This window comes from Telopea speciosissima, chromosome 4, assembly GCF_018873765.1.
Source record: "Telopea speciosissima isolate NSW1024214 ecotype Mountain lineage chromosome 4, Tspe_v1, whole genome shotgun sequence".
NCBI classification, from domain to species: Eukaryota; Viridiplantae; Streptophyta; class Magnoliopsida; order Proteales; family Proteaceae; genus Telopea; species Telopea speciosissima.
In genome coordinates, this window is record NC_057919.1 from 62,924,977 (window position 1) to 63,032,363 (window position 107,387).

The window sequence follows — 107,387 nt, forward strand, 5'->3', positions numbered from 1 at the left end:
TTAAATATGGTATCAGAACCAGGTTCTTTTGTTATCCTCTTTACGATATATATTCATGTATATATTTAAACTACACATTTATATCTATGTATATCATGAAATTATACGTGTTATAGAGGTATAATCTCACATCAGTAACGCTATAATGCCCCTCAACATCATTGATTGTGGCAGGGTGGGGGCAAACCTAGGGATGTAAATGGATATTTGTAAATTCGTATTTGATTCGCGTTCGTATCCGTTTAGGAGAATCCGAATCCGTCCAAAACTAATCGGATACGAATATGATAACCTATCTGACCGATTATTATCCGATTTGTTTAGTAGTCCGACGGTAATAAAATATCTAAAATATAATTTTGTGTTTGTCTATCCTTTTAAGTTATCTTATTGGATTTTGTTATCTTATTTTTATAAATTTATAAATTAAGATAATGTGATTCTTTTTCTAGATTTGCTATTGGTTTATATATGTTGTTTTATGCAATGTGATACATGGAATTACATATCTATTAAAAAAATCAAAAGTAAAAAACGTAAGAGAATACAAGACTAAGAAGAGTAGAAGAAAAGGTAGTTACTGAACTCTCAAGTCTCAACCCTAACCCTTATCATAAAAACTGTAAATATGTTAACGGATAGTCGAAAAATTGTATTTGATCCGTATTCATGTCCATTTAGGAGAACCTGTATTCAAAAAATCACTATCCGGAAATTATTCGAATTCATCCGAAAACCGATAGGATATTATCTGAATCCGTCCGAATATAATCAGATACGAATATGATAATGCCACTATCCAATCGAATTCAATTCGTTTACATCCCCACCCATTCTTTCTTACTCTCTTGTGTGACCAACGTGAAGACTCGGTCTATGCCTGTACGTGCAATCCGTATCCATACCCTTCTCCCTTTCCTGACGATTCAGAATTTCAGATTAATATGTTATTTTCTGAGTCAAATAAAGGAAGTGATACTTTTCTCTAAAAGGTCCAGCCTCGGGTTTTCCTTTTTTTGTTTTTGTTTTGGTGGATAGTTAGGTCCAAGGAGAGTTGAATTCATGACCTCTTAATTGTGAAGTTTCGATCCTTGTCAAGTGAGGTACTCCTGGGGTTCACTAACTTTATAGTTGTTCTGTTTAAGTGTCTTCTACAATGGAATGAAGAAAAAAAGTGTGACATTACTTCAGCTATCCCTCAATCGGCTATCCCTCAATCCAAGAAAAAAAAAAGAGGAAATAGTAAAAAGTTTCTCTTCAGTGTGGGTATAGAGAATCTCACCGCTGGGATCTCATAATTATTCCCCTATATAACCAAGGTTCGAAATGCTTTTGGAACTATTTCAATAATTCCATCTAACCACTAAAATTCAAGAATGAAGCGATTCTCTCTTCACCATGGATTTAGGCATCAATGTTGTATCGTCAAATATGTATCAGTATCGTTGGATGGATCAGGTATACTGGCCATACTGTGGGTTGCTGTTGAATTTGGGCCCGATTTTGGCCAGGTTGATATCAGCCAATCCAGATCGATACTATGTTGATACCAATACCTAAAACTCTATTGTGTAGCAAATTCAACAATGAAATATGGTAACAAGTTATATTTCTAACCTAGAGGTGAGCCCTTTCTTTATTTATTTATTTTTCCCCTTCTAATGTAGTCCCTTACTTTGTTTGACTTTGACGATATAAGCATAAATTGTTTTGGGATAGGATTGGCATTCTATCAACTTTCGTTAAACTAGTGGTATATACCAGTTACTGGGCAAGAGGTCTTTTCAAAAGAGAAAAAAAGAAAGGATAACACATGCTAGGCACACTGACAGCATGTCCAATCTTTTCCTTTTTTCTAAGGTAAAATGATAGAAAACTGTTCTCTACGCCGGGATATAGGCTGGGGGCGGGCGAAATGAGTGTTGCACCCCCTGAATGGCTCAAATGATGACCCCACCCCACCCCATATGTCTAAGTGTAGCGTGGTAGCCTGGATCTTTATCCTCTTAGATTCCTGTCTGGTACAGTTCATCCAGTTTTTCTCATAGGGGGCGGAAATGACTACCTTATTCTTTGTCCAAACACATTGCCCTGGGTGGGGTCCACCCCCTCTTATTAGATGCACTAGGGAACTATACCAGACAGAGAACCTGAGAGGATAATTTTTTGCATGCATTCCATGCACGGATCTTTATCCTATTAGTTGGTTTCCTGCCCGATACAGTTCGTATGATTTCTCTCATAAAGGAATGCAGAAATGACCATCTTATCCCCTACGGTCCCTCGCTCCCTTATTAGAGGCACTAGGGAATTGTACCAGACAGGAAACTCATAGGATAATTTTCCCACATGAACTTCGATGCAAAGAACATCGCCCCAAAACGATAACAGGTATATTTGACCTTTGGTTACAAGTTACATCACCAACCAACTTGTCAAACGCCTTTTCAAAAATAAAAAATTAAAAAACTTGTTAAAAGCATAAAGAAATATTTTAAAATCCCTGTGAACTCTCCCATTTCACAATATTACAAACGACAGCAACACGTGCACTCAAAGATTACAGAATTTGGAACCCCAATCCCCACGGCAGTTGTTAAATAATTAATAATGTCAGCTTAGTCATCACTTGATTCCATATTTTCGTGGTTCTTTTGCATGGTCTTGAGTATCGGTATCCGTATCAGTTTTGATCGATATCGATATACAGGTAAGAGATTATTGCGTGGTCACGTAGCCCTGCATCAGCATAGGTGTCAATGAAACGTGTGCAGGGGCATTCACATGGAAGATATATTTTTTTTCTTTGAAGAGGGGTGGGGTGGTAATTTTCCATACTCCTATGATTAAGCAGGATCCATGCAAACAAGCAACGTTTTTTTTCCGTTGATATATATACAGATAGATCATATCGGGTTGGATCGAATCATTTTACCCTTAAAAATACTTTTTTTAGATCATTTTACCCTTTCTTATATCGATACCACCGGATACCACCGCTATGGTATCAATCAAGTATTGATATCTTTTTTTTTTTTTTTTGGTAAACAATATTGATATCAATCACAGCTAATATCACTACGAATGGCCGACCGGATATTGATACCTTGAATCATACTCTCTTGATTCAAATGAAGGTTTGCAGTTCGTAATTCTTGACCTTTTGGGTTTTTTGTAATGGTTTCTTTCATCCAAGTGAAGCAATATATCTTGGTGAAAGTTTTTCAATGCCAAGTGTAGAGAATTTAGGGACATTGGTCTTGGACTGATGGTTGGGATCACTGATCGTAGTAGTGCTTAGGATATGTTAGTCTTGAGTTCGATACCCCTCCTCTCCTATCGCCTGCATCAATTCAGGTCTTTTATGAAATAAGTGTTGGTCCTTCGTGGCCCCTTTCTAAACCATTGTGGGTCTGTCCTTAGTGGGCCCCCTTGAGTCATTCTTAGTGAGCTCATGAAATCTCTATACCCATGGTATAGACATTTTTTTCTTTTTTGGGGTACACAGCATAGATAAACTTGATCCATACATTTTTATGGATTTTTTTTATTTGATTCTTGAATTAGCCAGGCATCCATCGCAATTAATTAATAAAGAAGAGATTAAAATCACTTCATCCATGATTTGTAGGTTCTCTTCATAAATCATAAATGAAAGCAGTTATAGCTAACTTGTGAACTAGTTAATAGTTATTTAGCAAATTGCATGTTTATGATAATAGAAAAAATGAGAAATTTTTTAAATCAATTTTATATATGCCAAATTTGATGGCATATCTCAAAATTATATGCAAACACTATGCATACGTCAATATTTTTATTCAAATAACATTCTAGTATGGGCAATCTAGAAATTGTATTCTAAAAATTAAGTTATAACTTATAATAGGGGATATCATCTTAAAACTTAATTGTTAATTAATAAAGACAATAAGGTCGGCTATATGGTTGAGTTGACAAAGCAAATTTGATATGTGACTGATCTATCTATTCGAATTGTCCATAATTCATGCATCTTGAAATTAGGTTATGGGAAAAAGAACACAACTTGATCGTGCGCTCCTACACCCAAACACATTGGCATGTGCTTCCAATGCAAGGGCCACACGATCAAGCACAACATTCTCTCTCCCTTAGATTATATTACATTTTAAAAAAATGGGCAAAATCTTTGTTTAAAAAAAAAATAGACGAGGGTTTCTTCGTATAGAAAGCTAGATCTACATATGCTTGCTTCGAATAAAAAGATCGATATGCTTATAGACAAAAAGAGATGGATATAGTTGCCTGTAACTAAACCAAATAAGGTTGTTTTTTCCTTATTTGGTTTAGAGTTGGGACTTTCGAGCAAGCTGAAAAACTATAGTGCACGCGTTAGCGCAACGGTCCTCTACGATTAGCTTTACTCCGCCCAAGTGCTTGCCCCCAAGTTAAGTAGTTGTAAACAAGTAACTCCATGAGTGACTCACTTTTACTCTAATAAGGGCTAACGCCCCCCTAAACGAGTAAGTAAAGGCCTTAACTTTCATAGCGTGGTACAACTTTTTGACTGCCCCTTTACTTTACGTCTATGGTGCTTGCCTTACTTATTTAGGGGCTAGTGACCTTTTGACCATATCTTGTTGACTCAGTCAATTAGATATGGAACTGAAAGTACTAGGTAAACTCTGGCACCGAACACGAGAATAGGAAGTCTTTATCTACACGGATTTTTAAAATAAAATTTACCACATGACAGATCATATGAAACCTAAATTTTATGGACGAGTGTAACATATGCTCCTTACTCACATCTCAAATTTCAGTTCAATTGGACTTTACAATCTAACAAAATAGACCTTTTGTACTCTACTATAATCATGTACATATATAAATGGGGATGCATGCCAATATACGAGAAAGTATTTAGTCGAATCAGGATATGAGATCTGACATATGGTTAATCAAAACCATGTCCCTCCCTATCAAATGGTCATAATTTTCACATCATATGTTCACATAACTAAAAATAACTTCCAAAACATGCCAACCCTCCATGTTTCACATGTCACCAAGGATTTAAAACTCAGAATTGAGGATTGAATCAGTCCAAAAAACCCTAAAATCGGCCTTTTAAATCCATGGTTTAAAAAATCAGTATCGGATCGATTGGATTGGGAGATTTGTATCAAAATTGACTCTGACTGATCCGACTGATTCACACCAATTCCTGTCAATTCATGTCAGTTTTTGGCCGATTCGAATGGGAATCAAAATTGGCACTAGCCGGTTCAATTACCAATTACGTTTTGAAACCCTATTCAGATTTGAAGCCTAATGATCCAATCCCAAAAACCTTAGAATTAACAGCTCCGAAATGGCCGGAATCGGATCGGTCACTTTCTCACCATATCGCACGCGGACACACGTGCGCGATTCTCCCCACCCATAAAAAAGGGCAGCTGAAGCCCTCCCCCAAAACAGGTCAAACCACGTTTGTTGCCGACGCGACATGTAAAAAGCTCTCGGCCGTTGATTTTCTCCAGTGGTTACTAACTAAAAAGGTGAAAACTACGGCGTGGAAGTAATGTCCTCACCAGTCACCCCTTTCTGTTTTCTATTTTACGCTATTAACCCCTCCCAAAACTAATAATAACAAACCACCCCCTCCGTGAGGGACTCGCGAGAGGTACCCGCAGCCGCCCGTCATTGGCGTTCTATGGAGAAACGTGTCCATTTCTCATTGGTCCCCTGAGACATGTTGGGCTGCTAGTCTGGTACTTTGTCTGTATCGAATTATCGACTTCTCACGGGTTACCCTTTTCCCATGTGTTCTAAACCGACGGTTCTAGATTACGAAATTGCCCTCCTTTTATCTATCGAATGACAAAATTGTCTCTACTCCAAGACTATCATAATTACACGACTACCCCTTTGTCATTATATATGTTTTTTTGATTGGGCACAAGCACAACATTGATATACCGCAAACTAGCACCCGTTCTGTCTATTTCTCTCTTCCCCGTTAAAAGGATTCCCTTATTTCTTCACTAATTTATTACACACCGACGGTTTGTCTATCCCTCTCATTAATTTTTCTTGAAAAGAAAGTAGCACAACCCACTAAAATCCATGTTATGTGGGAGAGGTAGGGTCCACATTAAATTACCATGTGTCAAATTTGTTGTCTAAATCCCTATCATTTGATCCATTTGTCTTGATTGGTTCTTAGGTATTTTCAACTGCCAATCTATTTTAGTCATAATTTTTTACCTTTTAATTGAACTTTGACTTCTTTTTTTTTCATATCCGAAGTTTAGATTGGACTAAAATTTGCCTAAGTAAATGGAGAATGGTAACACTTACCTATATATCAAATTTTAGTTTTAGATGAGTTGTCACATCGGAATAGTAAGTGGGTTGTGCTGCCAAGCCAAGCAACACGATTGTTCTATTATTCTCACTCTTCAACCATTACCCTAAACAAAGAACAAATTCTAGGGGGCAAAATCTTCATTTTAGGGGAGAAGAGGAGAGAGATAGACATAGGGGTTGGAGGCATGGATCAGGATCGTCTCCAGGGAGCCCAGCGCCCAAGGTGCTGCCAGGGAACATTCAGCGGTTGAGTTGTGCTGCACACATCTCAGCACATGTCTAGGGTTATGTGCGACACAGCCCAACGGCTGGCAGCACCCTGGGCATGCTGGGCTCTCTGGAGACGAGCTAAACTCTGGAAGCATAGGGTGCGTTATTGAATAGAAACATTGTCCCACATAACAAATAGGAAAAAGTTTTTCCATCACCGTGTGAGAAGGAAAATTCATAATTTAACCATCATTATTATTATCCCTATTAGTTGAAGGTTCATAGTAATTGTCTTTTTCATTTATAAAACCCATTTTACTTCAATTAATGCCCATGATAAAAGATTTTTGTGTTTTTTTTTTTAACCGTAGGTGAAGGAAAACTACCCCCTAATTAATATTAGGCAAACTGTTTAGACAAGAATTGTGAACATTCTCCACTCTAGTCTTAGTATTTAGATAAAAATAGTAGAACAATTCAAATAATTTCTTCACAGAAATACTACAAAAAACTACAAAGAAATCTTAGCATTATTAATAAAATAGAATATTAATGAATTAAAATAGGATATAGCCCATGTTGGAAAGCTCTTTTATAATCCAACACATTCATAATATGAGATACGATAATGCGATAATTCCAACATTAGCTAGAGTACTACAAGTTGGTTTGCTTACATTTTACCTTGTATCTTTTAATTATATATTTATTTGCCATTATATTACACTTTGTATTTTCATATGAAAGTGATATTAAGCTTTACTATTGGGGAGATTGGGGAGGGAGGGGGTTTAAGAAAATCACTATATTACATTAGATTTTTATCTTCTAGAAGAGAGTTCTCAGAGTAAACGGTGTACGAGAACTCACCAATAAGGTACAACGAACGGTATCATACATCAGAAGGCGATGAGATCACTCATGTGAAAAGGAGAGGGAAAGACTACCTTATCTTGACAATTCTGAGAATCTTTTCTTTTTGTTTTAAGGGGGAGTGACATTGCCTACTGCATGGCCATTGCATCAACGTCAGGGCCAATGAGAACGTGCACAAACACATCCAACAAGATGAGATCTTTTATTTACAAGGAGTGGACAGTCATTTCATCCTTCCTGTGTATTGGGCTTTTTTTTAAATCAACTATATTGAATTAGCTAATTATCATTTGGGTAAGAAGAAAAAAGGGCGTAGGGTATTCATGTAATTTCGACAAGAGCAAACAGTTATTTGTAATTCCAAAGGACCCCTCAGGATCCTCACGCAATTTTCTATCTTTAATTTTTAGTTTTTAAAAATATATATTTTTTTCCGCGAACGAACCACTTTTTCTCTCTCTGTTTGGCGGGTATAAAAACAGAGACAGAGAGAGAGAGAAAGCTTTGAAAACGGGGGAAGAGAGAGACTAGAGAGTGTGCGTCTGTGTGGAACCAGAGCACAGTCATACGACTGAGGGAGAGAACAAGAGACGCAAACCATTGCCCCGGTTCGCAACATTCGTCCTCTCCTCTCTGTAGTCTGTGTTGCCGGGATTCTCTCTGCGCTAAAGCTCCCCATTCGATTGGATATCACAGAAAATTCGCGAACAATCTACAACCACCGACCGCTCACTTCTTCTCTTCACTTTCCACTGTAAATTCTATAGCTGATACAGAAACCTAAGGCGTAACAATGGAGCAGTATGGTCGAAATCCATCCGTTGAGGGCAATACGCCGGATCCGACCGTCGAATGGAGCTCTCCGGGAGCGGAAACTGGGCTGGAAGGTCACTCCTTATTTCTTGCTTTTCCTTTTGTTTCCTCTTAAGCTTCGTCTCACTCTCAGCGTGAATTTTGGTTTTTGCGAGCTCAGCCGTTAGGGTTCATGAAATGTTGAGGTATTTGATTATCAGAATTGTGGGTTCTTTTTGAAACTTTGATTTTGCTAATGCAGAGTCCATGTGGCAATTGGGATTGGGAAGCAGCAGGGAGTTGTACCCAGAGCGTCCCGGCGAGCCGGACTGTGTTTACTATATGCGTACCGGATCTTGCGGTTATGGTGCCAGGTGTCGTTACAATCACCCTCGCGACCGTATTACGGTAACCCCTCGCGATCATCGTTTGTTTTCTGTTCCCACTCCGTACAGTTTAGGGCTACGGTCTGTAATGTTATTTTTTTATCTGCTTTCTTCTTGTGAATGACTGAATGCTCTCTGACGATTGGTACAATTCGGTTTGATCTTGTAACATGGGCAATTCCGAGTGCTTCTTCGTTTTGGTTGGATGAATGTTGATTTTGCTATTTATCTTGAGCCCTTTTGTTGTTCTTAGATCGGTGGTGAAGTTGTGAAGGAAACCCAATCCTCCTTCCCGGGATTGTTGTTATTATTTTTTTGTGATTATTGGCTTTGCGTTACTGAGCATGATTGGTTATACTTGGAATGTAACTGGCATTTGGGCATCGCTTTATTAATTTTAAATAATGAACATTGGTCAGGTTGTGGGATCTGTAAGACCCTTTGGAGGGGAGTATCCTGAGAGGGCGGGCCAACCTGCGTGCCAGGTACTCTGCTAGCCTTGTTTATTAGTTCTTATTAAGTATTGATAGCAGACTAATGCTTGACGTCTTCCGATAAAAGTTAAAGAAGTTGAAGCATGCTATCTGCTGCATGGAGATATACAGAATAGCTGCCGTACCACTTCTATTAGTTTGTTTCATTGTTGTACAGAATGGTTAAGCCTTTTCTGTTATTAATTTCATTATATTTTTTGTAATGTGCAGTATTATTTGAAGACCGGGACTTGCAAATTTGGTGCTTCCTGTAAGTATCACCATCCAAGACATGGCGGTGGATCAGTGAGCCCTGTATCACTGAATTATTATGGATTCCCACTGCGACCGGTTTGAATTCCTTCATTTCTGACTCCTTTTCTTTTTCTCTTTTTCGTGTACCAAGTTGGCATCCAGACGATGCCTGATTGAAATAGCTCAAACTAAGTTTAATTGGAACAGGGGGAGAAAGAGTGTTCCTATTACATGAAGACGGGGCAGTGCAAGTTTGGTGTGACCTGTAAATTCCATCATCCACAACCGGCAGGTGTATCAGTGCCGGCTTCTGCATCTCCATTTTATCCGACGGTGCAGTCTCCTTCAGTTCCTACTCCTCAGTTTGGGGGAGTGGCAACCAACTGGCAAGTTGCGAGGCCTCCACTGTTACATGGTTCATATGTGCAAGGGGCTTATGGTCCTGTGCTGCTTCCTCCAGGGATGGTTCCAGTTCCGACCTGGGGTCCTTATCCTGTATGTGAAAAAAACCTTTTCCTTTCTTCTGATATTCATCAGCAATTCATCATTTCTTATTGACTTGTTAGTGCGCCTAAAGCAGGGACCTGTTAGTCCAGTAGCATCTCCTACCGCTCAACCCACTGTTGGAGCAGGTCCATTTTATGGAGTAACACAGCTATCTCCCTCAGCACCTGTGTATCCAGGACCTTACCAGATGCTACCTTCCTCTGCTGGACCTTCTAGCAGCAGTCAGAAAGAACACACATATCCTGAAAGACCTGGCCAACCTGAATGCCAGTACTACATGAGAACGGGAGAATGTAAATTTGGTTCCACGTGTAGATATCATCATCCGCAGGAATGGATTTCACCAAGAACAAATTGTATCCTCAGCCCTATCGGTCTCCCTCTTCGTCCGGTATGTGTTGCATTGATAAATATTTGCTTATTCCTTTATCTAAGGCAAGTGTTTGGATTATTTATTTTCTTGCGATTGAGAATTCCCACAACTAGATTCATGGTGTTCAGATCCCATTTAAATAAAATAGCTTTGTGACATACTCCTTTGAATATCAATTATCGTTAACACCAATGCCAAGCTGTAGTATTTTATTCAATGACCATATCAAATTCCAACCCCCAACAAAAAAAATGGCACATATAACTTATTTCTTTCTATTTCACATTATTTTTTGTTTAAATATCTGAATGTCTGCCAGCAACTTCAGATTCAGGCAGTTCCAACAAATTTGGCTGCCAATGGAACTGGTTGTTGGTTTGGTACAGAGGTTCCCTTTTATGCTTACTTCTGTGCAAATTTTGAAACTTTTGGTTTTGGATTCTGTTCTTAATCTAAATGCTATTATCGACTAATTCTTTGTCATGTGATGCAAGACTAGTTGGAAACTTGGAATATTGTTGCTTATGCACTGACTACACCATGTTGTTCGGAGGTTCCATTAATCGAGTATTGGTTTGACTCTATAAAGTGAAGATCTAGGGAATTGGAAGATATAGTACAAGCGATAAAGCAAGTAGTAATGTGAAAATGTTGGAACTTTTTTGTTTTGGATTGTGTCCTTATCTGCTGTGGTTTTGATATGTATAATCAGCACCAACTACCAACCAAAATAGGATAAAAACCAGAGACCAAATTTTCAGATTTAAGAGAAATTGCATAAAACAAAATCAACAACTTAGATGGCCAGATAATGCCACGTCGAGTCCTCCTCTAAGGGCCTAGAATGGCTGCTGAAAGTTTCAACCTGATCCAATGATTGGATCTGCGGGAATGATCAATTACTAGTTGGAGTAGGAGACCTCAAGTTTGACCAGTCAACTGCTCTTTTTGATGATCTGGTTTCAGATTCAATACACCCAATAGTAGATCAATGTATGCTATTGATATTAAACTCAACAGATCAACAAATATCAGTTCTTGGATAACCTCCCAAAATAGCAAGTATTGAATCCAACTTGGAATAGGAATATAGCATTCAACTAGCAAAATCAAAACTTGATTGTAGGAGAAAGTTAAAGAGCACTGACCGATGAAGATGTATTGTATCAGAATGTAGATCAGACCTGTAGATGACCTATTATCAGAAACATAGTTGTCACGGCGTCCAGGCGACCCAAGGCGTTGAAGAGGGTCCAAATTAAGGCGACACCAACAAGGTGGCTAAGGCGCCCAAGTCGACCAAGGCTAGGCGATGCCTTGACAACTATGATCAGAAATCCTACCAAGAGTAGGAAAGTTATATCGTGGGTACTGCTCGTTCTGCTGCAAGATATGGTAGTACGTCTGCTGTACCTTGATTGGAGTTGATAAGAAGAGTATAAAAGAATAAAATAGCTGCAACCTGGGCTTTCCTCCTTGCATCACCACAAGGTAGGTCACAGTTGAAAGTAAGCATGGATCAAGGTGAGAGAGAAGAAAAGGAAAGAGAAGAGGAAGGAGCAAGGAAGAAGATGATGAGAGGAGAAAGAGAAGAGAAGAGTTAGATGAGTGCAAACTTCTGGAGAGAGTTGTAATGACTCTCCCCTGTATTGATTCACTAACATAAGATATTGGAAATTACATACACCTCCCTAGGGAGGTAAAAGATAAAAAACGTATGAGCTTAAAGCAAGCTAACTAACAAGATAATAACCCAGTACCCAAAATACCCTTATTGCATAAACTTTGACACTCCCCCTCAAGCTGGAGAATAAATGTCATATAAGGCTGAAGCTTACATAAAAGGGTACTAAATTGGTGAAAATTGAGCCCTTTAGTGAAGATGTCAGCCAACTGGTTGCCTGTCCTCTTAGCGAAAGAGATGCCCCTACTGTTGTTAAATCTGAAGACCCGGAAAAACGCTCCAAACAGAGACGAACTCCCCGTATAAAAAGGGAGTATCCCACCTTTCTCAAAATAAGAAGACTCAAATCTATGTCAACCAGATAAAAAACTACGACTACAAACAAAATGAATAATATAAAAATAAAAATAGACTTTTTCGACATTGCAGGAGAAATAGAATTGGAAACGTAGAAGTGAGCTGTGACTTATAAATCGGTGGAAGACACCATTTTTTTAGAGGAATTGGCCATTGAGTCAATCATCCACTTTGGTATCTTATTGAACAAAAATGGTGATATTGTTCCTCCATTGATCAAGAATTTCGATTTTGGGATTCTGCCGTAGATCGAGTTTTGGATGGGGCACAGGTCTGATCCTCGAACTCCCAGTCTATCTCAATTCCGTAACAGCTTCTGTAGATCTAGCCGGTTCCTATGCTGGGCGGCCTTGAAAATATCTTCTCGATCACATTCTTCGATCGCAAACATTTCTGGAACACCCCTAACAGAGGGGCAAATAGTCAATTTTGAAAGATCTTATTGTCAACCTCTTTCAGATATGAATCTATTTGATTCAGAAGGGAAGAACTTGCATCAGTATCTCAATTTCAATTCAAACATGGGTTTGATTCACACTTTATGTTCTGAGAAATATATACCATCTGAAAAGAGGAAAAAAGGGAGTTGGTTAGATAGTAAAAAAATGGAAATTCAAGCCGAAGTGCGCAAGCACCATATTAGAAAATATTTCTTGCTAACCCTAAGTCATGTGGAAAAAAGAGAATGCAGAGGTGCTATCGAAAAAGCCCTTGATTCAATAGCTTAGTATTGAGTCATTCGAAGGGAAAAGGTCCAGGTGGGCCTGGCCGGTGGTAAAAGATGTAGCGCGTGAGCAAGTTCTGAATGAACCCCCCCAACAACAGAGGTACATTTAAAGCAGTTTAAAATCCTATCGATTATAGCATTTTTTTCGATATCAGTGGTAGAGGAAGTTCGAAAGCTAGGGGTACTCACATACAGTTGGCCATGATTTATGGAATCTGAGGTCTAGTTTCTTCGATTCCATGGATTATACCTATTTGCACAAATACCTCGACGATTTCCGATCGTTAATACATAGAGTCCCATAAGCATATCTTGAGTTGGTACGGAAATGGGATCTCCAATAGCTGGAGATAAGAGATTCATATGAGAAAACATAAGTAAACGAGCCTCCGCTTGTGCCTCCAAAGATAAAGGTCCATGAACAACCATTTGATCCCCATCAAAGTCTGCATTGAATCCCTTACGAACTAATGGATGTAAACAAATAGCACGTCCTTCCACTAAAATGGGTTGGAATGCCTGGATGCCTAATCTATGCAAAGTGGGTGCTCTATTCAGTAATATAGGATGCCCTTGTATAACTTCTTGAAGTATTTCCCATACAATTGGCTCTTTTTCCCTAATTTTACTTTTAGCAACCTCTATGTTGGAAGCAAGATGTTGTCTGATTAGACCACGAATTACAAATGTCTAGAAAAGCTCTATTTCTATTTCGCGAGGTATCCCTCGGCCTATTAGTGAACTCGTTCCTGATAGTCATTTCTTTAATCAGTGGATAGGAGGATACTCTGAATCGGGATCATGGGAAAGTACTTCTTGATCATTTCTACCAACTTAGCCCCATCGAAATTCCTAGGGGCGCGAGACAACTCTCTCTAAGGAACTCGGCAAAATAGCCCTGTAACTTTGGGAGAAGGGGTGCCTCCTCACAAAGGGGGTCGCAGTGATCAGAGCTTGGATTGTTTTCAAGTCAGGCAGATACGTGCTCCTTTAATACCTTTGATTGTAGCTCTTTGAACAGGCAGAGACGAACACACAATTCCCACGGTAGCAGGAGCAGGAGGTTTCTATTGAACCCGACACATCCACTGCACGATCCTTTGGAGTCGTAGTTCCGGGATTGGATTGCAAAGGGAGCGGGAATGCAAGGAAGCTCAACGAAGTCAAAGCCCATTGGATCGTTAACCTAGGAATGATCCATGGAGTTCTCTCTGTCCTCCCTTTGCTTGAACTGGACTTTTCCGAAAAGGTGCTTGCTTTGGCGGCTAAAAAAGATTCGAAGACACTCCTCAGGCTACTGAACTTCACTTTCAATAGCGTTTGCATGAGGTGGTATTATACATCAAGGTGGCATCGGTTTGGCCTACAACTTTTGTGTTGAGTAGGTAAGCAGCGATGCCATACGCAAAAAGGAAGTGACTCATAGAATGGCAGAGCAAGAAATAGGCCAATTGAGCAGCTTTTTGTTCAAGTTACGGGTTTTTGGAGTTAGCTCACCCTCGCGGGATCGAGTGCAGATATAGCCAGAATCAATCTTCTCCTTAATGAAGTGTTGGTCCACCTCAATATGTTTGGTCCGGTCATGTTGCATAGGATTGTGAGCTATACTAATGGGAGCCTTGTTATCACAATAGAGCCGCATAGGAGCCTCAGTATCAAATCCCAAATCTTTTGAACCAGCTTTCTTAGTCATAGGAGTTCAAACCCCGTGAGTCATAGCCCTGAATTCTGCCTTTGCATTTGATCTAGCCACAATAGGCTGTTTTTTGCTCCTCCATGTGACAAAATTACCACCTACAAATGTGCAATAGCTTGGTGTGGAGCGTTTATTAGAAACTGAGCTAGCCCAATCAGTATCAGTGTCTATCTTCAAATGGTTGTGCCTTACATATAATAGCCTCTCTATCTTCAAATGGTTGTGCCTTTTCTTGGGATGGACTTCAAGTACTTGAGGATACGATATACTGCATCCAAATGCCCACTCTTGGGAGCATGCATGAGCTAACTCACTACCCCAGCTGTGTTAGTGATATCTCGGCCAATCAGAGAAAGATAGATTATCTTCCTCACTAATCTCTAGTACTTCTCAGCATAAAAAAGAGATAGACCATAGTCTTCTCCTAACTTGCGATTTTGCTCAATAGGAGAGTTTGCTGGTTTACAACCCAACATTCTTGTTTCTTTAATAGGTCCAGTACAAACTTTCCTTTGACAAATATTTATTCCCTTTTGTGACCATGACACTTCGACCCCCAAGAAGTATTTCTAGGGTCCAAGATCTTTGATCTCAATAAGTTGAGCCAAGGAGGACTTCAACACTATCATTTCCTGTCACCACAATATCATTCACATAAACAATCAGTGCTGTGATAGCACCATTACTATGTCAGGTAAATGGAGTGTGGTCAGCTTGACTCTGGGTATATCCCTTCTTCAGGATAGATTGTCGAAACCTCTCAAACCAAGCCTTAGAAGATTGTTTGAGGCCACATAAACCTTTCTTGGGGAGACACACTTTCCTTTTAGCTGAGGGAAACTTGAAGCCTGGAGGAGTGTGTATATACACTTCTTCCATGATGGAGGAATGCATTCTTCACATCCATTTGGTACAATAACCAATCTTTATTGGCTGCCAATGATAAGAGAACTCTTATCGAATTATGTTTAGCCACAAGAGCAAATGTTTCTAGACAGTCAATCCCATACACTTGACTAAATCCTTTGGCCATCAACCTGGCCTTATATCTCTCAACAGTGCAATCTGATAGGTACTTGATTGAGTAAACCCATCTACATCCAATCGGAACTCTCCCCTTAGGAAGATCAACCAACTTTCAGGTACAGTTGTACTTATGTGCCATCATTTCCTTAGACATGGATGGCCTCAGTGACATTTTTGGGAATGGATGTGGAGGAAAGAGCATCCGAAAAAGCAGCACCTGTAGGAGAGATAGCATCACAGGAAACAAATTGGGCTATGGGATTAGTACAAGTTCTCTTTCCTTTACGAATAGCAATGGAAAGATCTTACCCAAAAGGAGGGGAAGGTGTGTTACCTGAGTAAGGAAGGTGGATCTCAGGAAGTGGACCCAAAGTGGATTCTTGGCAGCCTAACATGTCTTCTCTCCCTTTTTTTTTGTAAACAAGTAACTCCTTCTCATTACCAGCTCCCTCTGAATGATCAAGAACATCAACAACATTCACTTCCTTGTGTTTCCAACATCAAACAGAAAAGGGGGAATAGGTAAAGGTGGAAGAAAGGAGGTGACATCAGTAGTTTCTTCACTCCCACTATTCTCCTCTTGAGGATGATGCTGATGAGGAGTAAAGAAAGGCACATATTCAAAGAAGGTGACATCTTTGGAAAGAAGTCGCCTTCGAGGGAAGGATGGTAGCACTTGTAACCTTTGGTAGAGAGGGAATAGCCAAGAAAAAGGCATTTGAGGGCCTTAGGGTCAACTTTACTCCGGGCCGACTTATGAACATGGACATAGCAAACACACCCAAACACATTTGGGGGGAGAGAGTAGACACCTAAGGAGACAGAATTTCCAAGGGGGATTTGGAACTAAGGAGTTTAGTGGGCATACAATTGATTAAGAATACAATAGTAAGAAGTGCATCAGAGCAAAAAGTCTTAGGAACATGCATGCCAAATAGCACTCCTAGTGACTTCTAATAAATGGCGAATTTTCCTCTCAGCTACCCTTTTGTTGGGGTGTGTCAACACATGCAAGCTGATGCATAATGCCATTATCTGTAAAAAAGTTTGGGAAAATATGACGTACCTCCCCTGAGGTATGACTTATGTACACTTTCACCCGTGAGGCTTGGGAAATTCCATGTACCTCCCCTGCTTTCCAAACCAAGTAACAAAAACACCCACTCCGTTAATTATAGACGTTAAACGTTAGAATTTTTATTTAAGTGACCAAATTGCCCTCATCTTCTTCCCCAAATCGTTTAGGGTTTCAGTTGGCTATGCCTGGTTCTTCCATCCTCGGCCAAGCTAGAGCTCCCGACAGCTCGAGCTGACGTCCATTCAAACTCCTCCAACTGCAGCGACAAACTCAGCAAATCAGCAACGTTTCAGAAACCCTAATCTCAGAGAAGAAACTATGGAATGTGAAAGCCACCTGCCATTTGGCAATGCCAAGGACTGTGTGTAGGTCCCTGCGAAGCTCATCGAAATCGCAGATGCTCAACGTGTCCTTGATTTCGTGTATCCAAGTTCTATACACTGATTCCATCCTTCAATAAATTGGTAAAATCATTTGGGAATGGGAGAACGTTTGAATTAGAATATTAGAGAAAGACCCTTAAATGAAAAAGAGATATAATCAAAACCTTAGATAATTTAACAAAATCCCAATTGTGAAGTACTTGTCGGCAGATTCCTGAACTTTGAAGCCATCCAAGATCCTTGATTTTCCCGATCTATTAAATCTATTTTAGCTTTCCACAAAGGTTTTCACAGCAAGGGATTACATTTGAGAGCTTGATTAACATCCCATGAAATCGAAGAAGGAAGAAAAACACAAACTGCCCATGATTGAAGAAACTAACCTTCTGATGTCGGCATCGCAGTCGCTGGAGCACGGCAATCCTTCGCCAGTAACATCCAGGCCATCGGTTCTCTGGTTTGGCCGCCGCTAAAGGCGGCAGTGGGGTTTTGAAACCCTAAAATGGGTTTAAGGTTTTATGTTTTGGGGAAACGATTTGGGGAAGAAGATGAGGGCAATTTGGCCATTTAAATCAAAATTCTAACGTTTAACGTCTACAATTAACGAAGTGGGTGTTTTTGTTACTTAGTTTGGAAAGCAGGGGAGGTACGTGGAATTTCCCAAACCTCACAGGTGAAAGTGTACATAAGTCATACCTCAGGGGAGGTACGTGATATTTTCCCAAAAAGTTTTGATGCCTACCATACATATACTCCTATACTCCCCCCTCTTTATCAGAGTGAACAATTTTAATCTTAGTTTGAAATTGAGTAGAAATCATTTGATAATAATTTCTGAAGGCATCATAGACATCACTCTTGTGTTTCATAAAAAAGGTTCTGGTAGTGTCTTTCATGATGCTCATGCCAAATTGATATTTTCCTTAAAGTTTATGGGTGTCAAGACCAATTTTGAAGCGGAATTCACAGCTTGTATCTTGGGCCTAGAACATGCAAGAGATCTCAGTGTATCCAAACTGTGTATTGAATATGATTCAATTGCAGTTTCCATCCTGGTTTCTCAAAGAAAAATTCCATGGTTCATTCGGCAAGGCTGGTCTGCCATCCAATCATATCTTCTTTCAATAGAATGGAAGATTATTCACTGTTACAGAGAAGCAAACCCAGTTGCAGATTTCCTAGCTAAGTCCGTGGCTAGAATGATGGATTCATGATCTCTGTTATGGCATTCCCATATGCTTCCTAATTCCTATTTATGCAACTATGCCAATTCCAATATGTTTCCATATTCAGCCTGGAACTGAGTCCTGCTAACCGAACGAGGCATTCTATTCTGAATGCTTTCACTGAACTACTTACCCTATATATGACGAGCTGAACTAGCTATTTTCTTTCTCTTCACAAGAGTACTTCGCTTGTGATGGGATCCAGAAGTTCAAAGAACAACTAGAAAGTTATGAAGAGAACCAACAGAAGAATGCCCCTCAAGGAAAAAATTGTCATGCATTGCAAGATTGAACCTCTAAATGTAGATGTTTGGAAGATGAGAATGCAGTTATTTATCAAAGAACAAGATCTGTTTTTTTCTCCCACTTGATAAAAGAGAAGCCCGCAGGTCTGGTGCTAATGGCTTCTTCAATCAAATGATGTTGTTGCAGCTGAACCATTAAGAATTAGAATTGCTCATTTTTGTTTTGATTGAACGGAAAAAAATGAAGACATTTTTTGTTCCATCAGAACTGGATAGCTGGAAAGAACGGAAAGACAAGGCACTAAACACTCTCGTCTACAAATTCCAAAATTGGATGCCTGATACCTCATAGATAGTTATCAACCTTCCTGCTGCTCTCGAAAAGCCATAGGATACTCTGAGGGTGAAAGCCAACCCTCCATTCTTTCTTAAGTAGGGGTTTAAAAAAACCTTAACTTTCCCTCTTCTTGGCCCTCTCCCCGAGAGTGCCTTAGCTCTCTTTCCTCACCTTTAGATACGGTTAGCTAATGGACCTCTGACCATTAAAGGCCAAAGTCCTTGCCAACCGCTTCTTTTACCATTCCCTCATCTCACCTTATCAAAGTGCCTTTGTCCCCAAGCGGCAGATCTCAGACAATGTCCTGGGACTTTCCCATATCTTTGTTTGGTTTGAGCCTGCCCTCTCTTCAATGGTGGATCCACAACACTGGTATAAAGCCATTTTATTACTCGCTGCTGCCAGCAAAGGTTAATTAAAGAGGATATCTTTTCCCAGTTGTCCTAGAATGGAAGATGGTTCATCTTTACTTTTTGAAAACCTCATTGGTATCAATGTACAACAGATAGCCTCATCGACTATGGTAGCTTTCCCTCCCTCAGTTAATGATGATTTATTAGTTGATGGCCAATGTAGACCAAGATATTGGTGTTTTTCACGTTTATTCCCTGTGTTAGTGGATTTCTCTCCTGTTGATGGCATTGCCGGAGGTGGAAGAGTAAACCTTGGCTAGTTTGTAGTTGTGCCTGGATTTTTTCCAGTTTTGTCTTTGTACTATATTTTTTCTTCTTTCTTAATTCGAAGGTTCTTTTAGCAAAAAAAAGGACTGACCAAAGGCATAGGTGGGGCCTTGGTCATATCCCACTTCTTCTTTCCTCTCTCTCTTAAGTTTCTTTTTTATTAACCTGCAACAAACATTTTTCTGAGAGATACCGAGATACTCTTCTGTTATTTTTGTTGCTGTTTGATCTTCACAAGATTGGTTCATCGATTCTCCTAGGAAGCTGGTGGTTAACCCTGTGGCACCCTGGTTTGAAGTTGTGTGTCAGAAATTTTCGGACCTCAATATATCATAATCTGGCCATCAACTTCATGCCATATTTTGTTATGTTACTACCCTTCATACGCCCTCCGCTTGATACTGATTTCAGCCCCATCCATTGGCTGCATATGGCTGTGACTGTAAGTTGCTATTTCTTCCCCTAGTTTCTAATTCTGTGCAAGAGCCATTACTCTACCTCTAGCCATCAATTGTGGCTGATGTTTTGAAGTGTTAAAGAGTACCTTAAACTCTTCCTTCGACAGTAGCTTGGGCTTCATCAGTGGTTCCTTCAACTAATTACTAAATCTTTGAGTTGCTGAACTGTGGTAATGGGTTGATGGATGAGTGTGATTTTTGTATATGATAAAATGATTATGGAATATTGCTTGCATCCACAGTTTCATGTTGTTTTGATAGTCGGATGAAGATTTATAACACTTTTTCGAATTCTGGCTGCTAGTTTCTAATTTGGTGCTGTGTCAATAATATGAGATCCAACCATTGGATTATTAAACTGTTTTAGGGCATTGAAGTACTACTAGTTGTCCATCTGTGATATGATTTTGGGGATAATCGGAGTCCTAGATTGAGGAATTAATGGTGGTGTTTGCTTGCTGGTTTTGAGCCTTCTAATTCTGTCTATGGGTTGGAATCTGAAACCTCTTTAGGGATACCTTGATTCCATCACCACTATACTCCTTCAGTTCTAGACTTCTAGTTTGACCTTCTTTGTATCATCAAGGCATCTCTAGGGTGTACCACCGTTAAAGTAGGCATGCATATGATCCTCTAAGGATACCTGTGGTTAGTAAAATATTTTGTGGATCCTTATCCATGAACTGTTGAGTATTATTAGCTGTAGACTGAGCTGGATGTCTTGTCTAACCTTCAGGAGGTGCAAAACTTCTTTGGATAGGAGTAGTAATTTTATTTTCGACTACAATCAGTCGGTCAACTGTTTGTTCAGCGGTCAATTGCTGTAACATCTCAACTATCCTATTATAATGATCGGGAGGCTGTTCTGGAGCTCTGATACCACTTAATGTGGTTCTGGTATGTATAACCAACCAAAACAGGATTGAAAACATAGACCAAATTTGCAGATTTAAGAGAAATTGCATTAAACAAAATGAACAACTTAGATGGCCAGATAATGCAGGTCGAGTTCTCCTCTAATGGCCCAGAAGGGCTGCTGAATTTCAACCTGATCCAAGGGTTGGAACTGCTGGAATGTTCAATTCCTAGTTTGAATAGGAGACCTCAAGTTTGACCAGTCAACTGATCTTTTTGATGATCTGGTTTTAGATTCAATACACCGGATAGTAGATCAATCTATGCTGTTGCTATGAAACTCAACAGATCAACAAATATCAGTTCTTGGATAACCTCCCAAAGTAGCAAGTATTGAATCCAATCTGGAATAGGAATATAGCATTCAACTAGCAAAGTCAAAACTTGATTGTAGGAGAAAGTTAAAGAGCACTTACCGATGAAGATGTATCAAATCAGAATGTAGATCAGACCTGTAGATGACCTATTATCAGAAATCCCACCAAGAGTAGGAAAGGTATAAAGAATTAAAGATGGTACTGCTGTTCTGCTGCAAGATATGATAGTACTACTGCTGTCCCTGGAATGGAGTTGATAAAAAGAGTAACAGAGATTAAAAGTGTTGCAACCTGGGCTTCCCACTGCAAGGTTTGATTGGTTTCACCACCAATCGTCACCTTGAATCACCACACCACAGCCAAGAAAACAAATTTCTGTAGAGCAAAAAATGTAGGCTGTAATTGCTGCCGTCTTTTATTTATAGCAGGAACTAAAGACAGTTTTAAGTAGGCTAAGATACCCCCTAGCAGTCCCCCTTAGGCCCTTACAAGCCATCTCATCTTTTAAAACTCTAAAAGAAAATAAGATGATGACTTAAATTAAGTGAACCACCGGTTCAACCAGAACTGAACTTAAGCACTTAAAATAAAACAAAAGCAACTTTAACTAAAACAAAGTGAACCCAGGCCGCATTAAACCTGTTTAGATTAGAACTGGGCCATGTTAGGTCTGGATCTTCTTGGACATCCTACGCTGGTAAGTCTTCAGTTCTGCATCACCCTTTTTTGGGTAGAAAATCTAAAATGCCCTTTAGATGGGAATCATCGACTAATTCTTTGTCATGTGATGCAAGACTAGTATGGAAGATGGTAGCTTATGAACTGCCTTCAACATGTTGTTTGGAGGTTCCATAATTGAGTATTGATTTGACTCTTGAAAGTGAGGGTCTAGGGATATAGTACAAGTGATAAAGCAAGTAGAAATGTGGTTAATACAACAAATTTTCCTAAAAGAGATGATTATATAGAACCACTAGTTTCTGTTGATGAAGGTTTGAAAGTTGGTGCTAGTTACATGGATATAAAATTTGTTGGGTACCCTTTATGTCGTGCATCTATGTTTGCAGCTTATTGGCTTTATCAGTTCCATTGCAATTTGTGAAAATCAAAAAATTAAAATGAATAATTACCAGCTGGATCTCAGTTTGGCTGTGCTGTCTCTGCTGACATTGGTAAATAAAAAAAAAATTGGACCATTTCTCAATTTGTGCGTGTCATCCTTGCGCAGGGGCCATGCTAATCTTCTCTGTATCGTTCCAATTTTATCGGATGTCTCCGAAGAGACGGTGCCACATTATGTGTCTCCTTGGTGTGTGTTTTCTTTCTATTTGTAATTTCTTGTTAATTTTTTAGCTGTGATATCCACCCAGTTTTTTTGTGTAAGAGGAAACCCCTTTCTCATTTTTGCTCTGTACTTTCATCTAATATGGTAAAATTTGAAAAATGAATAAGAAAAATGAGAGAAGGGTGGGGGAGGGGGAGGGTGGCTACTAGGGATGAACTTAGCTCATTCAAAAGCATATAGCTATGTAAATTGGAAATTTTGTTTATATCTATTCAAGTGGGGGTTTTCTGCATTAGATGGATGACTTGGACAAGGTTTGCATACCAGTTCTCTGGATGGTTTCTTCAGTAGTTCAGGTGGCATTTAGTTTGGGGGGGGGGGGGGAGACTGATTTGCCTTTGTTTTAGTTTTTCTTTTACTATTTATGTTGTTTTTTACATTAAAATTTGGACAAGTTTTGCATACCAGTTCTCTGGATGGTTTCTTCAGTAGTTCAGGTGGCATTTAGCGGCTGGAGACTGATTTGCCTTTGTTTTTGTTTTTTCCATTAATTCTTTCTCATTGTTTTTCTGGAAGGTAGTTTTTTCCATTAATGATTGTCCACTCATTCACTGCTCTAATTTTGAAGACAAAACCATATTAGTGTCAGTAATAGCTGAGTTAATGATGTTTTGTGAGAAAATTCTTGGTGGTGTCCAGTTATCTGGATTAAATATCATTCCATCCAAAAGGAAGGTGTTTGTGGTAGGTGTGGTGGGTGATATAGTGGAACTCAGAGACACCTTAGACTGAGGGAGAAAAAATGTTGGTGGCCTCTCTAAAATGTGCATACCTATTACCTATGTTTCTGAATATTTTCCGTAGGTTGAAAATGCTAAGCAGCACAATAGTACATGAATCCTAAGATTTCAGAGTGGTTGACGGACTCCATTGCCAGATGGTGTGATTATCTTACTCTGTCATATTGATGGTGGCACATGGGAATGAGATCCCAGTATTAACTGCATATTGTTATGAAGTACTTTTACTTCCTCATCATAATCTAAAGCATCTATTCCTTTTAAGAGTGGTCTGTGGTGGGCAAATTTTATAGATGAGGAGGATAATCCAAAAAATTGGTAAAACAAAACCAAAAAATTGGTAAAGCCAAAATAGATCAATTTCGTTTGGCCAGAAAGAAAAAGCCAAAAATAGACTAGTATGCCAAATGTTTTTTCTTTTGGGTGAATGTACTAATCCCTTCTTCATTGAGGTTCTTGCAGACTTTCTTTGTACAAGGGGTAAGAAGTACACCTAAACATCTGCATGGATGGCAGGTCTAGTTATTTTATTTGTGACTGAAAATTAGGTGGAAAAATAGGTATTGCCGGAATTGATGACAGGGATCCTCTCTTCTCTCTCTCTAAAGTGCTCTTGGATGATGGGACCGTAGGACATAGCCCTTTTCTGTTATAGGGTGTTCCCCGGTTACCCCCCTCCCCCTTCCATTTTCTTTCTTGACAGATTCAGATGTAACACGATAGTTTCTTTTGGAGTTGTTATTTTATGGAATTGACTAGGCTGTGTGTGTTGTGCATGTGTATATGTTTATGTGTGATGCAGTTCAAAAGAACAAGAAGGCCAGCAGAAAACCAAGCCATCAAACTGGACCAAGAAGGGAGTAATAGTTTAATTTTGAGTGTCCAATGGTATATGGGCCAGAGGCTTAATATTTTTAGGTTTACGAATTTAATGGGCCAATTCTAATCCCAAATTTTAGGGATTTAAGTCCTATAGGAGATTAAGTAGTTGGTTTCTATTTTGTTAAGGTTCTAGAATAGTTTCTATTTTGAAGAAGACTTAAGTCGTAAGGGATTCTCTCTACATTACATGGGGGGGGGGTTTCCTGTTGTGCTTATTTCATTGAAGTTATAAATAAAGAGGAGGGGATCCCCTAACGATTTGAGGAAAAAAAAGATTAGCCATGAAGCTTAAGTGAGTTTTGTGAGAGACAGAGCATGATTTTGTGGGATTCAGAATGCTCTACTATAGGATGCAATAGGGAAACCTTGGTGGGATACCAAGGTTGGAGTTCTTGGGATTCCTTCTCCACAGTTAGGTGAGATGTCCAACACATCCTTCCTTTTATCTTTTTCCTTCCTTCTTCTAGTTTATATTCCTATGCTCTCATCTTACTTTGTTCCTTAATTGCTATTTTCATTCCCCTACTTTCTATTTCTTCACTTTAGTTACTGTTTTCTGTTGTTTCTAATCGTAGATTTCTATTTTAGTCACTTTCTATTTCATAACCTCTTGATTTTTCCCAATCTAACCGTCGGATTCACTTCTAGTTTTGGCAACTCATTCTTCACACCTAAGCCTTGTGAACAGAGTTGCAACCAGATCTGATCATTCTTTTACCAGGTTGCTGATATTGCTCTTTTGGAGGGTTATTGAGAGACCTGCTGTTCTAGACTTCTAGATCTTTGTAGGCTATTGGTTCCAGATTTGGGTAATTAGATAGCCATTATTGAAGTGCAGTGCTTGTGACAAGAGGAGAACAGCCCTTCATGGGTTTTGGTTCTTAAAACTGAACCAGTTCAGTAGTTGAGTAATTACACTTGGGCCAGTTGTATTTTCCCTGAATTTTGGGAGCTTCTCTTCATTCCAAGACAGGTTGCATAAAATCCAGCATTGTGTGGGACACAGTCTGGTGGAGATTATGGTTTTCGGATCTGAGAATTATTTGGTTGCTATATTTTAGGATCTGATTCAGACGTGGGAGCTCTTTCTATTTTATTCAGTTACTTATTGTGAATAGAATGAACTCTCTTTATAAAGTCCATAGAAAAGCATCTAGATGGGGATGAGGTTACACCAGTGAGTTTTATCTATGAGGAGAGGAGGTTAGGAAGTTTCTATTTTAAGAGTTCTTAGTTTAGTAAACACTCCCTAGCTACGCGAGAGTCTCTTTTGTCTTTATTTTATTTCTCTTTAGTTTTCTTTTAGTTTAAACCCTGTCTTTGCAGGGAAGAGTATAGGTAGCTTCTATTTTCATGCTTTTACTCTTCTATTTATGACATTGTCAGGCTAAGAGCCAAACACATTGAGTACTGAATCGATTGGCTTCCGCCTTGTTTTGGATCAGTGGTGAAGTTGTTCTTTGGACTGTGGTGATGTAGATCCAGCCCTGCTGTGGTGAATCAACAGATTGGGATTATGGGTATTGCCCTTCCCGCAGGCCTAGTGGTGTATCTAGGTCATATGCCTTTGATTTCTTTTTTATTATTTAAAAAAAAAGTGTTAGATCTGGTCTTCTTACTGATTTGTCCCTATATGCGATCCTGTTATGATTGATCTCTCGTGAGCTTTACTGGTTCAGGATCAGTTCTCCATTAGTTTGTGTATGTGTTGTAAAGAGGATAGTGTTTAGATCTCCTAGTTGCTTCTTCGGTATGGCCTTACACTTTTTTATTCTGCACAATACTTCTCAACTACTGCAGAAATGAAATGAAGAGTTTAACATAAGGAGTGTCCCAGTGCACAAGGCTCCCACTACTGCAGGGTTTAGTAGAGGCAAATGTATGCAGCCTTACCCCGCTTCGTGGAGAGTCTGTTTCCATGTTTCAAATCTGCAACCTGATGGTGGCAATACCGCAACTTAATTGTTGTGCCAAGGCTTGCCCATTAAATGAAGAGTTTAACGTGCCATTGCTAATTTAGGTGGATTTTTCATGGTTTACCATATAATGTTGTGCCCATGGCAGTGAAAATTTTCCAAAAAGTAATGTATTTTCAGTATTATGATATTATTGATAGAGAAAATTGTTAGAAGTCATGTAATAGAGGTAGTTTAGGAACTAGTTCTATTACTAGTTGCCTTATTATGTAATTATGTTTTTCTTCTTTATTTCCCTTTTACCTCCCTAGGGAGGTGGATGTAATTCTCTATTAGTTATGATTGAATGAATATATGGTGTATGGAGAAGCCTCTCCAACACAATCGATTACAGCCTAATATTCTCTTCTCTCTTCTCTCTTCTCTTGCTATCTTCTTCCTCCTCCAACTTCTTTCTTCTCCCTTCTTATTTCCTAAACCTAGAATCTAACTTGGTATTAGAGCAGGCTCAAGGTTTGAGAGTCGTGTTCAGTCCCTGTTTTCATTCTTTCTCTTATCTTTGAAATCCTTTGTGTCTAAGGATTCCAAAGAGGAGATTTCTGTGTACAGATTTGCTTAAAGAATATGGAATAGGCTCATTCTAGCCTCTTTTGATGATTGAAGGATCTACTTGAGACCTTTTGAAGCTTCTTTGGAGATTTGGATCTCCCACAGCTGTTGCTCCAAGTTCCGCCAGTCTCAGTTTCAGGTTGCAGCTGCTGCCACTCTCGGATTCCTTTTGTGTCTTGGTTTGGCCCATTTGTATCGCCCAAGGACACTTATGAGAGTGGATATGATCTCCCTTACTGATTGAATAAGCTATATGAGCAGTTTTGCTCCTTGTGTGGGATCCTCTGTTCTGCCCAGGTAAACCCAAGAGTGGTTACTTCTTTTTTCTTGCTTTGAGCTGCAGTTTGATGCACCCTTGGTTGAGGGATGTGTATACATAGCCTTTGTGAGGCTTTTTTACTTGTTTGAAGTTATTACTACACCTTGTAAGCCTTTGTGAGGCCTCTTCTTAGGGACTGCTTGCTGGACTGCTGTTGTCATGCACTAGAAGTGCTTGATTTAAGTCCTCTTAGAAATTTGCTGCTAGGATTGCTTCGGCAGTGTGCTATCCTAGGTTGCTTATTGGACTTCTTGCTTGTTTGGGTTGAGTGTGTACTCCCTACTTGCCTTTTGGTGATCTTGTTTATTGTTGGTGTCCATCATGAATGATTCGGATACATCTGTGCTTGGTACTGCTGATTCACAGCCACCCACTGTTGTCCCTCAGTTGGCTTATGAGAGTACTCATCAATAGATTTCTTTTGTGAAGCTTGATGGTACTGATTACCTAGATTGGTCACATTCTGTGAGACTTTCCCTTAGGAGTAAGGGAAAACTTGGATATATCACAGGTTCTATCAAGGCTCCCACAGCTGGTTCGCCTACTTTTGATAAATGGGAGACTGAAAATTCTACAGTTATGACATGGTTGATCTTCTCCATGAAGCCCGAGAACGGGAGAAGGTTTATAAGGAAGGAAACTGCTAAAGCTATTTGGGATAGTGTCTCTGTGGCCTTTGACAAAGTAGGTGACACTGCCAAGGTCTATCAGCTCCATCAAAGAATTCACTCATTGAAACAGGGTGACAGCACTATTCTGAGTACTACAGTGCGTTCCTTAGTCTTGTGGAAGAGTATGATCACTACAGAGACCTTCATTTGACCAACCCAGAAGATGAAGCCAAGGTGTATCTAACTCTTGAAAAAGAGCATGTCTTCTCTTTGCTTGGTGGTCTGAACTCTGACTATGAGCCAGTTAGACTCCAGCTGTTAGGCCGGTCTCCCCTTCCTTCTCTTAGTAAAGTCTGTAGTTACTTACAGAGTGAAGAGACCAGGTGACTTACTATGGCACCACCACCAGCATCATCTGAGAGGTCAACCCTCAATCCTAGTTCTGTTCGTGACACCTGTGGAGGTGGTAGAGGCTCAGGGCCTAACCGTGAGGAAGCTAGTATTGTGGAGACAGTTGGTGCCAGTGGAGTTGGGCGAGACAGATTTAAATGTGATCATTGTGGACGCACTGGACACACCAAGGATAGGTGTTGGTCTCTCCATGGTCGTCCTCCTGGTATGCGCGGTCGTGGTGGCCGTAGAGGGGGAGCTCGAGCTCATTCCGCAGCGGCGACTGATGCTGATGCCCCACAGGATGACTCCACCTTTATGGATGCAGTGGTTCACAGGGTTGTGCACAGTTGAGTACATCTTCTACATCTAGTATGGCTGGATCCTCATCATCCTCAGCTTTGCAGGTCTCCACCTCAGCTTCCACTGCTGCCCAGTCTTGGGTCATTGACTCGGGTGCCACGGACCACATGACTGGTACGTCTCATTATTATGATTCCTATACCATTTGCTCTGGTAAAGACAAGGTTAGGGTAGCTGATGGCTCCCTTTCCTCCATATCTGGTAAGGGTAATATCCCTGTGACATCATCTATTTCCCTCTTTTCTGTTCTTCATGTCCCTAACCTTACAGTGAATCTTTTATCTGTGAGTCATTTGACTAAATCTCTCAACTGTTGTGTCACTTTTTTTCCTTCTCACTGTCTTTTTCAGGATTTGGTGACGAAGAGGATTATTGGTAGTGGACGTGAGGAGCAAGGCCTCTACTTTTTTTTATCCATTTTTGCCCACAGCTCATTCTTATATGTGTGGTCGAAATGATAGTAGTTCTGTGGATTCTGTTATGTTATGGCATTGCCGTCTTGGCCATCCATCTTTTGTAGTTATGAGGAAACAATTGCCTCACTTATTTTTCATCTATTGCCTCTTCTCATGTTTTTCAATGTGAACCATGCATGTTTGCCAAACATTGTCGGTCTTCATATCCTTATCATGGTAATAGAACTGTTGCTCCTTTTCATATTGTGCATACTGATGTTTGGGGTCCTTCCCCTACTACTTCTTTATTTGGCTTTCGTTACTTTGTGTCCTTTGTTGATGATTTTTCCCGTGCCACATGGACTGTACTTTTGAAGCATAAGAGTGATGTTTGTGATGCCTTTCAGAATTTTTACCAAATGATCCTTACTCAATTTGAGACCCGCATCAAAATTGTGCGATCTGATAAAGGGGGAGAGTACATGTTTGGTGGCCTTCAAACCTTCTTTCCTACTCATGGCATTATCCATCAATTAGCATGTGTTGACACGCCCCAACAGAATGGGGTTGCTGAGAGGAAAAATCGCCATCTACTGGAGGTCACCCGTAGCCTATTGTTTGGCATGCATGTCCCCAAGACCTTCTGGTCCGCAACTCTTCTCACTGCCTCCTTTCTCATCAATCGTATGCTTACCAAGCTTCTTAATTTCAAACCTCCTTTGGACATCTTATCTCCCAAGGCCTCTGCTTTTTCTCTTCCACCTAGAGTCTTTGGCTGTGTTTGTTATGTGCATGTTAACAAATCTGCTCGCACTAAACTTGACCCCAAAGCTTTAAAGTGTCTCTTCCTTGGGTACTCTTCTACTACCAAGGGGTACAAGTGTTATCATCCTTCTTCCCGCCGATGTATCATTTCCAAGGATGTTACCTTTCTTGAGTCTATCCCTTTCTTTGTCCCTTCTCAGCATCCTCTTTAGGGGGAGAATTGTGGGAGTAAACAGGCTACTGATGATTTCTTTCTTTCTCCTCTACCTACATCCCCTTTTATACTTGACATTGGGAAACATAGGACTGTAGATGTGGTTGAGGTTGATGATCAACCAGGAGGGAATACAGATTTGGTTGTTGAAAGTGGTTCTGGTAAAGAGAAGGTAGAGAAGGATTACCACCTTACATACAAAAAAGGTGAAAGCTTGCATAATATAAGAAAGATGATCTACCAAGAGTCCTCTTCAGATCCAGATCCAGATCCACATCCTGAGATTCATCCTCTTTAATCAGGTGACATTTCTTCTCCTCCATCTGATTTGGACCTTCCTATTGCTATTAGGAAAGGGAAAAGAACTTGTACTAATCCTATATCCCAGTTTGTTTCCTATGATGCAATTTCTCCTACAAGCCTTGCCTTTATTACTGCTCTCTCTACTGCTTCCATTCCTAAGAATGTCATTGATGCTATGTCTGACCCAAAGTGGAGACAAGCCATGTCTGAGGAGATGATGGCACTTGAGAAGAATGGTACTTGGCAACTTGTTGACCTCCCCAAGGGACGTGTCCCAGTTGGATGCAAATGGGTCTATACAATCAAGTATAAATCTGATGGCAGTATTGAGAGATACAAAGCAAGGTTGGTGGCCAAGGGGTACAGTCAAGTCTATGGAATTGACTACCAGGAGACATTTGCCCCTGTGGCTAAGCATAACTCGATAAGAGTTCTTTTATCCTTGCCTGCCAATAAAGATTGACCTTTATATCAGTAGGATGTGAAGAATGCCTTCCTTCATGGTGACTTGGAAGAGGAAGTGTACATGCACACTCCACCAGGCTTCAAGATGCCTTCAGCTGAAGGGAAAGTGTGCCTCCTTAAGAAAGCCTTATATGGTATCAAACAGTCACCAAAGGCATGGATTGAGCGCTTCCGACAGGCTATTCTGAAGAATGGATACTCCCAGAGCCAAGCTGATCATATTCTCTTTACCAAGTGGAGTAATGGTACTATCACAACCCTCATTGTCTATGTTGATGATATCGTGGTCATAGGAAATGATACAGCTGAGATAGGTAGATTGAAGAGCTACTTGGCACAACAATTTGAGATCAAAGATCTGGGTCCCTTGAAGTACTTCTTAGGAATAGAAGTATCAAGGACCAAGAAAGGAATCAACATATGTCAGAGGAGGTTTATTTTTGACCTGTTGACAGAGACAGGGATGTTAGGCTGCAAACCAGCAAACTCTCTTATTGAGCAGAATCACAAACTAGGAGAGGACTGTGGTCCTTCTCTTGTTGATGCGGGAAAGTATCAAAGGCTAGTGGGGAAGCTTATCTATCTCTCTATGACTCGGCCAGATATCTCTTATGCAGTGGGAGTTGTCAGCCAATTCATGCATGCTCCCAAGAGTGGCCATTTGGATGCTGTGTATCGCATTCTGAGGTATTTGAAGTCCTCTACAGGGAAAGGACTGTTGTATGCAAGGCACAACCACTTGAGAGTGGAAGGTTTCACAGATGCCGATTGGGCTGGTTCCATTACAGACAGGAGATCTACCTCCGGCTATTGTACCTTTGTGGGAGGTAACTTAGTCACATGGAGGAGTAAGAAACAGCATGTTGTGGCCAGATCTAGTGCTGAGGCAGAATTTAGAGCTATGGCACATGGAGTGTGTGAGCTCATCTGGCTGAAAAGACTGGTTTAGGAACTGGGATTTGACACTGAAGGACCCATGAGACTGTACTGTGACAACAAGGCTGCCATCAGTAGCGCTCACAACCCCGTTCAACATGACCGGACTAAGCACATTGAGGTTGATAGGCATTTCATTAAGGAGAAGATAGACTCTGGCTGTATTTGTACTCCTTTTGTGAAGACTGGTGATCAGCTGGCAGATATCTTCACCAAAGCTCTTGGCTCTCCTCAGTTTAGCTCTTTCCTAAGCAAGCTGGGAATGCATGATATATATTCTCCAGCTTGAGGGGGAGTGTTAGAAGTCATGTAATAGGGGTAGTTTAGGAACTAGTTCTATTACTAGTTGCCTTATTATGTATTTCTGTTTTTCTTCTTTATTTCCCTTTTACCTCCCTAGGGAGGTGGATGTAATTCTCTATTAATTATGATTGAATGAATATATGGTGTATGGAGAAGCCTCTCCAACACAATCGATTATAGCCTAATATTCTCTTCTCTTGCTATCTTCTTCCTCCTCCAACTTCTTTCTTCTCCCTTCTTATTTGCTAAACCTAGAATCTAACTAAAATGTGTGTCGTGGTGAGAACACTTGGAACTTTATTGTATTTATCTCTTTGACTGGTTTTTGACTCCTTTCTTCTTTCAGATTTGCTTTTCTAATTCGGTGGTTAATTAAAGAATATATTGGAGTTCTGGATGGTGTTTTAAGATCATTCCTTTTTTATTTTTAAATGCCTATTTTCATCCTTGTACAATTTTTCAAAAACACCCTTTTATCCTTTCCCATGTATTGGATCTATGTTGGTGTGAGCATGGCTTGAAAACACCGTCAGTTGACCTAAGATAAGAATCATCCCTAATCATTAGCCAGGTTGTGTGGTGTAACTTATAGATAAGATTTTTCTATCTTGGTTTTCATTAAAATTCATCCTCAGTAAGCATTATTGATTTTTTTTTTTTTTTTTTTAAAACTTGAGGGGATCTTTTCTGAGTATAACTCTAAAAGTTGTCACATTCTACTGGGTTGATTATTAGTAATCTCATAACCAATTCTTAGTTGTTACTTTTAATGCAGTGAGTTGTAAATATCTTTAATAACTTAACAGAACCAAGTGGATGGTTTCTCAGCTATCATTTTTTTTGGGGAGAAGGGGTTAATATTTCATTTACTCTTATAATAGGTAACAAGGGTGTCTTGGGAATTTTGGTTCTATGGTTTTTTTTTTTGGGAGGGGGGTTAAATTTTAGTTTCTTCTCTTTAAGATTTATTTCTGTTATGTTTCTCCTATGAATTAGGTTTTTAGTGGGATCTTACTTCTTGTTTTCTTCTTTCAGTATCTTTACATTCTCTTTTAGAATGTCTGGATTGTTAGGAGAGCCTTATGTCCTAAGCTCTTGTATACATCGAGTACACCTTTGGACTTTCTCCTTTTTCTTAATTCATAGGTTTCAGTAGATTCTTAAACCCTATTGAGATACTTTTGCGGTGCCAGTTGTGATGCCTAGAATGCTAGATATATTGTTGTAATATGTGGTATAAGGGTAAAATTGTCCTTAGGAATTATGTTATGTTGCCCTAGGGGCTTTCTTGTCTTTGTACCTCACATCTTATTATTATAAATAAAGGTGGACTAGTGTCCCATTGACACAAGTCACAATTCCCAAAACCATCATGGTATCAAAGCTCTAGGGAGAATCGACCTAGGGATTCCCAAAGCCGTCGCCACTATCTGTTGCAGAGCATCCAGCTGGTTCAAGTTCAGCCCAGTTCCAGCCCAGCCCAGGTTCAAGATCAGCCCAGTTCAAGCCCAGCAATTTTGTGGACTCCTTGGGTAGCCAAATCTGGCCCCACAAGTGAACAGCAGATTTGTGACTTTTTCATTTTTCTAGGTTTAGTCTTGTTGTTCATTTCTCTAGATAGATTTATTATTCTTGTTTGTAGTTCCCATGTATGGGAATTAGTTTCTAGATTTTTGGGGGATTGTTTCTATGTATGGGTGGTTGTTCCTAGGTGTTGGAATTCCATCTAGCTTGGGAATTCCAACAGTCCATTTATTAGATGCATGTAACCATAGGTTCAATTGAACCTTTTCCTCCCATATATAAAGAAATCGTGGGAGCCTCTTTAGGCAACCGGAATTGAAAAATAAAAGAACCCTTCTCTTGAAAAATTATGTCCTGTGGACTCAGGTGGGCCGTGGATCTCAGCAACTGCATCCAAAAGTGGATCTCTTTTGGTGGACCTACGTGGACTCCTACGGTGGGCTCTAGTGGATCTCTAACAGCCAAAATTAAATTTTTGTTTATCTTCTCTTCAACTTCAACTTCAACCATCATCCTTATCATACTCACCACCAATCACAATTTCATCACAATCTTTCCTTTCATTCGCAGCCTTTCTCTACATTAAAACCTCCAACCGTGGCCCCTTTCTTTACCTTCTATGAACTAGAACCGATCCTGGCAGCAGCCAGTCTTTGATTGCACCACCATCTCTCTTCTCCTCCTTTCTCTTTCTCGTTTTTCCTTGGGCACCTCCACCACCTAACCATTGCCGCCACCTTCCTATTCACCACCGCCGCTACACCTTGTGCCTCCCTCTCTCTCGGTCTCTCTTCTAGTGTCAACAAGAGGTAGGGTAATGTAGTCCTTGATTGGTACGAGACCTACTAGGAGCCAATCAACCAGGATCTGTTATAAACAGGTAAATTGGCTAGGTCAAAATAGGTTTTTTGGTGAAATTAGGGTTAGGGTTAGGGTTTGATGTATGGGTTATGTCAAGTTGATGTAAGGGAGTCTATCGGTGAAGGTCCTGAGATGTTTTGATGGAGGGAAGTATGTAAACTTGAATAGGCAGCAAGTTAGGGTTAGGGTTTTGGGTTTTTTAGAAAGAGAAAAAGATGGATTTCTAGGGTTTGGCTGGACAGAAGTTAACCCAAAATTGAATGGTTTTCTTAGGAGGGTATAAGGGATAATCGGTCAGATTTGTAGGGACTGTTTTGACGGTTGGTTTGGGCTGGGCAGAAATTAGGGTTTTGGGTTTTGATTTGAGATGGAGGGGAATTAGGGTTTCTGTGGTTGGAATGGGCAGCAAAGGAGATCGAGTTCTCCTTATGGGCAGGGGGTTTTGTGGTTGAAGCTTAATGAAGTTCTGATGGTTGGTTAGGTCTGTGGGGAATTTAGGGTATGCGAAAACTGAAAGTAACAAAGGGGAAAACTAGGTTTGGGGTTGTAGAAGATTAGAAGAAGAAGGATGGGAATGGGGATGTCTCAAACTTACTGAAGTTGCAGATTAGTCTTGGCAGGAACTTGTTTGAGGATGAAACTTGAATAAAAACCAGAACTTGAAAGTAGAGCTTCAAAGGAACCACCCGGGCTTCACACTGTAAGGTGTCAATTGGATCAAACACCAATTCCGCCAACGAACCACCCAGGCTTCCCACCGCAAGGTGTCAATCGGATCAAACACTGATCCTATCAGCCTTGATCAAACACAAGACAAAAATCTTCAATGGAGAAGAAGAGCAGAAAAAGCGTTTCATTAATATCAAAATTCGTGTCCAACACTTGCCCCCCTTACAACCTTACATAAAACTCAAAAATAGACTCGTACACTAACAAAGAGAGGCCTAACCCAATCCTTAACCTATTAGGTAACTTAAACTGACTAGGAAACTGAAATAGACTTAAAACAGAGTCCTAATCCAGCCCAACTTAAATAGTCACATGCCCACTTAACCAAGTCACATGATCACTTAAGTGATCACATGACCACTTAACCAAGTCACATGATCACTATTTACATAAAAATAAAACCAAGGAATCCCGTATGCAACCTAATTACACATATTTTAGGCCTATAAAAGTGGCCTATTACATAGAAAACCCATGGGATCAAAGGCCCAACATGTATAAAACCCAACCGTAGACTTATTCCTAAGCAAAGAAGCCCAATTTGGTGATAAATCTGCATCATAGGCCGTTCCGCCTCTCTTCATACGCCACTCCTCAGTGGTGCTTTTCTCCAACACCGAGGGCTTTTTTCCTTCTTTTTTTTTTTGTTTGATCAGCCTTTATTCATGATCTAAAAAGCTGTGTTGTTTATCCCATGACATTTTTTAGATCTATTGATGATTAAATTTTTTTTGCTTAGATCTATGGTTGATTATCCCCTTTTTTTGTAACGATGTCGGATATTTCTTCTGTTACATTCGGAACAAAAGGGCAAACTCGTGGTTCTCATGATGGCTTCCCTACCTTCCCTGTTTGCTCCATTCGTTTGGATGGAAGCAATTATTTGATGTGGTCCAGATCATGTTATCTCAACATCGACTCCCTCGGGTATTTGGGTTATCTCACTGGTGCAAAGGAGAAACCCCTCACTGCAGTCTGCAGGTCTTGAACAAGACAAATGGAGTTCTTCCTACTCCCTGGTGATGTCTTATTTTCTCGTAAGCATGACACCTTAACTTGCTCATGGTTATCTCCTGTTAGACACAACTACAAAAATTTGGAAGACTGCTTAAGAGACTCATTCGCAGGTTGGGAGTGATGCACAGGTCTATGAATTGCGTAAGAGACTTCATGAGGCCAAGCAGAAGGAACTCAACATGACCCAATACTACTCTGAGTTGCGCAGTTTGTGGTAGGAACTGAATTTTTATGATACATTCCAGACCTCTACCCCTGTAGATGTGGTCAAGTTCAAGAAACGTGAAGATAAATTCAGAGTGTTTGATTTTCTTGCTAGTCTTAATATGGAGTATGATCAACTCCGTGCCCAGGTTCTTAGTAGGGATCCGTTCCCCACTCTGGAATAGGCTTACTCCCTGATTCAACTTGAGGACAGCCGTTGTGCTTCTATGCTGCCCCCTTCTTCCCAAGACCGGTCGACTCTTTTGTCTGGTCCTTCTGTGCAGTCCAAAGGTGGTTCTTCTTGCCCCGGTGCTCGTTCTGAACGAGATCCTATCAAGTGTGATTATTGTGGGAAAGAAAGATACACCAAGGAATTTTGTTGGAAGCTTCATGGGGGCCCCACTGCTTCTTCCAACTAGGGTCGTGGTCGTGGAAAACCTTCAACCAATCATACTGAGGCAATTGTTGTTGATCCTCCACCTGGTGCTGCCCCTTCTACTTCTCAGGATGAGCTTACCAAGCTTCTCCGCCATTTGGTAACCAAGTTGGATTCCATCGGCCCTACCAATTCTACTTCCGCTTCTTCTTCCACCTTGATACCTTCGGATTCGGCAACCCCAGATATTTTCTTTGATGGTCTTTATGCATCCACTATTTCCCAACCTTGGATTCTCGACTTTGGTGCATCCTACCACATGACTGGTAAGGCCAGTTTTTTCTCCAAATATTCTCCATGTTCTGGTAAGGACAAAGTTCGCATTGTTGATGGTTCTCTTTCCTCTGTTTCTTGGAAGGGATCCATCACATGTTCTCCCACCTTGACATTAAATTCTATTGTACATGTTCCTAATTTTACTACAAATCTCCTTTCTATTAGTCGTCTCACTTCCGACCTTAATTGTAAAGTGACATTTTTTCCTTCTCATTCACTTTTTCAGGATTTGGTAACGGGGGAAACGATTGGCTCTGGTAAAGATTATGGTGGTCTCTATTTGTTCGATGCAGCTGTCTCTTCTCTTTGTCATTCTCACCCGACTGTTGCTGATCCCATTGTTCCTCCTGGCTTATTACTTTGGCATAGACGTTTAGGACACCCTCCTATGGGTACTTCAGTTAAAGTCTTTCCTAAGTTATTTTACAAATGTAATCCCAAAGATGTTTTTTGTGATGCTTGCATTTTGGCAAAGCAAACATGTTCTTATTATTCTAGTTTGAATACTCGAAGTAGTTCTCCTTTTATGTTAATCCATTCGGATGTGTTGGGACCTGCTCGGTGTTCTTCCATTTCCGTTTATAAATGGTTTGTTTCTTTTATTGATTGTCATACTCACTACATTTGGCTTTATGTAATGCACCATAAGAGTGATATTTTCACCTGTTTTCAATCATTTCATACTTTTGTTTGTACCTAGTTTGTTGCCTAGATTAAAATTCTCCATAGTGATAATGGGATGGAGTATACATATGGGGCATTTCAAGCATATCTTGCATCTCTGGGCATTCTCCATCAAACTAGCTGTGTAGACACACCGGCTCAAAATGAGGTGGCCGAACGCAAGAACCGTCATTTACTAGAGGTGACTCACGCCCTGATGTTTGAAATGAATGTACCACCACAATATTGGAGTGAAGTTGTTCTGACCTCTGCATATTTAATCAACAGGATGCCTACACAAGTTCTCAATTTTAGCTCTCCTATTCTGGTTCTCCAGGGCTCCAATACCTTCATTATTCCACCTAAGGTATTTGTATGTGTCTGTGATGCCCGGAACCAACAATATCCTAGTAAGTTTGAGCCACAAAGTCTGAAATGCATCTTTGTTGGTTATTCTCCTACTCAAAAGGGCTACCACTATTATCATCCACCAACCCATTGTATGTGCGTGACTCTGGACGTTGTTTTCAATGAAGCTGTCCCCTATTTTCCACTTGGGCATCTCGTCAATGGGGTACCTTGGTTAATGATGATATGCCATAATGCCTGATATGCTTAGTATGCCTATGCTTAACATTCCTATGCCCTCTGTTTAGGGGGAGCCTCTCCTCCAAGGGAAAACTCCACTTGTTGTTATTGATTTACCCATTGTCCATACCTACACTCGTCGTGCTAGTGAGACACGAATAGACACCCCTATAGCTGCTGCCTTAGATTCTCTGTCTCCTCTTATATTGGATCCACCATCATCAAGTAATCTTTCTCCACAACTCCCTGTTATTTCAGATCCTTCTTTAGATTTGTCCATTGCTGTCCGTAAAGGGGTTTGAGCTTGTACGCAACATCCCATTTCTCATGTTGTTTTGTATGAGTCTCTTTATCCTTTATACCGTGCCTTTGTTTCTTCTTTGTCCTCGGTTTCTCTTCCCAAAAGCTGGCAGGAAGCTCTTTGAGATCCAAGGTGGAAGGCAGCCATGATTGAAGAAATGCATGCTCTGAAGAAAAATGGCTTTTGGGATTTAGTATCTCTTCCTCCACAGAAAAAGACAGTCAACTGCAAATGGGTGTTTGTTGTCAAACAAAACCTAGATGGCACTATAGATAGGTACAAGGCCCGGCTGGTTGCTAGGGGATTCACACAGACCTATAGCCTTGACTACCAATAAACGTTTGCTCCTGTTGCAAAGATGAACATGATACATGTTATTTTGTTATGTGCAATCAAACTCAGATGGGAGTTGCAACAACTAGACATGAAAAATGCATTTCTCCATGGGGAACTGGAGGAAGAAGTATATCTAGATATCCCTCTTGGTTTTGCCACTCAGGAGACTCATGGGAAAGTGTACATGCTGAAGTGTGCCTTGTGTGGTTTAAAGCAGTCCCCACGGGCTTTGTTTGGAAGATTTCATGGTGTAATGGTCTCATTCGGCTACCCAAAGCAATGCAGTTCACACCCTCTTTATCAAGAGATTTGGAACCAAGATTGCTATTCTTATCGTCTATGTGGATGATATTGTTGTCACAGACAGCGACACTAAAGAGATTGCTTATCTCAAATTACGTCTTGGGAAGGAATTTGAGATCAAGGACCTTGACACATTAAGGTATTTAGTTGAAAGAGGTTGCCCGTTCTACCAAAGGCGTGTTTCTCTCAAAAAGGAAATATACTTTGGATTTGTTATCTGAGATGGGCATGTGAGGGTATAAACCGTTAGATACACCTCTTGAAGCAAATGCTTGTCTCTCTAGTAAAACGGGTGACCTTGTGGACAAAGGGCAATATCAAAGATTGGTTGGGAAACTGATCTACCTTTCCTATACTCGGCTAGACATAGCCTTTGCTGTCAGCATGATCAGTCAGTACATGCATGACCTACATACTTCTCATTGGAATGTTGTGATCCGTATCCTACGGTATTTCAAGACTGCTCTAGGCAAAGGAATCTTGTTTTCTCCTCATGATCATCTGCGAGTGGAGGCTTTTACAGACCCTGATTGGGCTCGTTATCCTGATGATCGACGGTTGACGGTCGACTTCTGGTTACTGCACCTTTGTTGGAGGCAATTTGGTCACATGGCGAAGCAAGAAACTGACTGTTGTTGCTAGGTCAAGTGTTGAAGCTGAGTTTTGTGCCATGTCCCATGGAATTTGTGAATTAATGTAGCTCCAGGGACTGTTGAAAGACTTGGGTCTTCCTACATCATTACCTATGATGCTTTACTATGACAACAAGTCTGCCATCAGTATTGCCCATAACCTAATCCAACACGACCGAACCAAGCATGTGGAGATTGACTGCCATTTCATCAAAGAGAACCTAGAGCAAGGACTGATTTGCACTCCATTTGTCAAGTCAGGAGACCAGTTGGCTGATGTTTTTACCAAGAGTTTAAGTAGTAAAGTTTTTTGTCCTCTTGTATGTAAGTTAGGCATGTGTGATATCCATGCACAACTTGAGGGGGAATGTTGTAATATGGAGTATAAGGGTAAAATTGTCCTTAGGAATTATGTTATGTTGTCATAGGGGCTTTCTTGTCTTTGTACCTCACATCTTATTATTATAAATAATGGTGGACTGGTATCTCATTGACTCATGTCACAATTCCCAAAACCATCATATATGCTTGTGATATTATCCTTTCATCTTCTTCTATGATTTTCCTTATTGTTATTACTGGCTCTGCTGATAAATCCAAAGCCCGCTACCGCATTAAGATCGCATTCAATTTTTCGGATACCTTTGTTACCTGACAGCTAACATAAATTCTTCCTGGAAGAGTGTACCCCATCCCTTCTACTATTGGCACTCTTTTCCTTTTTGTTGATATGCTAACATAGCTCAACCAGAACCACTTTCTCAATTGAGTCTTCTTATAACTAAAACCTTTTTCACTTCTCTTTTCTTGAAACCCCTAACCATAGTACTAAATCTCGCCAAAATTTCTGCGAAATTACCGAAATTTTGGTGAGGGCGAGAGGAGATGCACCCTCGAAATGAAAAAGAACAAATTTCGGTCGAAATTTCACCGAAATATCGAAATTTCACCGAAATATCGAAATTTCGGCTTCCCGCTATAAACTCACTTAATATAATACAAGAACTTGTGGGTCTCAGTCGAAATTCTGACCGAGACCTCTCTAGAGTGCTCTTTTTGCTCCCATTTCGACTCTAAAGGCTTGTTTTTGCTATTTTGAGTTCATTCTTTGAATTTTTGTCACATCTACGTTGAAAATACTTGGGAAACACTGCATTGAAGCTTCTTCTCCATATATTTGAAGCTTTCTCCACTGTGCAAGGTAAAAGTTTTTTCTCCAAAAGTGTTTTGTTTTAAAAAATATGATCAATACATGTTGGTTAGTGATGAATTTATTATTGTTAGACACTGGAGCCCGATCTACAACCTCATGGTGTTGAATTTTTTTCTTCTCTCTATATAATATTTTTAAAATTTTCTCCATACGATCTGCGTCCGTTAGACTTTTTGAGTTTAAAAGCTACCATTGACTTTATTTTTGTATGATTTACTTGTTTAAATTGCTTATTATATCTTCTAGTACTTAGATAATTTGTATTTAACTATTTATGCAATTGGATCTGACCGTATACTGTCAATCAAGGGTTGCAAATCCAAAACACCACTTTGAGTGACTATGTTTGCAATATGAACATTTAAATATGTTTATATAGCTTAAAATAGGGTTTCCATGAAGTATCATGCCTTAATTTGGCCTAAAACCCACCGAAATGTCCTACCGAAATTGGGCCTGAAAAATACCAAATTTCGGTATCTCGGCCATTTCGGTCTGCCGAGACAAGATTTTAATCTATACCCCTAAATTGCTTGAATATTATCAACCTGGTACGTTAAATCCTTTTCCCTTTTACTTGACCATTCATTTAATGCCATCTATTTAAAGACATTAACTTGTATCAGAATTTAAGCCTCTGCACATTTAAACTCTTCGTATTGAACCCTAACCTATCCTAATTAAGTGCACAGCCTAATCCCCTTTAGGCTCTACATTAGTTCCCTGTGATGATATTCACCTCATCAGACTCGGTACCAGATCTGTGGATCTTTTCATTCAGAAGGGGAAATCTATTGTGGAGATTTGGTTTCTTTGTGGGAACAGGGAGCATTTGGAAGAAAGGAATGATAGGATTTTCAGGTATACACCATTCAGAAAGTCATGGTCTGGATTGTCACTTGAATAGCTCATTGGCTAGTATGGTGGACTGGTTGAATGACTCCTCTATTGCCTCTATTGAAAGTCATGGTCTGGATTGTCACTTGAAAAATATCTGTTTCATGGGGTATCCAAGATGAGATGGGGCTCTCCTCCATGGTCTACATTGACAATCTTCATTTTGAGAAGTTGGTATTTTGCAGTGGAGGTCGTTGGCAGGTTTCTGATCTCATTATAGAAGCCTTTCCTTTGTTGTTTCCATTTAATGTGTAAATGGCTCTCTTTGGCACCTGATATGGCCAAAGGAATAGGAAGTGATTTGTTTTATATGGGAGCTTTTTTTTTTCTCTTTGATAATTCAGAAAAAAGATTTTATAGAGAAACTCAGCAAATGGGTAGAGTGGGTAAACAAGGGCCAATAAAAAATGCGCATGGGCCACCTCACCTACAGGCCCTATACAAGGAGACAGAATGCGCTAGTATCCCCCCCCCCCCCCCCCCCAAAATACAAAAAAAAGGGCTCCCATTGGAAACTTCCAATTGGGATCTATTATCTGAAGTTTTAAGGGAGCTATGCCTTTAATGTAATTCCTGAGGGTTGTGTTTCTTCCCTCTGCTACATTTTCCCTTTATATTCTCTTTATCAGGGCTTTACTTATATTCTGGCCTTTTCAATATTTTTATTAAAATTCTTCTTTGTTACTCACGAGCAGATAAGGGAGAAAGAAATAACATGTTCCATCTCCTAAAGATTGGAATCTTAGGCTGTGTTTGGTATGCATTCTTGGAATGCATTCCAAATTGATTTTGCATTCTTTGACGATAAAAACAACTATTTTTATCATCCGAGAATGCGAAAATCGACCTAGAATGCATTCCAGAAATGCATACCAAACTCTGCCTTAGTGTTTTATGCGGGTGTTCTTAAGTAGGGTTTTGTTTGGAAGAATAGAATGTTATGCTTGAGCCTTGAAGGATTTAAATTCTCATTTAAATTATTTAAAATTGTAAGGATCCCCAGTCTGGGAATTTATCTATGCTGATCATTTAGTTATCCAGAATAGCTCATATATGCTCAATTGTTCATGTCATCCTGATGTATTCAGTTCATCCATCCCCCTCTTTTTCTTCGTACTCTCGCTGTTGGGCTCATAAAAGACGAGGGAAAATGCAGAGTTTTTAGCTGAGACTTTAGGTGGAGGTCTGTACTTGTAGGTCTTTCTTCTCTTGTCAGTGCATTTTGTCTCTTCCATCTTCCTTATTAATCTATGTTCTTTGAGTGTCAAATTTTTTTTTTTTTTTGGTGGATATATATCACTTTTATTGATGAGAAAATAGGGTATAACAAAGAGGCAACAAAACACCAATAATATCCAACAACTAACAAACCGGAAGAGAGCGGCCCTCTCTGCAATAGCCCAGTCCTCAGGATAGGATACTGTGTTCCTGTTGTCTTAGATGCACCACTCCTTGCTTGGCCATGTCATCCTCCATCTCATTGACCCCCGTAGGCTGCCATTGGAAAGAACAGTCCAGATTAGAAGCTAGCTTTCAAATACACCAAATTAAATCTGCAAATCTCCAGGGATACTAATTCAAAAACCTAACTGCATGGGTTCTTGGAATGTCATTGTTTGTTCTTCTGTCTATTGCTGCAGTATAGTTCTTTCCTCTTTTCTTGACATAAACATCTTGTACTCCCATTATGCTGACAAAGCTTTCCTACTTTAAAGCTTGCTCGTCAGCATGTTCTACTTGTTCTCTTCTCTTCTTGGTAAGACTCATTTGCTTTTTTTGGAATTTTTGCAATAGTTTCTCATGACTCTTTTTTTTGGGGTCTTCTGTGCATTAATATTTTGCATTTACAGATATGATTATTTGTATGTTGCTTCTTATTTTACTTATTGCAATTGCAGGGGGCTCCACCTTGCACTCACTATGCGCAAAATGGGGTATGCAAGTTTGGACCTACATGTAAATTTGATCATCCGATGGGGACACTCAGCTACAGTCCATCTGCATCCTCTCTTGCTGATATGCCAGTCGCTCCGTACCCTGTTGGGTCTTCACTCGCAACTCTTGCCCCATCGTCTTCATCTTCGGAGTTACGGCCTGAATTTGTTTCAGGGTCCAATAGGGATTCTTTCTCAACCAGAATTCCGTCTTCTGAGAACACATCAAGTGGTTCAGTTGGTTCAATTTTCTCAAAGGGTAGGTCTATTCCTCATTCTAGTGTTCAACAGTCTGGTCAGAGTTATGGCCCCCGTAGTGGTAGTAGTAGCACAGGTCAAAGTGGTGAGGCTCGTAGTTCAAGCTGAGTAGAACTGAAAAGCCAATCCTCATTATTCCTCCTCTGTGTCAATTTTTAATGAAATTCGATATGTTCACTTTTGTTGCACCCAGGAACTTAGATCTAGGTAAGGGTTTCCTTCCTAAGTTGTCAAAGTTCTGTCAACCAATCCAACTCTGGCCCAACTTAGTCTGATCAGCCTTCTGTTCATATTGTCCTTGTATCTCCAACTCTTTCATCTCAAATAAGCTATAGCCATACTTCAAAGGTATAGCAATCCCATATGGTCTTTACCTTTTATTCCTAATAACCACGATGGGAGGCCCTTCAGGTATACCCGCATTCCTCCACCGTTGGAGCTGTTGTGCTTATTTATGCTCTGATCATTTCCAAACGAAAGGATCAGTCAAATTTCACTCTGTTTTCCTCAGTTTGTAGTATGTTCATGTTTTCAATTTTTTTTTTTTTTAACTTCAATTTGGGAACAAGCCTCCAATTTTGTTATCCTACTAGGATGGGATTGGAAGGCGTCATTGCTCCTCCCCCTTTTTTGTCCAGGGGTTTACTGTGAAAAGTTAAGTTTAGATACTCTTAAAGTTGTATCTCAGTTGGTGCCCTGTATGAGTTAAACAGATGCTACTCAATGTTGTGAGACTGGAATCTGAACAGGGCTTATATCTATTTTGTTAAATACAGAAAGAAAAAGGCAGCCCCCTTGACTTCTTTGTTATTTCTCACTTAGTCCTTGTTTCTATTATGTTTTGGTAGCATAATCTCTATTTGTGCACTGAACTAAATTGTTATTTTTTGGTAAATGAAACTAATGTGTTCATGAGCCATTTAAACAATATGATAAAAGAAAGATTAGCCATTAAGCAATGACCTACACTTGCAATGATTTATTGTGAAATGTGCAGCTCAGAAAGAGTACATTTGGATGGACCTTAGGATTTAAGTTCAACTATAGTCAGCTCAAAATTTTGTAACAAAGAGAGGTATATGTCACTTGAATCCTTCCCAGGGAGTGCTTTAATGGTTAGATCAGTATTTTATAAAGGGAGCTGGATTTATGGGTGGTTCACTCATACTCTTGTATGGGTGGGCGGGCGCCTACTTCTGTAGCTTGGCAGGTCCAACAGTGTTGAAATTTTGTGGCAGGTAGATCTCAAGAGTCAAGGCCCTGGTAAATCATATGTCGAAGTTTAAAGCCAAACAGTGCTGGACTTGTGACAGTAAATCATTAAAAATATTCAGATCCATGAAGAGGATGAATGGGACTATAAAGCCCCTCTCCATCCTCACCTCTTGCCTCTTCAAAACACACACAACACCTCACCTCCAGCCTCACCTTTGGCCTCATTTACACACACACACACACACACTTGCTTATTCCAAATAATTTCTTAGATATCCAAGGTAACTAGTTATGCCTACCCATAATACCTTTTGCCTTCCCAAAATACTAGAGAACAAACTCTCCCATGCTAAGTCAAGCCACTTAAGTTGTGTGAAGGTGAAGTAACAGAAGATGCAGCACCCCCTCTGAAGTGAGTCGAAGTGGGAGGAAGAAAAAGTGCCATTTCTTGGTTGCCAAAAAGAGGGAGGGGAAAAAGGAAAAATCCGTGATAAAAGAATATAAGGAAAAGGTTCTCTAAACCAGCCGCGGAGGGCACTTCAGCTCTCTCTCTCTCTCTCTCCTCACGTGAAATAATCTCTTTGCCCCTATTTAATAAACAGTTTCATTACTCAATGGTACATTATGTCCCTCCCCAGACCCGTAGTGGCAGCAGTCTCGTGCAATGGGTTACGCCCTTTATTACCCCTTAATTGTGCATTCTCCTATGCTGCTTGCTCAAAGAATCCTCTTCCACCAAGAATTAATAAAGAACATAATTCATCTGGCTGATGGTATTTTGTTCAAAAAATGTCCATATATGTCTTCTAGTGTTCTTAATCATCATCTAATAGACCTTTGATTTTGAACAGACACATAAACATGGATTCATTACTCCAACGGTATTAACGTGTGGGCTTAATTAGATATATGTATCCTATTTCCTATCAATATGGTACAGTATTGTTGAATGATGCCTTTGTTGGTGTATTTAGAACATGTAATCTTCTTTTGATTGCTCTTCGTTTTAATCCCAAAAGTTCATCTAAAAGGGAGTTACCATCCTATCATTTTTTTTATATGGAACAATCCTACCATTTTTAATAGCTGTATCTCTATGCTTTTCGAATACATAAGTGAAAGAAGAAGGAAAAAAGTATGTTATTTGAAGAGGCTAAAAAAATAAGCTTACAAATTTTCTATCACATTAAGGGGTGTGAATAAGAAAATCCCTTTTATAAAACCTTCATGTTGAGACATCAAATATTCTACATTTGCACGTGCCAGCTAGTGCAACTAACAAGGCCCAAGCCTTGGATTTGTCTTCATTGTGTGTGTGTGTGTGTGTGGGGGGGGGGGGGGGTAATAGCTGCCCTAATTGTGATGAAAGTTGTTGAGATGAGAGGAAATACTAATTTCCCTTACATTATTTATTGGAACAATTTATCTCAATGGGTCCCCTAAAAGACCTATATATTGAAGAGAGGGTGAGATACCCTTCATTTGGAATTTCATGAAACCTTAAACCCTAAAGTTATGAAATCTGGTTGGCAGAGTTGTAGGTTCATTTTATCAAATTGTCTGGATTTTGGTCACCTAAGACGAAGAAGAAAGCAGAAAGAAGTAAAAGAAACTCATCTGATATCAGACCAATCGTCCAAATCAGCCCCTCTTTTAACACTTTACGGCCTTCCAGTAGACTCCTCCATGCCCAAGACAATTTGCTCCTAACTTTGCAAAGGGGAAATCTCTATTAAAAAACAATACTGCTTTCATAAACTTAGCCCACATTGGCTCGGGCTCATTCCATAATCTCCATGCCATCCTAGAGAGTAGTGCTTTGATCTGTAAACTTAGATCCCTAAAGCCCAGATCACCGTGCTCCTTTTAGAACACAACCATTAATGTAAATAGATGAAGAGAGATAGTAAAGGCATCTTGCATCTTTGGTATATTGACGAAGAACAATAGAACATAATAATCTCAAGTAGATCTTGATGAATCAAGTTTTGAAGAGACCTTCTGTAGCTCCTCGTTCTTCACCCATAGTAAACCCTTTCTTGTGGGAGAAAAAGTAATAATGAATCACGTGACTGCAGAGACCCTTCTTTATGGTACTTTATTAGGATTCACATCTAAGGACCAGACCTAGTAATTAATTAAGCCCATTATTTCTACTTTGGAAATTCTTATAGAAGGATCCTGGAACACAATATCTATCTGTGAGATGTTTTTGTTGTCCCTTGATTGCAAAGAGATTAAAGCAGCAGACGAACTGAAAGTTTTGGTGAAAGGAAATTCACTGATTGTTTAGATCGACAGATCCAGCGTTCAGGGTCGTGACTGCACATATCCATACACCATTGCTGAAAGAGTTATGACTGATGATAAAATTCAGGTGAAGCTCCATGTGAAGAAAGCGTGAGGCCGTGAAATTAGTAGGAGATATGTTTAGATCTTACGACCTATATAGGAAAACTGTTTTCTCCCTTTATATCATGTTTTGATAGAAATCTTTGGAACAATTTTGATGTGGTCGGTTTTAATTTTCACCGGCCAAAAAACCAACAATGGCGGAAACGTGTACGAGTTCATAAGGTTTTGGAAAAAATTTGGGAAAAACTTTGATCTCTTTCAAGATCTATTTAAATCCATTTAACATGGTTGATTCTAGGTCCATATGTGATGCTCTGATACCAATTGTTAGAAATCTTTGAGTTTAAATGAAAAAATCTCAATTAGTTGGCCCAAATAGATCTCTAGAATGCAACCATTAATATAAATAGATGAAGAGAGATAGTGAATATACCTTGCACCTTTGGTATGTTGATGAAGAACAATAAAATATGATAAACCCAAGTATATCTTGACGAATCAAGCTTTGAAGAGATCTTCTGCAGCCTCCTGTTCTTCACCCAAAGTAAACTCGTTCTTGTAGGAGAAAAAATAATAATGAATCACGTGACTCCATGGACCCTTCTTTATAGTACTAGTAGTATTGTCCCAAGACCCTAATCCACTTCTACAATGGGTTTGGGTTGACCCATCTCTAAAACCAGGTGAAAGGTTTGAACCAGCACATGTATTAGGATTTCCATCTAAATACCGGACCCAATAATTAATTAAGCCCATTATTTCAGCTTTGAAAATTCTTACAGAGTGATCTTGGAACACAGTATCTACCTGTGAGATGTTTTTGTTGTCCCTCGACTACAATGAGATTAAAGCAATAGACGGATTGAAAATTTCGATGGAAGGAAATTCTCTGGTCGTTTCGATCGACAGATCCGACGTTCAGGGTTGTGACTGCACATATCCATACACCATTGCTGAAAGAGTTATGACTGATGATAATATTCAGGTGAAGCTCCATGTGAAGAAAGCGTGAGGCCGTGAAATTAGTAGGAGATAGGCTTAGATCTTACTACATATATAGGAAAACTGTTTCTCCCTTTATATCATGTTTTGATAGAAATCTTTGGAACAATTTTGATCTGCCTGAAGTGCTAGATATTACACATACATTTTGATATAATTCGGAAGGTTTAGTACATGAACAGTTCGACCATTCTTATCATTTTATCTACGTTTTCGTTGTGATCTACCCTGTTTTTTGAGATATTATTATTTGTTCTTAGAAAACATTTTTTTTGTTTATTTCTTGGATGAGGACCTGATGAAAACATAAACCAGAAAAATTAGGTCATAGCTTAATTTTATCTCATCTTGGGAGAACTATTCTCAAGTTTCCATCCAAGCACTTTTACTGTATTTTCTATGGTTAAAATACCTTTCTTCAGTCCAATCAGACAGTCAAATGGGGTGGATGAAGCGATTCTATCTTTGCCATGGGTAGAGAGAAACTAAGTCCAGAAAAGCTTATGTGATTTAGACATGTTTTGAACAGCTTTTTTTTTTTTTTAAATAATGAAAAGGGTTGGTTAGTTATAGAGTGCAAGATCTTTAGGTTAAAGGTGGAAGATGGAACTTCTATTCATGTGATGATGAGGTGACAATTCCCAACATTTAGGCCATTAGAAAAGTGCAGAATTCTTGGTGCATGTTTGGCTAAGCTACTGTTCTCAGGTTCTAATGTGATTAGAGAATTAATCCTGCTTAATTCTAAGGTTGAAGAAGCAGAAGTACTTAAGAATACTGCTTGGGGGTGCAAGAAGCTTACTATGAGATTCTATGATTTGATGCCTTTTGACAGGCACAAGAAGAGAAGCTTTGAGAAGTCCAAGGTGTGCTCACCCATCAACTCTTGGATTATGGATACTGTTGTTACTGATTCTAAAAACCTGGGATTCATGAGAAGTCTGGCCCAGAAGGTAGAAGAAGCAGAAGCTTACCGAGTTTAACTTGCTTTCATGGGACTGCGGTCACAGTAATACCTGTGTAGAAACTGCGATGGAAGTGCCAAAAAAACCTGAGGTACTATTTGCAATGTATCCCTGCAACATATTTGGAACTGAATAATATAAGATTGGTTTGCAGACTCCATGGTTCTTGGATGGAGGTCAATCCAGCTCCTTGGATTCCATAAAACCAAACTTGGCAGACATTTTCTTCTTCTTCTTCTTCTTCTTTTTTTTTTTTTTTTTTTTTTTTTTTTTTTCTCTTTCAGGTATTGAATACTAATGGTATTATCAACTCTTCTCCTTCTGTCTTCTTTCCATTCTCTTTTGTATATAACACCTTCATTACAGTAAATCTAGTACAGGAGCGTCATTACAGTAAATCTAATACACGAGGCTCCTGCCACTGCAGGGTCGGGGAGGGTCATAATGCACACAGCCTTACCCCTGCTTTGCAAAGAGGCTGTTTCCAGAGACTCGAACCTGTGACCCCTTGGTCACAATGGAACAACCTAACCGTTGCACCAAGGTCCACCCTCATATAATACCTTCTTTAGCAATGAAAATTTCATTAGGACTCCTATCACAATTAGGGTTTCTTACAAATTCCATCTTTTTGCTCGGTAAACAGTGGTTGAGCCAATAGTAACCATATTACACCATGCATGCTCTCCTGCAACAATGGCCTATATATATATACTCTATGACATAATCCAACCAATGGTGACAGATCAACAGTTCCCTTCTTGAACCAAACTTTTGTTGATCATCTTGTACTCAATTATCAAGTACCATAAATATATAAAAAAAAAAAAAAAGGACTATTAGCTTTGGGTTTGAAGGGTTATTAAGAAACTTATAATTAATATTACAATGCGAGATAAGGATTATCTGAACAAACCCAAATGGCTTATAGGAGTTCAAATAGGAGGTAGAGAGGTCATTTTATGTGAAGAAGAGAAAGATTAGAGAAGTTTTTTTTTTTTTTTTCCATATATATTAATGACTTGTGAGACTTGGTTTCTGAAAAGTTCTCTACTTCACCAAACCCTTCAACAAACACACACCCACACCCACCCACCCACACAAGAAGCCAAGAAAAGCAAGTCTAAAGAAGTAAGAACATTCTTTTGTGATTCTGGAGCTTACTACTTGGAGAAATCTTTCATCAGAAGACTTAATCAGATCTCAAAGGAGAACCAAAACATTCTCTTTGTCTCTCTCTCTCTCTCTCTCTCTTTTTCTATTTGATGGGAAGTTCACACTCTACAGTGTAATTACAGTTAAGAACAGTGGCAGATAACAAGAAAAAGGGGAAAAAATTAAGAGAGAATTGCTAAAATGCTTACATCAAGAAGAACCACAAACAGCCCTCAAAATAAAGAGTAACCCAAGTCTATCACATCACTACAAGAGGAAAGTGGTGGAGAATTAAAAGTTTCAGAAGGAGTAGTAATCTGAGGTGGCATGAACCCGTACCCAGGACTGTCAATGTAAGGGTAGAAAGTTCCATTAAGAAACTCATCTTCCACCATTAATGGGTTCTCCTCCATTGCAGTAGCAAGCTCCCATGACTGCTCATAACCCCAAAACCCATTATTAAACTCTTCCAAAAAAGGGAGATTATTATTGGTGTAGTTCAAACCCAAATCCTTTGCTGATCCATTCAAGTTTTCCATTGAAGCTGTATTGTTGTTGTTGTTGCTATGATGTTGAACTTCCAGAGGAGAAGGAACCATCATGATTGGGTTCTGTGTCTCAGAGAAAGTGCTGAAACTACTACAATCATGGACACTTAAATTTGTGGGTTTTGAAGCATTTTTCAAGTACTTATCAGGAAGGATACTCTCTAGGTAACCTGACTCAAAATCAGAAGAGAAAAAGAAGTTATCATTAATGGAATCTGACTCATTGGAAGCTTTAGGCTTACACTGGTCAGTGCTGGTTTGTGTGGTAGTGACCTGAGGGCTTGCATTGGCATTGGCAAGGAACAGTGAAGGTTGTAAGAAGGGTTGAGCATCAAAAGGTGTGAGGAGGGAGTGAAAGTTGGTATTGTCAGAGTAAATGAAGTTAGTTCTTGCTTGGGTTCCTTTCATGGAGAGAGCAGCTCTATCATAAGCAAGAGCTGCTTCATGAGCAGTATCAAAGGTCCCAAGCCAGTGCCTCTCCTTGGTTGTAGGGTCTCTGATTTCAGCAGCATATCTTCCCCAAGGGCGGCGCCTTACGCCGAGAAACCTCCCTGGCTCTGCTTGTTTTCTTCTTCCTCTCCTCTCATTAGACTGGGATGAAGGTGTGTTGGATTGGGTTTTAGAGAAACCAGCCAGAGTAGAGTTGGTTTCTTCTGTTTTGACGGTATAGGAAGTGGACATTGTAGAAGAAGAGAGGGAAGAGAAGGGAATGTCAGAGTAATTGGTAACAGAAAGAGAAGTTGGAATGTTGAGAAGTGAAGTCTTTAGTTGGAGTGAATGTTTCTGAGAGTTATAGGACTTATAAAGACTGTGATATATGATGATGGGGAGAAAGTAAAAAAAAAAACTCAAAAAAGGGTCAAGGCAGATGTCACTTATTGAATAACATACCTTTCTTTTATTTTTATTTTTTTATATTCTTGATTTCTTATTATAATATCTATGGAAACCAGTAGTTTGGGTTGAATTGAAGAAAGATACTTAGTTCTACTAGTCTCTATTGTGATTTTGAAGGGATTCTTTGTTCCAATTTCCAATAACATTCAAGTATATATGTGTCAAAGCCCTTAGGTTCTCTAAATTTCTGATTTAGATGGGTGCATGTGTTTCTCAGATAACAATTCAATTTAATTCCTTAAGAATTCTTGTCTGCTTCAATATTTTCAAAGGGAGCAGTTAAGATGATCTAATTAAAATTAGACAAAGATATTGGTTAAATGGCTCTGTATAGTAAACTGGAAGCTACCCTTATATCAAAAACTCTTTTTCCAAGAGAATCCCTTAAAAATGGAACCATGTAGTGTTTGTCTGCTTCATAGCCATGAAATATCAAGTTTTTGATTTGCTCTTCAAATCATAAAGCACATGGTATTAATTAGATATGATACTAGCTAGGGACTAGAACTGTAGCAGTTGACTGATGCTAATTAATATGCAAGCAGGTCATGGTTCTAAGTATCGGTATCATATTGGACGATATGTACTGGTTTTGCTAGTCATCGATATCGATACTATATCGATACTGTATCAATAGCACGGTACGGACAAGGGGTAAAATGATCAGAAAACTAATTTTTTTAAAGAAAATTCAGAAGTATTCTTGTCTGATACAGTCGATCCATGCTGATTCCATATTGATATCGTATCGATTTTATATATTGTCGATACCCATTCTGATACCGTGCATAAAACATGAAACAGGTTTGATCCATTTGGGAATGGTTTCTTGATCATGTTCATGCTATCTCAAGTACATCTAGAAAAATCCAAGCCAAAGAAACAATGGGGTCTAAGGGTCTCCAAAAGGAATCAGAAAAGGCTGGGAGTCAAAAGGGCAATCAAAAAGTTCAAATAGCAAACATAAATGATATGAGTGTGAGAGATTAATCTATTTGATTAGTAGATCCAACAGGGAAATTTATGACTACTCTCTTTTCCTAAACTTCCACAACATAAATGGTTTTGGGAACAACATAAAGTAATTAAAATTAAATTGGTCAAACTTCACCATCCACTTCACTAGTCATTTTTATATAATCTTGTTTTAATGAAATTTAGCAAGTATGAGATGGATACTCCTTTTTGACTCTTCCAATATTAAGGATATCATGATCAAACAAATAATATTTAGGATAGCTGCATTGAACCCAATGTTTAGTGTTTTTTTTTTTTTTTTTTTTTCTAATGAGAATGTTTGGACCTTTGGCTTGACTAGTCCCTACTCCCTAGGCATGCGCGTATGTCCCTACACATGCGTATCAGACTATGATCGAAAACAATGGAAGCCGTGGGCTGGCTCTAAAAGGGATTTAGGGAATCGAATTCAAGATGCATGTCGATTTATGCACGCTCGATCTCTTGCCAAATGAGCTACACCCTTGGAGTTTACCCATATTTAAGTATTGGTCCATTTTTTTTATAATAAAAACAAGGGTAAATTACACGTCATCCCTGGTTTTCAAATGAAACTCAGATCACCCATTGGTTTTTGAAAAACCTCAAATCACCCCCTGGTTTAGATTCCAATATGACAAAATAGTCCCTACCGTTAGTTTTATGCTATTAAGTGATAATATCAACCAATTAAATAAATTTAAATCCCTAGACTACCCTTGACCAATGTTGAAGATGAAGGAAGGGTAGTATTATAAATTTAATTCTAATATTTTAGTACAAGGGTAAAATAGTCATTTCATACCAATAATTAATCGCAGATTAACACCATTAATGTAGAAGGGGTGATTTGAATTTTTTCAAAAACCAAAGAATGATCTAAGTTTCGTGTGAAAACCAAGGGGTAATGTGTAATTTAACTAAGGACCTTGTTAATATAGCGAGAAGAAAATAAAGAAGAAGGGAATAGCAAGAAATCCTTCCAATAAAGGAACATATGAAGTACTAAACGTGATTCACAGAGGGAATCAAGGGCAAAAAGGTTTCCTTTCTGTTAGTGGTATTAGCAAGTGATGGAAGATTTGGAGATTTAAGACTTGGTTACCTTGTATGGTGGTGGGTTTGTTGCTAAGAGGAAGAAACTTGCAGTGATTAGTTGATTTTTCAGTTTTAAGTGCCACTTGAGTTGGGGGGGCACTCCTAGGACAGTCAAGTCCCATCTCAAAAGATGTGAGCAAGTTGGGTAGACAAGACACACAATTTATTTATAGAAAAACAATATTGATGTGGAATGTGCAGTAGTCCTTTAAAAAGGTTGATAGATGGATGGGTATGGTATAAAATGAGAAAAAAAAGTTGATGGTGAAATGGGACTTTTCTTTTCTTTTCCTTTCCTTTCCTTCTCTTCTGTAACTTTCTTTCTCATGTTCAAATCCTTCCATCTGGAGAAGACTCACAATCCCAAAGTAGGAATTTGCATTGGTGGGTCTTCTTAATTGGAGTTGTGCACATTCTCCAAACACACATGCTTTTCTCCAGAGTTAAAGGTTACCCCGGAATTCCTGGAAAAAAATCATGTCTTTCTTAGGACTAGGACTTGGACTTTGACGAGAAAGAGAGAGAGAGAGAGAGAGAGAGAGAGACTTTACAACAGGGTTAGTGAATGCTAACCTTCTCTCCTGGTTTAGGATTATTAAATACTACAATAAGACAACCATGATTTCTTCATTTATATTTTAAGAGACAATATCTTCAAGGGTTGCACTGAAAAAAGAAACAAAAGATGGATTCACACACACATGTGATAGAGGATCAATCTTTGCCTGTGGTCTGCAATGGCAGGCCCTTCATCTGGAACCCTTTCTCTCTTAATAGATTTAGCCTAGGTAGGTTGATTACCAATTAAGGAAAAACTAGAACCTACATAATCATCTTTAGCTTACAATTTTGAGCATACCCTTTTCATTTGGATGTACAAGATAGAGGTGTCAATTCTAGGCTGCACCGGTAGGCCCATTCTGTTCCGACTGGTGGAAGTTCGAATTGGTCCGATACGTTAGCTAAACATGTCGTTCACGGTGTAAGGGAATAGATCGAGAGGTTTTCGATTTAGTCCAACATGTTTAAACTCGTTTATGAATCGTTTGTTTATCACAATTACCTCATAAATTTTTTATTTTATCTCAAATATATCTTTTCTTAATCTCCTTGATTAATTTATCATCATGCATTTACGTAATTTACATATAAAAGCATTGTGAACCAAGTACAAACATAGAATTGATAATTGAATACTATTGCACTATGAAGTTGATGGACAAAAAATAAATTCAGATGTTGGAGGTGGAATTCAAATCATCTTGGATGTTGAGTCGTTAAATACCGAGATGGCATGTTCTAGAATTGGTTTGCCAATTTGTAAGCCAACTCATAATATTCAGTAATTGAAGGAGAATATCATGGAAGATAACACCTAGCATTTTAAGTTCAAGTTGGCGCAGGATGTGTCAATTGATAATCCTAATGGGGGCGTGGTGACCACTCCAGCTATAGTGGATGATAGTGTTTTTTATGTTAATAGTGGGGAAGTATTTGGATCTAATGGTGCCTTTTTTTTTATTGGGAGAATCTTTCCTTAGCTTCTAAGAATCAAAACTGGAGTTGGGTGATTCCTCCCATTTCTCCCTATAATCTTATTGAGAAAAAGGTCAACTTTATCTACAGGTGATTGGTTGTTTGGGTTTGATTTTGTCCTTTGTTCCTCTTTAGATGGTCTCCCTTCAGCTTGATTAGGCTGTAGGTTAGTCTATTATTTTGTTGTGGAGCTTTCTCCTTGTATTTTTTCATGTTCTTTCCCCTTTTATTTTTTGGGGGAAAAAACACATGATTAATCTAATGGGTAAAATAGTAATTTCATGTTAAAAATAAACGCTACCCTTCTTCTCTTGATGGTCTCACCACCACCATCGCCACCACCCCACCACCATTCCACCACCAACACCTTCCCGTCCCTGCCTTTGCCACCATCACCCACACCCAAATAATATAAAGAATCTATTGTTGGAAACTGAACTACCAAATAGATTTCTTGTTCTTGAAATATTTCAGATTGATACAACCAAAACAATTTTAATTTCATGACAAAAAAAATCTAATCTTTGACAATTTCATGAAATCAATCCAAAATTGAAATACATCTGGCCTGAATATTGTATCACAGGTTTACCTAAAAAACAGAACTTATATAATTAGTTGGAGGCTCAATATTCTATATTATTTATTAGTGAAATGTTTTTGTCAGTTATTCATGAATGTGAAAACTGGAAACCTTTATTAGTAGTTATATTCTTAGTATTGTTTATTATTTATTGATGAAATGACTTTGTGGGTGATTCATGAATGCTAAAGTAAGACCTAAACCGAATAGAAACCGAAGTTCAATCGAATCAAGTCAGTTCGGTTTATTTTAAAAAGGTATTTTTGTTATTGGTTCAGTTTGGTTTTGATTTCTTCATTTTACATCTTAAACTGAATCAAAATCAAATCAAAAATTGAATCGATTGACACCCTTAGTTGTTAGTTTCTTCAATGATTTTTTTTTAGGGATGAGTTCAAATTAATTATTTGTGTTATCAAGTCCCCATCTATAAACTGTGTGCTTGGAGAAGAGGCAGGGAATGTATGTTAGTCTTTATCCTTGAACTTAATCCATGCATGATCTATGTGTTAGAAAAAATTCTTTGGGAAAAAACCTCGATCGTAAACCATATAGTGAAACTTAGATCACGATGTGATGAAACATAGAGAAGATATTGGGCGTATCTTACACCATTTGTATGTTGCTGACGAACATTCAAGATACCTCAAGATACTCAATGATAATAGCAATTTTGATCTGAGTCTTCTACAGCCTTCTGTCAGTCCTTGTTTCTCTTCTTTGTGGGAGGAAACAGAGAGGAATATTGAACATAGATTGCAGAGACCCAAGACCATAGTATTTATAATATTATCTCAATCCTAGTTCATTTCCACAATGAATATGATTGACTTATCTCTATGAGAGTGACGGATCAAACTGGTTCATATATGTAAACTCCCATCAAACTACTAACTCTATAATTAATTAAGCCCCACTTAATTGAAAACTCTAACATGTCTGACTCTGCGTATGAGGTGCAATTGAAGTTTTAAGGTGTACAAATTAGATATGAAGCCATCTGTAATAATGGTTTTGGTTTTTCTCCTTTTTCTTTTTTTTTGAACACCTTATAGGATTGCAAAAGTTGGACTACTCGGATAATCTAATTTTAGTACACCACCGAATCAGAATTCACAGGAAGCTTGGCTGTAACAGTAACCTCAAAAGGCCCATTATGTGGTGAGTTGTGTGGTACATTCATCCAAAATTAACATACATTAATAAAAAAACCGGTTCTGGTTCTAATCAATTGGACATGCATTCCGATTTAAATTTTGAGTTTCGGTTCTGATTTGATATTGTAATTGGACTCTCTTGTCATCATTAGCTCCCACCCCTTGTTGTAGAAGGTTGAAAACATCTTCTAGTTCAATCACACAATTAGGGATGTAAACGGATCGGATTCGATTCGGATAGTGCTATATCCGCATCCACATCTCATTAGCTTTCGAACGGATTCGGATAGCGCTAAACGGATACAGACATGGATACGGATCGAAAATTTTATCCATTTACATGTAAATATAGCTTTTCGGATAGCTATAGTCTATCTGTATCCGTATCCGTTTAGCTTTTGGACGGATTCGGATATTGCTAAACGGATACAGACACGGTTATGGAAACGGATTTCGACTGTTCATTTACATCCCTACGCACAACCAATGATAATGGTGAAGGGATTCCTCCTTCACCATGGGTGAAAGAACTGAGTCCCCTTTTTTTTCTTTCTCTCTAATTGTTTCTCCCTCCACCCTTTAGGGTGGTAGAAATGATCTTATGTATGCAATGTTTAAAAATTACAGAATATTCCGATTATTAAATGGATCATTCAAGTAAAGAGACCCTAGGTTTATAACATTTATTTTGTCATAGAAAATTTAATAACGGCAAGAGATCGTTGCTTGGTCATGCAGTCCCTGCATTAGTGCGGGGCCAATGAAAGTGCGTGCATGGACATCAACACGAATGTGATTTTTTATTTCAAGAGGGGTTGATTGGTAAATTTGCGTGCTCCTGTGTCTAGGCGTGGAGCCACGCGGCACACATCAAATTTTACCTAGTCACGTATATTTTAGTCTCTCATTCTTTTCAATAAACTAGATTTTTAAAATTTTAGTTTACTACTTGACCAATTTTGTTTGAACTAAAAATTGGCATGTAAACAAGGAACTTTAGAGTCAATAAGAAAATCGGAGTTCCATCCAACCTGCCATGTGATAGATATTTATGTTGTTCATGAATTCTATCATAGAAGTATTGTCTTAGAAAACCACTCCCAATGTTTGATTGAAAATTAATTCAAGACAATTCTATTATTGTGAATAAGAATGTTTTGATATAAGGCTCAAACTAATTAAAAGATAATTCTTTAGTTTAGAGGTTTTCTTTATGCTGCAAAAATATTTGATATGTGGTTTGGTTGGATGGGTCTGAAATTTACACCCGGTCAATGCCTTTGTTCAATGCTATGTTTCTGTTAAAATGAACCCGATCAAGTGGCAAAATAAAACATCGAAAAGATCTAGGACTTTGGAAGGATGGATGCCAACGAATGGATGGTTGAAAAATAGAAGGTACTATGCCGATATTGATGAAGGTTTATGATTAATTTTGAATCAAGAAATTAAACCGAGTATTCCTTCACCCACGGTGAAAATAGAATCTCTTAAACCATAGGTTTTGATGGTTGGATGAGACTTTAGGAATAATGTCAAGGGCATTTCGTATTTTGTGAAGTAGGGGGCAAAAAGAATAATAACACCCTAATGACTAGATTTTCTTCACCCACGGCAAAATTTTATTTTTTTCATGGTCAGTAAAAACTATTCTCTAGAAATCTAGTGATTGGATCGCACATGAGGTGTCAATTAAGACAAACCCTCTCCTAAGCACAATACAAGAAGGCATAAGCTTAAAGTCTCCTCATTAACAAGGAAGAATTTTTTTCGATGCTACGAATAGATCAAGATTTCGATTTTGTTAGTTTTTAGTTGGATTTAAAAAGAGTTTGCTGATGACATTACCGAAGGTGGACTCTTCTTAATCTTTTGTTTTTGTATTTAAGCAGGGTATGGTGGTATACCCTTCTTTCCTCCTTGTAATTATTTTTCTTTTTAATACAAATTGACTTTTAGTGAAAAGATTAAAAAAAAAAAAAAACAAGATTTGAACGTCATTTGCTCTAATATTGATACAGACCAATTATATAAATCCATATTTGGCCGATGTTAATATAAAATTATTTTCTGACAAAAAAGCCACGTTTTAATTGTAGCAATCAATGCATATACGATAGTCAATTTGGAATCGAAACCAATCGTGTTTAAAACCATACCAAATCGAACTAAATAAGAATCAGTAAGATTTTGGTATCAAGAAAATGAATCTTATTCGGTATTGTACGGTGTCGATATCTAAGGAAAAATCGTTCAGTACAAATCGTACCATACCAAATTACCTATTTTCGAACCGAACCGAATATACACATGTATAATAATTATAGTTTATGTATCTCAGATATCGTGATAATGAGATATGGTTTATGAAACCTATAAACATCGTATTGAAATTGAACCAAACCGAATAAAAACTGTATCCACACGATATAGTTTTGGTATTAAAAGTATATTCGAGTTCATAGTACGGTACGATTTTGGTTTCTCTGTTTTTTTATTTATTTTAAATGTCTCCTCCATCGAACTGAAATCGTACCAAATTATCGAAATCATATCAATTGACACCCTTAATCCTAAGAGTGTCAAATGGGACGGTTCCCGGTATTCGAGACGGGTCTGTACCAGTACTGGTACCAAAGGTGTCAGCCCTAGTACCATCCCATTTAGTTAACGGGATCAAATTTAGGTCTCGGTCCTGATTATCAACGGGACAGGATGGTACTGATTCTTAAACGGTTCTTAGCTTGGTAGGAAAAGGGCAAAAGAACTTTAATGGTTTCTCATGAGATGGTTTAATTAATAGTGTTGTGGATCTTTTCACTATTATGAGATCTAAGGCATTCATTACTTTTGAAAGTAATTTAGATACGAAACCATGATGAATTGAATTTCATGGTTTTACTTCTTCAGATCACATATGACCTTCTCAAAATGACAACTAAGAATTAACAAGGATGAAATAAACAAGTCCATATGCAGTTAAAATGCTATCATAAAACAAATTTATAGAAATAGAATTGGAGGTCTATCAAGTAACATCTCCATAAGAGAAAATGTCACCCAAATACATCAAACTCCAGCCATAAAGCTTGAATGCAAGAATATGAAATATACCATTTGAAAGGGTATTGATAGTTCTGGTCCCATCTGGTACCTAATCGGTATCCGATACTTATTCCATTAGAAATCTCGTCCTAGAACCGTCTCGTCTCATTTATTATTCGGTACTAAAATCAGATCTCAGTACCATCCCAGTTATTAATGGGACGATCCAATACCGGCTTTTAGCGAGACGATTCTGAGATAGTTCCCAATTCTGATCCCAAATTGACATCCCTACTTAATCCTCAATGTGTTTTTTCACTTATCAATGCCTATTTTTTATTTTTATTTTTTGGGGTGAAAGATTAAGTGATTAACCAATGCCTCATTAAAGCTTTAATTTCTCTTTATTTTCAGTTATAAATGTGGGGAGAGAGAAGGGGGAGGAGAAGAAATAAATTCCGGAAAAAGATCTTCCGTAGATATTGTCTGGATCAGAAAAGTGGGCTGTGACTAATCTGGCCAATCAAAGATGGACACCTGACTAAGAATGAAAAGAGACGATGTTACCACCTAATAACACTATTTGCGTGTACTATGATCGATCATGCTGACAATGATGATCATCATATCATGATACACGATCCACTAAACACGTGGATACTGTTGACGGGTCATCAAACTCAGACCATGTGGGACCCACATATGCAGACGTGTCGATTCTACAAAATCGTGTCAACCGATCAACGGTGATGATGGCAAGATTGACAGGTGATTGAAGGAGGAGGTGATGGTGGAGTAGGAAACAATTTCTACTCTAAAAGATCTTCCGGTCAACATTGGCTACATGCCACTCTATTGACAGTCATTGTGTGTGGTCTACGTGTCAAATAGCGAGACGTGCACTCGTGGAACACGAGATACAGTTACGAGGTTGAGTGCACGAGGCGGAGGTGGGCCCCATTGGCTGGGGGGGTGTGGGGAATAGAACTATAGATGATAGCGTAGGGTGTGGTGTACGGATGACAAGTGTGGGAAGCCTCGTTCGAAACAGTGAAACCGAATCTAAATAGGACTGACTGGTCAAAGATACTGACAGTCTGATTCTGGATTGGACGGCTGAGGGAGAACCTCCTCCCCTGAACTTCGTCCTTGTTAATGAGGCACAGTTGTCGAGGAAGTCTGTCCTTGTCTCTCTCTCACACTGTCACACCAAAGCGACACTCCCCAAAACAGTTTGGACCTTTTCATCTCCGGCCCACCCGGGGTTTTGTCGATCCCACTACTTTCTATTTCTCTTCTTTATCATTTTTTGAAGAAGAGAAAAAAACCAAAAAAAGTTTGGGTTTTTTATAATTATCATCCAAATTTTTTTCATATTTATTATTAACCCCTAAAAACTTTGAAACAACTGGTACCCTCCCCTGTTATATACTTAATAATTAATTGACTTCTACCATTACAGACCCGTAACGGAGGGGTTAATCGTGAAAGTGTGCCGTTGTCATGAATTTTTTAGAACCAAAATGCCCTTTTTAGGGTGGTAATTGTGAAAAACTCCCACCCCATTACCATCCCTTCTCCTTCTCCTTCTTCTTCTTCCTCCTCTGCAACCCCAACCGTAGAAGGAATCTTTACACAGGTCCAAAGGGATTCCATGCTCTTCAATTACATCCTTCACAAAGAATTAGCTGTAACTCACTCAGATATCATCTCTCCCTTTTTTTTTCTTCCTAATTTTCTCTTATCGTCTTCTTCTCTTCCTCTGTATCCTACCTTCCTTCAATTCTCTTCCCTTTCTTTTGTAGCTCTGACCTCTGTTATTTACTTATATGAGTAGCCTTATTTATTTATTTTTTGTTAGACCCAGATGGGTAGATACAAATTCATTGTAATTTGATTGATTTGCAGGATAGAATAGGGAATTGTCATGTGGGAGCATTAGCTTCTCTAATCGATGGAGTTGGGGCGATAGCTATATCGATTTACACAGGTGACTTCAAAGTATCTAATAATCTCAACATTTCTTACTTCACAACGGTTAAGATCGAGGTTTCGTCTTCCGAATTCCCAAATGCTCTTGTTTTTTTTTTTTTTTTTTTTTTTTCTCCTTTTCCCACCTGGATTGTTTAAAAACTTGAATAAATCATTTATAACTTCAGGAAGAAGTGGAGATTGAAGCTAAGTTGGTAGCACGTAGAGGAAAGCTCTCTTTGACGACAGTAGAGTTTAGGAGGAAGAACGATAGAGTGGTGGTTGCTTTGGGTAAACTATGGATGTCTCAAGTCAACGCCATTTCAGGTTTCCGAACTAGGCTTTGATTTCGACCTAAATTAACTTCAAAAGATCAGAGACAATTTGGACCTTCATTTTCTTCTTTCCGAGATATTTTTGTTAGATTTTTCTCCCAACCCAAACAATTTAAAATGAAAATTAGAGTGAATTTTCTTTTAATTTGTTGGTTTTTTCGATTACTAAAACTCAGAGCCAATCGATAAGGTCTCTCTATCAGCAATTGAGCATCAGTGATTGATAGCTTTAATCTCTTCAAATCAATTTCCAATATGCATTTCATGCACCTAGCTCGCAACAGATAATAAGAACTTTTAAGATTTGATAAGAAAATGCTTCAAGATCCATCTTGGGGGGGTTGGAGAGGAGGAAGAAGAAGAAGGAGAAGAAGGAGGAGGAGAAGGGACGGTGATGGGGTGGGAGTTTTTTACAATTACCACCTCCAAAAGGGTATTTTGGTCCTAAAAAATCTGTGACCACCGTACACTCTCACGACTCACCCCCTCTGTTACAGGTCTGTAACGTTGGGGACCGATTATTTATTAATATGCAACAGTGGATGGTAACAGTTGTTTCAAAGTTTTGGGAGAGGGTAATAGTAAATATGAAAGATTTTGGGGTGATAATTATAAAAAAACCCAAAAAATTTAGGTGGTGGGGAAGATGAGGGAAAAAGTAAGGTTGTAACAAGGTTGGGTTTGGACAAGCTTTTTAAAATTTTAGTCCAACCCTAAGTCCCTTTAGTTGGGCCCAAGTCTGGCTTGACCTTGACTTGGGGCTTGAAAAATTCAATCCTGGTTTGCCTCCAGGGTCGATGGATCAGGCTGACCCTGATTGGCCCTAATAATGGGGTGGGGGAAAGAGTGAGATGCATGGGTTGGGCTGGACTGGGTCGGGGAGAAAATTATCAATTTTACATAATAACACTATATTAAAATATATTATATCACTTATGATCTTAGTTTATAATATATTATATAACAAAATGTGTGTAACGTTTAAGGTTTATAATATATTATATCAAAGACTGAGTTTCCCTCCACCCACGGTGAATGGGACCAGGATCCTCTATAGTACCAGTGGGGCTGCAGTGTGCATCCGATGGCACAGTAGAGGCCATGTGGCACACATGGCACACATGGCTTCTGCTGTACCGTCGAATGTGCACTGCCGCCCTGCCGGTATTGTAGAGGATTTTTATTGTGGTGAATGGGCTTTGCAATGCAAACGCATAGGGTGTAACATTGAGCAGTGCTTTCAACGCCAACAAGCGACTGCAACCATTCATCGCAGGGCGAGAGAGGGTGGGAAAGGGTATCGGGAGGGTATTTTGGAACATACTAAAATCCTAGGAGGGGTTTGTGAACCCTAGGATGGTGGGTGAACCGTCCTCTATGGATGTAGGGAAACTTAGTCCTTATATCAATATATATTTTATAGTATAATTTAAAACAGGGTCATTCAACCAAAAAAAAAAGTTTTAGCTGAAAATCCGGATTTCAAAATCTAGAAATCCTCTTGTACATTGCATGTGCACCACGCTCAGTTTTCTCAGCTCGATCCAGACCGTCTAAAGGGGAGCTCGTCCATGTGGCAAGCTGTGGTGCCACGCCACAAGATGTGCGATGCACCGTTAACTGTAGAGGAGCCCAATCCGGGTTCCCTTATTCGCTCAAAACTGCACCAACCCTCTCCCCGAAAGATGATTAACAATCGGAGGTTTGAAACTTTGAATGGGAAAAATTGGAAACCTCAATTTTGACATGTAGTATATTCAAAAGGAAGTTAGTGTCACTATTGTTTGTGATGTTTCTAAATATCACAAGAAGATCTGAACCATTCATCTTTATGGTTTTTTTTTTCTTTCAATATTGTTTCTCTCCACTCAAAATTGGGAGAGTACATAGTAATGGCTACTGGCTAGAGTAATTCTTCTTCTTTTTTTTATTTTTTGAGTAAGATGGCTAGAGAATTCTTACACATGCTTGGATAGACACGTGATGTTGATTGACTTTGACTTTAAAATTTGACATATGACTAACCAAGGGAGAGGTCGCTAGTTCGACTTCCCCTCCCCCCATCCCCATCCTCCCTCTGGCATGCCCTCTCCTCTTAGAGCTAGGATGCCACCCTGGCCATCCTCTTGGGCTGTCACCCCTAGTGGCCTACGGGCCCTTGGTAAGATCTGATAAAAGAATAAAAACTAAACCAAACAAATGATATGTCAATGTGACAGAATAGGTGTCTTGTGATGTTTGAGAAAATACCAGACCCTTGTGACAATAATGTTCCAAAAATCTATTGGCATATCACAAAAAAATGTTTGGACAAAAATATCGCACCTATAGCTAAGTTGATTCTATTTTTCCCAAAAATTTAGTCCAAATTTTTAAGAAAATTGACAAATCAAAAAAGATTTAAAAATATATAAAATCACCCAAAAAAATATGTTATTTACAATTTTAAAGCTACTTCTACTTATTTCTTCGGCTTAAATTTCATCAATGGTAGTAGGGTTTATCAATTTGCTAGGGTCTATATTGTGAGAATACTCAAAAATCTCATTTCCAATATTCAAATAGGTAAAATAAGGCAAAATATTATGGTCACCGGGGTCTACAACTTTTTCAAATATCATGAGACAAATATTTTGTCACATGAACAGATGTTATATCCATTCCAACCATTGGATAGAGAGGTTATGGTCTAGATTAGCCATGGGATATCTTTATCTCCTCCGGTTCCCTGCCCGACCCAGTTCCTCAGTTCCTCTAATAAGGGTGGCTGAAATGACCACCCTACTCCTGTCCAAACACTTTGCCCGGATGGGTCCACCAGCCCCAATTAGAGCATGTAAATCGATAAATGGAATAAAACTCATTCCCATGTATAAAAACAGACCAAAATGCCCCTCAAACTCATGATTTTGTATCCAAAATGGCCTCCTCATCATCGTCGTGCCGACCAATGATCCCTCGCCATAAGAATATTCTCTTCTTCTTCTTTTTTTTGGGGGGGGGGGGGGTGTGAACATTAAAAAGATGCTTCTTATTTGGAACTCCAAAAAATAATCCTCTTCTCCATGAGTTAATATTCAAATAAAAGCACATCAAGTCTCTGTAACAGAGTCAAACAGGCCCATCCATAAATTGATCTGGCCCATATACTAATGTTTTAGATGGGCTTGGATCTAAACTAGGTTTGTATTGAAAATAGGTTAAAAGTCCAACATGGTTGGGCTTGGGCCTGCCCCCTTCCATCCTCAAGCTAGACCTTTGGTTGCTCCCTTATCACTTCCATGTATGCCAGTCACTATGCGTTGGTACCATGGATTTTGATTACTCATTAGGTTGCCCATTGCCACAAAATCACTGTGCAGTGAAGTATCCTTGCTGCTGCTGATGGGTCATGGCTAGAGACTTCCCTGCATCTATTCGACCGGGGATCTTCATTCCGGTCGCACAACCATACTGGGCTTTTTCGTCGCACCACACATGGTTCGATCCAAGTAGGCAAAAGCATCCCCTTCTCGATGCCAACATGTTCCAGTTGGCGTTTGCCACTTGTCACATTGTTCTTCCAACACTAAAAGGAAAATTATTGGTTCCAAAGTGCTTACAAAGATTAAGGGTGTCAAAGTTCAACACGGACTGGTCAGACCAAAACTGGCTGGTTCAGCCCGAATCAAACCAATCCAAAATCCTATCGATTTGATTTCGGGTTGGGCTTTATGGAACCAGTACAACTCGAAGCCAAACCGGACCGACTGAATCCACCGAGTGAAACCGAACATTAAACTGAATCCAATAAAAACCAAGACCCGGCCATTGGTAACCCAATAAGAAACCCAAAAACTAAGAAAAACAGAATTTTCTCTTTAGATTCCTTATGTATACATGTAACCCAGAAACTGGACCAGAGCTAACTCCATAGTAGCCCGATTACAAGCTGATAACAAAACAATAAAAACCGGACCAAGACCGAAACCAAAAATTACTTAATGGTTTGGCTCTGGGTTGGCCTAGTAACAGATTGTAAGCAATGATTAAACCCGATCAAAACCGGACCGAACCAACTGATACATATGGAATATGTTCACCAATGCCACGAGAACACGTGTAGGAAGGTTGAACCAGGAAACGGTCCAAGGAATAAAGACCCATAACCCGGTTGAACCTTTACTACAACCTAATGCTTGAAGAGTGCACAACGAACTTTACATGTGGCCTCGGTAACGGTTGCCGCTGGGATCTCCTGCCAAACTTGAAGAATACGCAACCCTAAGGAGGCGAGGACAACGTCATACATAAGAAGGCAGAGGAAAAGAAGAGGGTAAGCATCTACAATATGTTCAGAATGGTTGAGGTCTGAAAGCTCCGGAATGGAACTTCCCATCCCCAACTCCTTTAACTGTTGCTCTGAAATTTGACCTAGGCATCGAAGAGTCCTTCCCCAAAACTCATTTTGGGATACACACCCACTCTGTTTCTTGGTTCTATTGTGTGCAAGATCAAACCAGACCGGAAAAGAAAGTTCTCGGCCGCAACACCAACCAACAGACACCCCAAACAAATATGATAAAAATATAAAAATTAAGAAAATATCTTAGAGGAGGAATGGCATGCGCAACCCACAATAGGAAAAGTGGTTTCTTTCACTTTTACTCTTGTGGTTAACAACGGATTAACAAGGCAAAGATCAGGTGCCAAGTGGGGTTTACAAAGTTGCCATCATTTATGTTTTGACAAAGTGTAAAGGAGAGACGAGGTGAAATCAAAGACATAAACAATACCCTTTTGAACAATGTCAGAAATCTTTAATCCCAAAACATAAAAAGAGATGCTAACTTATGCTTTGATGGGACTAGATTAGGAACTATATGACCAATTGTCCCCTACTAATTAAAATCTCAAATGAGGTGTATAAAAGTACTTTTAGTAATAATTTAGAAGTTCTAGGCTGTAAAACTATGGTCCAACATGGTCCACACCATCTACAAGTTCCTTTATTATCAACAGTGAATGTGATGGAGCGGAATCTTCGAAGATAGACCTTCAATTTTCGTTCTGTAGACATGATTCGGAAAATCATCTTCTTTGATTGCAGTTCAAACTCCACATGCTTCCCCATAGATTTCTTGTTGATATCCCAACGAACAGGCACATTGTTGTATCCTGAGGTTTAGTTGTTTCTCTTTTTCGATTTCATGACTTGTCTTCTTAGGGCTTGAGCCTTGTATAGTCCCTCCTCTCTCTCTATCTCTCTCTCTCCTCTTTAGGGGTTTTTGGTAATGATATTTTATTTATAAAAAAAAAAAAAAACAGTGAATGTGATTAGATTGAAATCTTCAGATTAGTTTAGTATTTGCTTAATCAATTATATTTATGATGGTAGACCTCCATGACATGACTGATTAGTGGTGGTTCATGTATTGTTTATTCCCAAATGTGGTAGTGCTTTGCACCAAATGATTACTGTTCTACAGTATCAACCCTCGTGTGCCACTTAGCTAAACAATTATCAGTGATAATGAAATGCCCCTCATTCATCACTTCCCCCCTTCTTCTCTTCTCTTTTTCTCTCTTTTTAAAAGTATCATCTCAAACATAGAACTTATCTTTACCAGTAACCTCTCAGTATCAATTTTTTCATTTTGATTTCCCCTTATTGAAACACCTAGGATCCATCTGCCTTCTAAGAGACTCTTAAGAGTCCTCTTGTTGGGATTAATTTCATATCGGGTAACTTTAAGACTTTTGGGCCTCTCCACCTAATAGCTTAAGTTTTTTTGCACGACCACCTAAAAGAGGAGTCATACACTAGGTTTAAAAAGGAGGAATTGGGATCTGAATCGATCCGTATTGGATCATATCGGCTAGTATTGATACAGAATCGGTGGAAGTCGGCTAAAAACCCCCTAAGTCATAGTTTCCATAGAGGATCGGCCGAGCCAATCCGCACTTTCAAACCTTGGTCACATGTCCCACGTATTGAGTGAAAATGTTAGAAATTATCCCACATCGACTAACTTTAAGACCTTGGATGACTTCATATACCAATTCAACATCTCCACCTAAGAAGGATTGGACACTTCAACACCTCTCATGTTTACAAATGGATGTGTTTGGTTATGGATTATTTATAAGCCTACCACAAGGAATAAACATATCTATGTGGTGTTCAAAAAGTTGTGGACCCCACCAAACAGGTTGGATCACTACCCAACATCTTAGGGTACACCAACATATCACATAACATCATTGTCAATAGATTTTGTGAGGGGAAGACTGAGTTCACATGTTATCTGTAGTGTGTAGACCATAATTAAAGGCATCAGCTTTTCTCACCTGCTCTAATGATTCAAAAGCCATTTGCTCCTCTTTGTGAGAAATCTCCCTTGTCCCTTCCTTGTCACTGTTCTTTTGCTGCTCCTCTCCTTTCTTTTACTTCCACTACACCGAACTTCCAACTCATCCAGCTTGAACCTTTAGTTCTTTATCTGATCTTTGAGCACAAAAGCTAACAAAAAATGTTATATGCTTTACAAGAAGCAACTAAAAAAGCTAACTAGTCCCTTAACTCTTTGTGGGGTTTGTACTTGTTACTTGTTAGTCTAAGTTCAAATTTCAATACCCTTTATTGTAGGGACTAGGGACTATAAGGGCAGGGCATGAAGGAGTTGAACCAAATTCAGACCAACTGATTTAAAATATGCATGGGTCTGCCAAGACCTGAAGGGCCCACGATTGAGACCGGGCCGGGCCGGGCCAGGAAACGCAGAACAGACCACTACCTGGTTTTAGTGGTGCGCTGGATCGCCTGTTTAACCCGGCCCATTGCCATCCCTAACCCTAAAATCTAACCCGTAATTTTCGGAAACTAGCAACAACTAAACCGATTGACAATCATACAGATCATTTTAGGTTAGTGCTATGTAGCTCCTGGTCATGAATCTTTTTTCTCCAATCAAGCTCTATTCATGATAAATCATAAGCCATAACAAAATGTAAGATTGAAATCCCCTCCTCATTCATAGCTCCAAAACCATATCATCTATGCACGCTTTCATATCCTCTGCCATCTCTTCCAAAATGTCCATTTAGATATCCTTCTATAATAATAATCTTTTCTCCTTGACAAGTTTCTTATACTAACCTATCCATTACTATCAATTCTTTTAACATCTACAATATTATTTTCTAAATCTTTATGTGCTACTATATATTCACACCCTATTTCTATTATTTTTGTCTCTAGTATTCTAAAGTTTATAGTCATCTAATTTCTTAGGTTAATTTTTTTAATTTTTTTTTTATCCTTTTACCTCGTCTCTTGTATTCAAACTATGTTAATTCTTCTTCTCATTATTTTTTCCAATTAAGGATCCTATGTTCCAAGATGGTAACCTAAATTTACTTTTTTTTAACTAACTTCTTTATCTGTATTTGTCCATGGTGCAAGAACCTGTACTAACTTGGCACCGCAATCGGATGTTGAAGCGGTGTACGTCGCTTACTGGGAACACCGTAGCTAACCCTTGACATTAACTTAATGATTACTAGCTTGTAAATTACCCAGCCAAGAAAACTCCTACCCAACAGATATATTGGCTAAAATTTTCATCTCCTTTGGCTTGGAAGTGGTGAGGGGTGGGGTGTTATATGTTGCTGATAGGAGTTTTTTTTTTTTTTTTTACAAACTAATTAACAATTGTGTAGCACTTTGTTGAGCACTTGTTTGCTTCTAACGATATCATGTAATCAAGCATCTTTTAGTACTCACTTTAGTGAGCTTTACACAAAATGTGTAGAGTTGTTTTAATCTAATCTTTACTAGGGTAGCTTTCACTATCTCATAATTACAACTCCCAAAAGCAATGCAGGCCTTCAGGATTCCTGCATACACACCCAAAAAAACATAAAACTGTAAAGCCAATTCCCTCTACTTTCACCGAAAAGCCCATGGAGAGCTCCATATTCTTGACTTTGGATTAGACAAATAAACTCATTTAAAATACCAATACAAATCCATCTTCTCCGTTAATCCTGCATGGTTTCATGTAACTTCCAACATAATCTCCTGCCTTCTTTTCCACACAAAGGGATTGTGTGTGTAAGAGAGAGAGAGAGAGAGAGAGAGAGAGAGAGTTCTTCCATGATGTGGTTGTTCATGAGGCAATTCTAGTAAAGACTTTAGAGCTGAATTGGAGTGTCAATTTACAAGATGGGTGTTGTTACAGTTGGTGAATTGAAGTCAAGTATATCTGGGAAGAGATCATTCAGACCCAGCTCAAGTACAAGGCATACTACTGAATGGTATTATTCCTCATCTTCCTGTTCTTTCTTTTGCAATCCAACTGTCTAGTTTTGGTTTGATTTTCATGTTTACGTTCAGGCTCTGTGTGAGTCTATCATTGCTTCTCATGAGTATGACACTAAACAATCTTAGTTCAGCAGTGGTTTCAAAATCTGGATTCTAAGCATTTTCAGAAAGATGAGTTTTTGGGGTGTAAAAGAAGAAAGATTTGATAGTTTTGTTTATCTATCTTAATACAGTTTCTCTTTTCTGAGAACATGATCACAGAAACCTTTTCTTTGGTTGATCAAACTGAAAACTAATGGTTTTATAGATAGAATCAGTGTATATGGGCAAACTAAGAATACTAGATATATCAGAACTAGCATAATAACAGTTTTCACAATTGAAAATTTATAAATATCAATGTATCAGGGGTGGGGGGGCTCAGTTTCAGTTCACTATCAAACTTTCAAGGTAATCTAATGGAGGATTTATTGATTTTAAATTAAAGAAAGAGAAACCAAATGCCACTTTGATCCCAACAAAATTTATCATTTACCTCAATATTTGAAAGAAATCCACCCAATATTTTTTTTTTTTTGAAAGAATTGCATTTCTTTGCCAATTTTGGCCCTCAATAGAATGAATTATTCAATTCACCCCCGGAGTCAAGCTCCTAAACTCTAAAATAACATGAAAGCTTCAATGACAAACTTTTGATTCCCATGGAGACTCTGACCCTTTGTCTAATCTCAACCTGAACTGTTGTGGAATAGAAATTTGCCTTTGGGATATCAATAAGGGAAAAAGAACTGTGTCCGTGAGTGTGGCCTACACCAGCTCTGTCTATCTCTCTCCTCCCCATATGAAAAGATATCTATGCCCCCTTGTTTTGAGGAGAGACAGAGAGACACACACATGGGAATGCTGCCTTAGGCCACACTCCCCCATCAATAATTATGAGTTTGTTGGTTTGAAGGCCCTAAAGAGGTACCATCAGTTGTAGAGATCTGCTCCAATATGCTAACTGCAATCTATACAAAAAACCAAGTAGCAGACAAAACCTTCTAATAAAACAAAGGAACCCAGATGGCTCATCTGTCCCATTCCTACAAGTCCATGTGAATTGGCTCCACCATACTTAAAATTAGAATTTGAAGATGTGACCCTTCTATGTGGACAGCCCTTGAAGATTTATATGGTTCAGATGAATAAATTCATCAAATTTTGCCTGATATGGGTTATGCAGATTCACAAATTGTACCACTCACTGCCCAGAACTAGTTTAGATTTTGGAATTTATGGATTCAAACAGACTTTGATGAATGTCATGAAGGGTTGTTGGGTAATTGGCATTAACAAAGATGTAGGCTAAATAGTTCTTCATGATATTGGGGAAGTATGATTTTGTTTGTCATGAATACCTACTAACAGTATTTCTTCTTACAGGCCAATTTCTGATGTTTCCAGTGATCTCACAGTTGAAGTAGGAGCAACAAACTTCTCACTTCACAAGGTAAGAAGAAAATATGAGTCTTCCTAGGGCTTATACTTTGGTATTAAAGTTCTGGACAGTTTTATGACCAAATTCCCAAATATAGTTTTAAGCATGTGAAACCTACTTGACTTGGAAATCTAATATTTCTGCCCTCGAAGTCAGGAAAAGAAAATATGGAGAAAAAGTAACAACATGTTATATTCATATGGTAAGAGTTCTTTTGCAGTTCCCTCTGGGATCCCGTAGCGGCAGAATCCGGAAGCTGTTGCTGGAAGCAAAGGAGACAAAAGTTTCACGGATAAGCTTGGCCTCAGTTCCAGGTGGATCAGAGGGATTTGAGCTAGCTGCAAAGTTCTGTTATGGTGTAAATGTTGAGATCACACTATCAAATGTTGCAATGCTACGGTGTATGGCTCACTACCTAGAAATGACAGATGAATTTGCAGAAAAGAATTTGGAAAGCAGAACTGAAATCTATATAAAGGAGATGGTACTACCAAATATCTCAAACTCCATATCTGTTCTTCATCGTTGTGAAACCCTCCTACCTCTAGCAGAAGACATCAACCTGGTTAGTAGGATTATCAATGGAATTGCATCCAATGCCTGTAAAGAGCAACTCACTTCTGGTTTATCCAAACTTGAGCCAAACTTCCCTGTCAAATCTATGCCAAATATAGAACCAGAAACTCCATCAGATTGGTGGGGAGAGGGGCTCACAATGCTTAACCTAGATTTCTTCCAGGGGGTTCTGTCAGCAGTAAAATCAAAGGGCCTGAAACAAGACACGATCAGCAGGATTTTAATAAACTATGCACATACCTCTCTCCAAGGTCTTATTGTCAAAGACACTCAATTGGTGAAAGGTAGCTTCCTGGATGCAGAATTGCAGAAAAAACAGAGAGTGATTGTTGAAGCAATAGTAAGTTTACTACCAACCCAGTCACGAAAGAGTTCAGTACCAATTGCATTTCTTTCAAGTTTGTTAAAAACTGCAATAATGGGGTCAGCCTCTGCCACTTGCAAAGCCGACTTAGAGAGAAGAATTGGTCTGCAACTTGACCAAGCTATTCTTGAAGATATCCTCATTCCTGCCAACTCACATGGCAACAATCACCATCCTCTGTATGATACAGATTCAATATTCAGGATATTTTCCATCTTCCTAAACTTAGATGAAGATGACGACGAGGAGAACCAATTAAGGGATGAAAGTGAAATGTGTTATGACTTTGACAGCCCTGGATCTCCAAAACAAAGCTCAATTCTCAAGGCATCAAAGCTACTGGACAATTACCTGGCAGAAATTGCACTGGATTCAAACTTGATGCCATCAAAGTTCATTGCCCTAGCAGAACTACTACCAGACCATGCCCGTATTGTGACTGATGGCTTATACAGAGCTGTTGATATCTTCCTCAAGGTAAGACCCAATCTCTCAGCAATCTACATTTCTTATTGATTCTTTTTCCAATAAATTTTTGGGAATAGTCCAAACACCAATTAGTGTTCCTACTTACAGGTTCATCCCAATATCAAGGACTCTGAACGCTACCGGCTGTGCAAAACCATTGACTGTCAAAAATTATCTCAGGAAGCCTGCAGCCATGCAGCTCAAAATGAAAGGTTACCTGTGCAAATGGCAGTCCAAGTGCTCTACTTTGAGCAGATCAGGCTTCGGAATGCAATGAATGGGGGTCACAATCAGTTCTTCTTTGGTTCAATCAACAGCCAGTTTCCTCAACGCTCAAGCAGTGGTGCAGGCAGTGGAGCCATCTCCCCAAGAGACAACTATGCTTCTGTCAGAAGAGAGAATAGAGAGCTGAAGCTTGAAGTTACAAGAATGAGAATGAGGCTGACAGACTTGGAGAAAGATCACATCTCTATGAAACAGGGGCTTGTTCGGTCAAATCCTGCTAATAAGATACTTAAATCTTTTACCAAGAAGCTAAGCAGGCTCAATGTCTTATTCCGAATAAAAGAAGTCAAGCCCCTTAGTGCCAAAACTACTTCAGAAGCTCGGTTTCTATTTCAGAAACGAAGGCCCCATTCTCTTTAGTGACCATATCTGAGTGTGTATAAGAGTGTATAGAAAAAGATGGTTTTGTTTCTGATCTCAGTTAATTGTTTGAGACTTTATCTATGTTCAGTACTAGTCTTTTGAGTTCTGTGAAGAATAGAGGTTGACTCAAATATGAATTTTAAAGGTATGTTCGAGGCCTGTGAGAATCCACTTGATCTTGTCATCTCAATGAAAGAAAACAGCCACAGCAACAATGGCCTCACTTCCACTTCTCTCAGCCAACAAGCATAACTACTTAATCTACTTATTATTGAAACTGACATTTCATAATGAAAGAAGGGAAGTGCTAGGATACTAATAAATATTATTCCTATAGAAGATTATCCTCCACCATGCCCCAAGAATGCACCAGCATAACATTAGTAGATCTGTTGTTACAGCCTACCAATTGATCAAGTAGACTTGTGGCAGAGTGGCTATCCCACATGATTTCTGTAGATATGTGCTCCGCCATAGTTGTCAAGGCGCCGCCTAGGCGACCAGGCGGATTTTGTGGGGTATGGGCGGTTACCGCCTTAGTGGTATTGAACGTCTTGGCCCTTATTTATACCAAATACCCTTTAATTTTGTTATTTCATTTACTTAAGATATTATTCATAAATAAGCAAATACCCCCCCTATTTGAATCCAATAAAAATGGTTAAAAAATCAAATTCAAAAAGGATAAAAATACTTAATCTACTTATTATTGAAACTGACATTTGATAAGGAAAGAAGGGAAGTCCTACAATTACATCCCTGAGGTTACTAATAAATATTATTCCTATAGAAGATTATCCTCCACCATGCCCCATGCATGCACTAGCATAACATCAGTAGATCTGTTGCTACAGCCTACCAATTGATCAAGTAGACTTGTGGCAGAGTGGCTATCCCACATGATTTCTGTAGATATGTGCTCCACCATAGTTGTCAAGGCACCGCCTAGGCGTCTAGGTGGATTTTGTGGGGTCTGGGCGGTTACCACCTTAGTGGTATTGAATGTCTTGGCCCTTATTTATGCCAAATACCATTTAAGTTTGTTATTTCATTAACTTAAGATATTATTCAGTAATAAGAAAATGCCCCCTATTTGAATCCAATAAAAATAGTTAAAAAATAAAATTCTAAAAGGATAAAAAGTCAACCCCCCTCAAGAACAAAAACTGGATTTTTCGACGGTAGGTGAAATAGTCAACTTTCTAACATGGGTGTTTTTCTCAAATCTAAAAATTCCATAAATATTAATATGGTAAAACATTGCTAAAAACCAAAAGTGCAGCAAAATATTCATTTGTTCTAATATCTAAAAAAATATTTCATTCAGAGCGATTTTGACAGTATTCGCGTACACTAAATAAGGTTTCACAGGAACATAACTCCTTCAATATAAATTATATTTAAGTAATCTTGGATTTTTGGAAAGCTGGTTTTGTGGTCTACCTAATACAAAAAGTCTCATGTAAAAATAAAATCATTAAACCAATCCAACTTCTTAGAGAACAATAACATTTCTCTAAATCGTGAGCAGTTTAATTACTTATAGACATAGTTGTTAAGGCATCGCCTAGGCGTCCAGGCGCCTTGGCCGACTTGGTTGCCTTGATCGCCTAATTGGTGTCGCCTTGAATTTGGACCCTCTCCATCGCCTTGGTTCACCTAGCCGCCGTGACAACTATGCTTATAGATAAGATCATATTTTCTAAAAACAATATAGACCAAATGTGAGACTCCATCACAATGACCAATTCTAAGAATGGTATAAACCAACTGTATGTTTTGATTGTTTCAAACTTCCTATAGCTTGCTTCTTCAATTCTGTTGACTTCTAGTTCTATGTTGATTTTTGATGACTTGATGTGACTTAATATTGATTTTTTATGACTTGATGTGACTTAATGTGGATTTTTGATGACTTGATGTAGCTTAATGTTGACTTTCGACAACTTGATGTGGCGTAATGTTGACTTTTGATGACTTGATGTGGCCTAATGTTGACTTTTGATGATATAAGATATACTTTGTAACATACTAAATAATGTTAGAAAAGAAGGGAAATAAAAAATAACATTTGAGCGCCTTGGTCGCCTAGGCGGGCACCTTGTCGCCTAAGCGCTTAGGCATCCCTCCACCGCCTTGGCCGCCTTGCCACCTTGACAACTATGTGCTCCACCAAACTCACATGCATCACAGACTAATAAAACTGATCCAATGACTGACCAATTGCAGATCCCCTCAAAGACCAGAAATTTAAAAAGACAACTGATAAAGTCTGCAGAAAGTTAAACAAATAACAAAAGATCGGATAACATACTAAATGTCTCGGACAATTGGTGGAGTATGCTTAAAATTTGCAACTCCTAGAAGGTATTGTTGATTGAGTTGATCATGGGCATGTAGAAAGAATGACACCCAGCACTAGTCATTTTGACTTCCTTCAGATTACCATGCTATTAGTAAATCACTGCATTGGCCAACTCATATTAGAAAAACAACCCCATAAATACAGGTAGAAGTCGTGACTAGTCACAATTTCATCTTTCAATAATGCATCCATGGTCTATCATCACCAATACCGCTGACTGGATGTGATTGATTATCAAATTATTTGATCGTTCATGTTGCCACTAGTATCCAAATCACCATCTTTTTGCCTGCCTACCAAAATTCCTCAAATTACCACCTCTGTCTTTCACTCTTTGACCACCATAATCACCACCTTGAGATCTTCTGTCATTTCCATAAGAATCTCGAAAAGAACTGTCAAGATTGGCATTTCCTCTTCTATTAGTATTGGATCTGAACCGTGTATCACCTGCTGAATCAAAATGGCCATATCCCCTGCTCAAATTACCACCTCTATCTTTCACTCTTTGACCACCATAATCACCACCTTGAGACCTTCGGTCATTCCCATAAGAATCTCGAAAAGAACTGTCAAGATTGGCATTTCCTCTTCTATTAGCATTGGATCTGAACCGTGTATCACCTGCCGAATCAAAATGGTCATATCCCCTGGATCCTCTTCTATTAGGACCACCTCTATTTCCTGCCATCTTATTTTTAGAAGAATGTAGATCACCATCAGATTCTGGACCAAATTCATCTTCAGAACCATAACTTCCTGTTCTCCTAAGATCCCATTTGTTCCTTTTACTACTATTGGATTTGAAACTGCGATCTGCATTATCATCAGAATCAGAATCAAGGTTTAGTTCATCATCTGAGCCAAAAGTTTTTCCCCTGTATGGACCATTTCCCCCTCTACCTCTATTTATATGTCTAGAGTCCATAACATGACTTGATTTCCAGTTGGGATGAACAGAAGGTTCTTCGTCTGAATCTTGCTCAGTATCCTCAGTGTTGGTGAAAGCTGCTCTTCCTCGCATTGGCCTTGCTGGCTTACTGTATCTAGATGAATTGTTCCCAGGACGAGCATGGGAATGATTGGAACCATCAAAACCTTCAGATTCTGAGTATCCTTCAACCTCTGAAAAATCCTTTGAAGAACTTTCCAGTATTGAATTGTTATCAGGTGTGTCCAGCTCATAAGAATCCACATCATCATCCTCTTCATCATCAAAGTCATCAAATCCCCTCCCCGCCTTTGTCTGGGGAGGTTCAGAGTATCTGCCTCTCTCATGGGCTTTTAGGATTTTGCCGGTTTCGAACGAATCGTCCTCAAACTCACTCAAATTTCCTCCTTGAGCCCGACCATGTGAAGAATCTTCATTCATTCTGGGGGGATCTGCAAACTCAAAAGCAGCAACATCGGCACCATCTGATTCATTGTCATCGAAATCAAAGTTCCAGTCACTAGAAGTCCCAGGCATACGACCAACCCTCTCCAATCCTCTCCTCTGACCAGTAGGCCTTGCCTGCATTTGGTTGTCTGTAAATTCATCAGGTGGACGCTTGTGCTCACAATGAAAGCACGCCATATTTCGTCTATAATTCAAGAAGTTACACCTGCAGAAACATAGAAGCAACAATCATAAAAGTTTCATAGGAACTTGAAATCAAGTAGCTGAGTGTACCGCGGGGTTGAAGAAGCATCTATAGTCAGATTATTAGAGGCCTTAATTCCTGTATCTGAAGTCAATATCACGCAAGTTCAACATCCAGTATTCATAGGTTTTCAACCACAGGACCTCCAAGCTGAAAATTCACTACCATTGGTTTGGTAAAAAATATCCACCCCCCCCCCCCCAAAAGAAATCTGGTCAATGGTCCATAAAAGAAGTCTGCAGAAATGCTTTTGACCATCCAACATCGTAAGCCCTCACACACACACACACACACACATATATATATACACAAAGAGAGAGAGAGATTACCCAGGACACTCCCACTCTCCAGGAAGCAGCTGCCTCTTTGGGCGCTTGGCATCACATTGCAAGCATACGGTGTTCTTTGCGAAATTCATGAAGTCGCACCTGCGATCAATATCATCCAAATGACAATTTAGAAAGAAAACCTCAAGTTCCAAAAATCACACATTTCATTTGCTACAAACAAATTAGCATTCACAGAAATCAAGTACACCTGCCAAAAAAATTCATGAACCATCTCTACAATTACTTATAAGAAAAAAAAAAATTTTAAGTACTCTAAGGATGGTTCACAAAACCATTATACTGGGGTTCATGCAGGCACGATATGACCCACAGTTCAATTCATCCACCTAGAGGGCGAGTGCTAGATTGACCACTTGGGATAACCATGATCATCAAAACTCTGAAGTCTTCTCTTCTGGACGGACAAACACACTACAGTAATGGTCAAGGAAAGGCACAAATCGACATATAGCAGATAATTAAGACCATCCTGCCTAGAACTACCTTTAGTCGGTCGGGTGGGAGGGAGGGGCGAGGGGGGGGGGGGGGAGGATCATCTGAATTAAATAATGAGGTTTATTAGTAGCATATGCTTTACATGCAAGTTATCTAATACAACAAAGTCCTCAGGTATACTTGATAAGCATCTTCTCTTCCTCAAAACTAAAAGGAAACAGCGGGAGAAATGATAGAAAAAAAAACTGTATTCATATAGAACAAAGTTAAACTTACTTGGGACAGAGCCAGTCCCCTTTTTTCATCTCAATGTCATCACGGCCTACTCGTTTCTTTGGAGGGGGTGGCGGTTGCTTCACTTTTAGAGGGGGTTTCTTTGTTACAGGTGGTGGAAGATTTGGATCTATTGGAACCGCACTCAACTTGACAACCTCGTGAAGCAGCTTACGGACCACTGTTTTCACAGATTTCAATTTTAGCAGAGATTTATTCTCAACTGTCCCCTTCACGGGATCAAAGCCAAAGGTCAATAAGATACGCATGACATCAAGAGTCCGTGCCTCATCTTCTTTACGTGCTAGCAGATATGCTTTGTCGCAAGAGCTTCTTAGACTGCAGGAGCTACAGACCTGAAAATGTATATACGATCATTCACAAGAAGCAAAATTTATTTGTATGCACGAAACTAAAGTAGGGTAGGAAAAAGCATAGATAGATCAACCTAAGCAGGAGAGTAGAGAACCATCCAGGACACATGATGCACATGAAGTTCTTTTCTTTGCTTTTTTCTTTTTTCTTTTTTCTTTACTCTTCCCTTTTTGAGGGGAAGAGAGAGAGATTTATTCTTCCACCTTGCACCAAATAAATCCACCTGATAGATTTCTGATGTCCAGAATCAACTATAAAAATGACTAACTATTTAATATTCATGTTTTCATGTGAAATTCACTTGGGAGACATTGTCTCAGCCTTTCAAGAAGCATTGGTACACCAGATTCCATTATAGGGGAATTGAAGGCATAACCAATCATGTAACTGCTTAGATATTGGTCTGAGATGTATCATAAATTGCTGTTAGTATTGTTGTCTTAGTATGTTCCCAAATCCCAGCAAGTTTTGTAATCTATTGATGCTTTCTTATATCAATAAATTGTTGTTCATTAAATATATAAATCTTCATGGGAAGTTTGAAAATATAATAAAAATACCATAAACTCAACAGGATGGATGTTATGGATCTAATCAAACCAATTTTCGACAATAAGATCTCACACAAAAGACCATTCAATGGTAGGGCCCAGCACCACTGCATGAGAGAGAGAGAGATGCATGTGTCTCGTATTTGCCTAAAATACACATGATTTTGTGATGCAGTTAAATCACCCAAATCATGGGTTTATTTTAATGGAAATAAGCCAAGAGTTGGGTTATGTATGTGTTGGGCCTTTGATCCCATGTGTTTTCATTGTAATAGGTCACTTTAATGGGCCCGTAATATGGGCAGAGGCTAGGCACACGGGATTAGTTAAGTAAGTGACTTTATATTTTTATTTTAACTATTATTAAGTGTTTTAGTTAGGCTGGTAGGATTCTATAAGTCTAGTCCTGTTTTGAGTTAGTTTCCTTTATTATTTCAGTTTCCTAGTTTATATTACCTAATTAGGTAAGGATTAGATTAGGCCATCTTTTAGTGTTTGAGTCTATTTTTGAGTTTTCTATATAAGTTTGTAAGGGGGTCCATAGTTGTCAAGGCGCTAAGCGATCCAAGGCGTTCGAGGTCCTCCCTAAGCGCTTAGGCGGCCCAAATCGCATTCTAGTATTATTTTTTTAATATATTAGTTATATGTGTGAAACAATCAAAACACACATTTGGTTTATATGGTCTTGGAATTGATCATTTTCAGGTATACCTAGTCTCATATTTGGTTAATATTGTTCTTAGAAAATATGATGTTATCAATAAGTAATTAACCTGCTCTCGATTTAGAGAAATGTTCTTGTTCTCTAAGAATTTGATTGATCAAATTATTTTATTTTTACATGAGACTTTTTGTATTAGGTAGAGCACAAAACCAACTTTCCAACAAATCCAAGATTGTTTAAATCTGATTTATATTGAAGGAGTTATGTTCCAATCAAACCTTATTTGATGTGCGTGAATGCTGTCAAGATCGCTCTGAATGAAAATATTTTTTTAGGTATCACAACAAATGAATATTTTACCATACTTTTGGTTTTTAACAATGTTTTACCATATTAAAATTTATGGAATTTTTAGATTTGAGAAAAAACCCATCATTAGAAAGTTGAAAATTTCATCTACCGCCAAACATCCAGTTTTGTTCTTAAATTGGGGGATTGACTTTTTATCCTTTTGGAATTTGATTTTTTAACTATTTTTATTGGATTCAAATAGAGGGGTATTTGCATATTTATGAATAATATCTTAAGTAAATGAAATTGGCATAAATAAGTGCCAGAACCTGGTTCGATACCAATTCAACCAATGCAAGGCGTCCTACAATAAGGCGGCAGCCACCTAGGCACCTAGAAATCCGCCTGGACGCCTAAGCGGCGGCTAGGCAACGCCTTGACAACTATGAGGGGGTCCAGCATTGTACATAAATTTTGATTAATGAAATGCTTTGTCTTTGCTGCCTATTGTTGAATGCTCCTTCCTTATGATTGATCAAGGCTGGTTGGTGTTTGATCCATCCAAACACCTTGCAGCGGGAAGCCTGGGTGCCCTCCTCTTTCCCTTACCCTTGTTCATCTTTCCTTCTTCTTGTCCTCCATTGATCAAGTAAGTAAAATCTTGTTTTCTGCAAATATTATATTCTGTCTGAGGATTCTATATGCAAGTGTTTTTTGTCGCATTAACTTTGATATTGGCAGATAAGGAGATATGACCAGCAGATATCCTCATCTTTTGAGGAGTTCTTCATTATACTAGAGAATACCTTCGGCCCAGAACTGTTGTTGATCGGGCCTGCTGATCTGGAGATAATTACTATATTCTGATTCTGCCCTTCGTTTCCAGAATTGATTTCCTTTCAATTCTAGTTGCTGGAATTGAGTTACCTATTCTGTTGGACGTTATTGCCGAGAGTTAAATTATAATATCAGTTTTGACTAGTATTATAATTCTGTTTCTGATTATTAATCTGATTTGTGGTTTGAGGAGTTCTTCATCATACTAAAGAATACCTTCGACCCAGACCTATTGCAGTATTGGAAGATAGTATTTATCTCCATAATTTCAGATCCAACCATTGGATCGATCTGAAACTTTCATCAAGGGTTCCTTACCTTAATAATAGAACTCGATCTAAGTTCTAATCTAATCTGACCATCTGATTTTGTCATGACTTTTTTTCCCTAATCTGGAATTTTATTCTCTGAGATTCGATTCAGTTTTGGTACTGTTTTAGTCCTCTAAACCAGTATTACATTATTTTGTTCCATCATTCTCCTTTGTTTCTTTCCACTTCCTTTTCCTAGCATGCAAAGAGTCTTGAAAGAAAAGTAAGACATTAAGGGGTACTGAAAAGATAACAAGGACCGCAAAACCAAAAAAAAGGCCACAAATAGAACAAATCTGTGATGTCACAGGATGAACTGTCAACAAAAAGCAGCTCTAAAGTCATTGAAATTAATCAGTACCTAAATAATAGCTCTGCCCAATATCCACTCCAAGCAAAATAAGATTATGTTCTGTATCAGGCAATCGAGGTTGCTAGGCAACACTTATCTCATGCAACTTCACCTCTCAAATTTATATCACACAGGTAAATAAAAGCTAGTAAGATATACCAAAGTTAGTGATGTCACAGGAATACATACATCTCCTTCATCAAGATGAACGTGCTTCCTCAGTAGCTTTCCAGAAAAAACCACTTTGGTGTCTGTACTAGGGCATCCATAACCAACAAGAATTTGAATGTCCTTCCTTGACAGTGACCTGAAACCTTTGCCAGATTAGAAATGGAAATATAAAAAATGCTGATTAAGCAACAAAGATTGTAAATTGGCTCTTTTGTTCTTCCGCTCATTCCTCTTTTTGAGGCTGTATCTGGGCGTGTATTAGCAATGGAAAATTTCAAATGCTGATTAGGTAACAAAGATTGTAAATATGCTCTTTTGTTCTTCCGCTCTTTCCTCTTCTTGAGGCTGTATCTGGGCGTGTATGCATTTCCTTTTGGGGGAGGGGGAGAGGGAGATTCTTTATTTTCATTCTCGTAATCATGTTTGATTGACTCAACCCTTTGTGCCATAATTCAGCCGACTTAACAACTTTTAGCAATTAGATATAAATGATTTTTGGAGCCAAGGTTTTGCATTGATAAATATGTGAACTCCATGTAAAAATAATGTTTCTTTGAGTTCCAATTAGATATTTGCAGTGAACCAAACGCCCCTTGTTTCATTTACAACAAAAAATTCATATACAGTTAAGGGAATTGCAGGCAGAATGGGTAAAAAAAAAAAGTATGCGAAACTACAAACCAAGAAAAAATATCTGAAACATTAATCACAGTATAAGGTAGCAAAGGACGGGGGGTGGAAGAAATACAGACCTCAAGATGTCAAAACGGTCGCGACCAAAGTTGAGGCAAGCAGTGCGGACGGTGGTCCAGTCCCTAGTAAAATCACAACCTTCCTCCGCAAAATCAGATGGATCAATGGAAAGACCCTGAAGGAGTCCATCCTCATCCTTCCTCCGATGATCAAAGTAGTTCTGCTGGACCATCCGTTCCATCAATTCGATCCATTCTGGCCAAGGATGAACAAGTTCAACTTCTTTCTTGAACAAATTATCTTCCTTCTTCACTGCTGCATCCGTCTCCGAATTCAAATTCGAATCAGCAGCTGCTGAAACATCGAGCCGGTAAGCCCCCTCCTCTTCGTTCTTCTTTTTCTTCGTTTCTCTCCAAGCGCGAATCCTCTGCAATGCCTCGTCTTTGCCACTTCTCTCTTTCTCAATGGCGTCGATTTGATCGAATACGAAGCTCATTCGAGCCGAAAGGCTCGTTTTAGGGTCAGGATCTTTTGGGAGTTCCGTCTCGGATTGTAGAAGAGAAGACGACTGAGAAGTTGAGAAGGATTCGATGCTGCGGCCATGACTGAAACAGGAAGTTCGAGTTTTTCTTATTAGAGAGAGAGTCCACAAATGGATAGTAGAAGGGTTCCTCAGGGAGAAATTCCGGCGAATAAGAAAAGAGAAAAGCGTTACAGCCATGAGAGTGACCGAGAGGTTACACTTCTCTAAAACCCTCCTCCGCCATTCGACGCGAGCGAGAGGTAGAAGAAAACGTGGAAGAAGAGCTTAAACCCTTCAGATTGACCAACACTCACAAATCACAAATCAGGTGCCAAGTTGGACCGGAACCTGCCAGAAACCGACCCGCAAATTCGAAACAAGTTTGTAAAAAACAAAAAAAAACTTACAAATTGGAAAAAGGTCCCACCGAGAATTGAACTCGGGTTACTAGATTCAGAGTCTAATGTCCTAACCGCTAGACCATGGGACCAGATGTGCATATAATACAAAACTTATCTAAATTATATTATTTTCAAAAGTAGTACAAAAAAGTATAAAAAAGTACGCTAGAAGAAGGGCTTGAACCTTCGACCTTGTGGTTAACAGCCACACGCTCTAACCAACTGAGCTACTCCAGCTGATACTATATGATACAAGAAAAATATTTAATAAACAAGATTTTAAGCCTGATACAAACAAGTACTTTTGTAAATAATCTATATGAACCACTAACATCTTTTTTAGTAAGTTCCAAAATATTACTCATTATTAATGCAAGAAAAGTGAAGAAATGTTGGTGAAAATACACCATCTGTCCATCACTGGCTTCTAATAAGTCAATTATTTTTGCTTTAACGCTATATTTGGATGCCCAAAAAATAAAAAAAGTAATGAGACAAAAATCATGATGATATGCAATGACTGATATTTGTGTCTCTGTCTCCTTAAATTCTTTCTTTTCTTGACTTCCAAACATAGCCATATAAAAACTACCCACAAAAAAAATTATTGAAAACGGAATGGATTTTCTTCCTATCACACTAAGCCTAGTGAAGTATAAAGTTTCACTATTTGCCACTTGGCAGTACTTGGGTTAGTTTATGCAATAAAGGATCCCACATACATCTCAATGACCAAATTTTAGTCTAAAGTTAAGTAAGAGAAGTTGCTCAAACTCTTGTTTTAATAAAATTACCAAAAATCCATCACTCTATTGCATGAACTAACCCATGTATTGCCATGTGGCAAATAGTGAAGATTTATACTTCACTATTGTTCTTCAAAACCATCGGAGAAGGCAACCCAGTGGAATCACATAAGAACGATACCGGACCAATTAGGGTTCTTAAGAAATCTCCCAAAAATCACAAAACATGATCATGCCAGTGGAATCACAGAAGAACAATACTAGACCAGTTGGCAGTTAGGGTTCTTAAAAAATCCCCCCAAAATCACAAAACGTGATCATATCAGTGAAATCCTAGAAGAACGATACCAAGACCAGTTAGAGTTCTTAAGAAATCCCCAAAAAATCGCAAAGCATGATACAACCCAGTGAAAATCGCAGAAGAACGATACCAGACCAATTAGGGTTCATACCAGTGAGGTGAGGTGGAGATTTTTTCAAGCAATAGAGTTATTTTTATCACTAGAGATATAGAAGAAAGCAATCGTGCAAGCTCCAAGCCAACAGAGGAGATCTGGTTTCGTTCTTTAACTTCACTGAATCGCAGGGGAAGGAGTTGTCGAACGAAGGAATGGAGGAGAAATGAGGATTTCAAAATCCAATTTGGGGTTTCTTTCGAGCTTCATCGGGTGTAATTTTAGATCCGACAAACAAAATGGGTCTGAAAAACTCAAATGGGGCAAATTCATATCAACTGCACGATTCTCAAATGCTAGGTGTTACTCTCTCGAGGATTAAAATCCTCTGTAGTGTGGGCATATGGTGGTGCAATGCAGTGTGGTGCGAGCTTGATGCAAAACAGTTATTTTTTCTTCTTTTCTTTCTTCTAGGGATCGGCACCATTGAATGTCGCATCTTCCACGTGTCGAGCTCTCAGGCCCTTACTGCAGTGCACCGCCAAATTAGGGCATTGCAAAAGATTTTGTCCTCTCTCAAGAACCGACACTGCCAGATGCGGGACTGGAGATGATTTTATGGTTGTTTAGGAATGTGATTTAAACATGGAAAACATTACCATTTCCTAGGTTCTAAGGGGCCTTTGTTCTCTTGGTCAAATAAGAGGAAAAATTCTAACCTAGTTATGGCTAGCATTGGTAAAGGCTTTGATTATAGTGAGCTTTTGTGTTGTTTTAGCTATTTAGATGTTTGTCGGCATGCTATGATTGGATCTTATCACACTCCCCTTGTTGTGAATTTTATTTCTCCCCAATGGAGGTGCCCTAGTAGCTTCAAGTTTGAGGCTAAATGGGAGGACCACCCTGAGATTAATCAAATAATTTCAAGTGCTTCGCAATCTAATTCCGGGGGGTCCCCTATGTTCCAATTTTCTCATAAAATGAAGCACTGCTCTAAATGTTTAAAAAAATGGAGTAGGAAAGAATTTGGTAATGCTAGTTTGGAGATTTGCAAAGTTAAAGAGGAGCTGGATTAGGTGCAATCCCACCCCTCCAGAGCCTTTTTGGCTGCTTTAAACTTGAGTCTCTCCTTCATCAAGAGGAGCTCTACTGGGCCCATAGATCTCGGGTTAAGTGGCTAAAGGCTGGAGATAGAAATACACATTTTTTCCACACTTCTACATCTCGTAGAAGGTTTGTCAACTGTATTACTATGCTTTGTACTAGTTCTAGCCACTGGATTGAGGATCGTCCTAGCCTTGCATCTCATATTGTCTCACATTTTACGGCTCTATTTTCTAGCTCGAATCCTGTGGGTATGGATGACTTCCTTGAATGTGTTTCTCCTAGAATTTCAGTTGGGCAAAATAATCTCTTGTGTGGACCTTTTACTGAACTGGAAGTTAAGGCTGCTGTTTTTTAGGTATAAGCTCCGGGCCTTGATGGCCTCCCTAGCAAGTTTTTCCAAACCCATTGGGTTGTTGTGGGGCCAACTGTTGTTGCAGTTGTGCAAAGGTTCTTTCATGCTCAGGGATTTTAACAAAACAGCAATCATTTTCATCCCTAAACAAAAGAACCCTATGGAGATTACCCATTTTCGGCCTATTAGCTTGTGTTCTATTATCTACAAGATCATTGCTAAGTGTTAAGTTAATCACCTTAAACCCCTTCTCAATAGTTTGGTGAGCCCTTACCAAAGTGCCTTTATCCCTACTCGTGCTATTTCTGATAATATCTATGTTGTTCATGAAGTTTTGCACCAAATGCGCAAGAGTAAGAGTAAGAGTGGGTTTATGGCCCTTAAGCTTGACCTTAGTAAGGCCTATGATAAGGTTGAATGGACTTTTCTTGAGAGGGTGCTTTTGAAAATGGGTTTTTCTTCTATTTTGGGTTAGCTGGATTATGCAATGTGTTTCCACTGTTGAATATTTTGTTAAACTCAATGGTGAAATCATTGGTTCTATTACACCTTCTAGGGGCCTCCGACAAGGATGCCCTCTCAACCCATATTTATTTATCCTCTATCAAGAAGCCCTCTCTTGTAGACTTATTAGAGCTGAGTAGTCTTACCTAATCTCTGGGGTTAGAACTAGCAGCACTGGTCCTAGGATATCTCACATTTTCTTTGCTGATGATTGCCTATTTTTCTCCGTGGCAAAAGAGCATGAATGTCAACAGATAAGATTTGCTATACAGAATTACTGTTTGGTTTTTGGTCAGGAGCTTAATCTAAGAAAATCTAGTGTTTGTTTTAGCCCATGTACTTCTATATCTGTTAGAACTGCTATTTCATCTATTTTGGGTATTCAAGAGGTCTTGATGCATGGTAAGTACTTGGGACTCCCTTCTGAACTAGGCAAAAACAAGAAAATTTTGTTCTCCTCAATTCTTGAGAGGGTTCGTACCAAATTAGCTGGGTGGAAGAACAATTTTTTATCTGCTGCTGGTAAAGAAATGTTAATTAAATCTATAGTTTCTTGCCTTCCCTCTTATGCTATGTCTATCTTTCTCCTTCCCATGTCCATTTGTAATGATCTAAGCAAGGTTGTTCAAAGATTCTGGTCGAAGGATAGCGATGGAAAGTGTCTTTTGGGCTAAGTGGGCCCATTTATGCAAGAGCAAGTTTGATGGGGGCCTGGGGTTTCGTGACTTTAGATGCTTTAATGTTGCACTACTTGCTAGGCAGTGTTGGCGCATACTTAATAACCCTGAGGCCTTTTGGGTTAAGGTTTTGAAAGGGAAATATTTCCCTCATTGTTCTTTCCTTGGTGCTCCATCTAGAGGATCTCCCTCTTGGGCTTGGCATAGTATTCTAAAAGGTCAAGAGCTACTGTTGAAAGAGATCTGTAGGAGAATAGGGGATGGTAAGTCTACTTTGATTTTTTCAGACTCCTGGGTTCCTACTCTTGCTAATAGAAAGATTGTGAGTAGGCCTTCCAACAACTTGAATTCAGTTTCAGATCGTATTAATCCCCATAGTGTTTGTTGGAATGCTAAGCTGCTTAAAAAATGTTTTACTGCTCTTGAAGTCTCGGCTATAATGAATATTCCCTTAAGCATTTCTTCTAATTCTGACTCTTGGTTTGGTCTGCAGCCACTAACGGATCCTTTTCAGCTAGGTCTGCTTATTATTTGGCACTTTAGGTTCAAGATCTTGCGGCATCTTCAGGTGCTGGTTCTATACACAGGTTACTTTGGAAGCATCTTTGGAAACTCAAGAATACCCCTAAGCTTAAAGTCTTTCTTTGGAAATGTTGCTCAGATTTAGTAGTTATTAATCACTTGCTATATGCTAGACATATCTCCCCTAGCCCTTTGTGCCCTATCTATTTAAACTCTGAGGAAACTGTTGCACATGCTCTGTTCTATTGTGACTTTGCTTCTACCTGTTGGAGGCTATCTTCCTTTCGCCTTAACACTCATGGCCTTCAAGGTAGGACAATGTCTGAATTGGTCCAGCAATTTCTTATAGCAGCAGATCAGTTTCCATCCCCTGATGATGCTATATTCCAGTGGGTTTCCTTGATTTGGCATATTTGGAAGTGTTGTTTTTCTTCATACTAACACCTCACCTTCCAATGTTATCTAGGGTGCTCAATAGTTTGCTCTGGAGGGCGGGTTGTGTTTGAATATGAATCAGTATAAGTATCATGCTGACCCCCCTCCCCTTCTTGCTGCTCCCCCTCCTATATCAGATTTGCATTACTTTGTGTACTCTGATGGCGCCTGGAAATCTAATTCATTGTGTGGTGGCAGAGGTGTCTCTATCCGCGGGCTTCGTGGGGGAGTTTGTGGCTGCTAAGTGCAGATTAGGTCGTAGTTTATTTGCTTCATCAATGGAGGCTGAGGCACTTTGGGATGGCTTGCTGCTGGCTAGGAGTCTGTCCCTGCAGCACCTCTGTTGCTTTTTTGACTCTCTAGGTCTTGTAATGTGCCTTAATAATTCTGCTAAGGCCCTTGATTGGGCGCCTGATGTATTAGTTCAAAACATTTTGTCTTTATGTAATGAGTTTACTAGTATAACATTTAGGTTTGTACCCCGTTCCAGTAACGATGAAGCTCACATCCTTGCTAGGGGGGCTTCTTTGATTGGTTTGTCTAAAGTTTGGTGGATCGATCCGTCGTTTTTTCTTGTAAACCCTGCCATTTTAAGTTACAGGAAAAACTATTATAGATTCTTCAAATAAATCGCTTGGTTGAGGCGTTTCTCCACCTTCTTTGCCCCAAAAAAAAAAGGGACCTACCTTTCAAAGGTCCAGATGTTCTAAAAGATTTATCCCGTATCAAAACTAAAGGGATATTGACGGCCCAGATGCTACAGTTTGTCAAGTTAGGCTGGATAATTAAGAACGTTTTGAGTTGTCACCATTTAACGGCCAACGAGTAACTTTATATATAAACTAGTAAATTCTCTCTCTCTTTCTCTCTCGCTTGCTGTCAGAGCACCTTCCGAACCCAATAGGAACAACTCAGGTGAAAATCAGACTGCGAGGTTCACCGTTCACTTTCGTCTACAGCAGTCTCCGGTCGCCGACGTCGAAATTTGCAGAAACCTGTTCGTTCTGCAGCATTTTGCAATTCGTTTTCAATCCGTAATTTTCATTTCCGCTTTGTTTTTGTTTGATCTTTTTTTTTTTTTGGCTCGCTTGAACTTCGATTCTCTTCCTCGATTGTATTGATATCCCTGTATCAACGATAGTCCTCAAAGGACGACGATCGATTCAATAATCATGGTTCATAGTTCATCTGGCAGCAGCTGTTAACGTCTCAGACGTTAATTCCGCTTCCCCCTTCCAATCTTACAATTCCTCTAAATCCAGTCTTTCAGTTTATTAGTAGCAGCCGCCGGGAATTCATGCTTAACTTTAACTGGTATACCGGTGAGCCATATGCAGAGTAATTTTTCTTCTTCTTTTTTTCTTTTCTAAACTGTTTTTTATTCTTTTGATGAAGTATTGCGTGATTTTGGTTTTGCATGTTAAGGATTTGATCTTTAAAACCAGATAACATAATGGATTTGGTCCTGGGTTTTCCTAACTTTGGACCAACTCTGAATTCAGGTGTTTGTTGTAATGAACTTATTTTACTTGCATGGATCATGATATATTGCTTGTATTGATTCATCATTTTGATTCTACATTTTTCATCATTTTTAGGGTGATTGGCTATCTGAGGGCGTCTGGGCGGGGGCCACTCACCTTTCTAACTTTCTTCATCCATCCCTTAAGTAAGGTAACTTTGTATTACAAGGAGAAAAGAATTATGTTCTTATGCGAAGAGAGGTGCCTTTAATTTAGTAGTTTATGAACAAGTTACTCCATCTAATTTACCTCTTCCGAAGAACTTGCTTGGCTCCATTGTTTGTGACTTCGCGAGTTGTGATGTATTATTAGAAGTCCGAATGTATTTTATGCATGTATGTTGGAATGTATTTTTTGCATTATATACTTAAAGCATTTATAAATGTATTTTCTTGCAACGGTACCCCTTCTGTCCATTTTTTGGGGCGCCCCTGCCATGCATCAGTTAGTCCATGAAAAATCATTTTAAAGGTGTGTACGGTTCTCTGTGTCTGATCTGAAAGCCTAGAAATAGGTTTTCTGAATTGTGTGTTTCCATTTATGAAGTTGAAACCAAGATAGTGGAGAATGAGGGAGTAGTTTTTTGTTTTTTTCCCTTTTGCGGCCAGCCTATTGTGTATTCAATTTGGGATGCTATAAAATCTTTTCCTTCTTCTCAAAGTCTAGTACTTATGTGCCTGCATTGTTTCCTCTCTCTCTGGAAAGAGGGTATATTGAAAGGGAGAAACCTCAATCAGCCCCGCTCTTCCATATTATATAGGAGTCTGCAAAAACAGCGAAAAAAGGAGCTGGTGATTTAGTTAGTCAAAGGCCATTTATCTCTACAATCAACATGAGTAATTTCCTCAAACTACTTCCTGATGGAGACCACTATAAATTTTGGATCCTTAGTCCTGTTGTCAATTATACAGGCTGGTTCAGTGCATCCTTCAGGAGTTCCCTGATTTTCCTCCAACCATAATAAACAACAACTGAGGACGAAGGATGCAACATTTTTTTTCCATAAGACATTGGATGCAAAGCGGCCAATTTATCAAATTTCCTATATGACATTGTCCAATCCCACCCAAACCTGCATGTTGTACTATTCCACTTTGAAAAATAAAGGGCAATAGTTTAGAATTTGGCAGACTGATTGGTCACTCCTCAGAAAACGAAGACAACCTTGTCTCAAGTGATCTATGGATAAGGTTCGGTCCAAGTGCCACAGTCATAAGAAGCTGAATTTAACGACATTGAATTAGTGATACTTAAGTAACTGGAGAAGTCTGTGATGGCTCCTCCATCCCCCTCCCTACCAAAAAAAAAAGTCTGAATAATATCCTAATATATAGAACCTCTTTTGAGAAGTTTTTATTTCTGTTTTGTTGGAGCACGTTATGTCACACCTGAATAAAATTTTCTTTTTTTGAAAGCTTTACAGTTTTTCTGGCCAAACCTTCTAAACCTTTCCAACCAAATGGAAAAATGAATAACACCTGAATGTATTCTACATTGTTTCCCCCCCCCTTAACTTACTAATTATTGCCAAGCTCAGCTCCAAGTTATTTGGTTTAGCCAATGCCTTGGACCGACTCAATGGTAAGATTAGTTTCTATATATATATATGGAGAGAGAGAGAGAGAGAGAGAGAGAGAGAGAGAGATTTTGAATCAGTAATTTTTGAAGAACCAGCTGTTTTCTTTACACTGGCTTTGAACAGATTTTTGGTACTAAACTTGTAATTAAAGCCAAAATCCTGCTAGCATAACACCTGTCTTTTAGATAAATGGAAGATGTTTCCCAAATATTTTTTAAAAATGAACTTTTCTAAGATAAATACAACTGTTATAATTGTTCCTAGAACAAGGATTCTTAAGGTGTCTCTTGAATTAGATGACTTTCTAATTGTCAAAGTCCTCCATGGGCTCATTTCTCCAACATTAATGGCAGCAGCAGTATATATATATATATATACCAGCATAGGAGAAAGAGATGGAGGACTGGGGATGGTTCTGGTGAAGATGACTTTATTGCCAAGGTGATATGCCTTTTTAGAAATCTAAAGGTTTCAAATTTACCGTTTGAGGAACGAAAATGATCCACAGATTTGAAATCATTGTATGCTCGATGCTTTTATTTCAAATGACATGATTCATATTTCATCTAGAGAATAGAGTATTCATCACAGCTCCACATGAAGATGTGTGGCACTACTCAAAGCACGCATATGGTCTCAATACACAGTCTGTTTTCCCAAACAGTTCCCTGAGGTATGCTTCATTTGGAACAAGATGTTCGTTGAAGAACTCAAGTGGTGAACATTCCCAAGGAGATGGAAATATCTCCGGGATCGAGAAGTTGCAAGCAATCAATGACTGTAGCAGAAAGCCCTCCCCCCATGCGCGCTCTTCCCAAAAGAAGCTGAGTGAAACCCTTTAGTAGGAGCCCCCCAAACTGAGAAAATGCAACTTGGTGATTGTAAACCTCTAGTGGGCATAGGAAATTGAAACCTCTCAAAACATCGCTCATACCCTGAAGGTCCTAGATTGTCAAGTAAACAAGTGAACGATCATCAAAATTTGAACTTGTTAGCACTCACTGAAGTTGGAGAAAGTAGAGGATGGATGCCCCAATTGGGAAGAGGACCACTGTACAGTTTGCTACTTTCTGAAAGTGTTGTTAAATGGGACCTCCTAAAATCTAGATTTATATGCCAATGATCCACCATCACACGAATCATGCCAATCTCCTCCGGGTTGGAGTTCAGCTTATCCTCAACTAAGTGAGTGTCCTCTCTTCAGTCTCTGTAGATGGTCCGGAGAATCCAAACTAGTACAGTCACCAAATGTTGGCTTAAATCAAAGAAAAGTATATTCCTCCAAAAATCTTTTTAGAATAAATCTAAAAATAATTTTCAACTTCCTCCTAATCATAGAGGCTACTTATCGCAAGGCTATAAACATCCAATAAAACTCATTTATATCCCATTTAGAAATTCAGTCTAAAGTTACAAAGTCTACAAATGTTTTATCAACAATTACATCAACTATACTTTCAACCGAGGGTGGACCTTGGTGCAACGGTAAGGTTGCTCCATTGTGACCAAGTGGTCACAGGTTTGAGTCTCTAGAAACAGCCTCTCCGTGACAGGGGGGTAAAGCTGCGTACATTATGACCCTCCCCAGACCCCGCAGTGGCGGGAGCCTCGTGCACTGGGTACACCCTTTTTTTTTTTGTACTTCCAACCAAACACCCCAATTTGAAAGGTTGGTATTTTGGAATGGCTGGACTCTTGGAGAAATGGACAATCCTGGTTGGTTCAACAAAACTAGTATCTGGGCTTCGTGTTTTAGAAGTCTTAGAGCCCTTCCGTTGTTTGGTGTGAGAAGCTAGAATTTTATCCCTTTACTCGTTGTCTTTCTATCGAAGGATAATTGAAGAAGTTTATAAATTCCTTTGCTTGTAAAAGTTAAAAATTTTCTTTCACTTGTCAACTGGAGAACGAGAAACATCAGAATCAATTCGTAATTTTACGTAAATAGTAGGAGAGACTGGTTTCACTCGAGTGCATAAAACTCTTCCTACTGTGTAAACTAGAGTTGTTAATGCTGATTTTCTATTAACAACTCAAACTAACTTGAAATTATTGGATTGCTGATTTAATAGCATGAATCAAGACTCAAAGAGTTTGAAGACAGTCTCAAAGATAGTGCAGTTACATTTCTATGCAAGGTTTACTATCTCCCACAACCAATAGTTAGGACTTGCCCATTATTACGTGATGATCACATTTTCAAAGTTTTGCAAACTTCTTTAATCAAATGGGTTATATCTCTTACTGAAAAGAAAAAGGATACTATGACTTAGCTCCCCAAAATGACACAAGTCGAACATACATGACATGTTCTATTTGTTGATATCACTGGGCCTTCCCACTGATATGCAGTCAAACCTGGAGAAGTCTACCTTCAGTCAGTTTGTTCTTGTACAAAACCCAGCTTGGCAAATTTCTGATATTAATATACGATTAATAAAAAAATGATTGGCTCACCTGCAGTTGATTCACCTATCAATTTTATGAGCAGAAATAGGGGTATTACACTTATCCACTCACATCTATTTACAACAATACCCCTGGATACCACTATTTGATTTGATTAGTCGAGCTAGCTAGCTCACCTGAGGGTGGTGTAATTACTGCTCTAATAAATGATAGGTTAATTTAGGTTACAATTTATACTTAGCTTTATTGGTAAGACTTAAGAGTTGTGTTGTATAATGTTTTTGAATTCAAATCTTAACAAAAAGCATTTTTAGCATTAGTTATTCTTGATGTTTTTAGTGTGTGTGAATTAATTAAGTATAGAATATAATGTTTGGTACAAACTGGGTGTGACATGGAGCTGAAAGATGACTTGACCAAAATCAAGTTTGGAGTCCATTTCAGACCAATAGCCACAAACCAGTTTTTATCCGACAAAGATCCAGGCTAGTCCAAATTTTTTTGCCACCTCTAAGTTAACAGTATATGAAAGTATGATTCTATGAATGATCAGTGAGGTATATAAGTCCCAATGCACCCTCAACTTTTCCCCACAGACAAAACTGATTTACAAGATAAATAAAATTTTCAATGTTTGTCTCTTTTTGTCGTCAATAAATTGTGTTGGTTTGGTGATCATTGCGTGCATGAAACCAGTTCGTCTGCCACTTCCAGTAAGTCATTCCTTGTATTTTTACTGTGTGTCAGTGACGACAGTGGTTCTGGTGGCACTGGTGCTGAGGGGAGAATCTTCCTGTCTGTCTCTATATTTGCATCCCGTACTAAGCAACACTGAGTGAATGATTAGCACTTACAATATCTGTAATTTATATTTTGTTTAATTGCTATGAGTAAACAGGATCAGATACAGTTCACTGGGCTCAATCAACTCCAGAGAAACAGAACAGATGGATTCCGCTGTTTGTGATGAAAGTATGGATTATGAGGCTGAGGTAAAAGGAAATGGTCTACATCTCAGGCCAGTTTCCGCAGGAGAATCAGGTGAAGGGCTTCCATACGCTCCTATAGATTGGCCTAACCCTGGTGATAACTGGACTTGGAAGGTAGGAAAAAGGAAATCAGTTCGTGGCTTCTGGGGTGATAGGTACTTGTATCTTCCAATCAGGCTTCAGACGTCCTTGCGTAAGAGACGATGTTTCGCGAGCAAGCATTCAGTTGAACAATATATCCGGATGGAATTCCCTGATAAGGATGTCAATGCTTTCTTTTCCTCTTTTAGCTGGAAGATCCCTGCAGAAAAGTATCAAGCAAAAGGTCTGAATGTAGTAGTGATGTGCTTTTTGTCTCCATCTATTTTTATGCAAGTATTTTCCTGGAGAGTAAGCTGTTAGGAACAGCTAGATTTACGTTGTTGCTTCTATAATTGCAAGGATTTATACTATATCCTCCTAAAACATGTAATTAGTAAGATTTTAATTAATATTTGCGTCTAAAAAGTTATCTTGTCCATAGAAGTGACAGGGTTCATCAAGCTGTTGGAATATTATTATTATTTTTTTTTTTTTGGGGGGGGGGGGGGGGGAGCTCTTAAGTACAAACAAATTTTAAGTTGTCATCTTGTAATAATTTTTCATCATTATTGTTAGCATCTATAGCAATAATCAAGTGATTTTCCTTATCCAAATAAGGAAGTGATCTCTAGTTTGCGGCATTAAATTAGACCACATGGCAATTTTATTTGCCATATCTTCTTGTTATTTTTCACATGGCAGCTAGAGGCCACATTATGAATGACCAAGTCGTGCTTGGAAAATTTATGGGTACTTGCTCTAGTGACTTTAGCGAGTGCTTATTGCATGTGATTACATGTGGACCTCCAATAAGCATTTGAAGTTCCAATATATAAATTTTACAAAGCACATCAAAACCTACACTAACTAGGTTTTCACTCACATAAATTTCTAATAATGATGCTTCAAAATACAACTGAGTTATCTACGAGTTTAATCTATAAGCATTTAAATATCTCCATTCATAGCTCTATGCCTCTACTTTCTTCATTTAGTTTTTTGGGTTGCTCCCTTTCAGTTTTATTATTGATATTTGTCCCCTTGGAAGTCATTCTGTGATCTTTTTGATTTATTTATTGTCTAGATCATGCACATCTATACCGTCTCTTTTTCCATCTGTTTTCACTTTGTCATACATGATTTGTTTTTCTTTTACTTCTTGGGTGTCTGTCCATGTACTTACATGGAGCTAGTTTGCTTAGCGAACACTTCTGGAGGTTATGTGTGTTTTATTCTGTAGGGAGTTAATGTATGAGGCAGGACATCTCATTTGTATTGTCATTGTAGGTCAGATGACTAAAGTTTCAAGTGTTGCATGTTATTATTGGTCATAGGATTAATACTCCACATCCATGTCTTGTGTGCATATTTGGGCATTGATTGGGATTCCTTTTGAGTTAACACTTTTGAAGAAAGGTCACTAGTATTGCCCACACTGTCAAACTTTTCCAATCTGACCTTGTCTTGATGGTTCTAATGTTTCCCCTATGGATGGCCCTACTTGGATTGATTAGATAATGATAGTCCTTAGATAAGATTTAGATCAGTTGATCAGTGATTTTTGCTTCTTTTTTTTTCTGTCTGAGAATCATATAGAATCCAAGATATGGCTTGCGTGATCTAATTCCTAAATGTTACCTATTTAGAGAACATTTGGCTTATTCTTGTATGCATTTAAATCATGGGTTATTTACTATGGAAGATTGATTTTGAAGAAAGCAAATCTTCGTATCTCTAGTTAACTAGTTTTACAAATAGTTTTGCCACATTTTGCAATTCCTTTTGCCAGAAAATCCCATAGATGGATCATTTGATTTGAGGACCTATGAGCAATTTTGATGCAGAATTAAAGACTTTACCAGTGTAGGAAGTCCAAGAAGAACCAGGCCTAATGTGGTCCAGTTTTATCTTAAACAGGCTTAATGTGTTAAGTTGCTTTGTTTTCTTTTAATTGAAATAAGTTAAGTTTCAATTGAACTGGTGGCCCAATGGTCCAGTTTTAGTTGTCATTTTCTTTAAGAATCAAGGCCTCGATTGGTAGTGAATCCAATCAACTCCTTGCGGTGAGAAACCCAGGTGTTATTCTCTTATCTCTTTGATCTCCTCTAGAAGAATATCAAATCTGTTTCTGTTCTAGTCTGTAGTTGAGATTCTGTTTTCTGTTCCTGCGATAGAGCAATCCTAGTTACATAATGTTTGCTGGAAATCAAGGTATTATCGATATTAATGTAAGTCTCGGTATTAGCGCCTGGTGCTAATACCGAGATGGGTGAGAAGGGTAGTTTAGTCATATTTTGTTAGTTATTTTTATTTACTTTTCCTGTTTTGCCCTTAGTGATAATATATATTGAAGTTTAGTGGGAGATCACACACAAGGTGTGACTCCCAAGTTGCACATCATCTCCCTCTGTCTCCCTCTCTCGGTTTCCTCTATTTTCTCTTTCTTTTTTCTCATATTGTTTTACGTGGTATCAGAGCTATAGGCACTGTTACAGCTCTCCTTGGTTGTCTTCTTCTCTTTTCTTAAGCTTACTATTGGAATTGAAGTGTTCGTGCAAAGTTGAAGTTTTGCGGTTTCTCCTATTTTTTGTTTGAAGGGGTGCAGCATCCTATGCTGTGTTTTGGGACTGTGTAGAGACTAATCCATGTTCTAAATTAAGAACTAGGTCTCTCTTTGTGTTTGTGGGTGATTGATGGAGTGAAGATTGCATTGGAAGCTAAAGAACAAAAATTGGCAGCACTTGTCAGGGTTTTGAGATCGATTTTTCCCAGGGTGAGAAATCAACTTTTTTGATTGTTTTTTTGGACTCTCTCTTTTATTGGATGGAGTTTTTGGAGTGTGCTGGCCTTTTTGGAAGCTACTGTGGCAGCAGAGCACCTACTTTTGAGATCGATTTTTGTCAGGGTTTTTAAGGATCGAATTTTCCAGAATTTTCACATCCTATTTTTTGCAATTTTACTCCATCGATTGGGCTGTGAATAATATCTGACAATTCAAAGACTGTGATGACTGGAGTTTTCTCTTCCTCCAATCGTATTACTGAAAATAAATTGGAGGGGATTGCCAACTTTCAACAATGGAAGAAAATTGTTACGTTGGTTCTGACCGGACGTGATCAGCTGGTCACTTGTTTAAGATTAAACCTAATGATGACCCATTATGGGATACTATTGATGCTAGAATCTTGGGACAAATGCTGAATTCTATGGAGAACCAAATTGTCGATTTGGTGACACACATTGACACTGTCAAGGAGTTGTGGGAGTATCTTTATGTTCTGTATTCTGGATAGAACAATCTTTCTCACATTCATGATCTGTCTCAAGAGTTCTATAGGGCTGATCAAAAGGGTCGTCCTTTGACCCAATACTTTGCTAATTTCAAGAGGATGTATGAGGAGCTGAATTCTCTACTTCCTATTACTTCTAATGTGGAACAAATGCAAAGTCAGCAGGAGCAGCTTGCTGTCATGGGAGTTTTGGGAGGACTTGGGAAGGAGTTTGATTCAATCCATTCCCAAATTCTTGGTGGTGACAAGGTAACCACACTGTCCAAAACATGTTCCATGGTTCAACGTGTCTCTCGTGAGAGTACTACTCCAGTTGATACATCAGCTTTAGCCTCTTTTCCACCCAACCGTGGGCCCAATAGTGGGGCTGGTAATAGTGGTAATGGTAATAGTGGTGGTGGTCGTGGACGTGGGGTTGGCACTGGTAAACCACCTATTTTGGGTACTCAGGGTGCTTCTGATAGTTCCAGTTCGGTGAAGACTTGTCACCATTGTGGTCGTTTAAGACATATCCAATGTTTTTGTTGGAAACTTCACGGCAAACCACCTCAGCAACAGTTTGCCAATTCTGCTACTACTACTGAGTTTGCTATTTCTACATCTCCATAGCCTGAGGGTAAGACCATGAAGATGTTTGATGATGAGTATCATCGTTTTAGCTAGTTTCAAAAATTTCTCAGTCATCCCAACCTCCAACTGCCACCTTTGTTTAGACAGGTAATGTCACTGCATGTCTTTCGATTGCTACTTTTCGTCCCTGGATCATTGATTCAAGGGCTTCGGATCATATAATTGGTGTCTCAGGTATATTTTCCTCCTTCCAAAAATCATCTAGTGTTACTTTAGCTGATGGTTCCTTAGCTAAAGTGACTGGTACTGGTACTGGTATTGTTCATGTTACATCTTCTTTGTCATTATCTTCAGTCCTTTATTTTCCTGACTTTCCTTTCAATCTCTTGTCTGTTAATAGGTTTACCTAAACCTATAATTGTTTAGTAACCTTTTTCTTGGACTCATGTGTGTTTCAGGATTATACGACGAAGAAGATGATTAGTAAAGGTCATGAATCGGGGGTGCTATATATACTTGAGGACACTTCATCTATGGTGTGTTCCAATTTGGCATCACCTCACCAGATTCATTGTCGTTTGCGTCATCCTTTGTTGGAGAGTTTGAAGCTCTAGATAGTCGTTTTTAGCCACTTTCTAGTTGGAATTGTGAGTCCTGTCAGTTTGGGAAACTTCACTGTGTGAGTTACCCTCCTAGAGTCAATAAACGGTTTGACCAACCTTTTTCTTTAGTTCATCCAGATGTATGGGGTCCTTGTCCTGTCGTTTCCAAGTTGGGTTTTCGTTATTTTGTTACCTTTGTTGATGACTATTCCAAGGTTACCTGGCTTTATTTAATGAAAAATCGTTCGGAGTTATTTTACATTTTTTGTGCTTTTGTGAGTGAAGTTAGTATTGAGTTTCAGACTCCTTGTGTATTTTTCGTAGTGATAAAGCTAAGGAGTATTTTTCTGCCTCCTTTGCTGAATATATGGTTCAACATGGTATTATTCATTAGTCCTCTTGTGCCAACACTCCACAACAAAATAGTGTGGCCGAGAGAAAGAATAGACATTTAATGGAAGTCACTCGGTCTCTTTTGTTTGAGATGAAAGTGCCTAAATTTTTTTGGGCAAATGCTGTTTTGACTGCGTGTTACCTTATTAACCGTATGCCTTCCTTTGTTTTACGTGTTGGTATTCCTTTTTCTTTGTTATTTCCTTTTATGCCTTTGTTTGTATTACCACCATGGGTGTTTGGTAGTGTTTACTTCATTTGTAATCATCATCCTGGTGTTTCAAAGTTGGATCCTAAAGCCCTTAAGTTTTTTTTGTTGGTTATTCCCGCACACAAAAGGGTTATCATTGTTACTTCTTTAACTTACATAAATACTTTGTTACTGCTGATGTTTCCTTCTTTGAATCCACTCCGTATGATGCTTCTTCTTTTACTGTGTCAGAGTTGGATGATGATCTTCCCGTTTATGTTGTTCAGTCTCTTGTTAACCCTGTTCCACAAGCTGCCTCATCACCGGCACCTGCTCTTACTGTGTTCCAACGTCACCAATGGAAAGTATGGGCTCCCCCCGTTTCGGCTGCTTTTACTCCATCTACTTCTTCCCCAGCTGATCCTGCAATAGGTACTACTTCTTCTGATCTTGATGTTCCTATTTCTCTTCGTAAGGGTGTTCAGAGTTGTATCCAACACCTCATTTCTAACTTTGTGTCCTATGCTGGTTTGTCTTCCACCTTTCATTCCTGTTTACATACCATTGAAAATCATCATGTTCCTAAGTCTGTCGTAGAGGCATTATCTAATCCTCAGGTAAATCTGCTATTGGTTGTCGTTGGGTGTACGTGGTGAAAGTGAACCCTGATAGATCCTTGGCCCGTTTGAAGGCACGTCATGTGGCGAAGGGCTATGCCCAAGTATATGGTGTGGATCACTTAGATACTTTTTCTCCTATGGTAAAACTTACTTCTGTTCGCATTTTGATTTCCCTTGCTGCTACTTATCATTGGCCTTTGTATCAGTTAGATGTTAAGAATTTGCATGAAGAGGTTTTTATGGAACAACCTCCTGGGTTTGTTACTCAGAGGGAATCTGGTCTGGTTTGTAAGCTCAAGAAGTCATTGTATGGGCTGAAACAGTCCCCACAGGCTTGGTTTGGCCGGTTCACTGAAGTTGTGTTAGAATTTGGACTGACACGGTGTGGTAGTGATCATTCAGCATTTTTTCGCTGTTCTGATGCAGGGAAAATATTCCTTGTTTATTTAGATGATTAGTTATTACAGGAGATGATGTTTCCGGTATTGAGAACTTGAAGGTACATTTGCAGCAGAAATTTCAGATTAAGGACCTGGGAAAGTTGAAGTATTTCTTAGGTGTAGAAGTGGCTCAGTCGAAGAAAGGGTTTTCGCTTTCACAGCAAAAGTATGTTTTTGATCTTCTTTCAGAGACAGGGATGTTGGGTTCTAAACCTCTAGATATTCCCATGGATCCTAATTTAAAGCTTATGGCTAATGATGGTGATGTTTTAGGTGATCCTGAGAAGTATCGGAGGCTAGTTGGGAAATTAAATTATTTAACAGTGACTCGGTCTGACATTGCCTTTCCTGTTAGTGTGGTGAGTCAATTCTTATCTGCTCCTCAGACATCTCACTGGGAGACAGTTGTGCGTATCTTGCGTTACCTCAAAAGGCTCCTGGACGTGGTTTCCTCTATAGTGACCATGGCCATAGGCGGATAGAAGGTTTTTCGGATGCTGATTGGGCAGGATTTCTAGTTGGCAGGAGGTCGACTACAGGTTATTGTATATTTTTTGGAGGGAACCTGGTGGGTGATACCTGCTGTCCATATTGCTCCAAATCATGTGTTTCATTAAAGAACGAAACATATTGAGGTTGATTGTCATTTTGTTCGAGAAAAGCTTCAATAAGGGCTGATTTCTCCTTGTCATGTTCGTACAAGAGAGCAACTTGCTGATGTATTTACGAAGTCTTTGGGGAGCGCAAGAGTGGATTATATTTGTTACAAGCTGGGCATAATTAACATCTATGCTCCAGCTTGAGGGGGATTGTTATCGATATTAATGTGTGTATCGGTATTAGCGCCTGGTGCTAATACCGAGATGGGTGAGAAGGGTAGTTTAGGCATAGTTTGTTATTTATTTTTTATTTACTTTTCCTGTTTTGCCCTTAGTGATAATATATATTGAATGTTAGTGGGAGATCACGCACAAGGTGTGACTCCCAAGTTGCACATCATCTCCCTCTCTCTCTCTTGGTTTCCTCTGTTTTCTCTTTCCTTTTCTCATATTGTTTTACACAAGGAAACAAGGGTCACCTTCTGATTTCAGAAAACTCTTAAGGTCAGTACTCTAAATTCCATTCTAATATCAAGTTCTGATTTTGCTGAGTGAACGCCGTAATCCTATTCCAAGCGGGATTCGATACTTGCTATTTTGGGAAGCTATGTAAGAAATGCGATTTGCTGATCTGTTAAGTCTATAATTTGGTTGATTTTAAGCTTTCCTAGTCCCACTAGGACGTGTATATATTATTAGATCTAACCCTTGGATCTGGCTGATATGTTCAGCAACTATTCTAAGCATACAGACAAGCACTCGACAAGGAGAATCTGTTGATCTGACTTGTTGATTTGATTTTATCTAATTTCTTTTGATTCTGAAATTTCCTACTCTGTAATCGATCCTGTCTGTTGGTACTGGTTTATATATATATATATATCAGAACCACAATAAATTTGCTCTGTTTCTTCCTGGCATTGTTGTTATGGTGCGCTTGACCCAGAATCGATAAATAGCACCAGCCCTTGATGTAGATTCCATGGGCTTCACTACAACCGCAGTGTCTAAGGGTTTGTCTAACACCCAAAATAGTGGACCAACCTAAGGGGCCATAGGGCCAACCAGCTAAGCCGAGCCAGCCTCTATCGGCTGGAAGTTTCTGGTTCTTCCAAAACCAGATCATGGGGGATATCTAGCCTAGACAACAAGTAAATCTGCAAGACCTGATTGGAACTTCTAGAAGGATTTTGTTTCCTTGCTATGTCAGTCCTTTTTTTTTTTGTTTCCTTTTTTGTTACTAGTCTAGGCCAAGCAAAATCTGATTTCTTGTAATACAAGGCTCAATTGTTCTAGAGACTTCTAATTTTATTACCTTCTATTTTGGCTCCCACACTTGAGCCACTTCACTCATAAAGCATGGAATCCCAGCCGGAAGAGAAATATGTCCTATCTGGCCCAATAAATTCTTTATATGGCATTGCACAATCAATAAATACCTGAAAGCAGTCACTTTCCCTGTTGGGGATGTTTTTCTTTAATTGGAGGATGGGGGGGGGGGGGGAAAGGGAAGAATAGAGAATCTAAACCTATTATATATAATGTTACGTGATCACCAGATCCTTTTGTCACAATTGTTAGTTTCACTGTATGCATTTAAAATTTTCTATCTTCTCCTTCTGAGGACTAGAAAAGCGGGAATCTAAGTTGATTTGGTTTTCTTCTGCCTCTTCTCTTTACCTCATCAAAGTATCAGTCATGAGAAATTATTTAATATTAAAATGTTAGATAATCCTATTTTGAACTGTAAATACAGGTGCCAGTTCTCATATGGGATCACATGAACATAGTTATTATTCTGTAATCAAATTTTTTTTTTTTTTTTTTTTTTGTGGGACTTACAGACCAGATTACTTTGGAAGTTATGCTTCCTGTGGAAGACATTGCTGTACATTCTGAGACTGAGTCACAGCCTGGGAGTATGGATTGTAAGGCTAGAAATAAGATGTGCGATCTCCAAATACTAGCGGGGACCTGTTCTCTTCCAGCCATGGATTGTAATATATGTTGCAGTGAACCTGATTTTTGTCGTGACTGTTGTTGTATACTTTGCTGTAAGACTATTGATTGGACATATGGAGGTTATAGTTTTATTAGATGCGAAGCAAAGGTGGATGATAACTATATTTGTGGGCATGTTGCACACATAGAATGTGCTCTTCGTTCATACATGGCTGGGACCGTTGGAGGAAGAATTGGATTAGATGTTGAATATTATTGCAGACGTTGTGATAGGAGGACAGATCTCATTTCACATGTTACAAGGCTTCTACAGACCTGTGAATCTCTCAATGCTTGGGAGAAGATTGTGAAGATTTTGAACCTAGGTTTGTGCATTTTACGAGGCTCACAAAGAAAAAGCGCAAAGAAGTTGCTGAATCGTATGGAGTTGGCTAGGAGAAAGGTAAAAGTTAACCCATTTTAGGACACAGTATCTGGAGTCCTCTCTTCCAAAGTTATCTTCTGATTTTTGGTTTTCTCAATCAGTCTCATGACAATCTGATATTTAAATCAGCTTAAACATGGTACTGCTCTTGAAGAAATTTGGAAAGAAGATGATACATCTGCTGTTTCCGCAGGTTAGTTTGCATATGAACTCCTTACTGGGGAAAATGGATGTTTTTATGACATAGGCTTGCTGTAACCCATCACTCTAAAATTTACTGGTTATCTTGTTATTGTTTCCCTTTTCCCTTGTCATGTCTTGTTATTGCTTTTCCTCTATTAAAAAATTGTACAAAGAAACAACAAAGTACAAGATAAATTAGATTTTGTTTTAGTTGAGGCATCAGAGCAACAACTCAAACCTCTACAAAGCTTTCCTATTCACTTTATTTTGTCAACCCGTAAACTTTTGAACATTTCAAGTCCTCTAAAACTCCTTAGCAATGCATTTTGTTAATCCATTAACATGTATCAGACTATTGAGATTTTAGCATGATGAGATGTCTCATTTTGGAAGCTACATGACCTTGTTAGGGACTGTGGAGGTCGCAGCTGATCAAGATGCACCGGATTTCACAACAGGCTCAGAGTTCCCCCTTGATCTCAATAGCATACAGAATAATTCTCAACAACCCCTGTACATAACTTCAGATCACCGGATTGCAACTTTGAAACTTGAAGATGAGATTGACGAGGTCCTCCAATCGTTGAAGAAATCTCAGGAAACAGAATATAGAATTGCTAAGGAGAGGCTTTATGCTAAAAAAAGTTTCCTTCTTAGCCTGTATGAACAGCTCGACATGGAGAGATCTGAACTGGCTAAACAATCATCAACTACTGAAGGTAACTCTGAAGCTTTACTTGCAAATGTCTTGAACAGAGTGAAACAAATAAACAGAGAGTCTGCAAGACTCAGAGAGATGGAGGAAGTAGCCAAGGGATTTGGAAGAGTTCCTAAAACTATTCTAACCGAGCACTTTGGTTTAGAAATTGAAGATTGAAAAATCTATGAGACATTCTCCAAATTCTCCATTCATGCCAAGCACTTACCATCTATATGAGTTAAACTTGCCATTCCATGGTGGTATTTTGGGGAGTAATGCCAGAAGAGACTGGATCTGCATGCGCAACGATGAGAGTTCGATCGAGTTGAACCAATGAAACTGAAAATTTAATTAAATAATTAGATTGTTTTGTACATTCTCTTTGATTTTTATTGGTTCGGATATTAGATAATTTGGAAACTATATAATTGAAAAACTGTGGTTCATGGGATTTTCATTGAATAATTAGGTTGATATATACATTCTCTTTGTTTTTTACTTGTTCGGATATTAGTTACATCTTGAAACTATATATGTGAAATATTGTGGTTCACTGGATGAAAAGTCAAAAAGAGAGAGAGGATCAGGGTTCAGCTGGATTTACTATTAGTTTTGACACCAAAAGAGCTAGTGCCAGGCCTAAAATGACCATAGGTGAGGTTGTGAGGAATGACATGCTTAGTCTGGTCTTGTGCCAAGTATGACCTCAAATAGAGCCTTTTGGAGGGTAAGGATCTACGTTATTGACACCATGTAGCTGAGATTTTCTTGGGCTATCCTCTTTCCTTAGACTTTCATTCTTCATTTTCCACTACTTACTTTTTTTATCCCATTTTTTTTTTATCTTCATTCTTCTCCATTCCTCTTACTTTGTTTTTTGAAAAGATCCATGTAGCAGTCCCCATTTAGTTGGGATAAGGCTGAGTTGTTGTAGTTGTTGTTTGCCCTGTAAAATGTGGCATTAAAGAAATCTAGGGTGTGAAAGAGACTCATTTTTTGTGCGTTAGGCTTACACTTGTAAGCAAGAGAGTCGATCCCATGACCTTCTTGTTTTAAAGAGTTGCTGGAACCATGATTCTTA

General features: G+C 38.9%; 5 protein-coding genes, 2 long non-coding RNA genes and 3 other non-coding genes across 14 annotated transcripts; 4 read left to right on the plus strand and 6 right to left on the minus strand.

Moving 5' to 3' along the window:
- The first annotated feature begins 7,930 nt into the window (after positions 1–7,930).
- LOC122658873 (zinc finger CCCH domain-containing protein 32-like) lies at positions 7,931–44,893 on the plus strand. 2 transcript variants are annotated; one of them, XM_043854012.1, is made up of 7 exons: positions 7,931–8,327; positions 8,495–8,640; positions 9,038–9,103; positions 9,323–9,442; positions 9,554–9,841; positions 9,924–10,244; positions 43,790–44,893. In XM_043854012.1, exons 1-7 carry the CDS (start codon positions 8,234–8,236, stop codon positions 44,189–44,191), a joined length of 1,437 nt encoding a protein of 478 aa, XP_043709947.1. In that variant the 5' UTR covers positions 7,931–8,233; the 3' UTR covers positions 44,192–44,893. The 2 variants fall into 2 exon arrangements, with proteins under 2 accessions (XP_043709947.1, XP_043709948.1); XM_043854013.1 differs by having other exon boundaries at positions 7,932–8,327; positions 9,927–10,244.
- LOC122660636 lies at positions 22,538–22,640 on the minus strand. Its single transcript, XR_006332743.1, has one exon. It is a non-coding gene; the product is annotated as a U6 spliceosomal RNA (small nuclear RNA).
- A 6,115-nt stretch (positions 44,894–51,008) lies between the features above and the next one.
- LOC122659525 (ethylene-responsive transcription factor ERF086-like) lies at positions 51,009–52,006 on the minus strand. Its single transcript, XM_043854629.1, has one exon. It carries the CDS (start codon positions 52,002–52,004, stop codon positions 51,009–51,011), a length of 996 nt encoding a protein of 331 aa, XP_043710564.1. The 5' UTR covers positions 52,005–52,006.
- A 19,017-nt stretch (positions 52,007–71,023) lies between these two features.
- On the plus strand, positions 71,024–74,869 carry LOC122657676 (BTB/POZ domain-containing protein At1g03010-like). Of its 2 annotated transcripts, none has more exons than XM_043852455.1 (4): positions 71,024–71,239; positions 72,672–72,738; positions 72,947–74,143; positions 74,243–74,869. In XM_043852455.1, the coding sequence occupies exons 1-4, from the start codon at positions 71,148–71,150 to the stop codon at positions 74,777–74,779; spliced, it is 1,893 nt and encodes a 630-aa protein (XP_043708390.1). In that variant the 5' UTR covers positions 71,024–71,147; the 3' UTR covers positions 74,780–74,869. The 2 variants fall into 2 exon arrangements, with proteins under 2 accessions (XP_043708390.1, XP_043708391.1); XM_043852456.1 differs by lacking the exon at positions 71,024–71,239 and adding an exon at positions 72,419–72,588.
- On the minus strand, positions 72,583–72,957 carry LOC122657682. Its single transcript, XR_006332338.1, has 2 exons — positions 72,841–72,957; positions 72,583–72,761 (listed from the first exon to the last, which is right to left on the minus strand). It is a non-coding gene; the product is annotated as an uncharacterized LOC122657682 (long non-coding RNA).
- A 12-nt stretch (positions 74,870–74,881) lies between the features above and the next one.
- Positions 74,882–75,570, plus strand: LOC122657681. The gene is made up of 2 exons (XR_006332337.1): positions 74,882–75,086; positions 75,526–75,570. It is a non-coding gene; the product is annotated as an uncharacterized LOC122657681 (long non-coding RNA).
- A 1,621-nt stretch (positions 75,571–77,191) lies between these two features.
- LOC122657675 lies at positions 77,192–84,883 on the minus strand. 2 transcript variants are annotated; one of them, XM_043852454.1, is made up of 6 exons: positions 84,153–84,883; positions 83,419–83,536; positions 79,852–80,204; positions 79,120–79,218; positions 77,684–78,751; positions 77,192–77,509 (listed from the first exon to the last, which is right to left on the minus strand). In XM_043852454.1, exons 1-6 carry the CDS (start codon positions 84,812–84,814, stop codon positions 77,422–77,424), a joined length of 2,388 nt encoding a protein of 795 aa, XP_043708389.1. In that variant the 5' UTR covers positions 84,815–84,883; the 3' UTR covers positions 77,192–77,421. The 2 variants fall into 2 exon arrangements, with proteins under 2 accessions (XP_043708389.1, XP_043708388.1); XM_043852453.1 differs by having other exon boundaries at positions 77,192–78,751; positions 84,153–84,881.
- Positions 84,884–85,034: 151 nt separating this feature from the next.
- TRNAQ-CUG lies at positions 85,035–85,106 on the minus strand. The gene has a single exon. It is a non-coding gene; the product is annotated as a tRNA-Gln (tRNA).
- Positions 85,107–85,180: 74 nt separating this feature from the next.
- On the minus strand, positions 85,181–85,254 carry TRNAN-GUU. Its single transcript has one exon. It is a non-coding gene; the product is annotated as a tRNA-Asn (tRNA).
- A 6,109-nt stretch (positions 85,255–91,363) lies between these two features.
- Positions 91,364–106,679, plus strand: LOC122657679 (protein OBERON 2-like). Of its 2 annotated transcripts, none has more exons than XM_043852459.1 (5): positions 91,364–91,479; positions 96,168–96,577; positions 104,882–105,441; positions 105,553–105,616; positions 106,017–106,679. In XM_043852459.1, the coding sequence occupies exons 1-5, from the start codon at positions 91,460–91,462 to the stop codon at positions 106,481–106,483; spliced, it is 1,521 nt and encodes a 506-aa protein (XP_043708394.1). In that variant the 5' UTR covers positions 91,364–91,459; the 3' UTR covers positions 106,484–106,679. The 2 variants fall into 2 exon arrangements, with proteins under 2 accessions (XP_043708394.1, XP_043708396.1); XM_043852461.1 differs by having other exon boundaries at positions 91,415–91,429; positions 96,174–96,577.
- Positions 106,680–107,387: the final 708 nt, after the last annotated feature.

Bases quoted from the DNA above. Each gene is read 5' to 3' on its own strand.
- LOC122657679 (XM_043852459.1), top strand. From the start codon at position 91,460: ATGTTCTTATGCGAAGAGAG. The intron at 96,578-104,881 runs GTCTGAATGTAG...TGGGACTTACAG, and splicing joins AGAAAAGTATCAAGCAAAAG to ACCAGATTACTTTGGAAGTT. The intron at 105,442-105,552 runs GTAAAAGTTAAC...TATTTAAATCAG, and splicing joins TGGAGTTGGCTAGGAGAAAG to CTTAAACATGGTACTGCTCT.
- LOC122657676 (XM_043852455.1), top strand. From the start codon at position 71,148: ATGGGTGTTGTTACAGTTGGTGAATTGAAGTCAAGTATATCTGGGAAG. The intron at 72,739-72,946 runs GTAAGAAGAAAA...GTTCTTTTGCAG, and splicing joins CAAACTTCTCACTTCACAAG to TTCCCTCTGGGATCCCGTAG. The intron at 74,144-74,242 runs GTAAGACCCAAT...TCCTACTTACAG, and splicing joins CTGTTGATATCTTCCTCAAG to GTTCATCCCAATATCAAGGA.
- LOC122658873 (XM_043854012.1), top strand. From the start codon at position 8,234: ATGGAGCAGTATGGTCGAAATCCATCCGTTGAGGGCAATACGCCGGAT. The intron at 9,104-9,322 runs GTACTCTGCTAG...TGTAATGTGCAG, and splicing joins CGGGCCAACCTGCGTGCCAG to TATTATTTGAAGACCGGGAC. The intron at 10,245-43,789 runs GTATGTGTTGCA...TTGCAATTGCAG, and splicing joins TCGGTCTCCCTCTTCGTCCG to GGGGCTCCACCTTGCACTCA.
- LOC122659525 (XM_043854629.1), bottom strand. From the start codon at position 52,004: ATGTCCACTTCCTATACCGTCAAAACAGAAGAAACCAACTCTACTCTG.
- LOC122657675 (XM_043852453.1), bottom strand. From the start codon at position 84,814: ATGGCTGTAACGCTTTTCTCTTTTCTTATTCGCCGGAATTTCTCCCTG. The intron at 79,219-79,851 runs GTAAGTTTAACT...TATTGATCGCAG, and splicing joins GGGGACTGGCTCTGTCCCAA to GTGCGACTTCATGAATTTCG. The intron at 78,752-79,119 runs GTAATCTCTCTC...ATGTTTCTGCAG, and splicing joins GGAGAGTGGGAGTGTCCTGG to GTGTAACTTCTTGAATTATA.